The sequence below is a fragment of the Echeneis naucrates genome, chromosome 21, assembly GCF_900963305.1.
Source record: "Echeneis naucrates chromosome 21, fEcheNa1.1, whole genome shotgun sequence".
Classification (NCBI taxonomy): Eukaryota; Metazoa; Chordata; class Actinopteri; order Carangiformes; family Echeneidae; genus Echeneis; species Echeneis naucrates.
The window spans coordinates 16,999,393-17,121,472 of record NC_042531.1 but is presented as its reverse complement, the minus strand read 5'-3'; the positions used below and the strand labels follow the sequence as shown (position 1 = coordinate 17,121,472).

General features: G+C 39.4%; 7 protein-coding genes and 1 pseudogene across 7 annotated transcripts; 3 read left to right on the top strand and 5 right to left on the bottom strand.

Moving 5' to 3' along the window:
* Nucleotides 1–61,357: 61,357 nt before the first annotated feature.
* On the bottom strand, nucleotides 61,358–62,290 carry LOC115062228 (olfactory receptor 142-like). Its single transcript, XM_029530858.1, has one exon. It carries the CDS (start codon nucleotides 62,288–62,290, stop codon nucleotides 61,358–61,360), a length of 933 nt encoding a protein of 310 aa, XP_029386718.1.
* A 1,219-nt stretch (nucleotides 62,291–63,509) lies between these two features.
* On the bottom strand, nucleotides 63,510–65,108 carry LOC115062226 (olfactory receptor 1019-like; annotated as a pseudogene).
* Nucleotides 65,109–66,134: 1,026 nt separating this feature from the next.
* Nucleotides 66,135–67,088, bottom strand: LOC115062225 (olfactory receptor 142-like). The gene has a single exon (XM_029530857.1). It carries the CDS (start codon nucleotides 67,086–67,088, stop codon nucleotides 66,135–66,137), a length of 954 nt encoding a protein of 317 aa, XP_029386717.1.
* A 1,242-nt stretch (nucleotides 67,089–68,330) lies between these two features.
* On the bottom strand, nucleotides 68,331–69,263 carry LOC115062224 (olfactory receptor 4Q2-like). Its single transcript, XM_029530856.1, has one exon. The coding sequence runs from the start codon at nucleotides 69,261–69,263 to the stop codon at nucleotides 68,331–68,333; it is 933 nt and encodes a 310-aa protein (XP_029386716.1).
* Nucleotides 69,264–70,188: 925 nt separating this feature from the next.
* LOC115062223 (olfactory receptor 4Q2-like) lies at nucleotides 70,189–71,444 on the bottom strand. The gene is made up of 2 exons (XM_029530855.1): nucleotides 70,545–71,444; nucleotides 70,189–70,302 (listed from the first exon to the last, which is right to left on the bottom strand). Exons 1-2 carry the CDS (start codon nucleotides 71,442–71,444, stop codon nucleotides 70,189–70,191), a joined length of 1,014 nt encoding a protein of 337 aa, XP_029386715.1.
* Nucleotides 71,445–76,449: 5,005 nt separating this feature from the next.
* LOC115062381 (putative methyltransferase DDB_G0268948) lies at nucleotides 76,450–79,430 on the top strand. Its single transcript, XM_029531030.1, has 6 exons — nucleotides 76,450–76,566; nucleotides 76,692–76,852; nucleotides 77,534–77,747; nucleotides 78,728–78,828; nucleotides 79,021–79,158; nucleotides 79,340–79,430. Exons 1-6 carry the CDS (start codon nucleotides 76,456–76,458, stop codon nucleotides 79,428–79,430), a joined length of 816 nt encoding a protein of 271 aa, XP_029386890.1. The 5' UTR covers nucleotides 76,450–76,455.
* Nucleotides 79,431–81,196: 1,766 nt separating this feature from the next.
* Nucleotides 81,197–84,799, top strand: LOC115062347 (putative methyltransferase DDB_G0268948). Its single transcript, XM_029530999.1, has 6 exons — nucleotides 81,197–81,307; nucleotides 81,388–81,548; nucleotides 82,257–82,473; nucleotides 83,293–83,396; nucleotides 83,819–83,956; nucleotides 84,673–84,799. Exons 1-6 carry the CDS (start codon nucleotides 81,197–81,199, stop codon nucleotides 84,767–84,769), a joined length of 828 nt encoding a protein of 275 aa, XP_029386859.1. The 3' UTR covers nucleotides 84,770–84,799.
* Nucleotides 84,800–89,459: 4,660 nt separating this feature from the next.
* On the top strand, nucleotides 89,460–121,720 carry ube2f (ubiquitin-conjugating enzyme E2F (putative)). Its single transcript, XM_029492960.1, has 10 exons — nucleotides 89,460–89,703; nucleotides 92,691–92,867; nucleotides 95,269–95,298; nucleotides 97,501–97,566; nucleotides 103,425–103,492; nucleotides 105,897–105,967; nucleotides 106,110–106,167; nucleotides 111,629–111,661; nucleotides 112,632–112,694; nucleotides 121,256–121,720. The coding sequence occupies exons 2-10, from the start codon at nucleotides 92,753–92,755 to the stop codon at nucleotides 121,304–121,306; spliced, it is 555 nt and encodes a 184-aa protein (XP_029348820.1). The 5' UTR covers nucleotides 89,460–89,703; nucleotides 92,691–92,752; the 3' UTR covers nucleotides 121,307–121,720.
* The last annotated feature ends 360 nt before the right edge of the window (nucleotides 121,721–122,080 follow it).

The following is a 122,080-nucleotide window of genomic DNA, read 5'->3' as shown; positions in this document are numbered from 1 at the left end:
TGTGAGGAAGTCACGTTCCTCGAGCAACATTCACTTAACCTCATCTTGTGCAAAGTTTGGCAAGTGTGTAAGAGGGAGAGGGAAATATTGTGTGTGAGAGATTAGTAGAGACAGGAGGGGAGAGCCTTTGAGAGTTTTTAGAACTGAGGGTTAGTGTGTATGTGTATCCCAGTTGTGCTCATATTAGGGGTCTAAAAGCTGCAAAACTTTTAGCTCTCTGAAGACGAGGTGTTGGGCAGCAGGTGGAAGGAAAATCTTACATGAGCTTCAGTTACGTGGACAGAGATGGTTAGGAAAAGAGCAGTGCTGAAAACTGTCATGTGAGAGTCGAAAAAAGAGGCTGATTACGAAAGAGAAGGATTATGAAAGAAAGGCTGAGAGCCAGTCAGCGACGTGTGGTAAAGGAGTGCGTGACTATAAACCTCAACTCCCGGTCTTCAGCCAAAAATTAGGCCAATGGCTTCTAACCACTGATAAGCAATTACATGCGACCCCTCACACATACATACACAAAGACTTGGTTTAACTTGATGGATCACTTCATCCAATGTGTGCATGCTAATGTGCGTCTATAAAAAATATTCAAGTGCGATAGCAGCTGGATCACTGTGTATTTTTTTTCTCCATCATGAATGTCCAGCAATGTTTTTGTTCTGCTGACGGTTGTCCAGCAGAGGGCAGTAACGCTACAGGATAATTGACACTGCGCAGCATGAACAACAGGGAATGTTTTCATCCATTTGCATGTTCAAATCTCATTTTCAGCATAAACCTGCGGAACACAAATGATGATGATGAGACATTAACACAGAGGAGGATCAAATCTCGATGTAAATGAGGTGAGCTTTGCTACATTGACAGTTGTTGTCATTTATGCTGAAACGTCCTGCACCTAGGTGTCCACATGAAAAAGTGTAAAAAATAATTTAGCAGAACAGGAATGGCATAAGCCTGAGTGGAGGGTACTGATTCAGATCAAGTGCTCTCGCACACAGAGCGATGAAAACTGTGTTTTTAGAACTGCTGCCAGTGTGAAAAAAATGTCTCACTGTTCTGGCAGTTTTCACTTTGAATATTAGATGCCAAAAACCAGCCCACACGCTCAATGACATTAACTTGTTCAAAGACATTTTTAATAATTGTGAGCCCGTGCTATTTGACTGAAAAAGATGTTTTATAACAGGTTCTCTGAGATGATTTTAATCAAACCAGCTATCTACCGGGGGCTTTCAAAAGCACTGGACTGTGTATCCAGCATGGCTTCACATTTTACTTTTTTTTTTTTTTTTATTTGAAGGGAAAGGTTCTGGGATGACAAATTACTAATCTGTGAAGAACTCACAATGCGAAACATCTCAGAGCCTTTGTTGTGCATTTCGTACGCGTGCGTTGCAAGGAATACCATTGTCTCTTGTGGCTGTGTTACTTCACTTACGCTAAAATCATACATTTTAATCTTATGTATAAGCGCAGCGTTGAGTCCCTGATGGAGATGCTACCTGCTTGGCGGAGAACCTCATCAATCATAAGTGTGATGTGGGAAGTCAGTGGGGGACTGTCCTTGATACTGCACCAATGACATCTATTGGTTGGCTAGAGATGTGTGAAGAAAGGGGTGAAATCTGCAGGAGACATCGTGAACTTTCATGTTTGTTATGGCCTCCTGATGCTGCTCCACTGTGGCAGGTGAAGAGGCAGCTGGCAGCTCCACATGCATCAGAGGGACCACCTGGCTCCAACAACCCTCACTAGCAGTAAGAGTCAGCAGTGACAAAAACTGAACTACATGGGAAATTGCCAAACTGGAAAAAAAAAAAAAAAAAAAAAAAAAAAAAAAAAAAAAAATCCTCAGGATGAATAAGCAAAAGAAAACTTTTTCTACCAAACTGTTAACCGAGCCTTTTTGAAGTATATAAGTCACATATCTACACAGACATGGCGTAAATACAAAATGAATATTCCTGTTGTAATAAAAAACACACAAGCGCAACCATCGAGAATTCCCCACACATAAACTAGCTATTTTAATCTTGTGACTTTGCCCAGCTATCAAAAGTCAAATCATCCACTTTTCAGAAAACTTACAGCTTATTGTATGATATTTACTTTCTGCTGCTCTAAACAGGAGCCAGCTTCTGTTCTAAATAGGTGGGCCTTTAAATAGGAATGACTTAATTCTTCCTATGGGAGGAGTTGGTTTGGTTCTCCGGTCTACAGTAGCATCAGTTCCCACTGCTGGGTGTAGTCCTAACCAACCCTCCAGCCCTGTGCCTGTGACAGATCCACTCCCCTGTTTGTGGCTTTAGGATTTTGGCCATTGCTTGACCAAAGGTGGTGTGTGTGTACACACAGTACATGTTTGTGTGTATGAGAAGAACAATGGCTCAGTGTTAGCTCCTCTGGAAAGATGTATAACTAAAGGAGGGAAGTCAACAAGCTGTGAGAAAGGAGGGGTGGGAGAAGTAGACTTGAAGCCACTGCAAAATAAAAAAAAAAGAGCCACAAGTCTCGAGCACCATAACAAAAGGAATTACATCACCTCTGACTCCCAAATCCTCAAGTTCCCTTTGAGATTTGACGACCTGAAGCACTCCACTGAACACCAATCAAGTTGAGCTTTTCTGATTATGTTCTGCTGTTTTCATGTCCTTCCTCTTTGTCAATTCTAGCTCAGTTGAACCGCTGTAAGCAATATTTTGGCAACAATCTCAGAAAAATCCAAAAAAAAAAAAAAAAAAAAAAGAAAAAGAAACAATAATAATAAAAGAAATTGTATGTTGTCAAGGTAACACTGAGAAAAATTCCAAGTTTGGTGCTCAGGTTCCAGTTGCAGGTTAAGCTGCATGGCACCAGATGTAATTTTGGAACATTCAGATCAATTCACTGGGAAAAAAAAAAGAAGGCATTTATGTCTTTTGCTTGTCACAATGCTGAGCCACATTCAAGTGAAAAAGATCATTTATACTGTCAATTTAGGTGTAAGCATGACATCGTAACACACTTTATGTTATTACATGACTCTGTGATGCAGAACAATTCATAGGGACCATAAAATATTGGCTCTTTAAAGAGCTTGGGGACATTGGCTGACAGTATTCACACATACTGTGCACATATAAGGGAGCTGTTCCTCAATCATCTGACATGCTGGCATCACTGTGCATTTTTGCTCATTTTTAATACCCCCCCCCCCCCCCCCCTTTTATTATGTTGTTATATGTTATGACACAGAGATCAGCGTTTTCTTCAATGACAAATGAGCCTCTTTTCTCAACCAATTTATCTTTCTGCTCTGCTGCTGATGGCACAAACTTCCATTTCCTGTGTTAGAGAGGTGGTGAAGAAAACTTGAGGTCAGAGAGAAATAAAACTAGTAACACGGGAAGAGGACAAAAAAAAGGGGGGGGGGTGGTATTTAATCATCAAAACAAGGATCTAATGAAGCAGAGTGAGACTGAAAAAGACTGGAAAGATCATTAAAAGACAAAAATGACAAAACTGGAAATTAACAGAATGATCAAATCAATTTGAATATCAGTCATCAGACAGAGAAGTATTGGGAAGCCTGTGAGGGAACTGTTGGTGTGAATGAATGAAATACACCACACACACTACAACAGAGTTAGTACAAGGTTTTTACTGCACTGCAATGCGGTGTGACATTGAGGATAATGACTGCACTTGTGTGTGCGCAACTCCCATCCTGCACGCGCACACACACACACACACGTGCATACATACATATATGACTGCAGACAGACACATTTGAATACACAGAAACCCATTTAAAAACAGAGATCTCACTATAATACTGTGGAAAAAAAAACCCTTCATTATGCTGACTTTATGTGTTTACACTGAGCCAAACAGAGCTGGCACAATGTCGCCCCAGTTTACAATTTTACACAGCGTCTCAGGGTCAGAGGCATAATGTGTAACATGTAACATAATGTGTCTGCATCTGTTTCAGCGACGGGTGTCAGCAATGATGTCATAACTGCCTCTGCTTCCGGCTTAAGGGAGGAACAACAAATTTCGAACAATGTCGAAAGCTGTTTGAGGTCATTTATTTCTGGACTACATAGAGGAGCCATCGGACTACGTGTATCTTCAACCAGGACTTGACATGACTCTTGGTTAGCAACAACAATATTTCATCAACACAAAATACAATAAGTCCTTTGTCAGATCTCCTTTCTAAAGGCAAAATAGGGCGATTCACATTGATGCATTTTAAGTCCCAAAACCACTTGTTCACAAAAAAAATGGAGGAGACAGGGTTTAAAATTAGTGCTCATCAGTTTTCATGTTCTTTATAATTAAGTAATATAAATAAAATATTTTCTTTCCTCTAAGTCAGTCCCCACCACAGTAAAGGGTAAGGGTGAGTAAAGGGTCATAATTATTTGGCTCTTTAGTTGTTAAATGCTACACTTTGCTGATCAGCAGGTTTAGTCTGTCTGTAGGTTGGTTCTGGCTGAGTGCATGCACATTTTACCTTAAAACAACAAGCTCTATCAAAATCTCTGGATCTGACAAAAACTGCAGTCAAGTAGATCTGTATGACAATGTGACCACTAATAAGTATGCCACAGGAAAGAATAGAACCAGATGCCATTTGATCAGATGAGTCTTGGGTTGCCTCCTTTATAACATTTTACTTTAGCAAATGTTCAGTTTATCTATGTCCAATGGAAACAGCTGATGCTGACCAATCCAATAAAAGGATTTCTTGTATTGACTTGCTGTTACAAAGGGTTTTGTCTGAACAACCTGTAGTAAAGCCATACAAATCCCCGAAGTGCTTGAGAAGGGGCTACCAAGTTGGCCCAGGTTTGTGACATACAGGGCCCTGATTTTCAGCTTTTCTTTCTTATGAAACAATCAACATGTGTGAAATGATACCTGTCCAGTGCTTTACTTGGGGGGGGGGGGGGGGGGACTCTGCAGCTTTCACCTTTCAACATGGAACCACACTGTCATAAAACTTCGCTGGCCCATGAAAGTTTGAGGTCAAGCTGAAAATAAGCCATAAAAGCTCTTCTCCCTCAGCCTCACCTGCTCTAGCGGGAATACACACTCTTTGCAAAGGGTCCCTGTGCAGGTGTACAGTGTGTGCGTGCGTGCGTGCATGGATCTGTGCGTATCAAAGAAAGTGCAAGTGTGTGTTCATCTCCTGTATCTGGGTCAACCATCTGGGGAGCCGCCAAGGCCTTGGTAAAGTGGGCAGCTGGCCATCACAGCTGGCTTGCAATTACAAACATAGAGAAACACACACACACACACACACACACACAGAAGAAAGGGTAGAACCACCAGGTAACATCTGCATTGCCACCACCCAGAGCAAGCATCCAGCTCTGAGCTCTCATTACAACGGCAGCCAAGAATTGAAAGAAAGGACTTTGTCTTTCATGCTTGTCTGGATAAGGACAAAATCATAATTACAGTGGATTGGCAAATGCGTGTTTAGGTATGTTTGCGTCCACAGACATGTTCCTCTGACTCCAGCTTCTTTTTCTTTGGATAGGAAGGTGGAGTTCAAGCTAATTAACCACTTCCAAGATGGAGGCTAAATCTGGCCTGCACAGCCTCTCCAACCTCCTTTTCCTCCAGACTTTCTGTTGTACAATGCTGGTTCAGGCTTTCCCACACACGTCCATTCAGTGGTTACAGATAGAATTACAACAGAGGTCCTGGAGAAGTAGAAGCAAATGTTGTACTCCGATTTTAGTGTGTTTGTGTGCGGGTTTCTGATATTGTAGGTGCATGAGATGAGACGACACAATATCAGGGTATCCAGCAAAGTAGGATAAAGCTTGCGCCTGGTAAGATGAGAACCATTTGTGGGAAGCCTTATCTATATGATCTGATCCTGCAAGAATGTGCTTTTCATGTAAACTACGCACACTTGAAACACTTGAAAATGTGCTCAATTCAATATCCAGAGATGAAGTCATAATATTTTATTTTTGGTTGACTCTCAGTTACATCATATCCTCAATGCTCATATGTCAGCATTATTATTATTTTTTTTTGTTTCCTGCCAGAAGCTCAAAATCAACTTTCATCCTGTTTTTAATCCTCATTTTTCAGTTTTAAGAATTTTCAATTATTCTATTTTATTATTTTAAATGAATGATGGATTTTTGTGATGATGTTGTGATCTTAAATCTCTTAGCTCAGTTCTTAGGCAGTCCAAGCTATTGCAAATAATTTGGAGCTCAAATCCAGTAGAAATACACCTTTAAAAAAAAAATAAAAAAAAAATGAGGTACTGTTTCTAACCACCTGGTGGACCATCCTGTAAAAGCACTGTGAGAACAATGCTCCCCACTCCACATCCCCTTCCTCTCATTCATATTAAAAAAGATTCAACAGGTTCCTGCCCTATACTTTTGGAAACAAATGAAGCAAGACCTGTGGCGATATGGCAAAGTAACCACAGTCTGAGTTGACTCCCTCCACCAGACTATTAATATATGTCACAAAGGAAGACCTGTTTAACTTCAAACTGCTCCAGTCCGTCTTTTCAATGCTGCTTACTTGGTCATCAAATGTAAATATGAAACCGAACAAGAAACATGAACAAAACCAAAAAAATTCAAAGAAGTGCAGCTGCAGAAGTGAAGTTTATCCTTTTTGCATGAGAGCCAATTAGCAATCACACTTCTGAAAAAATTATCTAGGGAAAGCTAGTAGTGTAAATAAAACAATGTGACAGCTTCCTGATGTGTTGTTGTTGATGTCAGTGCGCCAAGCCAGAGACCACAGTGCAGGAAGTGAGGCATGGGCAGATGTGCCTGTGGCGCCCAGGCCTTAATCCCTCTGCCTGCCATCCCTTCCACCCAACCCAACCCAATTCTTTGCTTTAGTTAGTTTTCCCCCCCTTCTTTCTCAGCCTCTTCTTCCCTCTGCCTGACACTCACCAATACAAACATGGTTGTTTCTTTTTAGTGCTGTGATTGTAAAGTCTTCAATGATTGAATGTTTTGCTCCGAGCGGCCAACAGCAGAAGACTACAGTTGCACCGAACACTTCTCAGGTGTGAGTCTGTGTCCTTCACTGATAAATGCATGTTTGGGAAGACTATCTATAAGGAAGATAAAGTATACAGCCCGGTTAAAAACACACATGAGCTGTAGGCAGTTAGTCAGTATCAGTAAGATAGTGGAACATCTTTCTGGGGTTGCCATCTGGCTACGGCTGCCTCAGGCCCACTCTAATATGGACCAGTGAACAAAGCTGGTCTGATTTGCTCACTGGCTGCTTTTTATCTGTCTACTTGTCAGTGGAAATTTCTCTCTGCAGTCTGTGTGATGGCCTGTTGCCTTGGCAATTCCGAGAAAGGTGATGTTGACAACTGCAATTTCCAAAAACACACACACACACACACACAAACAAAAAGGTTCAGGGTTTCCTTTCAGAGGTAAAAGTGCCTACAAAGAGAAGATCCCTGGCAAAATTCACAAAGTGATAATAAATCACTGTCACAACTCTCAAGGGAAAAAAGTTGAAACATAACTAACATGTAACAGCACTTCAAAATGTCATACATAGTCTCTTAATATGAGAATACTATTGTTAAGAAATGAAATCATAGCCAACAAAATAAAAGGTCTCTTTTTCTCTTCACTGTTTATTTGGTCGTTGCACTTTGAGATAGATTTAAAGCCATGATACTCTAGCACTGCAGTTCACATCACCTTTCACCAGGTAAAGGCGATGGTTACATAGATTTCAGGCAGGACTGCATCCCTTAATAGGCATGTTTAAAGTACTAAGTATTTTGTCCAAATATTCCTCCTTCTTACTGAATTTTATCACTGTTGATTTGTCCTGTCAAATTCCTGCAATGCCAATGCTGATGTTTCACTTATTTTATTTATATTTTACTGAACATGTTGTATACAGTATCTGACATTGATAACTGGAACAAGGAAAGCTTTTTATTAATTATTACAAGGTATCAGGATCTGGCTTTACGTAGAGCTGCACAGTGGGCTGAAGGACTAGTGATTCAATGCGGTGCAACCTGCTGACTCAGGAAAGTTTCAATGTCATTTGCCCATTTGGCCATTGAAGGTAAAACAAAGACAGAAATAGACAGAATGAGGGGGCAGAGAAACAGCAGAGACAATGAGGTAGGCAGAGAGCTTATGAACGAGTGGAAATAGCACTAGGAGCAGTGTGAATGTGAAACTGAGTGCTTTTAGGATGTAGAGTGACAGAAAGGTGAACCAACTAAAAAACAATTCACTGCCATCTCCACCTTTTGAATCCTTTGCTTGTTTGTTGAAAATGAAAGTGTTAAAGTTGAAAGCAGAGGCTCATTACCACCGAGCACTTAAAACCCAGATCTGCAGCATCTGCTGCTATCGGGTTCAACAACCAAACAAAGTGGCCATTGCTACAAAACATACCAAAAAAAGTGCTGCTGTAACACAATGCTGTTGGAGGGGGTTTCAATCCCAGCGACCCCTCAGACTCCCAGACAGGTCTGGGAAGGGGCCTTAAAGATTATTCTTGTAAAGATAAAGACTTTTTTTGCAAATAAATAAAGTTATGTTTTTCACCAAAATGTATTATGGGTATTCTTCAGACCTGACTGTGTTGAATTTTGTTTTCATTTGTAGAGATAGTTTTTTTTTTTCCCAAGATTTTATGTGTTGTTATCAAAGTTCTCATATTTCCTGGCATGGTGCCACTGCCAACTGTTAATCAGCTGAACTGCATGAAACCAGACACTAGAGGAGGCTATTATGTTACCCCATTATGAAAACAAACAATACTTATGCCCACCTGAAATAACACTACTCCGCACTAGTGATAAAAAAAAAAAAAAAACCCTACCAAAAGAGTGCTTGGATTGTGAAGCTTGTGTTTGATACAACCAAACTATAATGATGAGGGAAGAAGCTGAATCCAGACTGGCTCAAAGAAAACAGGAAATTTGATGTGCCTCAGTTATAGCCCATTTGGGCCAGTGTATTTAGCTGCTGACTATCAAACTAAAATCATTTTCAAAACAGTACATGTTTTCTTACTTTCTGTAACTACTTTGCTAGACCAATACAGATTATAATCAGAAAATTAATCACTGTCAACAATTGAGCAGAAACAGACAGATGGTGAATGAGTGCTTGAATCTTCTCCCTCAAAGTCAGTGTTTCATGAAAAAGGTAATAACTTCTTGATGTGAGTGGGTAAGCCTTTACTGAGGCGTGGCAAACAGCAGATACCCTGACAGTGGTGAACTGCTGTTTAAGACCAATACCACAGTGAGAATAAAGCTTCAGAAAAGGTATGCTGTGGTAAAACATTTTGGTGCCTCTTTTTATACTAACTTCAGAGAATATTAAAAAATCCTTTCTGTGTAGGAGGTTTCAGTGAATGATGTGGGTATGTGTGTTTAGGAGTGTGCCAGTTCAGGGGATTAAAAATCTTTGTATCTGCAAATACAAAGAAAAGAACCTGACTGAAAAGAAAAAAAAAGAAAATAAATCCTGTTGCAGTTATCTGTTTCCCCGCTTTGATAAGGTATGAGAATGAAACTGCCGTAATGATTCTAATTTCACTTTTGTGTTTCTTGAAGTTACTTCAGTGGAGGTAGCTGCAAATGGCCAATGATGTTTTGAAATCTCTAAATTGCGCCATAAAAGATGCATTACAGTTGCAATGGAGAAGCTCATCCTTCTTTAGCAACCTCTCTGGAAATTCGCTCCATTTACACCAAAATCCTGTTTTTCAGGCATGGACGCTTCACTACAGAGAGGAAACAACGAATTAGAACTTCAGAGAAAAAAAAGCAAACCTCCTTAAGCTGCTGGCCTCACCTCTGCTCGGTCTTGTGCTCTTTTTCTTTGTCATCTCTTTGGTGTAACGTGATCTGGCGCTGCTGCTCATTTGTTACAGTTCTTCAATTTAGTGTTTGCTTCTCTACAGTAAAATGATCCTGTATATTTGATAAATATTTTGGCTCATCATGTTCAGTTTTCATACGGTTTTTACTGTTCACATGCCAACCTGATTCAGAAATAATTATTTCAACCACATTTCATTGCAAGTCAGAGTCAGTGGTTTGATAGAACAATCAATTAGAGTAACTTCCTCCATCATTTCCATTTAAGCACATCATCACCTCACTTATGACAGTCTAATTAATTCAAACAAGCCCTCTCTTGGCTTTTGGTGTTCATGTGCAGTTGTGTGTGTGTGTGGGGTTTTGGGGGTATTCGTGACACAGAGCTGCAGCAGATGTGTGAGGTAATTTGGTGCCCCGTGAGATGCTCTCTGATGTGTTACCTAGCATTATGGGTAGATTTGCTCTCATTGAACTTGAGTGGTCTTCAATGACACAACATTCTGTTCTTCCCTGCTACACACAAACACACTTTTTTTTTTTTTTTTTTTTTTAAGCTCACCTTGACCTTCTGCCACACATATTTGGGTGGTGGTCACACTCACCTTTACTTAGGGGAAAAACAAAGCTTTGTTCCAGAGGCAGGTGCCATGAAGTAATCACCCAAAGGCTTTATTTTGAAAAAAAAAAATAAATAAATAAATAAATAAAAAAAATACTTACACAACCTGCACGCTTGTGGACCAATGTTCATTTAATGGTTGTGCACTCAGCCTTTTAGTTACACTCTAAATCCCAAATTCTGAATGCAAACTGACGTGGAAGTTGCACTGAATGTACATACTGTACACTGTGTTTCAGTGCTGGCACTTGTGTGGTAAAATGCTCAGGGCCATGTTTATATAACTAGTTTCCGAACATGATGGGTCACACACTTGCAGCAATGATGACACAAGGGAAAGTGTAAGAGAATGTGAGAGAGTGTGGGGAGGGGGCTGAACTTGAAATACGTAAATGCTGACGAGCTGAACAAGATTCGCTTTCTAACATACGTGTACCCATGTAGAGTGGGCATGATACACTGTTGGTATCACCACAAACAAATGGTGCTTGTGATTAAAATGGAGTTTGAGAGACGGAAGAGTTTAGTGGAGTTTAAATAAAATGACATGAAGGGACAAACTACCATCCAAAAAAGGTGGGAAGGGGCAGAAACAAGCAGAGGCAGCAGCATTTTTGACATGAGCAGACAATGAGGTCATGGGCTGCCAACGCTTTTTTCTGTTGTTGTGGTTCTTGTTGCCGCTCACCCAGGACCTGAGGCAGCACCCTACCATGGCATAGACTTAGCCTTATTCATAATGGCTTACTCAAGGATATTCAGTAGTGCTCACTATGTTCGTCCTAACGTTTTTTTGCCCCCCCCCCCCACCCCCAACTTCTCGCTATCTGCCTTTCCATCACCTAGGCAGACTCTAAGGTAATGATGCTTACTCCAAACAACATGCAATGCAGAGACAAAAACACACCTGCTCAGTGTTTGGGGAGATGCAAAATGGGGGTGGGAGAGAAGGTGAAGTCATCCACCGTGTTTGAAGACAGCAGAGAAGTGATTCCCTCTGAGACAATTGGCCACTTTCGACACAAACCTTCGCCGATAGAGACACACAAGATCAGCTGGATCCTTATGTATGCATTACAACCACATTCATGTCAACGGCCAGCCAAGAGTGCATAATACAATGTGACTGCTTAAAATATGCCAGCAAATGTCTGTCATTTTCCGCATGCAACATTCAAGACGAAGCCATTTGTCATACTATCGCATACATTTTTCATATATTTACCAAACAGCTGCAAATAGGCTGGTATTCAGCTATATCACGACATGTAGTGAGTGCAGTACATACGTTTTGAAATGCCTCCCTCCCCACCAAAAAAAATAAACAAGAAAAAACTATGGGTGCAAAGTAGCACACACGGTCCAGTGGGCATCTCTTATAGGTAAAAAAACAAAATCACCCAATGAGATTTTTTTTGATCTGGAAGTTATACCTTTTTGGAATGACAATCTCCAGCATCATAATCAGGAGTTGATCAAGGCATGTCAATGGAGCTGTACCAGCTACATAAAGAGTCTGAATCATTTTGTTTATCCTGATCCATTAACTTCTGGGTTAAATAGCTGTCAAATTGCCTGCATAGTGTTCTGTTACAAACCCCTGAGCATGTTCCTAATGCACAGCACTCCTGCTGGAGAGTGACATGACCAAATAAACTACAGGAGGTAGTTTCAATCAATGCTAAACACAGCCAGCAAAGTGAGCTGGTCTGCTTTGAGTTAAGAAATAGTTGCGCTGCAGTATTTAACCCTGTTTTGTAGATTCAGAAAATTTACAGAGAAAGCCTGGGTTACTTGACATGCCGTTGTGTGAGGTACCGCAATAGATCTGGATCTCCCTCAATTTAGAAAAGCCGCAGGGAGTACTGGCAGTGAAGCGGAGTGCTACTGCTGTGCTGCTGTGATTGAGGCTGTGGTGCAAAAATATGTTTTATTTTCAGTCCTACTTTGTCATCATACAGCGCTTTCTTGAGGAAGTCCAGTTTCTACACAATTAATAAAAAATATAATCAAAATCTTGTTATTTAATATGGCCAAGTGCAATATCCAGAGGATCTTTTGTGCATTTAATACAGATCTATATAATTACTATATATACTCTCACCTAACTGCACACTGACGATCAGCTAGGGTGAGACGGGGCAAAGTGTAATCACTCTTGTGAACACTGTGGTTCAGCATTTCAGGCAATTATGGTTCCAAAGAGTTGTGTGATAGGTGTGAAAATATTCAAAGTAAAGCACTCATTTAACTGATGTGCAAAAGCACATTCTTTTCTGCTGACCCTGTCACACGCTGCTTATCTGATTCTTCAAACTGAGAACCCACCGATATGAATCCTCATCAGATAACTGCCTCACACCATCCCACATCAAATAACCTAAACCAGCACTTTAAATTCTGCCGTTTTGTTCATATCAGGTAAGTATTGCTTTCCCAATCCCATCAAAGCCTTCATGCAACTGCACAAATCTGAAAACTATATTAGTGGTATTTTTCTCCACAGCTTGGAGGAAAAAAATGGCAGTGGTTAAAAAAAAAAAAAAAAAAAAAAAATCTGCGGCAAATATGTTTTTCTGAGTATGCTGATTCTGCTTTTCAGCTGTGATTAATGCAGCAAACACATGGTTTAAAGCCTTACTAAATGTCAAACATTCCTGACCATAAACCTTGTTAATCATGAAAACAAACTGAATTTGTAAAGATACATAAAGATAAATAAAGAGATTTATAAAATATATACACACACACACGTTATGTGTTTACAGCATTTATATCATATTGCTGGAAAAAATAGAAGCACTGAACAAGCAGAAGAACCCACAACAACCCACCTCCTGCCAATATACACAAAGCTGATAATGAGTGACTCATCAGTGCTAATTTACTGTGCTAATTTTATCACCAAACTTCACAGGTTTGAAGAAACCTCACTATGGCAGAACGGATGAACAGCATGAAAGCTTAACACCAACATGGTCACATTGTCAAAGAACTGCCATGACGCTTGTGCACTAGTTCCACACCCTTATATGTAATGTGTGCATCTTTTGTTATCAGAGCATAACTGATACATGGGATGTATTACTTCCACTTACTGTACTTAAAATGCCAAAGTGAATTCAACACTGACAAGTTTGAGTGCTGAGGTTTTTATTTCGGCTGAACTCAGCAACTCTTTCTGCCATCCTTATTAATCCTGAAATAATGAACTTTGGAATTAAAAGACTTGACAACCGCTGGTAACCGCTGTGTCCAGCAGTATGGCACTCACTGCCTTGCCAGCCGACCAGCTGGGGCATTTGGAGAGAGAGGGAGAGTGAGGGAGAGGGAGAGAGATAGAGATAGAGAGATAGAGAGAGAGAGAGAGAGAGAGAGAGAGAGAGAGAGAGTGTGTGTGTGTATGTGCGCATGCAGCTGTATGTCAATGCTGCATAGCTATTCCACTTATTTCTGTTCTTATATAATGGAGATCATTCTAGAAAAATGCCATGCCATGATGCAGTGATGTTCAAAAGGCCCAACGCGGCAGGGAGAATACAACATCACTACACACCCACAAATATTATTCACTCAGCAGAGCCAATTAAATACACACACAAGCGTACACTTGTAGCAGTCCAAGCAAACATAAAAAAATCGTAAAAAAAATGACTGCAGACGGATGTCTTTTAAAAGCTTTGCTTACTCGTCATTATCCAAGGCTTCGCTTACACTGGTTCAGAGACTGATTGATTGTTCTAGTTTATGTGGACTGGAGACTTTAGATCATGTTCATCACATCGGCCAGTTGTGTACTGCACAACTAGAGGAGAAACCCAAAGTCCTTTGCAAAAATAATAATAGTTTCAACAGAGACCATTTCCTAAATTAATAATAACCTAATAATAAATCTTAAAGCCACCCACAGACCTGCATTAAAATAGGCATTCCAGCTCAAAGATTAATAAAATCAAATATCAACCACTGCAGATTCATTGCGTTGAAAATCTATTTATTTGCAATATCACTGGTGAAGTGGTTTGTGTTGGAGTGTGAGATAGAGAGGCAGCAAAAGAATGTCAGCAGGGGACAGTGAATCACATGTTTGATGCACTGTGTGCTTTAACATCACCTATGGAGAGCAATCTGCCACAGTGTTAGGCCGCGGTTGTCCAAGCCAGTCTAAAACCAGCTGCACAAATCTGGAAAAGGGTGTTACTATTATCTTGTGATGGTTCTTTATGGGAGTTTTTCAGCAAAAATTCATCTTCAAGTCATTGTATGTGGCTAAAGGACAAGCTCCTGGCATTACTCTTCACAAGCACAAACCTAACACATGCTGAAAATAAATCAACAAAGTCTCTTTGCCTCTGTGAGCACAGATATTTGCTGGAGCTGATTCCACTGAACAGATAAATGAAAAACAGAGCGTATTCAAACTCCTTTGCGTTTTGCACCTTACTGTGCTGGAGATTTCTTTGTAAATTGATCCATGAGGCATTTTTGCCAATTAGTCCAAATTCAATAACTCATTTTGACCCCAACCCCCCTCCAAAAAAAAAAAAAAAAGAAGAATAAAATGACTGAGTAGCCAGGTTATAGGGGTCTTGGATAGCAAGGCCACTCTAACAGAGTTTTAGAAGTCTTCTGATGGGAGAACATGGTAGAGTGACTGCAGCAGAGAGGTCACTGACAAAGAGTCAAATTACAGATGGCATTTCAAGGACTCAGAGCATGAGGCAAAATTACTGTCATATCTATTTAAACAAACATAAAACTTGTCAGAAGAACTCTAAACACTATGTTTGGGGGACCCAAGGCACTTGTTATCCTCTTACCAACTTCTTCAACATCTGAACAACAACATCCATCCAGTGTGCACAAGCAGTCAGAGGGAAAGACACATCCAGACCAATACAGAGAAGGCCTTGAGAAAAAAAAATATATGCATATGACCTTTCAGTGTGACAGTGACCTGAAACACACATCCAAGGACATTATCTGACTGTCTGCAGAACAAGACCAGTCCACAGAAAGCTAAATCACAAATGACTGGGTAGTGAGATACCTGAAGATGGCAAATTAGGTGCTTCAGTTCCAATGGAAGTGAACTGGAGACAATCTGCCATGAGCAATGGGACAACCTGTCTAAATCCAGGTGTGAAAAACTCGAAAAGACTTACCTAGGGCTCAACACAGTCATGAATATGTCTGCAAATGTGAGACTATTTTCACTTCGTCACTGTGGATTATATCTGGGTAAAATGGCAGTTGTATCCACCTAGACTTAAATCTGCCAGTTAGCTTTTTCCTCTGAATGAGTGAGAGTGTAAAAAGAATAGAGGAAGGTGGAATCATACTTTATCTGGTTTAATGTTATGTACACCCCTAATACAAGTCTCAAGTTTAATTAACAGAATAATTTGAATTATATTATAACAAATCAGGCCTGTTGAAGATTGTTTTGTCATAGAATGAGAAATGGGTGCATCTTTCCACAGCTCTTGTGAAGCTGTGATTAATACGTTGACATAAGTTTGGCTGTACCACCACAGCCCTGCCAATGAGATGACTGGAGCACCTGTGTAATCTATTTTAGCCCTCCAGTCCATTTACCTGCTTCCTCATTCCTCCTGGCAACACCCAGTTCCCTAACTGAAAAGCTTGGCTGTGTGGAGTTGGTGGTAGGGGGTGCTTAGCTTATTGAAAACCTGGAGTGCAAACAAACAGCTCATGCATGCACAATGTCTGATATACACTCCATCTCTATTAATATTTGAAATCCTGCAGCTCGATCTCTTATCACCGCCTCTCTCTCCTCCCTCTGCTACTCTGAAAGCGGCTCCATACAATCCATCTTGTTTGTATTGACTGCTCCCACAGAGAGGCAGGGGGTACTCAGTGATTCATTGAAGCGTAAAGTTAAAACCTCTGTCATCATCCATGGTTGCAAAATGCTTTCTGAAGCCCAATTTAGACAGGATTTATGTTCCAGGGGTTGGTAGGCAGTAAAATACGACCTCTTCCACAGTGTAATGATGACAACGGTGAAAGGTTAACATGCAAAGAGGCATTCTGGGAGAAGGGGAAAACAGTGCCATTCTCAGGCACAAGAATGCACCTCCAAGGTGGTCACCTGATAGAATGCAGCCGATGTCAAACATCTGCATCAAACAGAGGCATGCAATGATGGCAAGACTTAGTCCCTTCTCACAAGCAAGAGCATTTTGTCAAACTGAACCGACAAACTTCAGTCCAGCTGACGACCAAATGCAGACGTTTTGGTGAAAACGGTGAAATACAAACGTAGTAGTGTACTATATGAGGAAAATCTGTCCTTACTCAGCGACACATAGAACTGCATGTGCCAAACCCTGTATGGAGTTACCTGTCAATCATGTCATTGTACAATTTAAAAAAAGAAAGAAGAAAAATTGGGTTTGCATTATTTACCATCAAATCCCTCCTGTGTCATTGAATACACACACATCTGTCTAAAAATAGAGCTACATAACTTAAATGAGGGGGATTTTTAGAATCACCATTTGTAAATATGCAGATGACTAGCATTTATTCGGTTCTCACAATTGCTACCATCCTGCCCAACAGGTCCTGTGAGATATAATCAAGGTTACTTTAAAATATATCAACAGTCATGGCAGAAGATAAAACCAATGAACTTATTAACTTGTGCATTTCAACAAATGGCACTATTTTGCAACTACACAGACTGCAGACTTCTCAGGCAGCTTTCTGATGATTGGATTCGGATTTCAGCCAATCTTCACAGCCAATGTCAAAACATTTCATTTGTTCTATCTCTGGGTGACTCTGAAGGACTGTGTACTGTTGTCTTTGTTATTTGTAATTCTATTATGTTCATACTTATTTAAATGTGTGCTTTAATACTATATTTTCTCAGTCTAACTTACCCACAGGGGATGAATGTGTTTAAAATAATTCATCGTCTAGGGAGCTATAAATCTGATATAAAATATTGTGGTATCCCTGTGCACAGCACATGGGGATTTGCCTGAATTGTTCGCAACATCAACAATGAGATTGCTGGACTGCTTTGGCTAAACTGTCTGTGCGAGTTACGCTCCTCTGTGTATCATTTGAGTACAGTAATGAAAAAATAAATTGCGATGCCTTGAAGTTGGGTTTTCCAGCACTTTTAGCTTTGGTGTTTACACCACTCTTATCCCTCTGATGTTCATGGCTGTTTGAAAACACACGCACACAGAGACCCTCTGAAGCTTTTAGTGATAATAAGATGAGTCTTATTATTTTATTTTTTAGGCCTCAACTAGATTCACTATAAAAACCAATTTGATTTGTTAAGTTCAACATGTGCACACACACACACCTCAACACAAGCACAACCATTCTTTCTTCATCATAAACTCTCTCCATCTCTCCCTATATCCAGAGAGCTAATTATAGCTTGCCCATTAATCAGCGACAGCTGTAATTATACTAATTCAAGTGTGTAATCTGATCAAGGTGAGTATGATCAAATCACAGTCTTTCTCTCCTGCAAGGCTTTAAGGGGGTTTCAGTAATGGTGGCGACAGCATGGATGTAAAGAAAATTGGTTTAGATGAAAACAATCTGATTTGACTATGGTAGCTGATTAATATGTTAAAATAAAGCTATGTATTATTTACAACTCATTGTAGCTGCTAAATAGGTTTTATTAATTCAATAACAAGTATATTTTTAGAATTTTAATCAAACCAGGAGGAGCGTTTAGCTACCAATGTTTGGTGCATTGTGTAAATCTGAGTTGCATATTTATTTGAGTTTTAAGCCTTTAAAACATAAAGACATGATAGACATGAGTTTCCCTCATCTGCATATTTGGTGAAGAACAGAAAAAAAAAAAATGGACACATTTGTAGACAACAATGAATCATATGCAAACAGATAATGTTCAATACAAAAAAGAAAACTGAGAAGTTAAAGAAGTTTCTGTTCAAACTAAAAAAGTACGAGTGACATGCAGGGCTGCAGTTATCCATTATCTTTGTACTCAACTATTCTATCGAGTATTTATTGATTGAGTGATGTAAATTCTTTTGGCTTATAAATAGCAGTAGTAAAGAAGAGAAATAGGACTAAAAGTATAATTAACATGTTAACGTTAAATTACTTTGTGCCCTTGCACTCTGTGGACTTGAGTGCTTTCTGTTTGTGCTGCCTCACAGAGACAGACTGCTTTGATTTGCAAGTTTGATTTTACAGCAGACGAACTGAACAATGTCTTTTTGACACTTGAAACCCAGACCTTTGACATTTTTGTCTTTTCTTGGCATTGCTCGATCTTATCAATGATTGTGGCACTGAATTCGAAATTGTGTCAGTAACTGTACACGTGAAAGTGAAACACAAGCAGAGTGTGTTGTATAATGCGAGCCAAATTAAAAGACTTTGATTCAAGAGAAATTGCCTCGATCATTTTTTGTAATCGAATTATTCAAATTACTGGAGTAACCATTTCAGCTGGAGTAAATGGAATGCAAGTCTTTCGTGTCAGCTTGTCTTCATCTTCCTAATTTTTAGTGTTGGGTTAATATTACATTTCAGGACACGTCGCCTAGTTGGGCCAAAATCTAAATGCCACATCCATATTCCTTTGTGATTATGGACATGGCACTGTGGTTTATCCGTGCAGTCTACTATGTGGTCTGTTTTGGCTGTGGAAGCTGTTGACGTGCACCAATCATATTTGAATTTCAGTACTACTCTGTGTGCACACATGAGTGTGTGTTGTGTGTGTGACTGACTGAGAGGCTTGGTGTAATGAATGCTTAGCGGGACAGACCACACGGACATGCATGATGGCTTGCTATGACTATGTGGCGCTTCCATAAACATCACTGTCTACTTGTAATTATTGTGTGAACTGTGCGGCTGATCAGATGTTATCTGAAATAGAGCAGCACATCACAATGCTGTTAACTGGCATTTGGAGATAATCGAACCCTCGTATGTAAAATCTGCTGAGGGAACGACAGTCCTGAGACTCCTATGTAACATTTTCTTGAATAATTTTGTCTTACGTCCTGGTGAAAATGTAGACAGAGACAAGTATGTCACTAGGCTAATATGATAAAAACACATTGCACATGCTGATATGGATATGGCAAATGCTACACAACAACATTAAAGTTTTTCAACAATAACAATATGTTAAGGAAAATTAAGGTCAGTGTCTCCATTCTATAGTTTGTCCACAGAGCTCGCACAAATTCATTTATGGACTGTGTAATGTTGCATGAATTTAATTTCAGACGGGGGTTGAAAAAAGCAGCTTCTAATCTCATGCCAGTGACGCTGTTTGTCGGCTGAAATAACAGCTGTTGCTGACAGATTTCATTGGCTGCAGCTAGGAAACACCATGTCTGGTTGAGCAGGTTTAAAACAAGAAAAGTGAAGAAATTTGAGATTTCTTTGCTACACAGATGACATCACCCTTAAAGACTGAAGCTAGTTAACCCTGGCAAAAGCACAGAAGTGTTGGATTATTCTTGATTACAAGAAAGGCATTGACGACAAAAACTAGTGTTGGGAACACAATGCTGCTTTTTTCAGTGTTGGGAGCACAACACTAGTTTTCGGTAAATAGTGTCACTGAAAACTCTGGCAAGTCCAATGGAGAGGTCATCCTGACCTCACATGGAGTGGAGGAATAATACCAACTGTTAGTGATAGATCTGATAATGATATCGATCTCATCACTACCAGGTTAGCGTTGCTGATGTAGTAACAATAAGCTCACATGCCATGAACAGGCTATTGCTTTTGCACGCAGTTCTCTGTGGTTTTGGAAAGATGATTTAAAAAAAAAAAAAAAAAGAAGACGCCACCCTCTAAACGTTTTACATAACCATTGTGTTTCTAACTAGAGCCCCACGCGCATCACTTCAGCATGTGGAGAAAACCAAATCTGAACGAGTTAACAGTTGTTCAGCTATAACTGTTTGACATGGAGTTACCAAACTCAATTAACATTCCTAGACAGTCGAACTTAAAAAAAGAAAATCTTTGTCATATTCTGCGTTTTTATATGTTTATAGGACTCCTTTAGTGGCACTGGGGTGGGTTTGATAAATCCAGCACCCATCAGGCTCTATTTGAGTCTCTGCTTCACACATAATCCAAATGCAGCAAGTGTATGATCATACCCACACCGACTCTGTACACAGCCTGTCAGCACTGAAGAATAACACATGGGATCATCACTTCTTCTAAAAAGTACACAGAACTGATTTTACAGCACAGATACATAAACACCACCCTCCCATTGTAGTAATATGAAGTTTAATCACTGTTCCAGATGCAGCAAGTCCCATCTGCAGTTTGCACAGTGCAAAGCAGATGTCACTGAGACAGTAAGCAGACTGACTCTGCTGGGTCGAGTCTGCACTCTCTGTGATAGCAGTCACTATAGCTGCTTCCCCTCAATGACTACATTGTTTTTGCATCTGGTCACTGCTCCCACTTTCAGGTTCCAAAACAAATGTGGGCTTTGATACCAGATCTGTCTGTCTCCTGACCGGTCACAGGCCCAGATGGGGAAAAACAGTGTAGGTGTACAATAATAAGCTTTTGTGTGACAGCTAGCAGGCATTTAAAAATAATAACTGTGAGAAAGAAAGTGAGAAATGGATCAACAGAGTGTGGGTGCAGAGTGTAAAAGAGCGCAGGTACATTCCAGTTGGATTCTTCACATATAAATACATGCTAATGAGTGCAATACAGTGTTGTAAGCCACACCAACTGCTGGATCATATAAAACATATGCTCTTAGAGAATCTAAAGAAAGAAAAGCCAAAATGCAGCAGCACAATTCAATAACACAACACGCAGTTTATTCAGATATATTCTAGCATGCTGATGTAGATTTTCACATTAGACCAACTCATTGCTCTCAGAAAATAATCATGATCAGCAGCTTTCCCAAAGCAATTTTAAAGGCAAATGATTTATGAGGATTAAATATGAGAAGAAGGGCAAATTAAGGAATCTCTTTTAAGGCAATAAAATTACTGTAATCCATCTTTGTTTTACCTGCAACTTCTTCCTTTGGTACAGCTGGATTTTTTATGTTAACATTGACTTCATCTACTGCTGCGACCACCTCAGAAGCTGCTTTAGGTTCGCCCATCAGCTCAACTGTAAAAAAAACAAAACAAAACATATTCTGCTCTCTTCCAACCTAGTCAGCAGTGCTTAGAGACCTGGGGGAAAACCTCCAGAGTTGATCGATTTTATGTGCTGTAGTGAGACAGCGGAGACCACGCTTGCTCTCTGCTTGTAATTTGGGAACCTACGGAACACAGGGCCATCTGTTACATCAACACCAGATGGGTCAAAGCCCCCCTTGGACTGGATGGGGTAGCGTAGTGAGGCAGGTGAGGCAGAGGAAGAAACATGAGGCAGGCACACAGAGTCGGGTGAAAAGGACAGGTGCACACCGGTGCTCTGAAATCAGCAGTTTGAGAACTTTAAACTCTTGAGGTGGTTCTCTTATCAGCACAGTCTGCAGTTGGGCTGCAACAGTGTGACCCACAGATCATCGTTATTTGAAAACTGGCTATGGGAAACTGTAAAGAGCTTGTAATGGCTAGCTTCAGCATTCTTTTAATTTAGCAATTATGCCAAGATGTAAAGAAAAGGGTCAGGATGTAGCGCACAGCTAATTAATTAGCTCCACGGTTGTCTGATTTGGTCTGATAGGGGCCCCAAGTGTCATACCGGGGAAATACCCTGGTGTGCAAGATAAATTGCAGGTAATCATTTGCTGGCAAATTGTTGAAAAATTAAGAAGCAGAAGATGGAGTCATGTGTTACTGAAAATATTGTTCCTTTAATAATTTGAGGAGGCTGCTGACCCGAGGGTTTGTCAAGACACTGCATACACTGTATATGAGCAATAGTGGTGCAGTACTTTAACATGCCTAAGCCTGAAATTTGTGTGTGTGTTTGCGTGCGTTTGCACCAATAAATGTGTGTTTAAAAATAAACTGATTCTTATTTATTCAACCATAGGTCACATTACACATACACACTATATATATATATATATATATATATGTATATATATATACACACACATTATCCATGACAAATGAAATATGGCTGGCACATCCTCTGGTGGCAGGAAGATTAAATTGCTGAAGGCAGCCACATTTGCAGCACCAACAAGTAAAAGTGATTAAATAAGGTATGTTACTATCACTCAGGAAAGACCTGACATTGGATCATGTAATAACTCATCACCATTAATTTATGTACAGCTACGCCACCAAGACAAAATGGATTTCCAAACACGTGGAAGAGTCAAAATACTTGTATAAAAACGCCAGAGAAAATGTTTTTCTTTTTGGTCCTGAAACTGATATGAACAGAAAAAAAAAAAAATCAGCAGAACTTCATCTAATTTTTACACCTTCTGGTGTTGTCTTTCAATGTCAATGAGCAATTAATACGCATCCAAACACTATACGCGTCAGCAAGTCGCTGAACTGCACATAAAAAATGCCACAAACCTGTCAAATGGCCGTTTCATTCTACAGTACTACTACCCTGCAGCAGCACATCACACTCTGGCTGGACGAGCGTAAACTGTCTAGTCTACACTGCAGTAAATATTCATTCCAATAATGGAGGTGAGGCAGAGCAGGGATGGGGGGGCCACAATGTCACAAGTTGTTGTTTTCCTGCCGCGCAGGCCACAAAAATGTTGCATTAAACAACAGCAAATGTCAGCACACATAAAATACACAACATAGCCTAAAAACACTGCATTACATGCAATGCATTTTGGACAACATTAGTAAACAAATACAAACTCACATTGCCAAGTGCAAAATATGTGCTGTGTGTGTTTGGGGCTGATACATAAGCTAGTACTGGCCATGCTGTCTGCAGGTTAAGGATGAGACAGGTAGAGCTGACAACAATGTTTTATGCCTTTCTGGGGCTTTTTCTCCATTTTTACCCCAGTAGAAATAAAAGTCCTCATGAAGACAGCATGGTGCCATCACCTGAAAGCCACTGGGCACAGTCCCCACCTGCAGAGATCAGAACCTTCCCAAGGTGGCCCACCTCCTCCTGACAGATCTTGCCCATAGCACCCAGCAGGAAAAAGGAGACTATTTAACAGGAATCCAAGTAGGGCAGTAAATGTCTCTTCCTGTCAATACCAACACCTGTGTCTGAGCTTTCCCTCGCTCAGTGAGAAAAACTAGTGCACGCTTTTTTTTAAACGTTTAACGCTACATGAAAGAAAAAAAAAAAAAAAAAACAAAACTGAAAAATCATCTTAAAGGGATTTATATTTTCAATTTTTTTTTTTGTTTTGTTTTTAATTTAAACCTAAACACGGTTGAAGCAAATGCAAAGACTAGATTGACGGTCTAGGTCCAAAAACACGTTCCATAATTCCAATTGATTGTGTCTTTTGTATACCCTGCCCCACATCTTTCAAAATGGACAATCAAAAGTTGTCAGTAAAATCTATAAAAGCTAAAGTCGATGCTGAGATTACCCAGATTGCTTGATTTTCTCAGGAGCCTCAGACTGTTTCATAGATTTAGTCTTCGAGAGCGGTCTAGAGCACTCTATAGCATATAAACACCACAATGAACATGCAACCTCATGTCTGAACTATCTGTAATCTTACCCCTCTTTTGATCATCAGTCACTGGAGTAACTCGAGGGGTGAAAGAGTCATGTAGTCGGTAGACTCAGACTTAGGTACAATTTTCAATTTGTCACAGATATCAATGGCTTCCTGTCGACGTAACAGTAAATTCTGTTGTTCAAAGCGGGAAAAGTAGGAATGGTTGGTCCTGCTGCTGAATGTTTTAGCAATAATGTCTTTCTGTGTTTGGGATTTTCATTCTCTCCTGCTTGCTTCCCATCCCTTGTTCAATCCTCTTCCCAAAGATAGGTGTCATTGTGTATGAATGCCAGCTGAATGTCTTAAATTTCAAATTTCTGAACCCACCGTTCCACTGAGTAATGAAAGGGGTTTATGTGCCAATCCTCTGCAGTCCACAAATGCCACGCACAGCTTCTGCAGGAAGAGAGTAAATCATGAATAAAGTACATCTTAGATGAGTCTCTGTGCATTATTCTGCACTAGTTCAATATGGTCATGTTTTTATCTTATAGCTAAATAAGTATAAACATTTGACATGCTTGGATTTCTTTCAAAAATGTCATAAAATATTCTTTTCAAATACTTTGAACCCAGACAGCACAGAAACTTGGTGTTCCACAGTCACTTCAGATGTCACCACAGCAGAAGAAGAGGTCCCAGTCCACTACCCTCCTGACCCTGCCCCGGGAAACTCGACTGAAAACAGCACTGACCACAACAATAGCACATCACAGCAGCTCTAAAAAGAATGCCAGCAAGAGCCAAGGCACCAACAGAAGTGTTGGAACAGGAAACAGATGCTGTCCCATCGTCCAATCACATTAGAGACTGTGATCCCATCGTTACAGGCACAAGGATGGAGGGATATCTTGAAACCGGAATATAGAGGCGACACTGGCAAGGTTTGACCGTCTGAACTAAACCTGAGTGGCAGGCTTCTAAATAAATTAAGATCAAGTAACTTGTCTCACGTTGCCTAAGTCACATGCCTTTCAACTGCACCAAACAGATAAAGGAGAAAAAGACACAAGTTGAGGCAAGTGGCACCAGTAGCCAATTCATAAGAGTAGCTGAAGATCATGTCCCTGTATTATCATATATATTCTGAAACCCTTAAAGTGTAACTCATCATAGTCCTACTCAAGCAAATAAGACTAAAACAATAATGAGTAATGGCTCAATAAAGAGGTTTGGGGTGAGTGTTGCAGACCAAATGGCATTCATCTTGACCATATGGTCAATTTTGGAAAAAGACACCACAACCACAACCTGCAACGTCCTGTGTATGTCTGTTGTGTGTGTCTGTTTATGCGTTTGTTTCCATCATCTGTATTCAAGACAACCACCAAGGTGCTCGACAACTCTGAGCTGACACAAAGATCCTTTGCACAGGAGTCACCTTCCTCAAAGTTGTCTTCAATTTACACACTCTTACTAGAAACATGAGAACTGAAGGATTTGCCGATTAAATCCTGGCCATGCGCATGCAGGTCAATCAATGTTTAACACTTTCGTATAAAAGATGAATTCAAATACCACACCAGCAAAAGCCCAAAATTAAACACCAAGGTTTTATTATTTACACTAATAATTGACCCACAAATTTCAACAATTTCTACATGATTGACCTTCATTGAACCCAAAATACCAATTAAAGGAGGAACACCCTTAAGTTTACAAACCCCACAGCGTGTACTGCTTTGATTGACCTTCATTATTTTAAATTATGGCTCTGTAGCCAAATCCAGGAATTTTAATAACAAGAACTCAGCAATAAAAGTGAAGGCTCTGTGTCCTGAATGTGCACAAGCTCTTGCCGCTTTTTTGGATAACATCGTGTAAGATTCGTTACATAAGCCAGCTGGGAGTTGCTATGACTCACATTGTGTTTTCTCGCTCTCCTTTTTTGTGACCAAGTAAATGCAACAGAAGAGGAGGAGGGCAGGCTACACTAGCACTGAAGCTGCCTCGTCTCTAAGGGCACAAGTGTACGCTACTGCTAATTTAGCAGAAATTAATACATCAATTGGAGTTGAAGAACATTCAACCGCCACCATCATCTGCACAGGGCATTGTGCCTTGCTCCTCTGCTAACTATCAAGAGCAGAGGAGGAAACAAAATGTGGGGGTTAATGGTGACAACGGAGGGCAAAGGTCTCCTATGCTTCAACTGTGAGGATGTTTAGCGAAACCAACTGCTGTAACGAGGTGAAACCTCATTACAACACTGCAGCAAGAGGAACCGCTCTGCTGAAAGGTACAGGGATCATTTGAGCCAATCAGCAATAGCATACTCTGCATTACATGGCTCACGCTGACAAGTCTATTACACTGAAGCTAAGACTGTTAAAAAATTCACAGCATCTGCAAATCTCAGCGAAAGCAGCTCCTGATTAAGGGGTTTTTGTTTTTTGTTTGTTTGGTTTTTTTTTTGCTTTGCTTCATTCTTTCTGTTGTTACTAACAAATACAGCAGATCTACATGAAAAGACAAGCATGATGGTAGATGTCAACTGGGATAAGTCAAAGATTGCTCAATTTAATTAATCAAATCAAATTAATGTTAAAATATATATAAAAAAAAAACTTCTTGAGTTTCTAAGTGAGCTTTTGCACATTATGTAGCTTCTTAAAGAAAGTTATGAAATGGGGTCATCCCAAGGTCAAGGATTGTATCTAAAAATTGGGATGTTGGCAATTACTGTAGAGCTCCAACACTGGTTGTGAAAAGAAGTCGAGTCCTGTTTGACTTGAAGGTGAAAATGGCTCTACTTCTCACTTGATTTATTACCTCTGTGGAAATTGTCAGTTTATAGTCTTGATTGCTAATTTCAAGATGGTGACAGCCAAATTACAAACCGGTGTGATGAAAAAGTAGTCTACAAATGACATCACAGTGGAGGTGCTAATACATTTACTGCTTATTAGCCTTGTTTTTCTACTGACAAAGCTTACTACATAATGTTGATGTGTGATGTTTTCCATTTATGAAGCTCTGTTTTTTTATATAATTTTGGACGTTTTCTTTTATCTGGTTGGACATTTTTCTTGTAAAGCACTGTGTAACTTTGCTTGGAAAAGTTCTATTTGAATAAATTCATCATTTGTTATTACGAAACAGTCCTCAAGTGCTGACTGCTGGCAGTCTGCTGTAAACTGAATCAAACTTTCAACACAAATGCAAAGTGAGGGGGAGTTCACCTGTGACATCAGGCTGAAACAGTCCTCAGTGATCCATGGCTCTTCCTGTCACCAAGTGAAGGAGGGGTTATTTTTGCAGCTAAGAAAACAGGACTGCAATAATAGTGACGACTTAGCCTGATAAGTCATGTTAAGCCGCTCTTGTCCACTTTCTCAGATAATGTAAAAATCCCTGTCTCTATGAGATAAAACCTCATGAAAACGTATTATTCAACACGCTGACAGAAACATTGGCAGAGCTGACTGATAAAAATGCAGTCACTGTTTCACCCCTCTCCTCCGGCTGTCTTTGTGACGGAGCAATTCAGTGAAGGAACAATCTCTGTCACCCCTGAAGTATTCTCTTTATCTCATTCTTATGTATCTAGCAAAACTCACTTCTTAAAGTCAGTCTTTATTCCACCCTTTTATAAAGTTGCAGAGAGTATGCTATTTCATCAAAATAAAATGACAATTTCATGAAGCCTTAATTCATTTCTGATCTTCCCTTTATGACATACAGCTGCACTTGGAGCACACCAGCTGTCAAAAACACCCCCAGATTCAAAAAGAAAAAATACTGGAACTCGAGATGAACAGGTAGAGCTACTGGATGTGGAACAATGAGCACAAGGGTTGCTGACACTGATTATCCACATAAATGATTGTTGTATTATGTTTTCCCAGGCTTCAAAATCTCTCTGATACCAGCTGCTGAACTTGACCTCTTCTTCAATAACCTACATGAAGACTGTTAAGTATCTAAAAGAAACTAACTTTAAATTCCCTTTTCATACTATCACAGGTGGAAATGACAGGCCAGATGATAGCGTGACGATGACTGATGAATGCGACGAACTGCAGCGTACGTCCACATCATTATGCAGATGGCCCGACAGCTGATGGCTTTTGGAGCCCTGTGGCTGCCAAAAAAACCTTCCCTTCTAAAAACTGAAGTCAGGGATTAGGATGGAAGTCACATAGTGGGGGTTGGGGGTTGTGATGGGAGGAGGGAATGACTCACTCCGGCTCACTCCAGACGCTACTGCAAAGGTATTGCTGAGGAATTAACATCTAGTCAGCAAGATGAAGCTGCTAAGTGAGGGATGGGCAGACCTTCCCAGGTTATCAAAGTTTCTTTTTGTTGTTGTAAAGTTGTTGTTGTTTTTTTTTTGAGAAATGTTGCAAGATGCAACCCTGCAAACCATTTGAATGGGAGGTGATCAAAGGTGCCCCTTTAATGTCAAAATGTGACAAGTACAATGCTGATGCAACCGGGGTTTTCCAAAATTGATGTGTCAAGTGAGAATTATGATGAAATAGTTGAAAAGAAGAATCCTGGAGCTGACAGAAAGCTGCAGATTAAAATATGTGATGCATGATTTTTAAAAACACATTATCTGCGTCCTATTTCTTTTTCCTTTCTGAGGATCTGCCCACATCCTTTCTTTTCGCCAACCCATCTCTTTTTTTTTTCTTGCTCCAAAAAAAAGACTTTTTCCTCCTTTGACACCTCTGTTGACAGTTCTGTGCATCTTGCCAATGCACAAGCAAACAGAAGAAACATTTCAGCCCAACACCCACAAGGAGCTACAGTGGGTCCAGTCATAGCTGTGATACTTAACTAAATGTTGAAGGAAGACAAACAATATTTAGGACCAATAGACAGAAGTATGTCTGAAAAAAAAAAATTGGTTACATATTACCATTGCATACAATCATAACAGACCAAACATAAAGGTCAACCCTGTAGCACTACAGAAGTAATTTAACAGTTAGATAAAGAGGTAAATCAGGGTTACCATAATTAGACATAAATTATTCTGATTTAATTACTTTCTGTGCTGTGGATTTGGTCACATGCTCTTTCTTCTCTTCGTGAGAAATACCAATTACAACCATTCTGAGTGGGCTGTTTAAGTAGGCCACAAAACAAATGCAAAGGATGCACACCTTATTGCATTTAATATACCACCAAAAAGAACAGCTTCAACATTCATTCATAACAGAAAGTGTTTATCTGATTTGACAAAGCAGTAATTATCTGACCACCAGTCATAAAACACTCTTCCACTTCACCATCTTTGGTATATCAGCTATTGCTATGCTAGACTATGTTACTGTCAATGCAAAAATAATTGTGCAGCTCCTCTTCAAGGCACAGCTGCTCATTTGTATTTGAGAAGAACACTTAACATTACTAAAAAAGGCTAAATGTTGGTCACTGGAGGTAAACAGATTTCATATATAACGCCCTCATAATGATGAACTATGTCTGAGAGCCACTTGGCACAGCTCAGTCTGACACAGGCTACACATTGTGTAGACACACAAACGCCATCAGGCTGATTAACCCTCCGGCTTTAGTACACAGTATAGATTATGAGTCACAACTACTCATTAGAAGGGGACTAAACAGAGCGGCTGCATTAAAAGAGGTCACCCTCGTTTAACTGACTCCATCACATCCATCGTGACCCCATGGTGTCACCATGGGCAAAACTGCATGTGTATCCGTGTGTGTGCATTTGTATATGTGACTTTCATGGCTAATGTTATCGACAAGAACTATGTATTTTGCTTTGAGCCAGGGTTAAAAACTTTTCTAAAAATATCTGGATTCTTAGACACACAATGTAGCTTTGTAGACTTTGTTCACTGCAAAGGTTGAACAGCTTGACTTTGTATCAGCCGCAACAGTGATTTTGCTGTTGGTGGTGAGGAGTGAACACACAATCTTCATTGTAGTCTTCTTTCTGATCTCTCTGATTGTGTAATACTCCAAAGCTAATTTGGAGTTAAAATGTTTTTATGTGAAGGATGTAATTGCTGGTGTTTTGGGGAAATAAACAAAATCAAGACTGTCCATCTTTTATCAATTTAGTCAAATACACCCTCTTATTTCAGTGTTTGAGCATTATAATACTTAACATTTATGGCTAAACACAAAGTAGAGCTGAGGTCATCATTTTTTCCGGTATTTTGTCTTTAGCCAAAATAGTGAACAACTTAATCTTTTGACTTGGTGGCACTAATTCAAGAGTTTAAAGGTTTCATTACAAACAATCCAACAGTGGTTGAGACATTTCACTCAAAACCAAATGGCATCTAGGATATGATAAAAATGGTCAAGTTCACATCTTTGACTTGCTGGAGCCAGTAGACAAAATCCATGCACTGACAAGAAACTAAATTGCCTCCTTTCAGACTAGCAGTCAAATCTGCCCGTCTCTGTTGGCAAAGCAAAATTGTCATGTCTCATACCCAGGTTGACGCTCTTGGAAATGTCAGCGTCTTTGTTTGAGATGCTTTGATCTGTGATTATGTTTTTTCTGAAATGTATTTGGTGATAGCAGCTCAGTCACATCTCGTAGCTCAGTGTGGCCATGCTGGCTCTGGTCTAACAGCACAGTGGTGGACAAGTGACAGGCCTGTTCACATACAGTAGTTTGTCCTCTGAAAGATGTTGCCACATGAACAAGTGGTAAAAATTAGCATGAACGCCAGAGTGTTGTATTTATGTCACTGCTGATCGGAGCTGGAGATGATAAATGTCCATGACTTCTGCAGACTAGTAGCAGTATTAGTCACATTGCTGACAAAAGCCTGATGTCTGCGGCTTTAGCAGGTTTTTGCAGTCTGTGTAAAAGGGGGTCAAGATTACCATCCCTAGGGGACTGCTGCTCGTATCACAGGGGGGCGGAAAAAAAAAAAAAAAAAACACGGTGAAAAATTCTGCATGTCTGTTAAAAACTTGCCTATTGTAAATAAAATCCCTGATCACAGTATACACTTAGTAAATTAAACAGATGGATTCAGTTAACCAACATCCTTTGTGGCCCAGGGGGTTTAGCACTCGCTCTTCCTGCACTGGTACCATGTGTAAACAGACAAATGAGGTCCTGATCTGAACTGAAGGTCAAAACAGACCCATGAGGTTCAAACCTGGGTTTAATGTATTATTGCGTCTGGGTAAACGGCAACATCATAATGAACAAAACAAAGACAAAACAAAGCAAGGTACCAGGCAAGAGTTTGAATTGTTCCATCCGGAGCCAAGATTTTGACTGAAAATCTTACAGTTTAGTGTACTAACACACTAAACACGGAGAGGTAAATTCCCTTTACAGTGGCTTTAATTTGGGCACATTTCACTCGGCATCATCACTTTTTCCAGATGACACAACCCTTGAGAGGGAACACTACTGCTGTCACTATGACAACCTATCACACTGTTGTAGTGGTGTGTGAACTGGGTACTTCAAGATAGGTATTGGCTGAGTTTAGTTTGAGCTGGACAGGGGAGCTAACCTAAGAGAGAGAGTCAGAAAAAATGATATCCAGAGAGTGGAGATGGGACAGAGCAGGAGGAGAGAGACATTGTAAGCTGAGGGTGTAGAGTCCTCTGCAGCTGTCTGTGACAAATGCTTGCGTCATACACCTAAGCTGAAAATTTTCTCTTTTCTCTCATTTTTAGAGTGCCTTTATTTTTACAATTTTATGGTTGAAAATATGCTTGAGAACCTGTATAAGAATGTGGGCTCAAGTGAGACACATCTGTGCACATCTGCCACTGTCAACATTGTTTTATCCTTGTTGCATCCTTTCTTTTTTCTCATCTTCACTCACTTACCTGGGGCAGGATTTGCCTTCAATGCACTAAACTGCTAATGCATAACAGTTACTTTTATTGTGAGTGACTGTTTAAACGCTTAACTTTGGGTGGCTTCCAAATGCCAGAAGCATCAGCTTGAATTGAATTGTTTGCTAAAGTTATAGGTCAGCAAATATGTCAGACTAGAGGGCAGAGGTTGAAGCTCCATGGTTTTCCAAAAAGGACCATCTGAGTCTCAGTCCAAAGTCTTAAAACAAACAACAAATAACTTTTTGTATCTTTACTTTCTATAATGCACGTTATCCCACAGAGCGTATGTGGAAACAGATATGAACATTTTTGGGGGAAAGAATCTAATCTAATGTAAACCACATTCTTTGAAATTCCACAAACACATACCAAGCTTATCATCATCAATCTTGTACCAAACTGTATCATCTTAACCAACAATAGTGATGCATGTTCTTTGACAAGACAGTTGGTGTAGATTAGTGGCTCCAAAATGGGGGGCGGACCCTCCTGGAAACAATAACCAAACAAGGGCACGCTGATGCTTGCAAGACTATCAAGATCAAGGTTTGGAAGCTTTATCCAGACATAGCAACGTGTACAGGGCGGGGAGGAAAAACAAAGTTCATCTCACTATACTATTACAACTGAAGAGTTTGTGTCTTTATTGTCTAAAAACTTTGGAAATATTGATCAAGTAGTTTCTTAACATCCATAATTGTGTATTAGTGATTGATACATTTGGTTGGTTTTCTCCAGATGTGCAGCACCGGTGTGGCAACAGCTCACTGTGGCTAGTGGTTTTTGTTCCTGATCACAATGTAACTGCAGGCTATACTAAAGAATAGGTTTTGAGATTTGAGTTGGGATAATTCTCCACTGTAAATGTAAATATATCAATTATAGTTGGTTTAAGGGCAATTTGATAAAAACTTTATTGAGATAAAGAGGTTCACATTGTAACTGTGAAAGGACTGTGACTGATTATTCTGATTATGTATTTGTTCAGATGTTCAAGGCCTTAAGAGTGAAAATCAGTCATCTACATGAGAGCTTTGTAATGGTGTTAAACATGGTGCCAACTGAACATATGGAAAGCAGTAAGAAAGGAGGAGTGGGGAGCTGTGTTGCGGCCCGACTGTAGTGACGCATGTCTGGGAGACTAAATATTTTCAGTCTCCCTAACAGTCTCTTTTAACAACTCAACCCCACCCTTGCCTTTCTTGCCAACCACAGTGACCACCAATTAGCAACACAGACTTTCTTTAGTAGGGTCCCTGTCAACAACAGACCCTCTGTCATTACCTAGAGCTTTAAAGTGATTTCAAGTCAAAATAATGGCTCACAAAATGGAAAAAGCTGAGTCTTGAGCAGATATGAAGGTACAAAGGTGAACAGAAAACAAATATGGGAGGGACCAATTGAAGCACCTAAAAATCAGTGGATCTTATCAGGTTGATGTGGACCTCATAAGAGATTTAGGCCTGGAGAGATTTTGCGTGCGTGTGTGTGTGTGTGTGTGTGTGTGTGTGTCTACACTCAGACCCTGCAGAGATAATTCCCTTAAAACAAGTGTAATGCAGCAGGTTTTCCTGAGCCGTCAGCTTTTTTCTTTCCTCTTTTCTTTCTTCCTTTCGCATTCATTTGATGTGCTTCCTGCTAATCTTCCCTGGGCTGTCGACCTCACAGAGACAGAGGACACACTCAGCCATTCAGGCACAGCTACTCATTCACATGGCAGAAAAAGCTTTCCTTGTTCAATGTGCTTAAGTGTTTGCCTCTGTCTGTGTGTGTGTGTGTGTGTGTGTGTGTGTGCGCATATTATGTGTACAATTTACTGCATGATATCAGAGTCACCAGCTGCAGAAGGAAGATTTTCTACATCCAATTCATTGTTAGACTGAATTACCATTCTGTAACTGAGTACACTACTCAGCTATATTTTTGCTGCCCCTGAATAGGAACTCGGGGATTCAGCAGAGTGTTGATGAGTCAGTAGCTTAAAGGGGTATGTCACCCATTTTCCATGTGAGAAATGTGTTTCCTCAAGCCCCTCGAGGAACTGTCCGGCCTGGCCGGCTGGAGTCCCGACTTCGTGGATACTCTGTTTGCAGTGGAGTTCTTGATCAGTTGAAAATATGAAAGTTTCATTTAAGAAAAAAAAAAAAAAAAAAAAAAAGGGAAAACCACTGCGGCTCACACACTTCTACCACTACTATTTAAAGCAAGTATTTCCCTGTTCTACTGCATCTGCAGGCGTCTCCTGCCTCCGCCATGGTAGCGTTTATTTTTAGATTGTTTACCCCAAATTTTGCATCCTTTGGTGTCTGAACTGGGAAATCTGTGAAACGGAGCCCTCTTTGCCTGAGCCCTGAGCATTTAATCATTCCCTTGCTGCTGCGTTTTTGTTTGTTGTCACTGTTGTGATTGATATACCATATGTGCTCTTGTTTCATCCCCTACCAAAAAGTGAAGCGGTTGTCTGTGAAACTAAATTAGCTATTGCAAAACAGTCAACAGGAATTATTCCAGTCATCTGGATGGAGACCAAATCATCTCTGTTGTTTTCCCTCGGTCTGCTCAAGATGCTCTAGTGAACCAGCAACACGGGCTTCCTGTGACCAGACACAGTTGAAATATTCGGGCTTTGGAAATGATACAAACTACTTGCTTACAATTTGAATACGCTTGGAAGTTTAGTGAAAGTCTGAGTAGCATTAGATGCAAAAACAAAGCAGTTGTGTAACCAGAGATTCAAGTCTCAAGACCAAAAGGCAAATCCAGATCAAGAAGGTCAATCAGAAATACCGTGTTGCCCAAGAACAAAAACACTTCAGATTAACCAATGCTGAAAAGCAGCAAAAGCTAAGAGAGAAATAAATCTTTTAATAAGTGGTTGTGTGATGGAAAACTGCGTAACTGTTTGAAGAGTGCTGCTGAGAAAGAGCATGCACATGGTTGGAGAATGTCTCAAACCCTTCTCCTATTATGGCCACAGGCTTTTATAACCCCAACATGCAATGATAAATGCATTGTTCCTCCAAGTGCTTTCAAAATTCAGTCAGCCGTGTGTGAATTATCTCTTGTGACACACGGACAAACAGTGGAGAACACCCTTGGGCCAATTGGTGTAATTGGGAAAATGCCAGGATGTAGTGGTAAGAGGAAAAAAACATCATTGCTGAAATGTTTAATTAAAACATGATCAATAAGATAATGTGTTCAAAAATAACAGAAAATAAAGACAATATCATTGTTTTCCAAACACTAACCCTAACCCCCCCCCCAAAAAAAAAAGTATGACACACTGTTGTCATAAAAAAGAAACAAAGAACACGTTGATGTGACATCAACGCATCATACCCTATAAATGAGACATCAAGTGACCAAGCCCCTGGAGGAAAAACACAGAACAGTGCCAAGCACTGTTTGTCATTTATGTCCAGCAACCATAATCACGGCATGTTCCCCAGCTGTCAGGCTCTCTATAGGGACGGCCATTCAGTGGTAGTTACAATCCAACAGTGTGTAGTGCCTTGAGTGTAAACACATACATAATAATTAAATCAATTAATATCAGTTAGCGAGTTGCATTGTACAGCCTTGGCCAGGAGCTAATCATGTACACAACTTAATTTGTACCTCAAAGCAGCATCTCTCCACTTAGCTCCATTCACAGAACACATATAGCATGCCTATGAATGGTATCAATAAACTGAAGCTCAGCGGATTAGACTGCGGCAATTCATGAGAAGACTCTATAGGCTACGTCTGGATGAATGAGCATCTCAGGGGACAATTCATATGACACTACACTTGACTGTCTATTGTTTCTTGCTGAGCCATTACAAGTGGTGAACCCAGTTAACAAGGTAGTGCGAGGCAGAATTACAAAGTGGACTCCTGGATGGATGCCTGTACAACAAATGCAAGTAATGCAAGCAATTCAATGAAATCTTATCAAAAGATAAAGGCTAGTTTGCTGAATTTTACTGTTTGTAATAGCTGAGCATTAGCACACTCTATTTCCCTGATTTCCAACTACAAAAGAAACAAAAAAAATCCTAATGTTACAAACTCTATTGTGAGTTGTTCTTTTGCAGTGGAAAGAATAAAAACCTACATAAATGAACCCAAAGCCTGATTTATAATTACTGCTTGACTGCTGCTGTAAAGGAATTTGCAGTTCTAATTTAACATCTGGGAGATGATCTGTTGAACACAGCATTATTTTGTACTTTTTTTTATTTTTCTTTTTTTTTTTGAGCAGCAACGGTGGTGGGGGTATATATTTAGTTTCTCCAACTAATATTTTGAGTTCAGGGACAGAAGGACCAACTTCCACTTGGACACACATTTAAAGCAGTCCTATATTAAGTCTTAATTAGCAGCACTGAATGTAAATGAACTGAGCTGTGGCTGTGCTTATTTCCATATTCAGCCCTAGTATTGTAAATAACACTCTGAACTGCAAATGTGCTGGTATAAAAATACTGCAGTCGTGATGTATCAGCCTGCCTCGTGTCTCCATGCTTTCCTGACAAGCCTTTGGCCCACTCAAATGCATCATCATGGTCAGTGGTTGAAGCTGCATTGATATACAGCTCGTGTAAGCAAACTATTTAGTTAAATGCCATAGGTGACCCATTGCATCAATTTTTTTTTATAAAAATGATTAAATGAAAAGCGTATTAAAAAAAAGAAGCGCACTCCATCGCATCACACAATCATGGGACACATATTTTTAGATTTAGAGAGTAAAGCACCCAAACTGTGGCAACTGTAGTTCCTAAGCCTATACTAACAACTAAATTATTTAAAGTTGGAAAAGACATTTTTACCAAAGGTCAGAAAGTCCAAGTTAAAATATTCCGTGCAGCTTGTCAGGAAGGGCAAAGTGTGACGTGGACTAGGAGTAAAATGTGTTGACTTATATAAGACCTTGGCTTTCATTCTCCATCCCGTCTTCTGCTCATTTAACCAATGAACCTTGTGTGGCTTTAAGGTATGTATTTCACTTCTATTGAATACCTCCTGATACAGTCACAGTTTCTGGTGATATATTATTATCATCGTCATTCAATTTCATTTAACATTCGTGACATTTGCTAAGAATCCAGTAGTAACAATGTCAGATTTCAGTGAAACTGCAGTTTCTGTAAATGCTGCCCCAAGGACACAAAAACCATGCCCATTTCGTGCCTAGATGGTTGGTCACACCTCTCTGTAGCGGCATGAAAGTGCTCACTGATGACAGAGGGCATTTAACTGTCATCAAGCAATCAATCAAAAGCTTTTGTCTCTGAGTTTGTGATGGCTGCGCTAAAAGGGTCGTGTTTGACTGCAAAGGTGAGGGTGACGATAGCATTGTACAAAAAAAATGCAGAAATACACACATGGATGCACTCAGACATTCAGAGGCCAAGTTCATTGCCTGGTTAACCACAATCCAATTCATCTTTGCCACAAAGGGATCAAACAATGGCCTCATACATCATGAAAGCTGTTGTCATTGTCTGTGCCCCTCTTTGGTGCCCACAGACTACAAATGAGTGGAGGGAAAATTAATATTATAAGAGTCATTGAGCTGTGGACACGAGCCTGGCCTAAGCCACTGAGATAAATATTTTATCCTCTGCGGACTTTCAACCAACACAGCAGAGCTTTAGTTCAGCGAGACATGTGTTAGGAGAGCGGAACATGCCAAAAGCCTGAAATGCAAAACTAAAATTCTATATATTGACTTACAACATCTTGAAAATGTTATGGCTGGATAGATTTATAATTACTATAAATAATTATCATGGAAATTATGTGATGTGGGTCAATCATGACACATTATATCAATAGATAAAGGCTTTTTTAAGTTGTCGCACTCCAGCATAAAAATTAGTCTTCACAGAGTTAACAGAAAAAAATCGCCACTGTTATTCACCCGTCGCAGGGTCATTCAGAAGCAGAGACACTAATGTGACCTTTTCCCTTGAAACTTACTCCAGCTTGTCCTGGGGGATTTCTGTGACCTGTGCGTTGTCATCTCTAAATGCACTATATTTTTGCTCAGGTTGGCCGGCCATATGCTTAAACATGCCTACAGACAGCACAGTCCCAATGACCTGAGCACAGACAAAGACACTGACAGCACTTGTAAAACCTTGGAAAGATTCATCACAGGATGCCCTCTTGCAATTCTGACTATGGCTATTGTTGGTGCGCAAAGTGAAAATGAAAAGGGTACAAGTCAGCTGCGCTTTGTTTGACCTGAGGCTGTGTGGGTCGACAAAGCATTTCAACCAAATGATGTCGCTGCTGAATTTTTCCAACCATGTAGGCTTCCAATTCACCATAACTGCCCGATAAAAAACACTCTACAAGGGTATAAACCAATCGGTAAACTGGACGTTTCATCAAGCTTTTCTCTGTTTTCTTGAAGGTTTTTCATGTAATACAAACTCACTGAAACTGAAAAATGAGGCTCAAAGCAGAATTAACCTGTCTTACTATTTAGTACTGTTGCTGTAACTGTTTGGGAGCTGTTCGTAACACACCTCCATGTTGTGCTGTTCTTTATAACCTATCTGTTTGAATCAATCACCATTTGATGTCCTTTCAGCTTTTTTCTAACATCCAAACCAAGCAGATGAACATACTCATGTAACAGCATAGAAAAGAGATGTGACAGCCTGCAACTGAATCAGAAATGTTTGCTCAGATGAAATGCACACAAGACATAACCTAACTCCACGCCCGAGAAAAATATAGATGACAACAGATCTTTTGGTCTGAAAAAAATTTTGCCTTAATGTTGGCACTAAATTCTCATCATCGAATAAAATTAATTACAAATCTGTGGGTGCTGTACTAAACAGGAAGGTCTGTCTTTCAGAGGAGGATGAAGTCACGATGTTGAACCACTGAAGCAGTGACACATAGAGGAGATGGGAAGTACAAGATGATTAAGGCCTGCCGGAGGCGTAGGTTAAGTTAGAACGCTATGCCCTTGTCATCTATATTAGGAGCCATCCCCCATGTACAAAGGTCTCAGATGTTTCAGATGCTTCTACTAAGATGTTTCAAGGTGGACAAAGAGGAATAGGATCAGATGGACAGAAAATTAATTTCAGCTTTAGCTAAAATTTTTGATGGAATGACTTGATTGACTGATACAAGTGTATGAATTACAGCATGCCATTATGAAAGAAATAGCAAAGCCCCCAAGGGCGATGATTGCACTTCAAAATAATTTTACGGTAAAATGAGTCAACACCACATTTGATAAATGCCAAGGAATGCTTTAGTCAGGTTTTAATCTAGTCACAAAACTGGAACCCCATTAAAAAAAGAGCAGTTTGAAGATTAAGATTTTGTAAAAATTTGAGTTTAAAACATTGGCTATTGCAAAGCATACTGTAGCCAGTATGAGAATAAAGGCAGTATGACGAAACAGACAGGAAAGTTCCCATATTGCTAAATGTGAAACCAGTCTCGCCTGAACTTGCATTTGATGACCTAAGCAGATTTTATTTACTTTCTGGCTTTTCTTTTTTCATGTTTAATGGCAAACCTTTTTTTCTGTTTATATGTTTTAAATATTAATCTAAACTTTATGTATGAATCTGACAATCCTCATCAGCAGCTAGCTGCTTATAGCTGCTATTAACAAGTGTTTTCTTCAGAAACCAACCTGCAGTCTGCAGTGTAGTCGCTCTTAATTTACAACAACAACAACAACAAACAACACACTCAGCAAGCTCTGTGACATTATCAGAACTATTTTCCCCACTAACCGTGTTTCTTGAGTAATGTTACTCACTGGCTGTAGCTGGACAAAAAAGCTCCAGAGAGCACACAACATTCCAACATGTTAGATCACACATCTTTAAAGCCACAAGCTTGGCTTCTAGCAGCAGACATCACATGAAAAACAATAAATAACAATATTAAATTAGCAACAAATATTGAGGATTTTTTCCAAGAGCTTTATTGCAAACAATTGTAAAAATTGTATGTGACAAATGCAGTTCATCTGTTCCCTCTCACACCTGAACACTCAGCTAATCCAAAATAAAAGCATGGCGTTAGATGAAACGTCGATTTGTAAAATGTTACACAGTGCATTGAGAATGAGGGCATGACAGCAGTAGGCCAATACTGCAAAATGACTGTCCTCCAGTATCTTTGGAAAACTGTAAACTTTGTGAAACTTCCAGCATCATTTATTTATTTATTTAGGTTTTTTTTTGTTTTGTTTTTTTTTTTGGGGTCTAACTTGTCCTTGTATTCCAGGCGGTGTTTTATTTGACGTATTTCTTAGGTACACACACTGCATTGTATATACTGAAGATGCAGGTGCTAGAAAATGATGGTTTGAAGAAAGGTGTCTTAATGTAATCTTACATCTGGATGAGGGGGGAGGCTTGGGTTTCTGAACAAAATGGGAATGAATTGAAGTTCTCTAGTTTTCCTTTGAACGCTGAAGGGCTTGATGTCAAATCCATAACTTAACTAAACTAAACAAATTTTCCCTCAAAGACTTTGATATTGCCAATTTAGTCTAACAAACATCTGGTATGAGGAATTAAGCCTAGTTCCAAACTGTGAAAAATGTTAACTGATGCCAGCAACTGTGACCGTGACTCTGAGATCAAATCAAGGTGGTAATGAAATTTGTGGTTGAATAGGGTAGCTTCCATGACAGAAAACAGCAATTGTGGTGACACATCAAATCAATTAAGTGAAAACAAATGATTATCCAATCCACTTTCTTTATTGACTGTTTATCTCAATATTTAATAAGCAATCATTAGACTGAATAACAATGTTTTTTTTTTTGTTCAATCTTTAAAACAGCATTCATTATTCATTATAATTTTCATTTAGTACAGTTAACGGTCACAACTTAGACTTACTGCTCTCCCTACCATAATATCTGGCAAAAAAGAAGGCACTTACACTATATATGCACGGGGAATGAGCTGAATATCAGCTTCAGATGAGTTCCAAAATTCAGAAGGGATTACCTGACATCAGCCCAGTCAACTCACAACATTCAAAAATGCAAGCAAGCAAGTGCTGGCACAGAACAAGACTGTATTCTCTGCTTCCTCTGCTGCTCAGGTTTCTAATTCTGACAGCTCACAAAGAGCAACATGAAACCAGTGGGACCATCAGGAATGCAAGCCCATCAAAATGAATTTAAATGTGCATCTTTTTTTTCACATGACCTACCTTTTGATTGTTGCATAAATTTATATGCGTTCCCTGTTATATTGGATCACACGTAGTTTAAATGTATTTTAATAGGAATCTTCTGCAAATGCCACTGATGGATACACTCAGGGCAATCTCCTCTCAGGATAAGAGTACAATCCATCAGTGGCATTTGATTTATATCATTGTTTTTCAGCAACTACAGACAAAATGAGTAACACTATAATAATTATATATAATAATAATAGAGAAACTGGATGGACTGAAGAATGAATAGAAGGCTGGATGTGCCCAATGCTCCCACTCTTCATGGCAGATATTTCCAAACAGTGAGCGATTGGAAACATCTTGAGTGCTCTTTTGCCTTATGCAGGCTCTATGTATAAAAGCCAGCCCTGATCTACTTGGAGTCAGAGCCACAATTTACAGTTTTTAAAGGCCTGAAAGATGCTGCTGCAGCGACAACACTTGATACTCAAAGTCCCCTGAGAATCTCATTCCTGTTTTTCAAAAGGCAAGTGGCCTTCAATAAGTGAAAGACTTGTACAGCTAAATTAAAATCAGTGGGTTTCTGTGGTTTTAGTCAAATACCCATCAAAGCATATTTGGTAGAATATTATTTTGGCAGAGTTACTGAACATAAAGAACATTCGAGATTACATAAACCTTGCTCATCCTGTCAAGCATAAATACACATATGCCTGATAGTAAGGTTAAATTTACATCCCTAGTCTCAACAAGGAAGTAAAGTAACAACATACAAGATTATTTATCGTCATTCCAATAATCAACATCTTTGTGTCTCATCCAAGAATGAAACACAAAAACTGCTTTGGTTGATGTGTACAATATGTTCAAACATGGTTCAGGGGATTCAAAGGGAAAATTTTATTGGGGGCATGTAACCTCCAGATTAGCTTACCCAGAGAGGAAATTTGTTGGATGACCCACTAATAAAACATCATGTCACAGTGTCACCTTGACTTAATGCCTCCTGTGATATGGGCTCTATAAGGGCCTAGCTTTTAATTGGTCTGTGCTTTGGTTGAGGCATACATACTCTGTTCCATTTAAGAAACAGTCACTGAACCCAGCCTTGAAAGCTTGTTTTGCATCATAAGAAATCTGTGGATCCTTCATCTTGGTCTATAATGAATTAGAATTAAAAAAAAAAAAAATAGAAAACAGAAACAGGAGAAAAAAGAGTAGGTTTTCAAAGGAAAGTTAAGCAAACGATTGACGAAAACCACAAAAGTGAGGCTGTCTTTCTGCACACCATTACTCCTGTACAAGTGAAATGTGGATAAAAAAGTCTTTTAATAACTTTGGGAAGAGATATTGGTCTGCTGCAATCACCTGATGGACAGTTTTTATGTATTAAAGATAAAATTTGTTGCATGTACATAATGGCTCTGTTTTCCCAAGCATCACGGGCAGCTCATCCAGACGGCTTCAACCCGAAAATATTTCAGAATGGAGCAATCCATTTATTACACTGTGCCAAGATAAATGGTTGGAATCAAAATCCTACAGCAAAGGGGTAAGTGGTAGCAATGTAACGATGTACTCAACTCATTCAATATATGATACTTTTTTTTTTTACAGAATGAACTTGAAACTATCTTGTGCATCTTCAATTTCAAAATCACTTGCAGCTGCCGCCAATGTCTCTTGTGCCACATTCACCAATAGCTGACAGTGACGTAAAATAAGTGAACTCAAAATTTTATTATATAATATATATACAAATACAATTTACCATTTAAAAAGGACATTGCCCAAGGCACATGACGTAGTTTCCTGTCACTCTTCAGCTTCCCTTTCTCATAGTGTCAGAAAAGGCCAAAAATGGAAAGGGTATTTCACTTCATTTTTCGTCTCCGCTGATTTCATCACACATTTGCATTGATTTTTAATTGTCTCATGATGCATCGTTACACCCATCATAAGAAAGAATAAGAAATCATTTGTGGCCTTGATCTTATGGATGGTAGTTTGTTTTTTGTTCAGGGCTGTAAGCCTCAACAAATGTAACTACCCTGTATTATGACCGATTCATTTTACTACATGGATGCTGCTATTAATGAGGTTGCCTTTGGTAGTCTTGTCTGCATCTCTCTAGCCTCCTCCAGAGTGCAATATCTCTGACCTAAGCAGCTATTTGTTGTCACAAACACACACACTCATTTAATAAATAGCACTCAAGACTAGAGACTGACTGGAGACCTAATAACCAAGGTCTAACAGGTGTAAAGGTGATGAACTGGGCATTTCATCTGTGTCCCCTCACAGAACAACACAATGCTTCAAGAGCAGATGCAGGCCTTTGTCTGCTGTCCCTCCTAACACAGTTAGAAACGACTGAAGAGCTTTACTGACACTTGCTAATTGCACCTATTTAGAAAAAGTCTTCTTGATGCAAAGACTAATTTAGGGGCATTTTGTGATGTGTAAAACTCTACTGATATTATAACTTGGCTAAATTTGAATTTACCAAACACTGGGGAAAGTGGTTCCTATCAGTAATTAATAAACAGCCTAAAACTGGACATTAAATACTGCATGCTCAGAGCAATCCGAAATGGGACAAATTTACAAATTTCGCAGTTCTCTTACACTGGGTTCGTGTGTCAGGCAGTTACAGTTTCAAATGTGCGAGCACAGTCCGCCAGAAAGAACACTTCTCACTTAGAGCCAGCATCCATCCATCAGGTTTTTGTAACCCATCCCTGTGGCACTCTGGTTTTACCCTGCACCTCGTACTCTATGTGGAACATTACATAATGCATATGGATTTAGCTCAGCACTCAGTGGCATTAGACATATGCATCAGCAGACCTGACAGTGTGAGAGGGAAGAATCCAGACTCACAAGGTCACGCTAGAGGACAAGGAGACAGATCGGAGAGCATAACAAAAAGAGCGGCACAAGGGCAAAAGGAATAGAGACTGACTGCATAGGGCGGGAGTACTAGCTTGAGAGGCAGAATGAATCAACAAAACAGTGCTGTCAGCATCCCTGGGGCCAGCAGGGAGCGTTAAGTAAGTTGACATGGGCCACTGAGTCGCCCCCTTTTTGCTTTCCTTCTCTCCTCCCTTCCATTTCTCCTTTTGTCTTTCTCTCTCATCCATATGGCGGATTCCACCTCTTCCCCTCCCCCTGCCCTGCTGCAAACTCTATTGAAATGGCCTCTCTCCCACACACAAACCCTCGCTTGCTTGCACAAGCATCCCACATCCCCTGAGCCATGTCTTATTTACGGTTCGATTACAGCCGACCACCCTCCAGGACGAACGTCCTCCTCTGCCTACTTTCTGCCTTGTGCCCAGATGTTGTCCACATAATTAGGGGAAAACCTGTTTTGTCCAGTGGGGTCATAACAAGATCTGTGGCCAATGCAGCAAGGAGAGCTGCTGCTGCATCATCATCACCACCATCGTCATCATCAACAGCACAACACTGGTGTCAGTGGAGGAGAGGAGAACGATGAGGCCTGGCATGTATGACCAAAGGCAAGCATGGCTATTAATTTAAGTCATATAGGAGGATTTTTAGAAGTAGCTGGAGAAAAAGGTGCAATGCATCCAGAACAAATCTCACTGTATATACAGGAAACAAACCCCTTTGTAATACAGAAGTTAAGAGCAGAGGGCTCTGCAGTAAGTGCACACACGCCTTCACAGAAGGTAATAAAGTGTGTGCCAATGATTGAACAAAACCCATGGGAGGCACAACACAGCACTATCCCTGGTACAGGGGTGAGTAATGGGACTGCTACATCCTCCTTCCAAAAACCACAAGGTCTGCCTGCCTGCTAACGCATTCCAGTCTGCAACAGACTCCCTCTGCAAAAGCTCCTCTCTGTTTGATACAAAAAGCTCCTTCATATAGACTGCTGAATGGAGCAGCTGGCCTTAATGTGACATGCTTTTGATGAATATTATCAGAGCTATTTACAGCAATGGCTGTAACATTATGTTAGGTATTATGGGTGCTGTGCAGTGCCAAAAGAAAAAAAATCCCCTCTGGCCTTTGGGATTTTCTTGCAATTTCACATTTAGCAAACTATTCAATATTATAATTTATTGATTCATCTGATTATAAATTCATGGGAAAATAGCCCAAAGCTCAAAATGGCATTTGAATGTATGCAGTTTAAATATGAAATATTTTAAGCCACTATAAATGAAGGCATTAAATTGTCACATCTGAAAATCTTTGCACTGAAATAAATAAAGAGATTTTTGGTTGAAATATGAATGCATGAATTTATCAACAATCAAAATAATTTCAGATTAATATTGTCTTGAAGGGGTAATCAAGTTTTTCACTTATTGTTTCAATTGTAATTCATACTTCAAACAGAAGTCCAGAAAACAACATGGCATTTTTTTCCCCATGGACTCTGTGGTTTAAAGGTTAACTATAAAGGAAACTTCATGGGTGAAAAATTGGTTAAAATTCATAATTGAAATGAGCTAAAGAGACGGCGTCACATAGCTGTGGACAGGAAATGTAGAGTTGCCGGCCATGAATTCCAAACAAAGAGCTTTGTGTACTCCAGGGGAAATTGCAACAAAATGCTACTCACAGTGCAACACAAAAAACAAAAATCGCCCAAAAAGGAAGTGGCACACATTACTTTACTTATAATCCCTTCTCTCCGTAGTGTCGATGTGCGGTTTATTCAAAAGCTCTAATTCTTTTACACCAGCCATCTGTGGAATTTTCTCTATAAAACTGTTATAATATCTGACCCCTGTTCACTTCACTGATGGTTATTTCTTCTTATAGTGTATTCATCATAAATCTCTTCAGAAAAGTGGATCAGCAAACTGTCAAACTGTATTTAAAATCAAAGTGTACAGTGAAACGGCCATCTGGCCTGCTACTCCAAAAAATTATTAGTGAAGGTCCTGTTCCCAGACTTTGAAATGCCCCTCGCTGTTCCACTGCCATTTAAAGGCAGCAAAACAACTCTTTTGCGTGTGTGTGCATACATATGTGTGTGTGTGTGTGTGTGTGTGTGTGTGTGTGTGTGTGTGTGTGTGTGTGTGTGTGTGTGTGTGTGTGTGTGTGTGCGCGCGTCTGGTCATTGTTTAGAGCCTGTCTGCCTGACTGAACTCCCACAGCACTGTCTCTTTAGGTCATCTGGTTGGGTTACGACATGGCTCAAATTGTTTCACCTAATTGAAAGACAATCACCCTGGTAAAAGTATTCTGTCTGTGGCGGGCAATACACACTATTATTTAGGCTCTGCAATAGAAATGGAGCCTTGCTATATTATAGTCTGATGACTTCACAAAGACTAAACCCTAACCCTTTACAAGATAAGTACATTGTTGCCTAACACATCTTACAGTATAAGTGATGAAATCATATATTTGGCAAGCACAAATAAATAAAGGTGGGTCGCCAACAGCAGTGGCTCACAGAACAGTGTCAGACCATTCTCACTTTGCTGAAAATAGCCTAGTCTATTGCTGCACTAATGGAATTACTGCACTGGAAATGGACACAATACTGAATTTATCAAGACAAGTTAACAGGTTAACATGGAACGAGGCCATTGAGGTTAACAGAATATAATTTTTTGCTTTGTGATTTTGCACAGACTTGTCTTCCTTTCTTCTTTTTCAAAAGAGCTTCCTGTACCTACATCAAAGCTGAAATTGTGAAGTGCTCAAGTATTCATTGGATTCTGACTGGAGATTTCAGGCCTTTATTTTTTTTCCTTGCCAATAGTGTACCATTACACAAAAAGGAGACCACCAACTCTATGTGTCTGCCCTGTGGGATAAGAGTTTCATTGAATATTCACTAATTCTCTCCAGGAAAGTCACTTAAGAAAAACAAACGCTATGTGCAAACATACACAAAGGCTTAATCGCATACCACATGGTTTTGATGGAAATATAAGCTGCTTAAATTAATGTTAATGAAAAGTTCAATACCATGCAGTGAACTCTGGAAAATTATAAAATTGGGGAGAGTTGCTAAAAGCTCACGCCTGCCTCTGGTGCAGCAGAACATCCTAATCTTTCATCACTGCTTGGTCTTAGTGAGACTGTATGTTGCCGGGAGAGAAAAACTCTCAACCCAGGGAATAACAAGGAGCATGTGTGTGTCTGAGCGTGAGTGTGTGTGGGTATGTCCATAGAGAGATTTCTCGTAGGCATACAAAAACTGACAGAAGGAACAAGCCAAGGTGACACTAGGAGAGCCTCCTGACAGAGAAATGAAAACACTGATGAGTCATGTGATTCTCAAATAACACCTAACACAATGAGTGTAGCTGAAGAAGCCCCAACCCAGTAAATGAATCGATCAATGTGAAAGCATCTCAATCGACTGCATGTGATGAACTGTAATGTGACCTTACTACAGACACATTTGTTAGATGAGCAGGCTGAGAGCCAGAGTGAAACTGACAACATAACAGGGGCTCACCCGAAACTGCTTCAATGTAGGACCACCCTGGGAGTCTTCCACTCTAATTAGATCCTCATTGTGAGTCTTTTTTTATCACATGAATGTGAATTCATAAACATTCATAAAGATCAAACATGATCTGAATATCTGCCATTGTGAGAAAAACCTAGAGTGGCTCAAGACATTGAGGCTCCTCCTAAAATGTCAAATCCTAATCTACAGTGGAAATCTAAATGGGATTCAGTGTACCAAAATGGCTTTTAATACATGAGAGAGGCATTTCTAACAGTGAAGTATACTGTATGTTTCTGGCTATGGTACTGGGAGTGCTGCTTTTGCAACATTTACACCACACAGAACCAATGACAGCGTGCCAGAGCAGTGGCAGCACAGCAGACCTGGGCCAAAACTGTCATAACCTGAAAAAACAAAGCCACCTCTCCCACAGAGGCATGCACAGTCTGCAGCCTGTACTATGCAGATAAGAAGACACTTGCAATAAACCAAGGAATCATCAGTATCAGTACTTATTGTGGTGGTCTGTTACATCACCACCTTGCTATGGATATGATGAGAAAAATGTTATGAAGCTGTGTGCACAAACATTTCTAAATATACATTTTAAAAACAAACCTAATTCATTCAAATGCATCATGTCTGACGTTAATAGATTAGAATAATGATGGTGCATAACAAAATTCAAACAACTTGCAACTTTCAGACATGCAGTGACAGAAAACAGAAAACATTCCACTATGATGTACATGGACTTTCCAATACTCACAAAAAAACAAAACAAGAATATTGTCATTATGGGTGGCAAAAGCAGGCAGTTTGCTGGGAAAACAACTGAAAAACCGGTTTTAATTATTCTCAGTGCAAATAAAGACACATTATTTTAGCATCATAACCGGTCGAACACGATTTCTTTTGTGAGGCATGCTGTCATTTTTTGTGCGTTTCCATGAGATAGATCCTAATATTGCTTCCCCTTGACTATCAAGTGTGTGATCATATGTGTGAAGCCTAGATGAAAACTCCAAGCCCTCTCAGGGGACCAAACCGATCCAATTATAAAGAGTACTGTATATAGAAACTCTAACTGCGCACATGTTTTGACGACTGTGTCTGCTAACACATGAAGCTGCACCTCTCCCACATCACTACAGCACTGACACAAATTGCCCAGGGGTAGAACAAATCCTGACCTGTTTTATAGAAACAAAGGGATCAAATTAAAATGTTCCTACTGAGTGAACAGAGTACACAAATATGCCCCCATGGGCTTGCAGCACCTGCTATGCTCTGCCCAAAGCAAACCCCCCCCCTCCAACACCACCCTGCACCATCCCTCCATAATTCCTGGGAACCACGTCTATTCCTAGTGTAGCATCTCTATTAGTTCAAAGAACACCTGGATTGAGGAAGAATTTCCCTTATCCCTACAGTGTGGATGTTGAAACCAACATTGACATTACAAGCTCTGCCCTACTGTTTATTGAATTTACACTACAGACAACATATTCTGTAAAGTGAAAAAATACTGTTTAGTCAATTGAGCTTCCTTTTTGAAACGTCCAGTTTATAATTTGGACATTGCCATCTTGTGTTTTTTTTTTTTTTTTAAACCAGAAGAAACAATGTTTGGTGAAGATGGAGCTGAGGAGGTATGCGAGTGGAGCTGACCTGCTCTGTGCTCTTTGCAACAGGTCACTGTTTCCAGTGCAGTCTGTCAACCATGCTGTAGTCACACCCTATTCTCCTCTAAATGGGCTCATTGAGTAATAAATGAACATCATGCAGGACTACAGAAAACTTCAAACTAAAGACTGGGACCATAAAGACATTAGGAAAGTATATACTGAGGTAATGAAATACATGAGCAAACTGACAACAATTTTTTATGGTAAATCTGCTGGTGTTGGAGGTGTGGCTTTGTCAAACTTAACTTGAATGTGTTCATCCGACACCTTATCACATTGATGCGTTTCAAACTAACCATTCTACTTTTCATGTAAACCCAGACATTTATTATTTGACCTTGTGATGACACAAGTGTTCATCATACTATTTTTGACAAATATAACATGGAGTTACTTTTTTGATGGTGTTAAAAGGGGTCTTGAGGGCATTATCTAGTAGCCACGACAGAAATACAAACTACAATGACACCATTGGCTCATCAATATTCACAATTTGCCATTTATCTCACGCAGTTTTGCTGATTTTTGAAATTCCACACCCAAAACAGCATAAGGAGGCTTGCAGCTGGAAGAGGATGTGCTTTCACAAAGGGCATTTAGCCAAAGGTATTGTGGTTAATTGAGGAAGTCTATCTTAGACTGCAGAGGCTTGACCTCTTCACCCTGAGTCAGCCCGACACAGACAAAATCAGTCTGCTGGCTAAATCTGAGCATCATTAACCCTTTGAAAGGGAAGTGTTGAGGTAGGCTCCTAAGGTCAACACACTAAAAGGCCCTACTCTATTTTTCTTAATCTTGCTCCTCCTTTTCATTCTATATATAGCCATATCACCAAGGGCCCTGTGCAGAGCTCCATAGAATATGGAGGACAAGAAGGAAACAGAGACAGTTGATGAATATGAAAAAAGACAAGCAAGTGGAGGGGACAGAAACTTGGTTCATTCATTAATTCTGATACAGACTCTCCTCAGATAGTCTCAGAAAGTTTAAAGTAGTAAAGTATTTGTTGTTTAAGAGCAGAGGATTTATGGTCTGACTGTACCTTCTGTAAAAGCACAAGGCCAAGCCTATAAAACAAGAAAAGAGTGTTTTCAGTTCCACTCCATGCAGCCTGCATTATTGATGGTCTTAGCCTAATCCACTGTGAATACATGTAGAGCCACATCATGACACAATCCATGTTTTCCGGGGTGATACGCACACAGCAAAGTGCCATGACGTGAACCTTTGAGCAGATATTTGCCCTTGTGCATATGCTCACAAAGCCTATACTGACAGACAACTGTAGTCATACCCTCCGGCAATGCGTTTTTTCCTCCTGTATGCTTGAGACCAACACAAAGCTCATATGATGGTCATGACAGTTATACTTCTGTCTCAAGTACAGGTCTACTTAAAAGAAAACAGTGGTGGCATTCTCCCTTTAAAGAAATTACGTAAATGCAATGCAAAGTAACTGTAAGTAATTGTTATTCTGTGACTCAGGTGAAAAATAAGATGTACATGAATATTTTTGTTATTTAATGCAGTTATTTGTTAGCTCCAAGTTAAGGCAAGGTTTCTGTCTATAACACATTATTTGTCAATTCCATTTATAAACTTGAGATGGCTTTACTTATTTCAAAGTTGCTAATTTCACATTAAGCTCATCTTGGAAAATTTTAGGCTTAACCATGCACAAAATTAAGGTATGAGGATGTGGAGGTGAAAACAGATATTAACCTGGGAAAACAGAGCAACAATAATCAGAGATCTCTGTAGGACTATCTGTGTTTTCACGCCTTTTCTCTGTCCCTAATGAGTTCAACCAATAACCACAAAATTTGTTTTCGGTCTTGGCAGTTATGCTGTGCAAGGCTAACAATTATCAACTGTTCCCATGACTACTATGCTTTCCTGCCTGACAAAGCACCAATGAAATAGCTCACAATGCTGTAGCCCCCCCAGCTACTCTGGTGGAGCAGCTATGTGGTCAAAAAGTTATACTGTAGTTGGAGTAGCAAGTCTGCAGTTAAGAATGAGTTCAAACATTTAAATATAAATAGCAATGTGAGAGCAGGAACATTTAGAAATATTCTGGCCCATTGACATTTTCTGTTGCATCAGATTTCATCTAGTCATCAAATGTGATTTCAAATCACCTGAAAGCAGTGAGTTCTTTCAGTGCGGCTTGACTACAGCGTTCAGTGTGAGGGTTAACAGCTACATTTGTCAGCACACAAATGGTTCACACCCAGCAGGAATGCTATTCTCAAATCCTCCACTGCACTAGCATTTTAATGTATTAAGCATGACAGCATTTAGTGTACCATTTCTGCTCAGTGCATCTAAGGCCATTTTACAGAAATTCTCTTTTACATAAACGGTCCAGGATTGACACCAGAGTAGCCTACCTGAAACCCTGCAGAAACTAGTAGGCCACTCCTTGAAGCTTTTCTGTTAGTGTGTGGTCCAGTCAACTATATTCAAGTCTATTCCTGGCAGTTGCATGGAGGCCTTGTCCTGTACCAGAAAGGGCAAGAAAATGTGTGTGTACGGCATGTGTGACATTGACTAATGTTACATTCATGCTCTGACACTAACCTTGTCTGGCATATGCATTAGCCCTTTCTTCTGTTTTCACTTAAAACACCTCCCCAGTGAAAGTAAAACGCAACTGCAAATTTCTGTAAACTGTCTTTACCCTCTGTCCATCTGTACTTCCAGGCAACAGTCCTCATATTCACATGAGGCTATCTTTATACCCTCACAGCAAGCAGAGATCCCATGATCTGCACTTGTTTGTGTCACAATCTTACATACGGCATGAATAATGGTCGCAACCTTCAGCTTCCTGCTTGCCACAATTTGGTGACAGGGGTGATGGGGTGGCATTGATGTGTCCACCCCCTACCCCGAGGAAAGCACAGAGTGTCTCAGTCACGCAAGCTGCAGTCATACTGCTGTATTTGCACTAACCTCTTACCCTGCAACAGCATCACACCGTTCTCCAAAAGAACATCCAGTACTGCTGCACTGAGATTCGCCTATCACTTAGGGAAACAATGCAATTCTGCCTCTATTTAGGATCCTCAGTGTGTGTAAGGGTCTAAATAAATAAATAATTCCCGGGCAGCACGGTGGCATAGCCGTTAGCGCTGTTTCCCCACAAAAGGAAAGTTTCTGGTTCGGTTCCCAGCACTGACGGCGGGGGGGCAGTCTTAGTCTTAGTCCCCCCAAGCAAATATAAACATACTGTAAGCAGCATCCACAATCAACTGCTCCTGCAACCCTCCCACAAGAGCGCACAGTGGCTGTGCGCATATGAGAGAGCCAGTGTGTTCTTCTGCCTTTGTGGGTTTCCTTCAGGTATTCTGGGTTCCTCCCACCATTAAGAGACATCATCTTTGGGTTAAATGGTCACTCTAAATTGTCCGTACCCCTGTGATGGACTGGCTACCTGTCCAGGGCAGCTCCAGCAAACACACACAAACACACACACACAGACAGAGAGAGACAGCCACTGTATCCTCTACCTACTGGCAATTTGATGTAACCTGTGAAAAGTTTAGCAATCCTCATGTGATGGGAGTGTATGAGACTGAAAGGTGGAATAGCTAAATGCAACTGAACATTAAAGTGTTTCTTGATCTTTGTTTGAGGTTTTTCTCCTGAAAGGTAAAGCGCACTTAACATAGAATGCCTTGAAGGTTAAGAGAAACTTGGCGTTGCTTTCATTCTGTACAGACAGAAAATTAATATTACCACAGAATGCAAAAAAAAAACAAAACATTTCAATAGCATACTCCTGTTTCTTTCCTCTAAATATTTTTTTTTACTTGAAATTGGGGTCGATTAAAGATAAAGCTGCTAATTTTGGTGCAATATTTTCAAAGACATTTTTGTATGGCTTCTGGCGATGCAAAGCTGAAAAATGCCCAAAATTTATCAACATGATCAACAGCAAATGTAGTTTATATAAAAGCAACAAAGTATTCTTTCAGTATCTACACCAAGACTGTCTTACCACATTTGGAGCTACAGAGTTAAAATGTCAATGTCCAGCGCTTGATAAGACTGAAGCTAAAGCTGAGGATTCCACAGAATACAGGGAGCACCATGCCTCGGAGAAACTTTGCTAAAACCATCATTATATGTGTGCAATACACCATAAATAAATTTATACCCTTTACCATCCAATGGTTCAGCTGAACAGATTCATAAAGGCAAACACAACTGCCCATAATGCAAAAAACCACAAGTCTGCCAACATGACTGTTATGCTACATAGACAGATGTTTACTATCACCCAATTCATGCCCTCCTTTCACTCTGAACAGCAGCTCATAGTTAATGGCAGTAGCCGTGAGCAAATGTCCTCTATTACAGTTTGTTTTACACAGACTGATTAATTGATCGAAACTGGTCACTCATGCAAAATTAAGTTGAAAATTTATTCCAATTCTAATTTTTAGTGGGCGGCGAGCAGTAGCATTGTAGGATGACTTTTGACCATCCGAGTGACGTGCAGCAGTAAGGTCATCTGTGGCCTCAGTGTTCTGTGCTGAAGATAAAAAATTGACATGACTGCTTGGTACACAAATTGTTTTCATATTGTGCTTGCTGAGGCAAGTGGGACGAATTGCTCAACAAAGGCACTCATTCACCCACACATCCAGATTCATCGCCGTCACTTCACAATTCACAAAGAAGGGACAAGAAATAAATCAAACTGTGATCAAAGAACAATGATGGTTACTATCCACAAAAGTGTGGCTGGTATTGTTTTCACTATGTGCGTGTGTGTGAGTGGGAGTTTGTGTGTGGTCCTGAAGACATTGGAGTTGAAACTACCACAGAAGAGATTTGGGTACTTTGGTAAGTGTTTATCTGCCTGTGGAAAGATTTTGTCAACATGATAGTGTCACAAACACAAAAGATACAGTCATGAAACTACACGTACGTAGTTTGGTTTGACAGAATTACTGAGTACTCGTGTTGGAACATCATCATGATGACAGGTATCATGGCTGGTGTGATCTAATCACAAATTCTGGACTCCATTTACCTTCTGTCCTACTTCACTGCAGAATTATCAAGGTGGATATCAACTGTATGCACAGTATCTGTACACACTGTAATTCATTTATTATTTCAAACATACGACTCCATTAATAATAGCGAGGTTTACAAAAGTAGCTATTATTACAGAAGATGTAAAAAAATTCCCTTAGATGTAATTGATGGGGATCAAACAACCCATCAGTCATCCTTAGATTTTGCACTTCATGTGTCCACACAGCTGGTAATCAGGAGTCAATGAATGAGAATGGACCCCAGTGCACATGGTATTAGTATTTCCTTTTGTTTATTAAATTAATTTCTATTAGGTCACTATTTCTTTTTGCCCAATCTTTATTTTTCATTTTTGCCAAGTTTAACTTCATAGCTGGGAATTATATTTTTAAAATGCAAGTGTCAGTGTGTTAGGAGGATAAGCAACAGAGTGCAAACTGTATACATGGCACTCAAACATTTGTTTGCATATTTTATTTGAAGCTGTCATAAATTGGATATAATGTGTTCTAATGTTCTAATCAGCAGCACAAGGAAATGTTGGAACTGGGACTAAGCTTATTACAAGAAAAATCAGTTACCTATCAGATTTATACTAAGAAATGACACATTACAAGTTGGAACATTGTCTTTTGCACAGTTGACTACTCACTGCTTTATTATTGTTGCAGGAAGTGAAAATGCAACACTCAGTTATTTAAACAAATATATCTCTAAAGCATATTAAACAATTACTCTCATGTCTATGAAAATACATCAGGACTTTATTATCATCATGATACTCTTAATGGGATGCTCTTTTCCATCCTGGCAACCTAAATGATCAAATTCAGTAACAGGAGGTACTGCTTATGCTTTCTTTCTTTCTTTGTTGTTTGGGTTGATGATCTTTTATTTCAGGTCTAATTGTCCTCGTGTCAGCTCTGGCTGTGCCTGGATCTCATCAAAGATCAGAGATTCACTTTTGGGGGTCTTTGAATGAACTGTTATGAAAGTTAAATTCGTTTCTTTAATAAGTTGTATTTTCACCATACATTCCATTTCAAAAATATTGGTATAATGTCAAAATGTGCTCAAAAACAGATGCGAGTCTGTTTCACCACGTGATCTTCTGCAGGACCAGTGCAGATTTTCTTTCTTTTTTTAGGCTCTACACTGCCAATACATTATGACCAACCCTTACCTTTTTCACATGTATGTAGTGCAGCTAATATCCTTTGCATTTAATACCGACTCTCATTTAAAAGTCAAACCAATTTTTTTTTTTTTTTTAAATCGGGCACCTCCAGAGAGATGAGACAGGAAGGTGGGCAGACCGCCAGGTGTCACACGGTTCTGAATGGTTGATGCAACAGAATGAAATAGCAGCTGATGTTTACTTGTATCGATAACGAAGTGACAGAGAGGAAAACAGGATGCCTGCAGTCTTTCAGGAAAAAGGATGAAGAGCGCTTTACTGAAAATGGCATGGAAGTGGCCCCTGATAAGGAAGGGCTGGGGACTGTTCCTGTTTTGTTCATTCAGATAGTTCACAAGTGCTTTTAGACACAAACTATGTGAAAGAATGTTCCTGCTGGTAAAGAGAACATTATTAACTGCAGAACCACGAGTCCCCTGCAGAAAGACAGCTTGTTTTCATCCACATTCCTGTTTATGGTATTGTTGATGACACATGTTACAATCACTCTGAAGCTATGGGAAGCCAAATTAATGAAACTTGGTTGTACCAGTCTTTTGATGAGACTACACTGACATCTGTTTTTGCAGCATTAACACTGCCCTGCTAATGAAAGCGAACATATTCAGGAAGACATCCACAGTGAAGGGAGCCAGAGTGATTCTGTTTCATCCACCCTATGCCCTCGAACATTTCCCCTGCAAACAGGCTAGCAGGTGCTCTTATCCCCAGGGGACAATTTGCCCAAATCTGGTGCTTGGCAGGTGCTCATTTGGTCTGCAAACCCCACAATTCCTGACAGTGCAATAACCATCAAAGACAGCACTAGTTTAGAGACAGTAAAAAGAAAAAGCAAAGTCAAACCAACTGTCAAACAAGGTCTACTCTTAGTTTTAGAGGTCACATTTGGGTCATGAATCATATTTTTTCCATGTAGGGATTCATGTAAGAAATTTAGGAAAGACTTGCATCAGGACAACGGGGTCATAGGGTGTTTATCCAGCAGCTAATCACAATAATGAATGACGCTGAGCCTGTGTGGTTTTCCTTCAAATCTGTTCTCTCATCAGCAAAATCATGAGGAAATTTATTGTCTTTTTTTAGTCCTTTATCCCCATGATTTTGCAATGTTGTATGCGTCAGGGCTCAAACAACAATGTCCTCAGGGTAGAGAGCGTACAGATCTAAAAAAGAAGCAGTTATGTCCACATGGATCTGTGTGAAGGTTTTGGCGATATTTTTGCCTCCAGTTATTGGATAATAAAGCCATTAAAGGAGAGCAGTTTTCTCCTTTCCCTGACAGGCAGCACAAACCTATTAGCATCAGTATTAGGAGTCACACCCTTTCTGCTACTTCTTCTTCTGTGCTGCTGCTGCTGCTGCTGCTGCATGGGTCCTTTGACCCAGAGCCAGTGCAGCATCTCAGCTGCTAGCAGCTTTCCTGAGCAGATTCAATGCAGCAACACTAAGTGAATTTCCCTCACAAACAATTGTTTACTCTTGAACAGATATGTTGGGTCTCTTTAAGAACTCTGTAAAGAGTTTCAATTAGACATGTTCATATGTAAGGTGCCTTTATGTAACACTTATGATTTGGTGCTATATAAATAAATTTGATTTGAGTTGATTTGATTTCAAAACACGCACACACAAAATTATGTGTCATTTTGGAATGGAAACCCCACCTCTGGTCTAAGATATTTTCCCTGCCTTAAACTTGTCACCATTGGAACAGTGCTGCCGCATTTCTGTGGTATGTACAGTAAGGTCCAGAGCAGCCGGCCCCTTATATTTGCTTAGGTCGCCCCTGCTTGCATATTGTTCTGCAAAATAACTCAAGTATGCCACATTGTTTCACGGAAAATGTCTTTGGTTCTCATTTGAGCTAAGTCTCACAGCCCACCACACACTTTTAATAGGAAACACCACCCGATTCAAGGTTGAATGCTGATATCGTCTCACTCAAAAAGGTGTTTCAGCTGTTAAATGCTCCCTTGTTGAAACTAATGTGGTGGACAAATTAGCAGAAACACCTGCCTGTATAATTCAACATGATTCAAACATACAGTCTGTGATATCAGCATGACTGTGTCTGACAACCCAAATGGAACATATTAGCCCTCAAAAAGGTCAGAAGTAAAATCTGCATGATTTAGCCAAAGTACAAGTCTCTCACTGATGAGTGTGATCAGACTCTCTATAACATGAGAGGACCTCTATGAGACTTGCCATTCTTCAAGTTGCAGCGATCCCCACCTCCAAAAAACAATATTTACCACTGCACCCAGTAGCCCATTTCTGAAAACACGCAATAACGGAAAAGGTTCAGACGGAATAGTGACTTTCCAGTACAAAGATCAGAATAAACACTGGGATTCTTCTAACATGTTTAAGCTTTGTCTAAAAGGCATCTGTCCTTCAAGGCAAACACTTTCAGCTATGTTGTAGCTGGCAGAGTGTACTCATTCATTCATCTTCTACTTCTTATCTGTTTCTGGGTCGCAGCGGGTGCTGGAGCCACACACGCTGTGACCTACGGACAATTTAGAGTCTCCAGTTAACCCAAACATGGTATCTTTGGATGGTAAGAGGAAACCGGAGTACCCGGGAGGAAATCTACGCAGGCACGGAAAGAAAATGCAATCTCCACACAGAAAGGCCCCAGGCTGGGAACCGAACCCGCAACCTTCTTATTGTGGGGCAACAGCACTAACGAGTTGCCTGAAATGTGTTCACAAACTTTGATTAATTGGCAAAGTTAGTGAACACATTTCTCTCCATAGTTTATTTATTGTGGCTCTTTTATTAATATTATTATTATTATTGCTAATCATTTTCTCTTTTTAGGGAGCACAGTAAAAGGTTTGGTGGTATCAAAGTTCACTACAAATCCAAACCCTATTAGTATTGGTTCACAGGACATGTAATGCTTCACACGTAATCAACTTTTTGTCTTTACTTTTATTGCCAATGTCAAGTTACACTATCATAATGTGGCACCTTAGGTATAAATAATATTTCCGCCTGTTATGTGCTTGTTATCACATTTCAATTGAAAGTTTTAATATGCGAGCAGTTTTAACTGTAAGCACAAAATTTAGGCCATTTAAGAAAAATCTGAACATGTGTCTCAGTTCTGAAAAAACAAACAAAAAAGCAACGGGTTAATATCCGATAATGAAATCTCAAATTTTATCATCAGCCTCCTTCAAGAAGTGGCAAAATGAGCAACTGAGTAGAGCCTTCTTAAGGAGCATGGGTATTTTGATGACAGATAATACGATGATAGCAAAATATTATACTTGGTTATAAAAGCCTCCAAAAGACATGTGGCAGTGGCACATAGAAGGCAGCTCAAACATGAATTATTAATCTTTTCTGTTCAATAACCTGAACCACTTCTTTGCTACAGAAAGTTTGGTAATGGTTTAAACAGGTGGTGTTTGATAATTATAAGCCCATACATCCTCTAAACGCAGGATCAAAACATTATCCAGCTGACTGCAGCCCAGTAAAATCCCCTGATGGCCTTGGAGATGAGCTGTGTGTTGATAAGGAACAGAGTCATGTCGTGGCTGCTGCACCGTGAGAAATCACACAATTTGCCTTAACCACATTTGTGGTCGTGAAAATGACAACAACATATTCCCTGCTTTGATTTCCGTCTTGCCTTCCCTTGAAGTGAAGAAACGCGGGATCCAGATGAAGTGTGGGTGATTTTAGTATTGTTGTTATTATTATTATTATTCTGGCTTGGGTCTGCTCAATGGACGGTGGATCTACACTCTCATGTTCCCAGATCAGAGTAACGTCTGAAGGCTGTAGGACGAACCTGCATGACACTTGGTGCTGCTGCGGCAGCTAGCATAGCGTTATATTACAGTATGTGTGAATTGTACATGATGCGGAGTCTCTCGGCAGGCTGCACTGACAGGGGAGGGGGGCTGAGGTGAGATGACAGCCATAAATCCCACAGTCTCGCTGCATAGACACCGCAATTTCACAGCGCCTGGAAGTAAATATTTAGTTTGAGCAGCGACGCTGTGAAAGATGTTTTTTTTTTTTTTTTTTTTTTTTTTTTTTTGGAGCGGCGGGTCCTCATGTCTGCTCTGTTCTGGAGGATTAGCAACCTGCTATTACATAAACACAACCGGAACCCAAAAATCATAACAGCAGCTCCATTTATTTCATCCTCCGCAGTCCCAAAAATATCACGCAAAAAAAAAAAAAAAAAAAAACAAGCTACTCACCGTCCGTGCGGTAACGCGGTGTCCGGGCTTCCGGGCGCGTCGGAATCTCCTCCGCCGCTTCACTTGGAAACACAGCCGTCGGTTCTCCTGCGCGTCGCCGCCGCCGCCGCCGGTGGAGGAAAAACGAAGCAGGAGCTCGGAGCGGTAGCACGGTCGCATGTACTGCAGTGTTCACACAGCAGTCTGAACGTCGGCCGCCTTCTTCTTCACCGCGGCCCGGTCCCGGTCGGCGGACGAAACGGTGCGTTACCGCCGCCGTGCGTCGCGGAGTCGGTACAGCACGGTCACCTCAGGACTGAGCTGCCCGCCGCCGGGCTCTCTCCGGCTGGTGTCGTCCTCCGCCAGCGCCCCGCACCTCCCGGAAGGGTTTTCAAAATAAAACCTCAAAAGGCACGCGGCCGAGACATTAAAGCTAAAACAGGGAATCAAACACAGTTGTTTCAGACAGATAGCTGGCATTTATACATTAAAAAAGGACACAGCATCAGGATGAAATGGATAAGTAAGGTGCCAAATGAAATATGACCTGCATTATGAATTTACACGCCCCCTAATGCAGTTAGAATATTTCACATACATTTATTACTTTATGATTTATGATTTATTTACTTTACTAATTTATGACTTTGTTTTTCCAGGATAACTGTTGCAGCTGCCTGTGTCATATTCTCCATTACAGTGGAGTTTAAATGTTGTTAAATGTCTTTATGCTGGTGGGTGTGTTTGGAAATAGTTTTTTCTCCATTTTTAAAGTTTTTGTTTTTTGGTGGGGGGCTTCTCACAGTTTACAAGAAAGACATCAGTTTGTTCTAGCAAGAACGATCTGTACACTGCATGTAGCAGAATGGCCATGTCAAGGCTTTTTTTCCCACACATTCAAAATTTCAATTCGCAAACAACAGTTGACATAAAACGTAGTTGTGTTATTTTACAATATGAAGTCAGGTGCCTTTATTTTGAAAGAGTAACGTCAACGATTTGGACGGTTTTGCAAGCAACTGGTAGGAAAGAGCAAATGCTTACTCAGTATTTTTATTTGTTTATTTATCATTTATTTTTCTTCTATTTTGAGAAGAAGAGGGTGACTTGAGTTAAATTAAAAAGGGTGCTCTATTGTCTATTGAAAGAAATGAGAGGAAAGGACAGCCTTTGAAACTCAGGTTTTGCCTTTAATATGTTCACTACCTCAGAAATTGAGCCAGTTGGCTCTAATTCTATTTGTGAAGATGGCAGTCTACAATTACTAAGGTCCCACGGGGAGGATGGCAATCAACAACAGTTTTAAACATGGGGTGAATTACAGGGTATAGCATATATAGGTTGTTCTTATTGGTTCTCTACTTTTCTTAAATTACAGGGTGGCTATTAAAAACAGTGATAACAGATTATAGGCTGAATGATGGTGATTGTTAAAAATATATTTTAATTGTAATTACCATATCTTATTGAAGAGAAATGGGATACAATGTAATTTAGCCTTCAATGTGTGGCCACTGGTAGTTGGTGTATCTATACATATATATCATCATCTACCAGTGAATAATTGTACTTCACAGCTGTTTCCTTACTGTGGAATAAAAAAAAGTCATTTCATTTTAAAAGAAACACAAGCTAGAATCCTGGTCCGAATTTTAGTCAATTTGAAACCATAAATAAGAGGATTCATAATTGGTGGTATGATAAGAAATTCAATTGCAACAAAATTTTGAAGGCTTTGGGATAAATATTTTGAGCCAAATCTCATGCTCATAACATCAAAAAGAATAGCCACTAGAAAAATGAATAAAGAGAGTAAGTGTGGCACGCAGGTTTGCATGAATTTTGACCTATTTTCTATGGAATGTACACACATTTTAATCAGGGAAATGTAAGACCAAACTATAAAAAGTCCATGAAATACATAAATTATTATAGTCATGTATGCAACTATGTTGTTAACAATAGTTTCTGCTGGGTAACAAGCAAGTTTAACAATAATCCAATTTACACAAAACAGTCTGGCAATGCATGAGCTGCATAATTTTAATCTAGACGTCAGAAAAATATTTAAGGCCATAATACAGAAAGGTGTCAACCAAGAGAAGCACACAAATTTGATGAGACTTTGCTTGGACATGACAGCGTGATATTCCAGTGGTCGGCATATGGCGACATATCTGTCATATGCCATTACTGCAAGAATAAACAGATCACTGCATGCAAAAGAGTACATTACTAAAGCCTGAAGAAGACAACCAGAATAAGAGATAACGTGAACAGGAGAGAGAAGATCCCAGAGAAATTTGGGGTAGAAACCTACTGTCCCGTAAAGTCCATTCATGCAGAGCGTGCACAACAGAATATACATTGGTTCATGGAGGCTTTTATCCAAGATGATGGTCACAATAAGACAAATATTTACCAGCCAAATTACACAATAGCACAGCAAAGTGAGAGAGAAGAGAGTAAACTGGTGGTTCTTCGCTTCGTTTAAACCTGAGAGAAAAAACATTGTTATCAAAGAAGCATTACACATCATGGTTTAAAAGTGTGTGGTACCTCAGTCACAAACAGCGTCTGGTCTCTCATCCCACTGTCATTAATATCCTGTCTGACTGAAGCGAAACATGAGCTGGGATTCCAAATCAGCCAATTAACGCCCAGAGAGAGGGCACCTGTTTTTTCAACATGCTACACTTAACTTGTAGTAACTGAAGCCTGAGTATCACATAAAATAAACAACATACAACATCGATCAACATTTTTCAACCAGATTTAACGTTCATCCTTTGAAATAAAACAATTTGTTAAGCACACAACATGAAGACTATGAATACCATACCATATATAATATGCTCTATGTAAAAATCCATGAGTTTATTTTAAAGATCAGCTCTTTGTGTGGTTAAAAGAGCACATGACCAAATACGGCTATTATGTCTTTCAGCATTTAACAAAATTTTGCTTTGACCAATTCAAATGCAGTAGAAAGCATTAGCCAGCAGATGTCCCTGTGCTGACTGGTTAACCCTTTTAGGCTACAGACCAGGCAGTCTCACCTGAAATGACAAAAGGGTAGAGGAGAAGGCAGATCAGCCAATTATGTAGCATACCCCCTGAAAAACAATAGAAACAGAACTCAGTTATGGCACAGTGAGGGCCAGACCATCCTGAGGAATGCTGATTGTTGTGTCATTACAAAAATCTTCCAAATAAACAATCCACTCACATCATCATCATCCTCATCAGGTTTTTCACATTCATTGATTTATTTTATCCTTTCTGCTTTGTTATCGCTCAATGTGCAGTTGCTATGTAGCAAAACAGTCACACATTGTGCCCTAACGCAAAACCTAAAATGACACACCAGTCCATCTTATGAAGGGATAAGCAGAATAAAGGCTTTGTTCTGTGGACTCGTCTGAGAGGCGCTTGCAAATGTTCAACAGTATGAGTCATTTTACGGTTGACTATAGATTGCCCGTAGGCCTGAGTGTGAGTGTGAATGGTTGTTGGTCTCTGTGATGGACTGGTGACATATTTAGGGTGTGAGCTGGGATTGGCTGCGGCACTCCCCTCGGAAACGAATAAGCGGTAGAAGATGAATGAAGGAATGAGCATTTGGAGATGCTATCTAACAGAGCTTGCTGTGGACAGGTTCATAGGGACTGTCCCTTTTAGAGGACGTTGTCCGATCAAAACTGACGGCAATGAATATCCATTAATAATTGATAAATAATCTAATATGCCTTAATCTATTATCTCCTATTATTTCGCCTATAAGTTCTGGTAATTTTGGCTCTGTATATTAATAAACTCATGACAGGGGGAAGAAGCAGAAATTAATTTACCATTAGTTTATTGAGATCTTGAGATATATCAGGTGACCCAAATCTCATGTACAATATATCTAAAAGGATGCTTATAGCAAAAGCTACAAGTGAGATTAAATTTGGAAGACAAGATTGCATAAACTTTCCTCAACTTTCTTTGGATGACATGGCTGTTTTTAACAGATACATGTAAGACAGAAAAATTAACACAAAAATCCCAAAATAAAACACAACATTAATATACGCGACCACATTATATGCTTTGGATGGTGAGCAAGCAAGAGTAGATACCATCCAGTTAACACAGTGGATCCTGTGCATGTGTGAGCCACATAGCCTTGATCCCAGCAAGGTTGCAGTGTTCATTAACAAACATTAAAGAGACAAGAACCCGGAGAAAAGCATCAAGATGTGGTTTCTCTGTCTTCTCATAGCTGAATGGTACACTGGAGGTTGACATATTGCCAGCTACCTGTCGTATGCCCTCAGGGCTACGATTTAAAAATCACTGCAAACAGATGACTGTATTTCAAAGCCCGGTAGCATAAATCCAACATAGGAAATAACATGAGACATCATGAGATCCAGAGGGAATTTAGGATGAAACCCAACAGTTCCATACAACACACTGACGCCCAGGTTGCACAAGAAGCTATACATCAGCTCATGGAGGTTGTTGTCCATTACAATGACGACGATTAGAGTAATGTTTCCCAACAGAATAACCCAATCCCACAGCGAGGTCAGCAAGAAGAAGACAATTCTTCACTCCAATAAAAAATGTTAGCTTGAGAGAGTAAAGAGTGTGACAGCTGACGTTTTCTATCATTTGTTCATTTTTCTGATTTCAAAGCATAAGCTCTGCCTGTTTCACCACACAAATCTGCGTCACCAGCTGCTGGGGTACCAGAACTGCTCTTTGTATTGACGGCACTTGCAGTTAGTCCTGGCCAACCACCGCAATGTTACAGTCAGTACTGATAAATCTTTGATTAGAGAGATCAGGAACTGCAATGCAAGCACCAGAGGCAGGAAATAGGTACCACTTTATGTTATGTAATATCTCTTCATTTAAATTCTATTTCATTTATAAATCATTTGCAGAAGTTGGTGTCGACAACTGATGATGAACAGCAGGGGAAGAAAGTCTCGGCCACTGTTTTGGGTGGTGGGCGTAGGAGATTGCCATCAAATTCTTCAAATGGAAAGGAGCAGTTTCACTGTGATGGCCACAATAAGAGTATAAAACAGCCAGGAGAGCTGGCATCTTAGGACTGACCTTTGAGATAAAGAGACGTGAAGAAGCTCCTACAAAGTAATAGCAGTCCTTTTAGTCTCTGGATGAAGTACTGCCTCTCAGCCTACAGTTGTAAAAAAGAGTAATATTTGGAAATTGTGCCCATAACAATGAGCCACCGGGGAAAGGAAGCGGGCGATCTGTCAGCTAGAAAGCCGCAATCAGTTTTTTCCAAGGCAGCCAAGAAAGAACAACCCTTTATCCACACCACTCAGAGCCCAGCTCATAACCACCACTGGCGTGCCTGGAAAACCCACCACCCCTTTCCCACACACAGCTGAAGCTGTCTTATTACAGAGGCCAGAAGGGCCCAGACAGACTGCGGTGAACTTTCAGAGACGTTGGTAGACCAGACAAAATGCTGTATTTATTGTCCGTTTATTACACAGATTCTTACACAGTTGAAAACGAAAGGCTTGATTTTGTACAGAGGAAAGTGTTTCACTTGTCTGAGGGAGCTTAAATCAATGTCTTAAGACTTATAATGCATCAGCTATAAGTTAGCTGTGTGGATGAGTCAAAAACCACCATATCGGTATGAAGTGGATCATTTGCAATGACTTTATTCATGTTAGTTATTATTATTCCTTACACTGTTATTTACACCTACTCAACAATCTTCACTACTAATTTCAATTATGACACGCATACAGGATCTACACATGTAAATGTTATTGGAGTAAAAGTATGCCAGATAACAGTGTGGTTTAAAATACACTATATAATCATATCCAACAACAGTTGAATCACTTAAGCAAAAATATATAAAATAATGAGGAAATTGAGATCATCCCTAACATTTTTTAAATGTTATTTAATCACTGCATTTTCTTTTTCTTTTTCCAATAAAAAGAAAAAATATATGTCTTGAACTTATTGCAGATCTTTTTTTTGTCTGCACAGATTTATCATGTGTTATCCCAAAAGGTTGTTTTTTTTTTTGTTTCATCAATCAGTAATGGGTGAAAAATATCCAACCGCTGGGATGCCTGTGTACACAGACACACACACAGCTGACAATCCAAAATGCAAAGATTGATTGCTGTTTTACAAGAATCACAACAATGTCCATGACTATGAGCTTAAAGTCAATAATGTCAGCATACAATATTGTGTCCTGTGCAAAGTTCAGACTTCGAAGCTCCAGTGATAAGATGGGAAATAGCATTAAAAATTCGAGGGGAAAAAAATCTGATTTAAATGTTCAATGGTTAGTAATAACTAGTATGTTATTGTACTTTACTGTTGTTTCCTTACTGTGGAATAAAAAAAAGTAATTTCATTCTAAAAGAAACACGAGCTAGAATCCTGGTCCGAATTTTTGGCAATTTGAAACCATAAATAAGAGGATTCATAATTGGTGGTATGATAAGAAATTCAATTGCAACAAAATTTTGAAGGCTTTGAGATAAATATTTTGAGCCAAATCTCATGCTCATAACATCAAAAAGAATAGCCACTAGAAAAATGAATAAAGAGAGTAAGTGTGGCACGCAGGTTTGCATGAATTTTGACCTATTTTCTATGGAATGTATACACATTTTAATCAGGGAAATGTAAGACCAAACTATAAAAAGTCCATGAAATACATAAATGATTATAGTCATGTATGCAACAATGTTGTTAACAGTAGTTTCTGTTGGGTAACAAGCAAGTTTAACAATAATCCAGTTTACACAAAACAGTCTGGCAATGCATGAGCTGCATAATTTTAATCTAGACGTCAGAAAAATATTTAAGGCTATAATACAGAAAGGTGTCAACCAAGAGAAGCACACAAATTTGATGAGACTTTGCTTGGACATGACAGAGTGATATTCTAGTGGTCGGCATATGGCGACATATCTGTCATATGCCATTACTGCAAGAATAAACAGATCACTGCATGCAAAAGAGTACATTACTAAAGCCTGAAGAAGACAACCAGAATAAGAGATAACGTGAACAGGAGAGAGAAGATCCCAGAGAAATTTGGGGTAGAAACCTGCTGTCCCGTAAAGTCCATTCATGCAGAGCGTGCACAACAGAATATACATTGGTTCATGGAGGCTTTTATCCAAGATGATGGTCACAATAAGACAAATATTTACCAGCCAAATTACACAATAGCACAGCAAAGTGAGAGAGAAGAGAGTAAACTGGTGGTTCTTCGCTTCGTTTAAACCTGAGAGAAAAAACATTGTTATCAAAGAAGCATTACACATCATGGTTTAAAAGTGTGTGGTACCTCAGTCACAAACAGCGTCTGGTCTCTCATCCCACTGTCATTAATATCCTGTCTGACTGAAGCGAAACATGAGCTGGGATTCCAAATCAGCCAATTAACGCCCAGAGAGAGGGCACCTGTTTTTTCAACATGCTACACTTAACTTGTAGTAACTGAAGCCTGAGTATCACATAAAATAAACAACATACAACATTAACAACAACTTCAAAATTGTTAAATCTATTTTGACCCACATTTCCACATTTAGACACATTGTGCATTTTACTTTTCTTTTGTTTATGTCGCTGTTCAAGAGTTCACTTCTTGTGTCACTGTGCATGATTCCACCTTTCCTTTTAGTATAAACTAAATTCAACAACTTGTTGCATTTTTTATTTTTCATTTTTTTGGATAAGCTGTCTGAGGAACTTAAATCAATGTCTTAAGATTTATCAGCTATAAGTTAGCTGTGTGGATGAGTCAAAAACCACCATATCGGTATGAAGTGGATCATTTGCAATGACTTTATTCATGTTAGTTATTATTATTCCTTACACTGTTATTTACACCTACTCAACAATCTTCACTACTAATTTCAATTATGACACGCATACAGGATCTACACATGTAAATGTTATTGGAGTAAAAGTATGCCAGATAACAGTGTGGTTTAAAAATACACTATATAATCATATCCAACAACAGTTGAACAACTTAAGCAAAAGTATATCAAATAATGAGGAAATTGAGATCATCCCTAACATTTTTTAAATGTTATTTAATCACTGCATTTTTGTTTTCTTTTTACAATAAAAAGAAAAAATATATGTCTTTAACTTATTGCAGATCTTTTTCTTGTCTGCACAGATTTATCATGTGTTATCCCAAAAGTTTTTTTTTTTTTTTTTGTTTCATCAATCAGTAATGGGTGAAAAATATCCAACCGCTGGGATGCCTGTGTACACAAACACACACACAGCTGACAATCAAAAATGCAAAGATTGATTGCTGTTTTACAAGAATCACAACAATGTCCATGACTATGAGCTTAAAGTCAATAATGTCAGCATACAATATTGTGTCCTGTGCAAAGTTCAGACTTCGAAGCTCCAGTGATAAAATGGGAAATAGCATTAAAAATTCGAGGGGAAAAAAAGAAATCAGATTTAAATGTTGAATGGTTAGTAATAACTAGTATGTTATTGTACTTTACTGTTGTTTCCTTACTGTGGAATAAAAAAGGTCATTTAATTCTAAAAGAGACACGAGCTAGAATCCTGGTCCGAATTTTTGGCAATTTGAAACCATAAATAAGAGGATTCATAATTGGCGGTATGATAAGAAATTCAATTGCAACAAAATTTTGAAGGCTTTGAGATAAATATTTTGAGCCAAATCTCATGCTCATAACATCAAAAAGAATAGCCACTAGAAAAATGAATAAAGAGAGTAAGTGTGGCACGCAGGTTTGCATGAATTTTGACCTATTTTCTATGGAATGTATACACATTTTAATCAGGGAAATGTAAGACCAAACTATAAAAACTCCATGAAATACATAAATGATTATCGTCATGTATGCAACTATGTTGTTAACAGTAGTTTCTGCTGGGTAACAAGCAAGTTTAACAATAATCCAGTTTACACAAAACAGTCTGGCAATGCATGAGCTGCATAATTTTAATCTAGACGTCAGAAAAATATTTAAGGCTATAATACAGAAAGGTGTCAACCAAGAGAAGCACACAAATTTGATGAGACTTTGCTTGGACATGACAGCGTGATATTCCAGTGGTCGGCATATGGCGACATATCTGTCATATGCCATTACTGCAAGAATAAACAGATCACTGCATGCAAAAGAGTACATTACTAAAGCCTGAAGAAGACAACCAGAATAAGAGATAACGTGAACAGGAGAGAGAAGATCCCAGAGAAATTTGGGGTAGAAACCTACTGTCCCGTAAAGTCCATTCATGCAGAGCGTGCACAACAGAATATACATTGGTTCATGGAGGCTTTTATCCAAGATGATGGTCACAATAAGACAAATATTTACCAGCCAAATTACACAATAGCACAGCAAAGTGAGAGAGAAGAGAGTAAACTGGTGGTTCTTCGCTTCGTTTAAACCTGAGAGAAAAAACATTGTTATCAAAGAAGCATTACACATCATGGTTTAAAAGTGTGTGGTACCTCAGTCACAAACAGCGTCTGGTCTCTCATCCCACTGTCATTAATATCCTGTCTGACTGAAGCGAAACATGAGCTGGGATTCCAAATCAGCCAATTAACGCCCAGAGAGAGGGCACCTGTTTTTTCAACATGCTACACTTAACTTGTAGTAACTGAAGCCTGAGTATCACATAAAATAAACAACATACAACATTAACAACAACTTCAAAATTGTTAAATCTATTTTGACCCACATTTCCACATTTAGACACATTGTGCATTTTACTTTTCTTTTGTTTATGTCGCTGTTCAAGAGTTCACTTCTTGTGTCACTGTGCATGATTCCACCTTTCCTTTTAGTATAAACTAAATTCAACAACTTGTTGCATTTTTTATTTTTTATTTTTTTGGATAAGCTGTCTGAGGAACTTAAATCAATGTCTTAAGACTTATAATGCATCAGCTATAAGTTAGCTGTGTGGATGAGTCAAAAACCACCATATCGGTATGAAGTGGATCATTTGCAATGACTTTATTCATGTTAGTTATTATTATTCCTTACACTGTTATTTACACCTACTCAACAATCTTCACTACTAATTTCAATTATGACACGCATACAGGATCTACACATGTAAATGTTATTGGAGTAAAAGTATGCCAGATAACAGTGTGGTTTAAAAATACACTATATAATCATATCCAACAACAGTTGAATCACTTAAGCAAAAGTATATCAAATAATGAGGAAATTGAGATCATCCCTAACATTTTTTAAATGTTATTTAATCACTGCATTTTCTTTTTCTTTTTACAATAAAAACAAAACATATATGTCTTTAACTTATTGCAGATCTTTTTCTTGTCTGCACAGATTTATCATGTGTTATCCCAAAAGTTGTTTTTTTTTTTTTTTGTTTCATCAATCAGTAATGGGTGAAAAATATCCAACCGCTGGGATGCCTGTGTACACAAACACACACACAGCTGACAATCCAAAATGCAAAGATTGATTGCTGTTTTACAAGAATCACAACAATGTCCATGACTATGAGCTTAAAGTCAATAATGTCAGCATACAATATTGTGTCCTGTGCAAAGTTCAGACTTCGAAGCTCCAGTGATAAGATGGGAAATAGCATTAAAATTGGAGGGGAAAAAAAGAAATCAGATTTAAATGTTCAATGGTTAGTAATAACTAGTATGTTATTGTACTTTACTGTTGTTTCCTTACTGTGGAATATAAACGTCATTTAATTCTAAAAGAAACATGAGCTAGAATCCTGGTCCGAATTTTTGGCAATTTGAAACCATAAATAAGAGGATTCATTATTGGTGGTATGATAAGAAATTCAATTGCAACAAAATTTTGAAGGTTTTGAGATAAATATTTTAAGCCAAATCTCATGCTCATAATATCAAAAAGAATAGCCACTAGAAAAATGAATAAAGAGAGTAAGTGTGGCACGCAGGTTTGCATGAATTTTGACCTATTTTCTATGGAATGTATACACATTTTAATCAGGGAAATGTAAGACCAAACTATAAAAAGTCCATGAAATACATAAATGATTATAGTCATGGATGCAACTATGTTGTTAACAATAGTTTCTGCTGGGTAACAAGCAAGTTGAACAATAATCCAGTTTACACAAAACAGTCTGGCAATGCATGGGCTGCATAATTTTAATCTAGACGTCAGAAAAATATTTAAGGCTATAATACAGAAAGGTGTCAACCAAGAGAAGCACACAAATTTGATGAGACTTTGCTTGGACATGACAGCGTGATATTCCAGTGGTCGGCATATGGCGACATATCTGTCATATGCCATTACTGCAAGAATAGACAGATCACTGCATGCAAAAGAGTACATTACTAAAGCCTGAAGAAGACAACCAGAATAAGAGATAACGTGAACAGGAGAGAGAAGATCCCAGAGAAATTTGGGGTAGAAACCTACTGTCCCGTAAAGTCCATTCATGCAGAGCGTGCACAACAGAATATACATTGGTTCATGGAGGCTTTTATCCAAGATGATGGTCACAATAAGACAAATATTTACCAGCCAAATTACACAATAGCACAGCAAAGTGAGAGAGAAGAGAGTAAACTGGTGGTTCTTCGCTTCGTTTAAACCTGAGAGAAAAAACATTGTTATCAAAGAAGCATTACACATCATGGTTTAAAAGTGTGTGGTACCTCAGTCACAAACAGCGTCTGGTCTCTCATCCCACTGTCATTAATATCCTGTCTGACTGAAGCGAAACATGAGCTGGGATTCCAAATCAGCCAATTAACGCCCAGAGAGAGGGCACCTGTTTTTTCAACATGCTACACTTAACTTGTAGTAACTGAAGCCTGAGTATATAAGTATCTAAAATAATAAGGAAATTGAGATCATCCCTAACATTTTTTAAATGTTATTTAATCACTGCATTTTCTTTTTCTTTTTACAATAAAAAGAAAAAATATATGTCTTTAACTTATTGCAGATCTTTTTTTTGTTTGCACAGATTTATCATGTGTTAGCCCAAAAGTTGCTTTTTCATCAATCAGTAATGGGTGAAAAATATCCAACCATCTTTTATTTCATGACAACATAAAGTGGGACAAACAAAGTGGGAAGTTTCCTGAAACTGATTACTGAGGATAGATACCTTAATATGAGCCTGTGCAAAGCCGTGGACACGAACATGCTTGTAAGGTTGTTGTACAGTAGAAGAAGAAGCTGTCGTACAGAGAGCTCACTCACACTCACACTCAGACCTACAGACAATTTAGAGTCACCAGTTAACCCAAACATGATGTGTTTCCCGGCTCCAGGCCGGGAACCAAGCTTTCCATTCACCCCAGAGACAGTACAAGAGATGGTTTGACAAGCAAGGAAAAATCCACAATCAGATCCTGCCGTTAGTTTCCTGCCTTTGATATGGCCCTGAGCCAAATGACAGACAGGGATTTCCAAACCAATAAATGATGCAAGAAAGTTATGAGTAAGAAATATGCAATTTGAATTATTCCTGATAAAATGATATAAATGAAGTTAGATTACAAAGGATAGCGTCTCAGTTATATTACCCATTTAAACACAGAAAGGTTTAAGTCTCACCGCTCCTTCCTCATGCTGTCTGTGTGCGGTGATTGGCAAAAAAGTTCAGTTTGCACACTATCATGCAGTTTTGAGCTTCTTTTGGCACTAATTGAAAGCATGGATACGATATCAATGCATTATTCATCGTGATTAAGTCAATGGGATCAATTTTGTGTTTTTCTAAGACCGGATACTTATGAACATGTCTGGAGGATTTTTAGCACTGGCAGCTTATACACTCTCAAAGCACTTAATTAAGATTGGGATATGGTAGGGCCTTCGTTTGTGCTCAAAACAGCCTCAAGTCTTATAGTATGGATTTCAAGATGTTGGATACTTTCCTTTAAAAGTCCATGTTGACATGATGAAGCATCATATTGCTTCTGCAGACTTGTCAGTGAAGATTGTTCATGCTGGAAGTACATATTAGACCATGGTGATTTGTGGATACAAGTTATGCACATGATGAGCAGCAATGATCAGATCAAAGTGCACCGAGAAAACATTCCCCACCACCATTCATCACCATTACCAATATACTTCAGCCTTCGGATGGATTTCCATTAAATCACTGATGGGCAGGAGATGCCAACATCTCATTCACATCACATTCAACATCAACAGTAGACATTTTAATTTTTGTTTTGTATTTATGACACATTACTGTACTTGTTGAAGTGTTGATATTCCCTTCAGCATCTGCTTAGCGTTAGTACTGAGCATTTGTTTTGTGGTAGTAGAAGTAGTTGAAGTGGTAGTTTGTTGAGGAATCCAGCCATAGTCAATGTGTTGCCTGAAGTATATTCATGTCAACATGCTGCCAGTTTAGAGAAGCAGCAGGAAGAACGGGGATGAAAGCTGAGAGTTCTGCTGCTGTGCGCAAAGACAATTAGAGCCACCGTATTTCAGACACGATTCCATGAGAGGCAGTCCAATAATTCCTTAAATGTTCGCTTCCTGCAGCGCTGTAACTTCATTTGGAGACAAAGTGAACCTCAGCATTTTCCAATATACTCAGTGGGTGCACTTATGCAGTTAAAAATCATGTAGTGCCAAAGAAAAGGTGTCATTTTGAAACGAAGATATGCTGACAGAGAGCTGTGCCCCTCGCTGCTTCACCTAACTATCACAGGAGATACTCTGACTATGCATGTTTGCCTCGAATAACCACATGAATGAAATCGCAATATAATAATGAACACTTAGGGCAGCACAATTCTGTTTGACTCCCCCTGTGCTAGTGTGGGGTTCCTCCAGGTCCAAGACATGCATGTTTAGGTTGATTGGTGACTCTAAATTGCCTGTAGGTCCTAGTTTGAGTGGTTGTTGGTCTCTGTCCGTCTCTGTATGTTGGCCTTGTGAGCGTATAAGAAGGTTGACATAAGCATTTAAACTAATGAAAATGCTGCGCAAAGCAACTCAATGTCTCCATGTTCAGGACACAACCAGTGTCATTGTCCCTTGACTTTTTTGACAAAGTCACAAATAAAATATAGTGTCCATAGTGTTTCATCATGATGGAAGGACATGCACTGTATTGAAAATGTGCTGCTCTCTGATGTACGTTTTGGATAAAAATGTCCTGTGGCATGGCGTAATAACATACAGTAAAGAAGTTGTTGGGAAGGCAGGCCTAACTTGTCACAATATGAATTGACTGTTGGCTTGGTCTGTTCCTGGACTTTCCAAACATAAAAAAGCTGGTGGCAAAACTTTTTCATAGAGACCAAACAGCTTGAGGTTCTTGAGGTCAGAAATCCAACGCCATGAATTTACAAGGGAGTGCAGATATACAGGTAACACTGTATACATGAAGAAGGACTCACTTAAACAATATGATATTTTTAGTCTCAAGTGTTAGATGTGAATTATTATCAGCGATACCATTTTTAAATAAATTTCAAATCTTTACTTAACCCTGGACTTGGTATATCAGCCCAATAGTAACAGCTATAGGGCAGCACGGCGGCGTAGTGGTTAGCGTTGTCGCGTAGGTTTCCTCCCACCGTCCAAAGACATGCATGTCAAGGTTAACCGCTTATTCTAAATTGACCGTAGGTGTGAATGCGAGCGGGAGTGGTCGTTTGTCTGATTGTATTTGCGTGTTGGCGACCTGTCCAGGGTGTACCCCGCCCCACGCCCGATGTGAGCTGGGATTGGCTCCATCAGCCCCGCGACCCGGAAAACGGAAGAAGCATTTGAAGATGAGTGAGTGAGTGAGTGAGTAACATCTATAGACTCTTGTGTACTAATCTGAGTTACTCAGGGGGATCAAAAGAAAACCAAACGGTTATGAGGCCATGTGATGCAATCCTTTGCTCGGTCTGCAGTACACTTATGAAAACAACCATCCATACACACATACACTTGAGTGATGCAAGGTCAATATAATGACTTTTATTAGTCCCTCAGCCCTGGACACTAATGTCCACACCTGCTCCTGACATCCCATGTGTATATTTTGGACCTGATGAATTATTGCCCCTTCACATTAGCCAGAAATAAGTGTTTGTGAAGGTATGTGTCTGTTTTATCTGTTTTACAGCTGCATGGCACGGTTGTTCTAGACAAACTTCCCCTCGGAGACATTGGAGTTATTCTTACTTTTCCTTAAAAATAAATGTATAAAATGTAGTTATATTGGATTAATACGCATTAGACTCCACTCCACCTGTGTAATGTTTGATGATGTCACATCCATAATGAGACCCCATGGGGTTCGCCTTTGTTTTCCAAATGCTATAAACATAACCAACAGTTAAGTTGGAAATGGTCAACAGGTCATTATCGCTGCCGTCTCTCGAGAGCAATTAAACACACTTTGCTACCCTGGAGGTCCATCCTGGGTAACCAAACATAGCACAGCAAATGTGTTTTTCTGTTTAGCAAGCTGTCAAAATAAGGAACAATAAACATTAATAAATCATACAAGAAAATCCAATCGCAATGATTTGGTGTTTGCAGTTGTAATGTTATATTCCCGCTGCAGTTTTAAGGAGGGATTTGGCAGTTAAGGGCCCATGTAGGCAGGAAGTGTCGTATCAGGTCAAGGTTAAGATTAAACAAGTCCTCTTTGTTTCGGGGACAGTATTGTTGTATCCCTGCCAACATGGAAGTCCAATGCCATAATAAAACAATTCTAACACCTCTGTTAAGTTACCCTCTGCAGGATGAATCAAAATCTGACCTGTTGATGGAGCTATATCATGAAACATAAGTATGACGAAATTATGTAGAATACTAAAAACATTTCTTCCATATATTGTCATGGGTTTGGTTGCACTGTCGGGGTTTGAGTTTCTCTGTCATGTTTAGAGTTCATTCTGATTTGAGTCTCACAGTTCTGTCACGTTTCAAGTTCTGTCTAGTGTGTTCGGTTTGTGTTGTCACTTCCTGTTTTATATTGAAGTCGTGGTTCTACCGTGCTGACCGTTGCTTTACTTCCTGATTGCCTTCCCTGCCCTAATGTGGTTCACCTGTGTCTTGTCTAGTCACTGTATTTAAGTCCTGCTTTGTGGTTAGTCCTGGTCAGACCCTTGTCCCTTGATCACACGTTGGCTCTTTGTCTGTCTCTCTGCTTGTGGTCTTTGCTTGCCTACCTGTTGTCCCCCACATCTCAGTTCTTTTGTAGTTTTTTTTTTTTTTTTTTGCAATTTAATTCTCACCCTTCACACCTACCTGGTTCTTGTGGCTCCTGCATTTGGGTCCTCATTTCTGCACCCCCACACCCAACTGTGACATATATCATGGAAACTTTTCACGTTGAAATACAATTTTTTTTTTTCTGGTGGAACTAAAATTTTTCTGACAATCATCTGCCTGTTAGCTATTAAAGAGACTGAATTACCCGGCAGGAATTGGAGTGGGGAGTTAATTATTGGCAAGAGAGCAGAGTGTGAGAGTGTCCGGGCAGAAATCAGCAAAGGAAGTCGCATAGAGATAAGCAAGAAGCAAGATAAGAGAATGAGTTTTTAGAAGATACAATAGGCTTAAAGCAGGAGAACAAACCAAGCAACTGAGAGTGAAGAAAGCAGAGGCTGGACAAAGTGATCAACAGGTCAGAAAGAGAAGACTGAAAACAGCGACAAAAAACACCACCATGACATACCGGCTATTTGAGGGGAAAGAACATGCTTCCATATATCAAAAGTATCGCTTTCCAGCTCCAGATGAGGTCAAGAATATTATTCTGCAATATCTAGATGAAAAGGTAAAGTGTGCACTATACACTGTTATCGTTGTGCATATTGTGTATTCACTAATGCATTTGCAGTAAAAATAAACAAAAGAGCGTATGAGAGAAAAAAATGAGTGCATATTTGTTGACATCCTCAGAAGGGACAGCCACATGAGCTGGCTGTGGATCTGGGATGTGGAACAGGTCAGAATTCTCGGCTTCTGGCTCCACACTTCGAAGAAGTGGTGGGCATTGACATCAGTGAGTGTCAGCTGGAGGAGGCCAAAGCTGTGCAGGGATACCCAAACGTCAAATACAGGTAGGAGGAGGAAACTTTGTGTTCTTTCCAAAAGTTAGACAGGAGGATCTAACCCATTCTATTGTTTGCTGAATGTGAAGCTGGAGGCGCGGGCCTGTTAGTTTATTTAAGAGTTTAAAATGAATACCAACAGCACAACTCCAAAGTCATCCTCCCCTCCTAAGATCGGGTTAGGGTTAGGGCACAATCTACTTTGCACTGCTTATGCTGAGCTAAACTAAGCTGGAGTCTACTGGCATTACTTATATAGTCAGCGGGAGATGTGTGTAATCACTATGTTTTCAAATAACTCTCTGGCAAGAAAGCGAATACGTTTTACTCTCATAATGTCAGTCCCCAAATGATTTCCCAAATAACCGTATGCATGACCGTATACGATGCCCAATACATCGATGACACCGCACTTTTCTCGTTACCTATTCTTCATTGTTGTAGCACTCTTTCAACTGTTTTCACATCAGTTAAAAGGGTTTGGTGGATGTTTGAATAAAGAGAGATAAGCAGTACCAACCAGTTTCTCATGACCTTTAACCTTTCAAGAGGACACTTGGGTGGAGAGTGGGGCAGAATGTTGATATAGCTACTGGTGCTGGTCTGATGAGTGAAATATGTTTTGGGGTTGTGCTCTCTCTCTGCCCGCTGTTTGGCTGTACAGGGGTTATCTGTCCGTTGCTCTCACAGGAAGGGGACAGCGGAGGAGCTTCCTTTTGCAGATGGCTCTGTTGATCTTTTGGCAGCGGCGTCAGCAGCACACTGGTTTGATCAGTCGAGATTTCTGGCTGAGGCAAGTCGGGTGCTGAAACCCCGGGGCTGTATAGCTCTAGTGGGCTACGCTACTTATACCAGCTTTTACTACCAGAACTGTGGAGAACAACTCCGCCACATCTATGAGGAGGTGGGTGTAACAACTGACTTTGCATGGATATAACAATCCTCTTCAGGGTTTTAAGGATTAGTTTGAGATTTTTGTGAAATTGCACACATTTACTTTCTTTCTGAATATGAATTATAACATGGTTACATATTTAAAGGCTGGTAGAAGGAAGAATCAGGTATTCTGGCTCTGTCAGGTGTTCAAAAACAACAATTACCACCTATGAACATGTCTTGTTTACCATAAGCATCAACATATAATAAGTAGAACAAATTCATGTGTTTAAAATTAGGAGCTAATGCTAACACACGTTCATGAGGCTCATTTCAGCCTAGTGTCAGGCTGATTAATAAACATATGTATTGCAGACCCTTAACCTTAAGGTTTGCATATATACTGTACCAAAACCAAACTTCCTTTTAAATCGAGCAATTAAACTTGAACAAAATATCAACCAAAGGAGAATGGAATGGAGATCTAGGCCGAATAGAACAAAAGATAAGAAAATCACTGGGCCAGCCATCACAGCCAGCTATCATCCTCTAACCTATCAAAAAGGGGAAAAGAAAAAAAAAAATCTAATCCTAACAAAGCAAAGGAAACTGAAACTTGGGCTATCTGTGATGTCCACCACCCCCCTCTCTCTCTGTCATTTTATATCGCTTATCCGGGAATCAAAACCACAAGCTTCTTGCTGTGAGGCAACAGCACTAATCACTATGCCGCTAACCCAAACTAAAATAACAAAATAAACACTAGCACTGAAAAACATACGGGGAAAATGAAAACAAGGGGAAACAAGAGGAACTTACTCCTTGCAGATGTGAGCTGGGCAGCGGCCCGAGAGAAAGTGAGGCCATCACTGAATCTTACTCAAAAAAACCCCGACTCCTTCTGTCATGACAATTGTCAATATGCACGAACATTTCCTTCGGGATGACCATAAAGTTGAAAGTGAAGTTAAAATGTATGCCTAACTCTTCTATTATGTTCACTTCCAGGTTAAGCAGCTGCTGAGGCCGCACAGCAGCAGAGCAGTAGACCTGTGTGACAGTAAGCTGAGCGAGCTGTACTCTGCCATACCTTTTCCAGATAAAGAGAGGTAAACAGCACACAGCTAAACACGCCTATGTCCTGACTAAAGCAGTACCACTGCCTGTAGTCCATACAAGATAGTTACACTATCCCCTTTGCTAACGTTATTCTTTGAAATACTGATTCTCTTATTGTCACTGTTTTATTTTCACCATTTTTACGTCTAACTGAACATCAGCACTTTGTGTCGACACAACAGGATCGAGAGTATTCGAGTGAAGTCTTTGATCAAAGTCAGGCACCTGGTGGGATTCATTGAGTCCTGGTCCATGTTCCAGGCCTATAGGAAGACAGACCATCAGGCTGCTCATGACCTGCTGCTCAACACTCAAAGGAGGTAGCCTACCTCCACAGAAAAAACACACCACCATATTCAGACATATTGAACACATAATCGTGTGGGTCTGCCTTCATTGATGCTTTTATGGAAGATTAACTGTTCAAGCGTCTTTTTGTCTTTTTTGAGTTGGCTTTAATGCATGGTGAATGAATAAATCGGTGTCTGCACTGCTCCACAGGTGTCTGGAGGAGATGGGGGTCACATGTCCTGACACCGAGATAGAGTGGGAGCTGGAGTATTACTGTGTATTGGCATCAAAACCACAATGATCCTAACTATCAATACAGCATATGTTTTTAGAGGGACCAACACTTTTGAGTATGGTAATAAATGGGAAGTTGGCGTTCATGTCATGAAGCTGAAAACATTAAAATTTATATAATTATGCACCTGGTAAATGTAGATATACGTATTTGTTAGAAGTAAGATGAACCTGTGTGTGTAGTTATCTTTAAAAAAATCATCTACTCTAATAACTTCATATCCTGCCTATATTTGATATTACTGGGTGGGTTTCACTTTGCATTAAAACAATTTCTCAAAATATTTCTCAGCCCACAGATGATCCCTTTCTGGCTTAAATGCACACAGAGAGTTTATGTAACTCTGAAACATCATTTCTTCTGAAATTTAACATGCCTTTCACTGTTGTTGCACAGAAGGGGAGCTTAAATGCTTTGGGATAAATGAGATGTTTAGTTTAGTTTTTTTTTTTTTTTTTGAGCCAAGCTCTCAGAAACATGGCGTGGTTGGTGGCCTATTTATTTGTTATAGGTGCTGTCTTTACTCTGTCTTATGTCTCAGCATGCTGAGGGCAGCTTGGTGCTTTTGACACTTCGCACTGCTTGTGCAGCGGGAATAAAGCTAAAGTACTCAGTTCTTACTACATGTAGAAATTGGGGAAAAAAAAGAAAAGTATTAATTAATTTCAATAACTAAAACTCAGCCATTCAAAGAAATGCAATACTTCATTGGCAGGTTTTAAAAGACTATAATAAACGTAGCAAATGCTCTTTATTGCTAAATGAACCCAACATTATTTAAAATACAAAATAATTTAGCAAAAAAATTGATCTGAAGAGTCAATATGATACTCCAAAAATATGAAAGTCACCAACAGATCAGTTTTGTTTAGATTTTACCTTTAGCTGTTTGCCTGATATAATAGAAAGAAGCATTTAATGTTTGACTCTTACATAGTCAAATGTTACTATGTAAAAGTTTAAGTAGGTTAACCTACAGGCAGGAAGACTTGCCCATGTAATGTATTAATAGTGATCATACTCAAAACCAGTTTATTTTCTATTTGATTTTCAACACAATGAGCTTTGAAACTGAAATGAAGCCGATTGAAACTGACTACTCCAGTAAAAAATGTGTGATATTTTGGGATTGGAGCATATTTCATTTATCCAGAGGAGTATGCTCTGCTGAGCAACACATCTTGAGATGTCGATCACAAACAACCTCCAGTTAATGAGTACCATGAAATCACGGAGTATGAGAAACTATCTGAGGGATTCCAACACAGGAAATGTTAAATGCCTCACATGCCTTGTTGCTTCCCCCCCACCACCATGCTCACCAGGGGGGTTTCATTGGTTCTGACAGACACACATGCTATCAAGTGACCCCGTACTTTTGGGCCTTTTTTTGTTACACCTGGATTTCTATATATTGTAATAATTATTAAATAAATTAAATTTAGCTTTTTTTGCACTGCTACACATGAAGGAGAGTTGTACATCAAAAAGATATAAAATAGATTTTTTTTTGTGCTGTCCCTTTAAACACCCTCATTGTCAAACACACCACATACCAGGGGAAGCAATGAGCCCTCCCAGTTCCCAGGAACACCTCTATTTGCCTCTTGTGTGTGTTATTGTGTATGTGTCTGACTGCTGGAAGAAAGGAGTATACAGGTCCCTCAGTGTGGGTGCTTGCTCCTTTTATCTTGTTACCCACATGAGGATAGAGTTCAGTAATCTCTTTATGAAACTTATGATAGCTCTGTTCACTGAGGCATCAGCTGGAAATGGCTTTCCGCCTGTTTGAAGGCAAGGAGCATGCTGCTTCCTACTGGAGGTACAGGATCTCTCCATCTCATCATCTCATACAACAAGTGCTAGACTTCATGGAAAAAAAAGTAAGTTGGTGGCCTCTGTGTTATTAACAAATGCTGAAATTCTTTCTTTCATTGTTAGTAACAATATGATTTGTTGTCAGAAAGTCCATTCCTTCGAGCTGGCAGTGGACGTGGGTTGTGGCTCAGGACAGGGCACCTTGCTACTGGCCAAGCACTTTGCTTCAGTGGTGGGCACAGATGTAAGTCCTGCCCAGCTGGAAGTGGCTTTGGAGCATGCCAAAAAGCCAAACATCACTTATAAGTAAGCATGGATTTCGGTTTGCAACAGCAAATACTCGAAAAGCAAATAGACTGCAGTCAGGCTCCTTGTTCACTTAAGACTACAGTGAGTGAGAAATAAAAAACAGATAAACAAACAAAAAAAACAAACAAACAAAAAAAAGCCCAACAAAAAACATTATAACTGGGAATCTGCTAAGCTCCTTTGTTGAGTTTTGGCCAAAGTGAGGACAATGTCCCTCTTTTGTCGGGTGAGGCCCTGCTGTGAGGCCCACACTACAGAATGAGTGCACTGTGAACAGGATAAGCTGATCCTCATTTGTTGTTTGGCTATAAAACATCAAGAAAATATATAAAAAATGTTACACCACTGACACTATGGTTACCTCACCCGGTGTAAAAACATCTCATTTATTTCTAAGAATCCATGTTCCTGTCAACCAACCATACTATTAATTATAAAAGTTTTGTTGTTGCCTCCCTCATTAAATTTCAGCATTTATCAGTTTATCATGAGTGCAGAGCACAGTTGGAATAGAAGCAACAAGCAACAAAGTTCACATCAGTCAGGATTTTCACAGTTGATGACCCAGAGGATATGGAAAATACAAGTGCAATGAGTTCAACTGTCCTCCGTCACCACCATACACAATGTATCCTTCTGGTCCAAATTCCTCTTCACCGAGTAAATTCAGACGTCTGATTTGGTCAATGATCTGTTGCTTTCCAGACAGTGTGTGGCTGAGGAGCTGCCGTTTGCTGACAGCTCAGTGGACCTGGTGACAGCCATGTCTGCATTCCACTGGTTTGACAGGCAACGCTTTCTCCAAGAGGCCCACAGGGTCCTGAGGCCCCGTGGCTGCTTAGCTCTGCTCAACTACACCATGAACATGGAGCTCAGCTACCCCGACTGCTGCTCACACACCCTGAACCAAGTCTGCAAAGAGGTACTTACCGAGGTCATTGTCAGCCACTGAAATTACCGGCAGGGATCAATCTTGCTGACACATGTACTAACTAGAGAAACATTGTCTGACATGGACAAGGCAGATATGGTCCTCCACCTGGGGATAAACACCATTTACAACTGTTTGTCACATACTGTTCATATGATTACATGTTCTATAAAAACAGAGAACTGCACTGCCCATCTGCCAGAGGCCTGCAAATACAAGCTTTTATTCAGATTTAAGATAAGCCTGTAAATTTCTTACTATTTTAAAATCTCCTGTATGACCAACATATAGCGTTCGTGATAATCTAGGCATGAAACAAAATATATATCTTTTTCACACTGAGAAAATAGATAATATAAACTAATCACAGTCTCATGATTAACGGTACAACTAGTCTCCCTTTAAAATCAGACAAATATTGGAAGTCCTTCTGGCTTTTGGTGGTGTGTACAAAAGAATCAGCATCACGCACACGGTACCATACATTTAAAGGGAGACTCCATCATCATCATCATCATCATCCTCCATATCCTGTACCTAAAGTGCATTTTTTGGGTGAAAGGAGTCATGACTTTGACTCAAAATGAGCAACACAATCATCTCTTCACACTTGGGAATACACTTATACCAGCATGTGGAGATGCAGTATGCTGTAAAAAATATCTACCAACTTGGAGCTAGGTTCTTTAAAAGATCATTGAATAAAAGCCAATCTATTACTGACTAAAACGCGTTCATGCTACCAATGATGCCGTTATGGAGCTGATGGAAGAAATTAATCTAGTGGCTGTCTCTCTCGTGTGTGGTCAGTTTTATGCAGCATTACAGCCATATCGCAGTCCTCATCTTGGTCCCAGCTCTATTGAGTTATACAGGGGGACATATGAATCCCTCCCGTATCCTGAAAAGGAGTGGTGAGTGTTATATTTTGTTAATTCTGCTTTTGTGCATGGATGAAACACAAATACATGTTATTTTCTTCTGTAAAGTTATTTGATGAATGTTTAGGTCTCCAGATGTAAGGCAAAGGCAAAGTAAAGTTAATTATCATTTGGAAAACAGAGCTAAATTGGGTTTTTCCTAGCTCAATGCGTAGTATCAAATTATGCATAAATATACCAACACTATTTTACCTTGAGAACACAAAGATTTTAGCTACTTTTGGAAAAAACTTGGATTTCAATTTTGTTTGTGCTGACATATATCAAAGCCACAAATCTCTGAGCACTGTGTATTTGAGCTAATATTTAAAGATGTATGTCTTCTTCCCTTTTGTCCTATTAAAAGAAAAGTGCCATTCATTGGGATTTATTTTTGTAAGTATTCACTTTTGAAGGCAAGAGTGTGTGTGGGTAAGAAGATCCATGCCTCTGTCCAGCTACATGGGAATGGTGGAGTCTTTCTCCAGTTATCAGGCTCTGCTGAGAGATGACCCACAGAGGGCCGCCAATCTGTCCCAGGACATCGGCCAAAGGTAAGTCCCTCATGTTCAGAGCACAGTATAAATATATATTAACATCCATGTGAGTCACAGCAGGCATGTGAAAAACTAGACCTCAAGTGGTTCTCCAGTACCTGACCTTTTGGCCTGAAAGAAGATAAATCAAATCAAAATTTATCTATATAGTGCCAAATCATAACAAAGTTAATGCGCTTTATATATGGAGCAGGTCTCGACCAAATTCTTTATACATTTATTTAAAGGGACCCAACAGATCCCCCCAGGAGCAAGTACTTGGTGACAGTGGCAAGATAGATGTCTTTCTGCACACTTTTTCCCCCAGTTCTTATTATAGATTGGTTGGTTGTTTAATTATTTATTTATTGTATGTTTGTTGTTGTTCAGTGGCAGTTTTCTTTGCTGTTGTCTCTGTAGCGTCTAATAAATGAAGTATTTAAACTTCTGCAAAATGTTATAGATAATAAATATGTAATTGATTTCATTGATTATACATGCAACTTTATTTTTCTGTAAATAGTTAAGGGAGGGGTGCCCTTTTACTCTGCTCCCCAACATGTCTGTGCATGGCCTTGCGCAATGCCAAAGTAAAACTAAAGAAGCTTGTTGATTGCATTTGAGCAAGTGCAATGGACTGATGAAAGAAATGAATTAATGTTAATATGAAACAAAATCCAACATGGTGGGGCGTGTAACAGCGACAGCATGTTGTCCACCGCTCCTCTCTCCAGGCTGATGTCCACTATGAAGGTCAGCTCTGCAGATACAGAGGTGGAGGTGGCTGTGAAGTATTTCTACCTACTGGCCTGCAAACCAGAGGACGCCTGACTCCTGCCAACATTCACAGAAACCTGCACTGTGGGTTCTGCCGTCGTATGCCATTTATGTACAAACAACAGCTGGACGTTTAGGTGTTGGAGAATTCCACAGGAACACAGGCTGCAGCGATGTTCATTTCCTCTTTAATATCTTCCTGTAGTGGTCGTCCTTTTATTCACGGTTACCCCGTATATTTGGATTATATTATTCATGTAGATGGGAAGTGTTTGCGTGAAGATTTTAGGTGAATACTGTATGACACTTTACGATTTAAAATGATATCTTATGTCTAATTAGTCTTTTTCAAATATCTTAGCCGTTTGACCTCATGTAATATATAAGGAGTGTTTGATTTACAAAATACCACTAGAGGGAAGCATTTGATCAAAAGTCAAATCTTAATGTGACCAGCCTCGCAGATGGAATTTCACGCAGTCAGTCACTATTATATTTACCACATAAAAAAAGACATTATGCAATATGTATTTGGGATGATGTCATGCTATGTATTGTGTCACTATACAAGATTCCCACTTTTTTAATTTATCCTGCAAAGTGACTGCGATGGAGCAAAGGGGGGTTTTTTTTGGTGTCAGAACTTAGACAGCTCTTTCTTCTTCCTGCTCCAAAGCCAGAGAGAGAATGTGACTGATCGTAATCCTTAGACATAGGCATAGTTTCTTTCTGGGTCTGAAGCTAGGTCTTCACTGGCTTCACTGGTCAATCTTGGATTTTCTTCAGATTCCTCTGATGTTTGTCATGTAAAGAAAGCTGACAGGGACTCTGAGGAACATTTACACCAGATATAATTGTAATTACTTGTATCCACCTCTCTCACATTTATGTCTCCTTGTAACAGCACAGCTTTCAATATTATGCTCTTTTACAAAGAGTTTGGAAATGCCAGTGAATAAAAAATATTCATATGTCAAACCCATAAGTTCAGAAAACTCATCATCATCAGAAACACACATTCAGAGGGAGGATGGAGAAGGGAGAAACTGTCAGCCTGGCTGTAGTGCTGAGAGACCACAACTTTTAACTCCACTGTGTGTTTAGTGGAAGACACGGCGTTGAAGATACACTGCCACTCTTTGTAACATTCAGAGACAACGATGACGATGGTGCGAAGAGGGAAGGTGCACCTCATGATTCATGGTTCATTTCAATTAGGACAGACTGACTAGAGGAAGACAGTGCGGTGATGATAAGGAACAGAGGGTGTTGAGGACATGATTGGAGATATTCAAACGCTGACAGTTGAGTTAATGAAGGGGTGGAAGTGAGTCATGTTGAAATCACAGCTGAATGACAGCAGAGGGAGAGACAACTTGGAAATTTGTGGGATTACATGTGATTGGCCACAGTGTCAGGTTGCGATATGATGAAGACGAGAAGAAGACAGTGGAGCTCATAGACAGCACGACAGTATAATAGTATAATAGGTGGTATGCATAAGGAGCTCAATTTTCTGGCAAAGGTTTCACTAAACTTCCTTTCAACTAAATCTGACATTAATACCTTAGTGTTTGACCTCTCACTTTTGGCATCAGTAATCATTTCATGTGATTTGAATCCAATATTTCACCCATAGATTTATGTTTATAGCGGTCTCATATTTCTCTGCAAGATGTCAGAGAGAGGTCTGCTCTTCATTGCCTGTTTCATATAGGTTTTCTCATGGTTGGACAATGGGTCATTATAATCTTGTATATTTGTGTTTGATTTTTTTTTTTTTTTTTATTGTTTTTTTTTTTTTCCAAAGATCATCAGCAGAGATATTATTACACCTGTAGTCAATATTTGTATATACTGGTCAGTGTAACACTATACAGTTATAATGGTTTAGTGGTGAAACAGGCAAAATTAATCATTTGTTTTGAACCCTGTTACAATGAAAAGACAAACCACACTGTAGGTATTTAGACAGATTGTTATCTTTTTGTTCCTCATACGTTGCCCAAAGATAGAAGTTATCAAACAGACTCAGGTAGAGTTGTCTGCCAGTATGAAGGCTAAAGAGATGACCGTGAAGCATAATGAAGCTAGAAAAAAAGATGTCAAAGGTGCCTGATATGCCAAACCCAGCAGTTTTCTACACTCTATAAAAGATTAATTATCATGGAGTTATAGAGACAAAGGAGCACAAGTCCTGTGGAAAAGGAAGTCAGGAATGCCAGTCCGTGGACCTGGCACAGTGATCTTTATTGGTGATTTCAGAGGAAGGATGACACAGGCTGACTGTCAGATTCTGCCAAATGGACTTCTACCAAATGAACACAAAGTAGTCCCTGTCCCTCAAATAAGTTGGGTTGATTACATGTTGTGGTCAATGGTGTTGAATGTGATCAAAAATGATTCAACGTCTATGCAGCAGAGTTTTCAGAACCTGTGGGAAATGGCTGAATAGTAAATAAGTTTTGATGCAATGCGACAAAAGACAAAAGACAAAAGACAGACCTATAGGTACAATAAGGTAACAGGAGAAACACTTCAGATACACAAATACCTCCTCTTCACCCTGTGGGCCCACCACCTGTAGATGTCTGTCTTACACTCCTACCTTCAACTCCCACCTCCAGCGAAGCTATTCTGGCATCCCTGTGGAAGTTGGGGACATTGAACCTGACCAAAGCTTCTATTGCTATAGCTGCCGCAGGGAGCTGTGCCCTCAAGGTTTAAGGTACCTCAAGGGGCGGTAACCCTTGGACACTGTGGTGCACACCGGTGGTCAGGTAAGCTGTCCGACTGAAGAAGGAGGCCTTCCGGGGTATGTTAGCCAGGAGACTCCTGAGGCAGTTGCAATTTACTGACAGGCCCGAACGGCTGCAATCTGGGAGGGACTCGGAGTAGAGCCGCTGCTCCTTCGTGTGGAAAGGAGCCAGTTCAAGAGGTTCGGGCATCTGATAAGGATGCCACTGGGACGCCTCCCAAGGAAGGTGTTCTTGTCATGTCCAGCTGGGAGGAGGCCACGGGGCAGGCCGAGGACCAGGTGGGGAGATTATATCTCCACACTGGCCTGGGAGCGCCTTCGGATCCCCCAGTCTGAGCTGGCCAATGTAGCCGAGGAAAGGGAAGTTTGGGGTTGTATGATGGAGCTGCTGCCTCCACGACCCAGCCCCACATAAGCAGATGAATGAATGAATGAATGAAATTTCCTCCAAGATCATATACTTGAATGGATCAGTGTGGGTTGCTCTACTCGATGCAAAAAGAAAGAAAGAAACTCATCGCATGACTCAGTGGATAAAAGCTTGGGGGTTGCTGACACAGAAAGCTTTCTAAGCCTGTCAACAGCAGGAAACAATGCCTTTGCATTATTATTGCTTTTGGCATGATCTTTGTGAGAAGACAGTACCTTCTTTTCTCAGCTCTAAATTGAAAATACAAAGCATGTCTCTACAGATGGCCATTTGTTTAAAAACTTTAGCATAGTATTTCTTAATTGAGGTTGGGAAGTTTTGTCTTTGAGGTGCAGGGCTACATCCAGGTATTGCCACTGCACCACAACAAAGAACAGCCCATTAATAATTAGCCTCCCCGCCTTCTTTGAGTGGCATCCTTCTGCCTTGCAAGGATGTCTGTGTATCCAGACCAGTCACGTCATAAAAAATAATGTTTCTGCTATTGACAGACAATAAAATGAAAGCACATTACACACAGTATTATTTGCAAACATGAATAACCCTCACATGCACCCTTACTTCTACTTTAATTGTAGTTAAAGCATTTATATAACTGGCTTCTTCCATTTTATCACAGCTTGACAACATAAAAACTCCACTGAAAGAATATAGATGTATCCTTTATCCTCGCTTGACATCCACTGAATAGCAAAAGCAGAGCGAGAAGCACACGTGGCGGTGCAGAACCCTGAAGGCCGACAGCTGTCTAAACAGATAAAGATTAAAAGAATATATAGTCACTGGCTCCATGATTAATAGTCTGCTCTTTTTAAAAATCTTCATCTAAGCAGGCAGGTCAATCAAAACCATGTTATTGTTTACAGTGACATCCCCCATGGCCCAAAGTCTGTACCAGCTGAATCACAACTAAGTCCAAGTGAGCTGTAGGGTTCCAGGTTTCTTTTGGGTGAACTGCCTTTTGCAAGTGTACATGAGTGAAAGTGTGTGTATACATTTTTTCCTAAGAATTATATGAAAGCCATTTTAAAATGTTGATCTTGGTGTATTTAATTCATTATACACGAAACTGAAACTGAAACTGACTGTGAAACAATCAATCTATTTTGTCTTTTCCACATAATCACATAAGCTGAATGAAAGAATGAATGAATGAATAAAAACTTGCATTGTTGGTCATATGACCTTACACCTTGTTCTTACTATCAGACACTATAGGACACAGACAAGAGCATAAATACTGCTTTTATTCCACAAATATTGAGTTTTCTCTGGTTTATCTTGAGTTGTAAAAATGCCCTTCATTTATTTGGCAACTTTTTGTAAAGTCCATGCTATAGTAAATACACTAGACTCTATGGGAAGTCTGAGCTAGTGTGCTTCAGATATCATTGGGGGTCTTAGATCAGTGATACATGAAAATAAACAACATGACTTGTTATATTAATGTTTACCAGAAAGTGCCTGTTGAAAATTTGCACACGTTACCAGCATTTGCATGACTGACGTTGCGCTTCGGACCTGGAGACACCGGAGCCGACTGGAGCGGAACCGTTTACCCGCTGCCGTGTCTACACGGACGACAAGAACCAACGGCATTCGCTGCACTTCCGTTGCCCATGACGCCGGAGTGAAGTTGTGACAGCTGATTCTCCAGCCGGTTTAAATCCCTTCAGCCGCTCCATAAACCCTCCGCTTTTTCGGATTCACGGATTCCGCCCGGAGCTGCTGACGGCGTCTCGAACGGAGGAGGACAGCTCGATTATGTTGTAGCACGGAGCGCTAGCTCTGAGACAGCAGGTGAGAAACACCGCTCAGATAGCACTCGAGCTAATGCTGGCCAGCACTGCGAATTTGTGCGCGACCACAGATGTGATCTGTGGAGATCTAAAAGGTCACATTCGTCATTACCCTGACCCGCAGGTGCAGAGGATAAAGCGCCGAGCTGCACGGAGCTGGGACGTTGAGCCGAGCTAGCAGTGATTAGCCGCGTTAGCGGTTTGTTATTACGGTCAGTGACGAAGCTCTTAGTCAGAAAAGTGTGCAAACGAGCGTAAACCCCATAACTCGCCTCCATTCCCGCAAGAGATGCTTTCCGTGTGGGCTTTGCACTCGGTTTTGTTTATTTTCTGTTTTTAGACGTAAGTTCGTGGGCCATCTGCTGAACTCACTCCGGCCATTGAGTTAGATGAAGTGCACTGAGGTCGTGTGAGGTGTTATTCGACAACATGAGTGTGTAACCCAGATTGCCAGGACAGTTATGTTTGCTCTGTATGCAGTTTGGCCAACAGTCAGGTACTGTCAGTGACTGACAGCTGAGGCAGGTGGGCGTTTAGCCGGGCTAATGTGACACATTTCACTGTTACCTGATACTGTAGCTTCAGTGTCCGCTCCTCCCCACCGACCTCTGGATACAACCGGTGCTTCTATCTGTCTCTCAGTGTAATGCAAATGTAGTTTACCTTCAGCGCATTTGCTATAGATGTAACCCTTTGTGAAGCTTTACATTTTAGATCTTAAGAATAAAGTTTGTTTTTGAATTTCATGTCAGATTTGCCAGGTTGCTAGAAAACACTTTAGGCTCTCGGTGGACCAACTGATTAACTGTGCATTGGTTGATGCGTTTTTGTTAAGTAACAATCCGTGGTGTCATACATTTCCCCAGTTTTACGAATTCATATTGAACAAATGGAACATTACAACTTTATTGTGACTTAATAAAAGCAAACATTCCAGAAGCAGTTAGGAATTCCACTGAAAGGTTATTCAGTTGGAGACTTGTTCATCATGCTGTCCAGTTCGCTGCTGCCCCAGCATTAAAAGGAGAATCGGTAGGAGCATGACATTTAAGCACTCTCTTGTTTTCCCACTACCTTGCCATTATAGTGGACAACAGAATGGGCTATTGTGCAATGTAAAAAGTTCCTCAATTTACCAGTAAATAATCTCATTTACAAGACTATAGCTCAACACTTACAATGTTACACAACTTTTAACCTGAGACATCTTACCTAAACAAGGAGTCACTTGGAATAACTATTAAGCACATTATTATTGCTCTGTGATTAAATTGTGCCATAGTAGTCAGGTTATTTCCTAATGCAAATGTACTGTGGTAAGGAGTAGACCTAAACCTAATAATTTCTCTCTCCCTTCAACTAAACAGTTAAGGTTTCTGTCCCTTTCATTTCTTTACTGAGCATAAGAATGTGTGTCTGCTGAGAAGCTTATTAGATGTACTCATATGAGTGTGATTGTTGACTGTAGATCTGCCTTTCATAAGCATGATCAAGCTTTTGGTCTTGAATATAATTTACCTGGAATGTCCAATATGTGGGCAGTGTCTCAGTAAGTACTGTTGCCTCACAGCTAGAGGGATGATTCCTTGATTGTGGGTTTGATTCCTGGGACTGGGGCTGGTCTGTATGGAGTGTTCTCCGAGTAATCCAGTATTCTTCCACGTGCATGTCTAGGCTGACTGGTGACTCCAAATTGCTTGCTTGCTCCAGCACCAGCAACCACTGTGATCCCTACATGTAAGCAGTAGAAAATCAGAGAGAGACTCTTATGTGTTGTTTTTTTTTTTTCCCCACACCATTCAGGTTGCAGCACTGTTGTAGCTTTGTACTACTATAGCAATAATGTGCAGCGAGGTCCGCAGGCCCCTCCCTAGAGTCAGAGCCCTCAGGCGGACAATCTCTGCACAGAATTCCCTTGGTCACATTCCCCTTCCTAAGCCTGGTTAAAGGAGGAGGGCTGGACTTGGAGTTCTTATTTCCAGCCCTCATAACTCAGTCAAAAAACAAACAAACCAAAAAAAATGTTGTAATGTGGGTCTAGACAAAGTATTAAAATCATGAAGTTATTTTGAAAAGAGAGATATTTCTAATCAGGGGTTAGTTCAAATTTGCTTTCTGTAATTGCTACAATCAACAGTTTGATTGAAACACGACATGAGAAAAACAAGCGACATCAACAAAAGAAAATTCATTTGTAGGTCTAAAAATATTTAGGATGTATTTTACTCACTTTTCTTCTTACCCATGACTTTCCCTTAGAATGTTCACTACATCTACATGCAAATAGTTTTTTATGCTACTTGACATTGTGCGGATGATTTGGTGACCTTTTGTCCTTATAGTGCCGGCCTTCAAGTGTTTGTTCCCAATGCGGTTTAGATTTTGACATTAAATATAATACAAGAAGAGTAACATTATGATTGTTAGGAGTAAGAAACTATCATTTCCTGATTTGTCAGTCTGCACAATCAAATATGGTGATTCGTAAATTAACTGTGTACTCTGCATCTGTGTAGAACACAATTTCTTCGGGCATATTGTACCTCCATATATACTGGCCACTTGTGACGGCAACAGCAAGCAGGAGAGCAGCCGAAAGCAGGCTCTAAAACCACTAGTGATACAACCTCAACCATTTACAATTTTGGAAAATATAAACAGAATTGTAATGTCAAATCAAAATACTTGTAGAATAACAATATTTGAAAATTCCACTATATATTGAATCAGTACTGAGGTATTGTCATAAAATCTTATTGGGACAAAAGCATATCCCAGCCCTACTAAAAAAAATATGTCAACTGATTTTCACTGAGCTTTCAAATATCAGTTAATCTGCAGGTATGAAACATTAGATTATTGTGCATGTAATAACTTTAATCATTAGTAATTAATAAATGTTTAAGATCTCTTTGTTTGTAATACATGTGCATTTTTCCCCATCTGTTTTCCTTTGCAGTAAAACTTTATTGTCTATATGATCACCAGGCTTTTGAGCAGCAGTGCAGTGCAGCGTTGGGCAGATCAAGGTAGATCACAGCGACAAAGCCATGCTCACACTGGCCAGTAAATTGAAGAGGGACGACGGAGGAAAGACGGGCCGTACCTCTGGAGCCTCCGACTCCACCCACAGGGTCTCCATCAGGGACCGCCTCCTTACCAAAGGTACAGGGGTCATTATCCACTTTATCCATTTCTTCAGTTGACCTTGTAATATCAGAACCAACTAGGAATGTTCAGCAAGGTTACAGCTAGTTTCTGCTTCTAAGCATAAAGACATTAATGAGACCAGTCCGGCTCCAGATTTTGGATACTTTTATTGGCAACCCACCCTGAATTTACTTGTTGGTTTATGAACTGTAGTTTTGAAGCATTACATTTGTAAATTGGTTTAGGTTACTGTGTGTGGCTACAGTCTGTCAATCACAATGTAGCCATGCCCTAATGTATTTCTTGATTCATGATCGATTCATCTATTATTTAGACCACAATAAAAAAGTCAACGTCATATTGTGTTGAGCAACTCTTGAAAGCAAAGACTGAGAACATAAACTCATTCAGGAAATGTTTACTGAGATAATAACTCAAGTAAAAAGTAGGGTTGTCTTTACATAGACTTCAATACAGTCTTCTTTTTACAACCATTGGAGTTGCCGTCTGATGTTCATTAGATAGAATGCAGGCTTAAGGCTCTTTAGCATTGACTTTACCTTCCAGCCCCAGAGTGTACGTTCATTGATATACTATGTTTATATCTATTGTCGTAACATTTAGATGTAAAATTGAATACATTTAATAAAATGTGGCAGTAGCTGTCAAGGAATTGCAGTTCATAATATTAAAGAGTCAGAGTTAATTCATCCTCACTTTGCCTATTGCCTTACTGGTGTTACCATCTTAATTGAATTCTCCTTCTGAGACCAGATAAAGTGATGTAGTTCAGTTAAGACCGCAGAAAAGAGCAGCTAAATGTCTTGGGACAGACAGTGTAGGCCAGGATGGCATAGTTGTCACATTTGAACAGGGACACGTGAGAATTAAGGGAAATGTATATAAATTGTGTATGAGTTCTTGTCCTTGATGGATGTTAAGGATTTTCCTCCTATTTCCATGCTACCCTCCTTTTCCCTCTACTGTCCGTTTTTGTCTATGCCCCTGTTTTTGCCCCTGGCTCCCTGGGGTTTTATTTATAGCTTCCTCCTATTGCCTTGAGATAAAGCTTCCACGCACCTGACTCCTGTCACCTCCTTTAAATTTCAAAGTGTTGCCCTTCTCACATTTTTCTTATCCCTTTTATATTTGCTTCTGTCTGCCCATTACTTTGTTGTTTTCTTTTTTCCACATTCTTTCCCTGCATTTTACTTCTACAGTAAGAAATTAATATCATAAGTAGAATTAAGACATCAGATTTACATTATTTTGTTATTACCTAAATTGAATTAATGCAGCTGTATGATTCTGTCCTCATAGAACAGCTGATCCTCTAACTCTGATGTGAGTTTTTAGGCTCTGCTTGGTCTGATTGGTTTGTTGCCTATACTGTAAGGGTGATAATTACAAGATAAGTGAGCTGGCACTGAAACAGCACATTAAATTGCTCAAAATGAATATGAATGGCTTTATTTTTGTTCTCACACACAGATATTAGAGTTCAGCACAGTCTATCTTGCCAAACCAAAAAGAATCTGGTTCCCTGATGGGATCTTAGTGGTGCTCATCCTTCCTGCGCTTGCCAAGGGAGCATGACTGTTTTATTATCTCTCAACCATTAGCAACCATTAGCTTTTAGAGAACTGTGATAGCCATGCGAAATAACAATCTGAAAAAGTAATGTTTAATTAATAAACCATGCACCACTAAGATCCTCAGGGTACTCTGGTTTCCTCCCATCATCCAACGACATCATGTTTGGGTTAACTGGTGACTATAAATTGTCTGCAGGTCTGTGTGTGAGTGAGTGGTTGTTGGTCTCTGTCTGTCTCTGTGTGTTGGCTCACTTGCTAAATGCAAATGAACTTTAGGTAGAATTTCTCAAAATGAGTGAACGGAGGGAAAAACCTGAGATTTTGAAGCAGCTGGCCATGGAGAAGAGTTCTTGCTTGGATTAAATGCCCGTTATTGAGTTAATTAAGCAAAAAGATACGGCCTATTCACTCATTGGGAGCTCTTAATTAGTGGACACTGCTCTCCATGTGGAAGGTTAAGGGGGGAAAACCCCCCATGAGAATAATTAAAGTACCTAACATCTCAAGGAATACATTTGTATCAATGACATAATCCTTAGCATGCAACAACAAAGCAACAACATAGATTGAAAGTGCAGACACACTGGATAAATTAGCTGGTGCCATTGTATTTCTCTCTCTCTCTCTCTTTTCTTTTTTTTTTTACTGTTGATAACAAAGAGAAAACAGAACAGACCACCTGAAACTTTGCCATAGGGCAACACCAGCCAAACAACCCTGGTGTCTGGCTGGTGTTTTTTAAAACACCACCTGGACTTTTACACTTGATTATGCCCTCATGTCTGGTCCTCTTACATATCGTTGTTATTTTCTCTCAACAGAAGTTGCAGAACTTGAAGCCAACCTCCCCAGTAAGTACATTGAGCACGTCAATACACTTCAGTGATGGACTTAAATTAGTCATTCTTTAGACTAGTAGCGTTAAGTACACTTTTCTATCCATCCGATACTTAGATTAGCATTTGTTCACCCTCAGATGTTTCTTAATTAACGCATAAAAAAGATTGACAGCTAAGTAAATGCTTAAAGGCAGTATATATATTGTCCTGGAGTAGGTCAATTCTCGCAATGCAACTGTGGCCAGATAATTGTTTTGCGGTAAATGTTATTCATGTATCAATTGTTGATTAACTATTTCACTTGGATTCTTGTCGGGGTTTGTACCAAATAAACATGTTAATTTACATCTGCAGATGTTGATTTGTAGGTAAGGCATGTCTGTAGCACCAAAATGCTTCATTTCATTAAACTGAATGCACAATTGCTAGAATAAACTAAACAACAATTAAAATAAAAACATGAAGATACAAAGAATTCCCTAAACACGGCCTTAAAGTGGTAAAGGGGTTAGGGAAGGGAATCAATATTTTTGGCATTTGAAAATAACTAATTTGGTGTTATCTGCATTCAGAGCAAGTTTAACATTTAGAGGTCATTAAATGCAACCTGCATTTTCTCAGCAGATCATTGTTCAGTTTCTACTGTACAATAAATTATAATAAATAAATATAAATAAATAAATAATAAATATTGCCAATAAAACTGTTCAACAGTCATCAGAGGTACACTCTATTTACACCAACAACAGTGATGACATGCGGCCTCTAAAGACTCATTTTAATTTCCTTGAGGCTTCAATACTGTGACAACTTTTGACTTGCTGTTTGATATGATTAATTTTAGTGATAGTTATATACTTTTTTTTTACCAAAAAGGCAATCTTCAGTGTGTGTACAACCTTGTCATGAATGCGAAGATATATCCACTCAATGTTTTAGAACTAATAATAAATAATCTCAAGTCAGGCTGTGGAAAATGTAGATATCCGTCATTATATGAGCACAATGTGAGACATCTGATTCCTACTGGTAAAACAAAGTTGAGAAAATCACAAGAACATGTTGGCTTTTTGCAGACTGAATTGAATGGTTGATGTTCAGCAATAACAGATAATATTTGTATTTAAGCATCTACATTTATTCCATCAGCTCCAAAAAGAGCAAAAACGCCCCAAAAATAAATTCTTAGAGTTAATTTAAAGCACAAGACACTATAATGACATGTATAATGATGTTTCAAAGGCAAGAATAGAAGAACAGAGAGGAAAATGAGAGGCCAAACTGAAGGGAAATTATACTCTCAAAGTTTGGGTTGAAGGCAGGCAACCGTACAGGGATGTAACTTTGAAGCTCAAGTGAGCTCAAGACAAGGTTCTGCACTGAGGAGGTGACACATCAGAGATGGTGGGCCAGCTTATGAAAGGCATTTTTTTTCACACACACCCCCATAAAATACAGGAAGAATAAGTACACACAAATGTACACAATAAACTCAAGGACAAACAGCAAAAGAGCAAAAGCAGGGTCGTTCAGGATATATCCCCCCAAACGGGGCCACACACTATCATTCCACGTTAATAAGCTGTTATGCAATGTTATTTGAACCAGCTGATAAATGCTAAAGATGTTTCCGTTGGTCTGACTGGATCTGAACACGTTCTCATTAATGAGCCACTTCCCATTTCTTCTCATTTTTGTGGTCACAGTTGGCATAAATGATATTAGTTTATAAAAAGAAAAAGTAAAATACCAATTAACCTTTACATCTGATGAGATGATCATCAGTTATTTGTAGAAAGCTGTATTTTACATGTAGCCCACAGTAGATTCTTCTCATTCTGAGTTTCTGTACTGTTGACTTAGCATTTACCATACATCCATAATATCCTACAAAATGTGTCTTCAATTTTTGATATCTTCGTTAAGGTACATAATAAAAAATCCTTTAAACATGTGAAAATGTTTTTCCCAGTCGTATCTTGAGTGCAGTAAATGTCCTCAGACACCAGGGGGGAATGTGGGGCCGCATGAAATCCCACAGGACCACTGTACACATGACATAAAGTTAACTCTGAAATCTGCGTAGACTCTAATCATGATGCCCCTAAGAAATGAAAAATACAGTATTCATTGAGACATGAGAGGGCAAGACGATATTTGGCTTTAACCATTTGACTGATAATTCATAGCCCCATTTACTTTGTTGTGATGCAGGTACATGCAAAGCCAGTTTCCCAGATGAGGACAAGCTGCATTATTTTCAGCTGGCAGTGTCTCCAGGTAAGAGAAAAATAAGAAACATCCATGTCTTTTATTTAGTTCTTGCTTCAGTATCAATTTTGATGATGACTTTGTCACACCAGAGGCATATATGATGCCATTTTGTTTACTTTGCAAATATTCTTCACTCTTGTTACAGCAGCAGCTGTAATGTTGGTTTAGAGTTAAACTCATCTAAAGATAATCAAATTCACTACTTATAATATAGGATTATAAAAAACCCTTGTAGATGCCTTAGGTGCGGTGAACAAAGAGCTATGGAAGACTAAATTGCTATGACGAGACATTGAGGATCCTATTCTTAAAGTCAGTGTGCATTAGAAACTAGCAATGACTCAAAGGAAGAACTTTTAATCTAATCCACCGCTGTCTCACTCTACCACCTTACATTCAAATACCATGTTTGGCGTGTATATCTGTGTGAACATTGTGGAAAGTGCTAGCAAAGTGATTCTAATTCTATGTTTCCCCTGAAAGTGTCCCTCCAGTCTCATCTGTATTTCAACATTTCTGCTGCACTGTCATTATTCCCTCAGTCCACCATGCTTGCTCAGCAGTGTTCCCACCTAAGTGCGCTGCCTGTCGACTGTTGTGCAAACCCAATACACCGGTGTTGAATTACCCGAGTCTCTGGAGGCTCCCTTTCCTCTCACTCCCTGCTCTTTATCTGTCTGAACACACACTGTCTCTTAGCCCACAAGCTTGGTGTCACCTTCTCATTTCTGTCATTTGTATCATGTGGCACTCTGTCTTCATCGCTTCTCTGAAGGTGCAAAAGGACATCTCCAGAAAGACTGAGATAAAGTTGAAACACAGCTTTTTCTCTTTAGTGTGTGTGTGTTTGAGTAAAGAAAGAGCTTGGTAATTTGATGTGGATGAAAAACAGAGAGAATCTGTCAATTATTAAATCATCTTTGGTAAAGAATATTTTTTTAAGAGAGAAGCAATTTTGTAAATCTTGTGTATTTTCTAAATTATAATCATAATGATTTTATCTGAATTATCTCCCCGCTGCTCGAATTCATCATAGTTACAAAGGACTATGTTGACAAAGTCTGCAGAGAAAGGAAAAGATAAGCAATTAGAGAAGAGAATAGATTTGGCGTCACGTTCTTTAAGAGGAGATTGAATACTCAACGGAAGACTCGCTCAATTATTCAAAAGCTTTGTTGCTCCCCACCCCCCTTTTTCACTCTTTTCTCTTTTACGCTTTCATTTTTTTGGTCCCTTGTTTTCTCTTTTTATTCCTTCATCTTCCCGTTTAATTACTCACTACAAGCTCCATTTAACATTGAGCAATGGACAACTCTTCATCACATCATTGTCATTGCTTGTGGTCAGTGGTTCAACCATATTACTATAGTTTCAACCCTTATACTGTGCATAATCAGAATGCAGCAGCACATCCAGAACGCTAGTGGACATTTCAGTAAACTTGTGCACCATGTGTGTGATGTCTGATGGTGCATGCACCGGGATTCTATGAGGATATTTCATCAACAAAATCCTTTTAGTGGGCTCATTTCCTCTGTCCTGCTTTTCTCTCAGATAGTACTGAGAATTATCTAAAAAGCACAAATAAAATGCAAAAGTGCACTTACTTTCTTCAAAGTTTTTTCATTTTTCTGTTCTCATATTGTGCTGTCAAAGCATCTTTTGAAAATTGCTGCATATTACATAGGTGCTATCTACACAGATGCATCGATTTACACCACAGGGAAAGCAATTGTACTCTGACAGAAAATAAAAAATGCAATGGGAATGGGAATGTCTAATATCTCTTACACCTTGACTTAGCCCATAGCTTGGAGCTTATGGAAGTTCTTCTCTTTTTCTTTATTCCTTTTGTCATTTTCTGTTTTTGTTATATTTTAAGTGACCCTTTGGATTGGTCATCCATGTGCCCTGGATATAGGTATTGGTATGGTATTTATATGTTTTGTTCACAAATAAACCTCCAAAACAAAACATTTTTTCGCATAGTATTTAAACAACAGAATGAAACAAACACATTCTACAAAAAAAATTAAGTTTTTGTGAAAAACAAATTGTCAGTCCACTTCAGTGCCAAAACTGTACTGATGTCCTGAATTTGTCTTCAAGGGGCTCATTTAGTTCTATGCTCACAGAAGATTTTGTACACACAGATGTTAAAGTTTAACAGAACAAAAACATTATATGAAAAAGCAAACAAACATGCTCTCAAAGACAAAAATATTAACTCACTAACTCTATCATTTTGTTTTGTTTTTTGGGACGTGTGTTGAAGGCATCACAGCACCAAGACTGTCTGAAATCATGTTACTTACACTCAACCACCTGCCAGATTTAATCAAAATATAAACTGATTATTTCATATTTCCTAATTTGTAGTTGTGTTGATGGTTCACTTCTTTATCTATTGACCAACAAAAATACCCCTTAAATAAACTGTCGTTCAGGTTTGAATTTGTTGAAATTTTTTAATTTACGTAATTTTTCCCATGTACCAGCTCCTCACTGTGAACTCCCTGTGGCCCCACAACCTTGTGTCTATTAGGAAATGGGACAGCAGCAACACTCTGGGGTGAACACATTTTCATATGCCATTGTTTGTATCAATAGAGATAGAGTAATGAAAGAAAAATCAATCTCCTAACACTCTTTGTTTTAGATGTGTAGTTTCTCCGCTTGATTAACATGGATAATTAACCTATTGTGCAAATTGTGGCAGTATGAACACAACTCTCTCTTAGGGTGCCAGCAAGTGGTGGCAGCCATAGTGTAGGAAGCCTTTTTTTTATACATAACTATCCTTTGTAGACAAAAGAATATCTACACTTTTTACAGTTATTTATATCTTCTCTCAGTAGAGTGACTCTCAAGAGAGTAGAGTGACCTTAGATTGTCTTTAGAGTGCAACTGATGTGCAGCTTTTTTTTTTTTTTCTTGTTTAAACACGACTGCAACATGATGTTGGCATAAACTGAAGGGTAGAGTTTGTATTTTCTGGTTAGTTGCTATTACCATGGTCACAGCTTACCAATCTACTCTTATTGCACATGCAGGCACCACAGTAAATACTGGTATTTTTTAGTCCTGCTGCATCAGACACTTCAATGGTTTGTTCTGCTGTCACTTTGTGTATTTTAGCAGCTCTTCATTAATACAAGGGTACGTAGGATAGGAATATAGATACATTTTTGCAATTAATTCAAACTTTGTGTCTCTGTCTTTGTTTCATTTGAACATTATGATTCTCTAACAATTAGCTCTAAAATGTATTTACTCATTTATCATTATTATTTACCTTCTAGTTTATGTTTATGTATGTGTGTTTTCAAGCCCAGTGTCTGGTGATTATTCCATGGCAGTGAAGATAGTCATGAATTATTTATGACCTCTGACTACAGCTGTTAGTGAGTAGATCGCTCTGTCTTTCCACTTTTCTCCCTTCTTCTCTTTTGTTTTTTCCCTGTACTTCCCCTCTTGTTCTTTCTGTAGTCAGCTATTCTTTAGTTTTGATGATGATGCTTTGATGAAGTTTTTTAGATTGCTCTAATACAAACATCTTATGTTTGAGCAAAGAGAGAGAGGGAGATCTTTTTGCCTTTTGCTGGAAACAGAAGATATGCTGTGTGTGCATCAGGGTTGCATTGATGGCTCTGATGTGGAAAAAACATGCGTCCAGTACAGGCTGCGTGTCTGCTGCACTACTGCTACTGCCAAATCTATTTTTGCATGACATCTGAATGTTTAGTTAATTTATAAATTAACCTCAGATTTATTTTTGTTTGCAAATGTGACCCTCTCAAAATGCAGCTGCAGAAATTGGTAAAGCATATATATATATATTTTTTTTTTCCTAATAATTTTTTCATGTCTGCCTCATGTATCAGTTTCACACTGGACAGAGAGAGATTAAGTGTCAGTTTAGTGCTTTATTGCTAGTATAATATCAAAATTACTACAAGGTGCAGGTCAAGACACCACACCTCTAGATCACATAATATAGTTGTGATTAACTTTAACCTGTTATTATGGGTGGCGAGATGAACATCCCTATGCTTCACAGCTGCTACACACGTGCAACAAATCAAGTTTTTCCCTGATCTTGGTATGTGTACTTTAAAACCTTCCCCTCCAAAAGGCCAATTTTAAGATTGGTTGATGCTGTATTAAACAGCAATGAGATAATTTGTTGTAATTTGCAGTGATCTATAAATTGACTTTTTTCAATACTATTATAGTCTTAAGCACTCAACCCACTTTACAATGGAAATGGCATTCAGACACAGTTTAGTTTGCACTGCCCCCCCTTTTTACCGTTCACAAATACTCCATCACAGACAAATTGGGGTTCAGTTTCTTGTCAAGAAGACTTTGATGTGTGGACCAGAAAAGTTGGGGATCAAAGCATGCCAACATTTGGATCAGTGCTTGGAGCTACAGTTTACGGTTTTATATGAATGAGGTGGTTGGAAATGTAGTGTAGATGGATGTGTGGGGCTGTGGGGGCATGAGCTCTTCTTTCAGTATGTGGCCCACATGCCCTGTGACTGCTACTGAATACCTGCTGCTTGTCAGCTTACCACATTTCTCAAACATACACACTGACACTGTAAGGTCATTATATGGCCAATTACCAAGTGCCTTCCCTTCCTCACCAGGCCCCATCTGTAGTTCAGTAAGAGGTTCAGTCCACCTCTGTGAAAAGATGTATGTCCTTTTCTAACTCGGTGGACCCATAAGGTCATAGCAGAAATGTAAATGTCATCAAAACAATAAAATAAAGTGAGGTGGATAGTGTGCGGTTTTGCAGATGCACAAATAAGCCCAAAATGTCACTGCATTCAACTATGAATATTTCATAGAAATTGAGCTTATGTGTTGCCTTTGTTTCTGTCTACTCCCTATGAATGTGTATGTGTTTGTATAGATGTATAGGTGTGTGCATGATATAATCTGGCATTATGGTATGGGGGGTTAAAGGCAGTGTTATGTTTGACTTACAGAATGTGGTTGGGTTGAAAAGGTCACTCATTCTGCATTTTTTCCCCCTATAAAGAGATTCACTTTGCTCTGTTGACCCTTTTGTTTACTCTTTAGTTACAGATTGATTGATCAGGGCTGAACTTGCCGATGAAGCCTGCCCTTTGTTATATTAAGTTCGGATACAACTGCCCCCATGACTGCAAATCAATATAATTATTTCAAACTATTACCTGGATTACGGAAAAAAAACAAAACACTTTTGGCCTAATTTGTCTGACTCATTTATTCAGCCAGCCACTTTTCCTCCTCATTTATGTGACTTTATTTACTTTTGATCAAACAAATTTGCTTGCCAAAATGCGACAGACATTAGTTAGAAAGGATAGAGATGTGCGACTGAATGCAAGATTGTTCTTGAACACATGCATGTGGAGAAAGTATGAACCAAATGAATATGTAGGGTAAAGAGTCAGTTCTACATTTGGTTTTGATACATTTTCAACTTACTACTCCGCCCTAACCACCGTGATTTCAGTGGGCCTACTGTGTAAGGGCTCCTTTGCTCCTTTCACAACAAGGGCTGGTGATTAACTGAAATGAGCATACAGATTTCTTTCATTTACTCAGAGGTAAGTCTGAAGATTTGAGATAGCAGATATAGATATTTGAAGCTGCTGCCATTGCCATTTATTTTCTAAACTACAATATTTGTGGATCTGTTGGAATACTGAATTATTTGTGGTTTCATTGTTGCATTTGGTGTTTATTTTTAAGATGATGATTGAATGTCTTTCTTGACAGAAAGTTTTTAACCAATGCCATGAAACGTATTCATGTTATTGTAAACCATTTTCTTCAATGCTTCTTCCTCTCTTTTCCTCTAGATGAGGGATACTACCAAAGTGGAAGGTTTCAATTTGAAATAGATGTTCCCGAAGCCTATAACATGGTGGTAAGTCATGTCTAATGTGTTTTGAAAATGAGTTTTCAAATTAAAGTAGCCCCAGTTCTCAAAGTGCCTTTAATAACATGTTGCTTCCACCCTGAAGCTCTATCAGTAATTTACAAAACTTTCAAAACCCTTTAATTATTTTCATATTTTGATTCTTTATCAAACAAAAGTATTCTTTATCAATCTACACGCTATCTAAAAAGGTAAAAATGTATAGTAAGTCTTCATACCCTTTGCTGTGACACTTACATTTTTGCTCAGGTTTATCCTGTTTCACTTGTTCATCTGTGAGACAGGGAGTGGTAAAAATTAAAGAAAGTTACATACTGTTTATATTAGGTTTCTCAGCTGAAAAAACACGTGAGAGATATACCAAGCAATGAGCATGGGTCATTGCAATATTAAACTTTGACCAAGAAGATGTTTTTGCCTGGCATTGGTGCCATGAAGGCCAGATCAGTGCAGTATTTAAGTAATTTTTTTGTCTTTTGAAAATTTCTCCTTTCCAACACAGTGTCTCTTGAGCTTAGCCAGAGAGACCACTGGGATCTTGTCATCTTTCCTACCAGTTTGGCCACATCTCAGTCAGCAGGACTGAACAAATACTTTACCAACACCGACTTACATTTTGCAACTAAGACTTAAATGCTTTTACTTTATGAAGATTTTTCATACCAGCCTTTTACTTATAATGTAACAAACAAAATGGATGAAATCCCTCTGTATGGGTTCTCTATTTTCATTATGCAGAAGGCTGAAGGCTTGGACCTTTTATTATGAATTAATTTGAGCTAATAATACCTTAAGTGTGACCCCAGCCGATCTAATGTAGCGTTTGGCATCAGTAAGCATTATGTTCTCGACTCAGTCATGCACGATTGCCCATCAAATGGTGTCCATCATCTCATTACTTTCAGTTTGCACTACAAACGAGATGAGTAGTTGTGATCAGCCACAGTTTCTATTGCATCAAGTTGTCAAATAACTGACAGTTTAATGGGATGCCTTATGTTTATTGTTAATAATTGTTAATATAATTGTCAATATAGCGATGATGAATAAAATTATGTTTTTGGCATCTTCAGCTCTTGCAGCAGCCCCCTAACGCTCTCCAGGCAGATGCTCATGTATCCTAGTTTGTCATGGCTGATTATCCTCCATAATGGGATGATCTTGTGTGTCCTCACCTCTCATAGATCACTCCCTTGATCTATTTGCCTCTTATGGAAAGGAAGCTTATGGAAAGAATAATACGGGACCAAAATGGTATATAGGGCATTACAGTAAAGATACAGTGGTGTATGGAGGAAATCTATCCAACTTCCTTCTCCTGCTTTTATGGATTGATATTACTTACTTGCTTTCTTCTTACTTTTTCTCCATCTCCGCTGCACCGTCAACCTCTAAGGTTATTATAATTTTTCAGCAGCCCATGCTGCAAGGAAAAACACCTCACAGCTCTGTTCTCTTCTCTTTCAAACCACTTCCTTTGCTATATTCTCAGATTCACTAAAGCACACAGATGTACATTTGTTTTTATTTTAAATCTTGGTGTGTATGAGTATGTAAGACCAACATTAACAGATGTTTGTGTGAAGTGTGAACACATCAAGTCTAATATCGCATCATAGACAGTTGACAGTTTTCAGCAATTTTCAATGAGGCAGTTAATCAAGAATCCCTTATTTTTAAAGATGTGATGAACATGTAAAATAAGAAGAGCAATTCATCTTAAATGTGTAGGTGTTATGAAACATGAAAGCTGTCAGCCCCTCAGCCTCCTCAAATGTGTACATTGTAGACATGTTAGAAGCCCCAAAACACAACGGGACATGAGAAATAAACACATATGAGGGGGAGGCACATTGACCAACATTGAGAGTGAATAAAGAAAAAAATAAAATACATATTTCACTGCTCACAGTGAAGAACATTGTTGAAATGTCTTTCTCTGTTAAATGCATTTTTTTACCACGTCAGATGCTTTTTAATGACCTTTTTGCATTTCATCTGCTATTTGTCTATCTATCTGTGAGTAAAGTGTTGCATGATAGAAATAATTGGTTTTAATTAAATACTTTTGTCATTGTGGGCTACTAAGTGTAGAAGTGCCAAAAGTCAGTATCTGAAGGGACTGAATGTCATTACAAAACACGTAATTGCTCACCTACTGATGACAGCTTGATGTGCTCTGATTTCATGCTGTTTGCTGGTGCGGAGCTGAGGCTGAAATCTCAGCTTGTAAAGCAAGTTACTTTTCAACAGCGGCAGAAGCATTTGATCATGGGCCTTTACACCTGGTGTGAATACATAGTATTTTTAATAGATAAAGAAAATAAATAATTGCATTTCCTTTTCGCCACTTTTTTTTTTTTTTTTTTGGCTTCTCTCTGTAACTCTCCAGCCTCCTAAAGTGAGATGTCTCACCAGAATATGGCATCCCAACATCACAGAGAATGGAGAGATCTGTTTGAGGTAATGTTGCTTCCCACGACTTCACCTCACCTTTGCAGCTTTGTCACAAGCTTTATCTCTTTATCACAAGTAAGGGTATTGGAAATGAAAATATTTTTGTATAAGAGTTTTTTTTTTTTTTCTTTTCTTATCTTTTCTGCAGCTTATTGCGTGAACACTCGATTGATGGCACAGGCTGGGCCCCCACCAGAACATTAAAGGTAATATTGCTTTTATCCAAAAGTATGTACCTTGTTAATATGTTAATATGCACTCTTTTCAATATATTTTCAATATATTGAGTAGTGTCTAAATTTATCATATAGTAGTTGTTAAATGGAGTCTGTGAATAAGCCACTGTCTCTGATGGCTTTCTGTCTCTGTTATCTTTTAATTCAAACAGACAGGGCAGCGCAGCAGTATCATGGTTAGCGCTGTTGCCCCACAATAAGAAGCTTGCCGGCCCTGGGGCCTTTCTGTGAGGAGTTTGTATGTTCTCTTCATGTGTGGGTTTTCTCCCACTGTCCAAAGACATCATGTCCCAGTTAACTGGTGACTAAATTGTCCATAGGTCTGGGTGAGGGTGTGAGTGGTTGTTTGTTTGTCTCTGCCTGTCTCTGCGTGTTGCCCCTTTGATGGACTGGCAACCTGTCCAGGGTGTACTCCGCCTTTGCCCAGTGTGAGCTGGAAATAGATAAGCGGTTGAAGATGAATGAATGAATGTGAGTCCAAACATTGTCAACATTATGACTGACTGAAGTTATGCTTAACAATGGTGGGAAATTGTTTGTGGTTGAATGCCGGAGCTTGGCCAAAGTTATGGCTTGAACATCCACTGTTCTAGTGGTGGTTTTGGTGCTTGTCCACAGGGACTCTGGGCTAGAGCACCATTCCTCACAATCTCTGTCTTGCAGAGATTGAGTTTCTTGACCAGGCTGCCCTTAAAGTTCTTTTGAGTATCTGTCTTATCCTTAAGTGGTTCCTTCTTATGTCGAAGGTTTAATAGGTTTGTGTTAATCCAGGCTCTTCCTCTCCTCTCTCCTTATTTCCTCTGTTTTCTGCACACATTGGCATTCATTTACCTGACACCAGTCAAAGCAATTCTTTGCTCTTGTGGTACGTAATAGAGAACATATTTCACTTGATAGAAAATTGTCAAGCTAGATGAATTTATTGTGATGTCATCATGACAAGGTAATTTTCTCCACATCACCAAATGAGAAAATTAAAGTGTAGAACTAACAAATTGTCATTCAGGCACCAACGTGTGGACAGATCTAATATGTTTTCAACTAGCAAGTTACAATGAATAGGTTCTGTGTTTGTTTATCAAAAACAACTGGTTGTTCAATTTTAATTATAATTTAATTGTACAGTAAATGAAAATTCAGAGTATAGTTTGTGGAGCAAAGAGTGTAACCTGTTTATGTGGCAAGAGCTGCAAAAACCTGAGAGGTCTGAGGATCCACCAGACAAAGATGGGCTGCACAAGGAGGAAGTTGAGCAATGCACAGAGGCAGTGCCTAGCGCTGTTCCTGGTGAGATGGAGGAGAAGCAGGACCTGGAAACACCCCATAGTGTCCAGAACCTCCAAGCTCGGCATGCTGCAACTAGCATACCACCAAAACACTGCCAGGTCTTGTGACCTGCGGCACACAAGAGGACTGATTTTTGCCAACAAAGCTCTGGTCATGGTAGGTCTTGAAATTCGAAAATGTTAGGGCTGAATTCCTTCGTTACAATGAAAATGCTACAATTATTAATATTACTTAGAGCAGTGCTTCTCAAAGTGGTGTTTGGGGACATGCTGGGGTTGTTGATGCAGTTTTGGGATGCCACCAGGAAAAAGGGGAATAATTAATTTTTGCCTTCAATAACTAACCCAATGACTATTCAAAAAAACATCTGAAGGCGAAACTCTTATCAGAAGGGGGATCCTGGCGCAACACACTTTCTGCATTAAAAATGCCGACCTAAAAGCTAGGAAGGAGAGATGAATGGCTCTTATTTATGGTTCAGTGGAAAAACAGTCACTGTACCAGGAGTTTGGCTTAGAAGAAGGTGTAGTTAACCTCCAAATTATTCTTGTTAGTTTTTCAGGCAGAACTTGCAATTAACCAAAACTCATGTATCAAATGATATAATTAAGAATGGAAAACTGATCTTCAAGATAGAAATGCAACAGCAATGCATCTTACCACACCGCATTTTAAGAACATCATAGGTATACGGATAGCGGCAAGTGAACTTGCTATTCAAACAATTTGGGTGATGAATTGGATATAAAAGACCACATCAGTTTGAAACTACATAAAAGTGCTTTGTGCGACTGTGCAAACTGGTGCAAGATGAAGCCTAAGTCCCATACTGTGCCATCATATTTAAACAGTGATAGAATATCTTCCCTTCTTCTGGCTTCTATGCACCTTATGGGTTTAAGATATCAAATCTGTAAACAAGCTTCTGTTCAAATCTGTTACCAATCTGCGTTCATAATCAGGTTTTGTGGTTAGATTTGGAGTGGGGAGAGAGGTGGTGCGTATAAAGAAAGATGGCCATGCAACCTTGTTTTTCATTCACCTTCTGCACATTTCTCTTTTTCTCTGTGTGCTGGGCCCTGCAAATTGCAAGGTCTGTTGGAGGCATTGCATGCCTTTATTTCCTGCTGCTGAGAACCAAACAGTCTCAAGATATAAACATTTTGTTTTCATCATTGTCCTTCTGTTTGTGTTCTTTTACCATTTGAGGCTCTTCATTACATCGGCCTTCTCAATTTTATGGAGATAAATTAAGAAATGAAATTGATTTCCATATGCAATTCAATGAGAGGAAACTTAAAATATGAAATTTATTATAATAAATTAGACTTCTTTGAACATTGCATTTCTCAGGAACCACACAACAATACAATCAATACTTCTTTTACAATGTACTCAAGTCTCTGTGCATTCTTGTTGTTTTGAATGAATTTTCTCCCTGACCTTGATAATGACGGAAAGAGCTTTGCATACATTGTGAGTGCTTATCTTTGAGTGTGTTTACGTTCATGATAATAATAACCAGTGAGTGCATATTGAGGCTTAAGAAACACTCGCTCTGGCAATTGTGTGATGCTTCACTGCACACGTACATGAATCAGAGCCTCTGTGTTCTGTTCAGTTTCAGCATTTGACAGCCAGCTGCAGAATTAGGCCAAAGTCTGGAGCTTTGGTTCTTGTCAAATGTGTAATTCCCTTTAAACTTAACCCACAGTCATAAATCCATTCAAATAAGCAGTCAGTGTTTCTCAGTCAAATTTGTTTTCAAGACATTTACCATTTGAATTGCTCTGCATTCATCTTTAGTGGCAGTCGCAAAAGCAAACATTTATGGGCTCATTTTAACTTCTCTGCTACTGCTAGTCTGCTGAAACACAGTTCTGGTATAGAGTCTGCAGTCACTGGTTAGTTACCCGTCTAGCTTCTTACTGACAAAGTTATCTTTTTCCATAGGCTATGTAGTTCATATTTCAGAATTAAACCAATAGCGATTTCCTAGTTGCCCACAGACAGGTTTGAATGTTTTCCAGACCATCCACCTGTCTACCCGGTTTATGTCTTGACAGACAGTGGATGTTTTCCTCTTGGCTGTCTGAGTCAAAATGAAATGCAGTCTGTCATTGTTTACTGAAAAGTAGGTGTGGTGGTGGTCATAAGCATGAGAGTTGTTGGCAATGGGCTTGTGTGTGTCAGCGGATGTCACAACAAGTGCTCAACAATATGTGAGAAAATGCAAGTGCAAAAGCTGTGAGTCAGAGGATTGTGTTTGGTTTGAGTGGGTGATGCTGTCCCTCTTCACTGGTCACCTGTCTTCTGCATTTCAGCCCACCCACACACACACGCATGCACATACTTTTGTCGTTATGGCTCACAGGGTAATTTCAGCCCCATGTACAGTTACAAAAATAATCCTGTTGGCTTCACCACTATTTAATAGTCTTGGCTCAGTGTGATGGAGTGAACAGCATGTATTGTAAACTTCAAATTGATCCTCCATATGCTCGTTTTTCTTTAGCGCTCTATCATCTTTTGATAGAGAAATAATTCATGCACTGGATTATAGATTCAAATCTTAGCCTGATAAAATAAATTACTACATGTTCAGTGTCTTCAAAGAGTATTCAGATTGACACTTTATTGTCTTGTAGATTGGATTATGAATAAATTCATAGCCAATAAACAGAACTCGCGGTGAAAATACGTTTTTAGATTTTTGAAAATCAAAACCTCAGAGATTTGTCATGAGTATCATGTTTGCCTAAATTACTCTTGGAATCCAACTGTGGCAAACACATCGGAATGGACATAATATCTGTGTATATAAAGTCCAACAACAGAACGACACTTATGTCAGGGCAGAAACCAAGCTATGTCCAAGGAATTCCCATTAGATCTCACAGGTAAAATTGTGGTGATTTATGGACTCAGTCAGCTGTAACCAGCTATTTCTACAGCTGTGACTACTCCCAGGAGTGCACTGGTATGTATAATGGTGCAAAAATATAATTTTATCTTCACGTAGATAAATTTAACGGGCTGCTGTAGACTGGTATGTTGGAGGTGCGCAACTCTCAAGGGTTTGTCTATCCAGCCAAACTGAACAAATGGTCAATAACAGCTTTGATTATACAGCTGTGCAAAAACCCAGCAGTCCCTCTAAGGTGACTAAGCCCTCTGAGGTGATGGGAGAACTCACATGAAGGACCACCATTTCTGCAGCATTACATTAGCCAGGGAATTATGGTACAGTGACTTCATAGAAAGTCATCTGACAGCCCACCTGGAGTTTGAATGTCTGCATTTGAAGGACTGGATGGACAATGAGGCAAAAGAGCATCTGCTCTGATGACACATAAACTGCTCATCAGTTGGACAATATCATCCCTACAGTGAAGCATCATGCTGTGGGGATGCCCCCCAGCAGCAGGGACAGGGAGACTGGTCAGAATCAGAGGGTAGATAGATGATTTACAGAAAGGTCCTAAGGGAAAACCTACTTCAGAGCAAATGTGACATGACATAATGATGTCGTTAAACCTTTCTACAAAACATCAGCCTGAATCACACATGATTGAATGGGAACCCAGCATTGACATGAATTTGTGTCCCAGCTGACAGCTCAGTGGAGTAAAGCTTGCCTTTTTACTTGGCCCTTGGTGGCGTTCTTCTTTACTCTGCTATATCTTGTCATCATGACACTGCTGCTCACAATCAACATTTCCCAGACTATTTCAAAAGTAGTAAGCAGGGGATAAAGAAAATCCTAAGCTTCTGAGTAAAGGGTTAGTGTTAGGCTTTCTGTTGTTTCTGTGTGCTGGGCCCTGCAAATTGCAAATACTGCCAGACCTACAATAGAGTCATCTTGTGGATGCTGTGGTGGAGTCTCATGGCTCTGAGGGTTTGCAAACTTAAATAAATGTAAAGGAAACTGATGTAAACTGATCATAATAGTGTTGTAAGGTGAACCTGGGACAGCAAAAGCTCCAGACTGGTGGTTTTATTTGCTCACTCAGTTTATCACACTAAGTTTTTCTGTGAGTTGTACTGTGCTTCCCTGTCTATAGTGAATATTTTAACTTGCATTTGATTCTGATTCAGTCTGACGATTTGATCATTGAATTCTTTTTTTATTTATTTCTTCCAGGACGTGGTCTGGGGATTGAACTCCTTGTTCACTGTAAGTACATCCTTTTCTACCTATTTAACATGATGTGCATGTGCAAAAAAATTACCTTAGTAAATAACTTACAAGATTTAAGGTAAGAACCTGCGAATATTGGTTGATAAATAGATGAGTCAATTGACAGAAAATGAAAGTTATTGTAATTTATGGTAATTACATTTTTAAAGCTTAATTTCCATATGTTTTGGCCATGGAGTGTTGCGACAAAAGAAAATGGTTTTTGTTTTGTTTTGTTTTTTTTTTACTTTACAGGAGCCATTTCTCAAAATCTTACAGGAAAGATTATGTAAAATCATTAACAGACAGAAAATCTGTTATTCCATAAAGATTAGTTCCAACACAGATCTGATTAAGATGATCTTATATCTCTCTTTATAGGCATAACAGCACCATCATTTTTTTTCTTAGGGGAAATAATCTTTTATCATTATAAGGAACTACTGAGATTTTAGGGAAATAAAAACAAGAATATTTCATTACAGGTAACAGGTACTCTGGGTTTAAGATTTTTATTTATTTATTTATTTTTAAATGAATATTAAAATTAAAAGAGGCTCAGAATGGGCTGATTCTGTTGCTATGCAAGCAGAACTTTTTTTTCATAATCATAAAGTATAAGATACATATTTCAAATCAGCTATAAAAATGCTTTTTAAAATGCAATGATGATAATCTGCATTGATAACGCCCTAAACCTTACCTCTTAATCGGGAAACAACCTCATAGGCCATCCTCCTTTTATCTCAAAAAACACTCTTGCCTCAGTTGTTGTGCATAGTGTCTCCAAGGCAACAGTGCAATTATGTGTTTCAGAATCCAGGGCCACATTGCAGTCAGTAAATACTGCTGATGTGGGCAATAAAATCACAAAACAATGGGTATTCTGGCCATTATCTTTTGTTGAATGTCCTTCTTTTAACTGTTTTCACTGGTTTCTTGTCTCCTCTCTTCTGCTCTGGTGCAGGACCTGTTGAACTTTGATGATCCACTGAACATTGACGCTGCAGAACATCATCTGAGGGACAAGGTCAGACTTCCCAGTTCCCACTTGTGCAGGGTCACTCTAACTATATTTTGGATCCTTTTTTCTAGACTTAAGTCATTGCCGTGAAGATGATTCACTTGTGAAGCCTCCCCACAGTGTCTCACATGTGCTGATAGGTTCCATAATCATATTCATAGCACGGCTCTTGTAGATTGCCTTCATTGAAAATTTATTTAGACAAGACACGCAGCTGCTGCTGGAGCTACTTTTTCTGCTACAGCTATTACTTTTGCTGTGTGTATGAATTGCTTTTTCAAGGGGAATCATGTGATGAGTTGAGAACTTTGATCAAGTACATCAGACTGAAGACAAAGTGAAAATTGCTGCATCTTTTTGCACTGATTAGGGTTGCGTTCCAATTTCGTTCCAGCAGAAGGAATTTTTTTCCACCCTTACTCAGCATCTCTGCAGTGGACTAGAGTCTACCCTATTAGTAGGGGTGTCAGAATTTCAATTGTAAATCCAGTACCCATCTAAAAGACATTACAAATTCATTATCAAAGATGGAATCAAAAAAGTAGGCACACCACTTAAGTCATATTAAAGCAGTGACTGTTTTATATTGTATTGTTTTTTATATATAAAGTTTTTTTTTAAATTTGACAATGAGCAGACCATCTTGTGGAATAAGAAAATTAAATGAGTTATCATGGCATAAAACCAATGATATTAGACTAGACTAGTGTAAAAATGGTGTAGCTATCTGTGCTAAAAGCACCCCCCCCAAAAAAAGAGATTGAGAATCTATCCAATCATGACCTTAAAAAAATGAAAAGTGAAATCTAACCCAGGGTTTGAAAAACCTACCTGTTATTGCCCAGAATGTGATCTCACAACTACTCTCGTCTAACTGTCAGTGTGTTTGGTTAGTTACAATGTGGTTCTAACCTCTGTCTCTATGACTTTAAGCATGGTTCTTCTGGGGCCAACTGGTCATACAGAATCTTCCTGTCCATCTTTTGTGGTATACATTTAGCTGTTGAGGGGGTGGTTGAATGGAAATCTTCACTCATTTGATGGTTGAGAAAAGCTGAGCACATTTAAAGTATGTTATTTGAATCATTTCCATGTTGCATTGGGAGATAACCAACAGTGCGCGATAATGCCTGCCATGTGACACCATTAGAAGGAAAGCAGTCTGTGTGTTTATGATAGGGAAAGAGAGCAGGCGTACAGTACAAGGAAGGATTTCTAGGTTTTGCAGAGGTTATGATTGTTTAAATGGATCATCTCTCACTGTTTCTCATACAGTAAATACAAATTCTAATTTTTACTTCAGGAAAATTGATTTGGTTTGGTTGAGTTTGGCCTAATTCCGAGAGGCCTAAACGCAAGTCCCTAAAGAAAACTATATTTTTGGTAAGCAATTGGAAATGAGTTAAATTTGTGCTGTAATACTAAGAAACTTAGACTCACACACTAGTAGGATCTTATTTCCATGTAGCAGAAATTTCCTACTGCATTGCTTCTTACATATTCCCATTCATATAGTTCTTTCAGTCACCATCAGCACATTGAACTCATGAAAGCATTTAGAAGTGTAATCCGCAGGCTCTCTGTTACTGCCGTTTCGTACTGCCATGCAATTAATGTTGTGTCGATTCCTTTCTCTGCTGCAATTTAAGAAGCTTATAAAATTCATAAAAGTCATTTAGACTGAGTGGAAGTTGCCTGTCAATATAGGTGAAGAAAGCAATGCAGAGGAATGTATTGTCATTACCATTCATTCACAACAGGATGAAAACCCTTGATTATCTCAAAAACAGACAGGTTTGGCTGCAGGGCCTGGAAACAGAAATAATTCATTTATTCATTCATCTTCAACCGCTTATCCGTTTCCGGGTCACAGGGCTTCTGGAGCCAATCCCAACTCACATTGGCTGAGCGCGGGGTACACTCTGGACAGGTCGCCAGTCCATCACAGGGCCAACACACAGAGACAGACAGAGACCAACAACCACTCACACTCAGACCTACAGACAATTTAGAGTCACCAGTTAACCCAAACATGATGTTGTTGGACGGTGGGAGGAATCCAGAGTACCCGGAGGAAGCTCACACAGACACGGGGAGAACATGCAAACTCTGCACAGAAAGGCCCCAGGCCGGAAACCGAACCCAAAACCCGCTTATTGTGGGGCAACAGTGCTAACCAATATGCCACCGTGCTGTCCTGGAAACAAAAATCAAACACTGTCAAAATGATGGAAAGCAGAAAGTGTGGAGAGAAATAAGGGAGTAGCTCCTGATCTAGAGCCACCACCTCATTTGTCAAACATGGTCCTGGTCTATTATGGCATTGGCTTGTTTGGTTGCTGTAGATACTGACATTCATTGATCATTCCACAAAATGAATGAAGAGGTGAACAAGAGCATTCTGTTTTCAGATTAAGTCAGATGAATCAAAATGTATTGGAATTTTATAATTATTAAGGATGTTAGATTGAAAGATTAATCCTGGGTATAAACCCATCAGTTTCCAATCACAATAAGGTTTTAGTTATCAAAAGTATGCTTTAATAAATGAAAGATGAATGTTTCATTTTTGCGATACTGCATATAAATATTTTTGCTTCTGCTTCACTGTGCTGCCATTGCTCTCTTGAGGCACAACAACTGAAAACACAGTCATCCAGCCATGACCCACTCCTACTGACCCAGCCTCCTGTAATCAACTTCGGCAGTGTGTGGGCGGAGCTCTGGGAGTTTGTGTGTCGGTACACATGCATGCTTATGTATGGAGATATGTGCATTTGTGTGTGTTGAGGGGTTTTGAAGTAGAACTCCTCTGGCTGCTCTCTGAATGCATTAACAGAAAAAGTAGCTGAAAGGAAACATCCTCATGGGCAATTAAGTATTTTTTTTTTGTGCATGTGCAGTTGGTGATGGTACCATTATACTACTGTTAGTTGATAGTGAGTTTTTGTGTGTGCGGATAACACTAAAATGGAATCCTCAGCTTCTTGAAAGAGAAAGCATGGGCTGTTAACTGCATGAATTTTGGACCCTAGAATATTTACTTTAACACTGAAATCTTACATTAATATAGGTGGCTAAGAAATATTGATTGCTATTCATTGGATATTGAATATTTCCGTTCAAATCTATCTTCGCTTATTCACAATGAGATGTTGATTCATAAAATCCTGAAGTCAGTCTTTAAACACTGAAGGCAATGCTAAGTCGAAGTAATTGGTGTGACATATCAGATTTAAAAGCCACAGTGAGGAGCTGGACCAAAACAAAGTCACATGTAAGATGTGTAAGAAGAAGCTGTGTACTTAATGTTTCACACTTTACTTGCAGAACTGTAGACACTAGCAATGCGTATAACTTACTTTAATTCTTGAAATGATTATGTATGTAGTGTTTTGATGTAACTGCTTTAGGGCCCATTCTTAATGGGACTACTATAAACTCTATAACACAAAGTAGGTGGGTAATTGGTAGTGCTTTATGGAGTCTGAGCAGTCTCGTAAATTATGAACTCTAGCAGGGTTTTTCACTAATGCACATGCTTTGTTTCGTAGTTCTATTTCAGACTTACTAATGCACACATTCTGTTTTGCAAATATACGCTTTGGTTCACAAACATAATTTGTAGCAAACTTGTAATTTAAATTTGGAAATGCATGCGCTCTGCTTCACAAATGTAATTTTGATGCACACTTGTAATATAAATTCACAGAGCATACAAATTGCTGAATGTGCATTTACCAAATCTGTACATTGAATTTTGAGACTGCCTTGATGTCGCAGGTCAACCAACGTCACCATTGGCTGATAAAGCTGTCAATCAAATGTATGCTTCTGATTGACCGATTCATCAGCCAATTAGGTTTGTTTGCTTTCAGCCAATCATATGGCTCCTTACATTTTTCCACACACACACATGTGCATTTGGGAAAAACCCAGTTCAGCTCATTCATATCAAACTAGCACTGCTGTTGAAACTGCAGTATCTCTAAGTGAATCAAAATGTAATCAAAATGGGACATTCTGGAGCAGAATTGAATTGAATAGATTCAGGAGAAATAGGAGCCAAACACTCTGTGACAGTTTTAAAGGAAGATACTTTTTCCTAGATGGATAGAGATATTAGATAGATACATAGAAAAATCTTTAACTGTTTTTTTTTTTTTATTATTATAATTTTTTGTTGTTCTTGTTTTTGCCACACATTCAAGCCTGAAGCCAGACTGTTTGAATATGAAGCACAAAGCACATTGTTTAATATGATGATGTTGAATTGATTTCCTGTGTGCGAGTAACAGAATGGGACCTTGGAGGATTTGTGGCCAGCTTTGGAAATCACATTTTCTGTGGTCTCCCTCTGCATACTAAATGATTACTGATCAATTTGATAGAGCTCTGAGAGAGCTGTCCTCTAAGGTGTCAAACAGCCGCTTACCTGCCAATAGGCAGTCATGTCAAATATGTACACACACACACACACACACACACTCACACTCATTATCTTGCTGCTGTGCGCCTTATTAGCTCTCTGCCCATGAATAGTGATCACTGTGGCTGTGTCAGAACTTGGCATTTGTGATCAAAGGGAGAAGACACAAGCCTGATTGCATCCTGCTTGGATTGCTTGCTTTTATAGACACACTGAATCCTTTCCATCTCTAGGTTTGAACAGATGATGCACACTGTGGATGCTGCTACAGTCGCATGTCAGTCGTAGCAGCATCCTTACAATGGCCTTCCAAGTACAATCCTCGACCCTGGTTATGAGGAAGAAAGTCATAATGATATAAAGCCAGCCTGTGCAAGTGTTTACAAAGGCGTGACTGTCCTTCAGTATTATAAATGCAACTTTGGCTGACTGCACGAATGTCACACCTGATAAATAGTTGAACGGTAATAAAATATGACAAACAAATTTATCATTTATTTCACATCTAGCGAGGTCAATATATACAAAGTTGTGTTATACTCAACACCCTCCAGCTGCTGCTGTGCTTTAAAGAGTATGTAGCAGTGTTGTGTAATAACCAGACAGACTCTTCTTGAACTGAATTAGTCAGGTTCAAGACTTCAGCAAGTATCTACACAGCTGAAGTGTGCTTGAAAAAGACAGTGAATTACTTTGGGTGTCCTAGTAATTACCTTGAACTTTCTTTCTATTTTTATTATCAGATACTGTTTTCATCTTTCATCATCTTTTTCATCTTGTTGCTCATATTGTTGTTGAGTGATAAACTTCAGTGCAGTGAGTTCTGTTACTATTAAACGTTTCTCCGGAGAGATTCTGGAACGTGCAATGATGATTGGCTAACGTAGAGTAAAATTTCATGGCAAGCCAATCAAGAAAATCCAAAAATAGTGTTTATAAACTGGAAGTGGAGACATTAAAATGTTTCCTGTCGAAAATGAATTGTTTTAGATTTCCATTTTATTCATTTAAAACATATAATGTATAGATTTTATCCTAAATAAACTACTTGCTGCTACTTTTTGAGACTTGTAACTAGTAACCTTTAAAGTAATGCATCCAACACTGGTGTGAGGAACCATTTAATTTCAAAGCACAAGTTTGCAGCAGTTGAATCTCATCATTAATATTGATGAAGTGTGAAATTTCAACACTCAGGGGAAACACTGATCGATGTAGGACTCCATTTTCATGTAATTGAAGTCAACCGATCCAAGTGCTCAGAGCCCTTAGTTCAGTCCAAAATACATAGAATCACATAAGGAATGATGTGATTCTATGTTTGTGGCATGTCTGCTCAAATAAATGAATGAATGCACATCATTCACCAACACAAGAAAATGCTAAATATGACATCTGGAGTAGATCTTAGTCTGTTAAACATAGTTACTAAGTAATAGATGGTTTAAACATTTTGTTTTTTGTGAGTAGTGGGTGTAATTAAAAGAAAACAGTGACATCTTCAGCCAATCACATTGGTTATTTTTACTTGTGAGCTGATTTGTCGGGACGTATCTTTTGAAATATAAAACTCTACAGACTATAGTTTGCCTTGACACCTCTGCGTTCTCTGCATCCTCTCCATTCTTTCCCTCCTCTTCATTTTCTCATTTGCAGTCTCTTTGCCTTGTACATCCTGGGACTTTGCTTAGTTTTCAGCTTCTAGCAGATTTTAAGTGGAGCTCTTGGTACCCACAGGATTTCATTTAAGTCCCGTTCCTCTGATGTTGGTATGCATTTTGGGTACCTGTCCAGATTGCTGGAGGAAAGTTAATTTGCTTTTGCAGGTGAAACACAGCCAGAGAAAAGTAAGCTGCAACACAGCAAAGTTTGCAATCAGCTGAACAGCAGGATTGTTCAAAGTAGTGTGACAGTTTTCATGAGCCATTTTCTTCTACTTTAAGTAAGGAAATGTGAGACAAATTGAGGAAAAAAGGTTCATTTGCCATTAAATGTTAGAGAAGATGAGATTGAAAGAGTGTGACATTTGTGCCACACATGACCATTTGTTTTATTTCACACATCTACAATTCAAACCTGCATTGGTGATCTTAATTTCAGTTAGCTTAAACTCTGTCAGTGTGTTAGTTCTGACATTCAAGTTTATGGTAGCTTCAGTCAATCAAGATGGGGTCTCATTTTTCATGTTTATTATTGCTTCCCCGATCTCATTGAATCCTACAAACCCTCTTCTCCTTTATTTTCCTCTTCCAGGTGTACATGTATGTACAGTATGTGGGCCTCTATAAGTTTAGTTTCAAAATTTGTGATTGTGGCTTTTACCCTTCAAATTTTACAAAAACTTAGCAAATGACATTTGGTTAGACAGGAGGTGGCAGCATCAGAGGATAGTTGCCAGATTTACAAGTGGTAGTCCATTTTAAAGAGCACAACCTGAGACACCAAGTTCCGTTTTATTGTGTAAGATCTTTGCATATTGTTCCGCCCTTTCTACGTTGGACTTTTTCCCCACATTGCCCCACTGTACTTAGACCAAAATAGCAGGTTCACCTTCCGATACAGTGCATGCATCCAACACACTCCACTCTGTACTTCCTCGTCCCATGCGAATAGGGCCTAGGGAGAGAGGGACAGATCCATCAGTGTCAATGGGGCTGATCCCTCTGTGGAAAGACACTCAAACTCCTGTCTCAACCACTGACGTTTTTGTCCCTGGCAGGTTTTCAGCATTGCTGTCTGTCATTCCTGTCTACACACTCTCACACACACACGCAATGTCTGTTTGTATTGCTGCTTCCTCTGACTCATGTATTTTCTCATGTTCTCCATTTGTTGCTCATACCCCAGTGGCCACACGGAAGGCCCAGCAACGGTGTGCGTGACTAACTGACCAATGAAGCTGTGCTTTGAATAAGTACACTGATGTCATTGTGTGACACTCTTGAAATACATATGTTGGAGAACAGGACCTACTGACATGTTGGCATTTAATGGCCTAGACCTCCACTGTGACAGATCTGTAATTAGGGTGGCAAGGGGACGCAGTGGGGGACTGAGGAGGATGGGTACAAAAGCATGGTAAGCATGCTAAGGCTCAGAGAAATAAATAAAAATAATAATCTTTATCTAAGAGATAAAGAAATAAATAATAAAAAAAGGCCTTGGTAAAGCCGAACAGCTCGAGTAGAGATAACTCTGTAGTGATTCACGCAAGTTCCATTTCTGTAAAAATCATAAGAACCTCTGTTGTTTTCTCATTAAATATCTGAATGTTCAAAATGTCTACTCGCTGTCAGAGCTCCAGGAGTAACATTATGAATGAGTTCCTAATACTGTAGGAAAACTGACTGTATCAAGTAATGTTCTCTTAACTACTATTTGTGCTATTAATGGCCCTATTTACAACACTTTGACTCAATACTTTGGCGAAGCAATGCACTTTCATTTATATTATATTACCGAATGAAATCTTTTCACAAAAGAGGAAAATTGGTGTACTCACATTAATAGCAACCTTAGCTAAAACAATATTTTGTTTGCACTGTAATGTATTCTATTTGATTTATCATTGTGTTGTTTGTAAGATTCAGATTCAGACATAAGTGAACTAAAATAGATTGACAAAGTGCTCCATAAACATCCCAGTTGTTTAAAGGGGCACAAGGGTGAAATGATGGACAGAACACAATCAGAGGAAGGAGGAGGAAAGAGTGAAGTCACACGCCAAGGTCAGGTCAGAGGGAGGTTAGAGGGCAAAGCGATAGTAGTTGTGGGTGGAAAAAAGCCAAGCACAGCCAGAGAGGGCATGATCAAGGAGAGAAAAAACATGAAGAAGAACATGAACAACCAGAGGGAGCATAAGGGAAGGGAAGGGAGGTGAAGTTGACCAGACATCGTAGCAACATCAACATGCAAAGTTGACTCAGGCTTAAACGTGATGTTACCCGATTGGGTGGAAAAGGAAATGCAAAGATCAAACTTCCAGCACCATTTGTTATGTGTTTAAGTGTCATTTATCGTTGTGTACATAATGTTCACGAAACAGTACTGAATGTTTACGATTTCTTACATACAAATGGTACTTCTGCTTTTTCCATCTCTGACACTCTCCCTTTACCTTTCCTTCTCTTCCATCCAGGAGGATTTTCGGAATAAAGTTCAAGATTACATCAAGCACTATGCCAGATGATAGAAGCACTTTCGTCAGCCTGCACCAATCAACCAAACTGCTCTACCTTGCCTCCGCTTATCATGGCTGACTCCCTGATGTGTGCGATTCAACAGCTGACTCTTTGGCTCTTACCACTCCTGTCCTCTTGACACCACAGCCCCGCCTATGCTCTTCTCTCTTCACCCAGTTGCAATAAACAACATTTGCAGGAACAAAAAAAAAAAGAAAAGTATGTTTAATGAAGGACTTGAATATAAGAGAAAAATGCGTTACAATTGTCCTCAACAGCTGAGTGTTACGACGACCACAATGTCGCCACCTCGCTGTGGTGTCCCTGAGCCAGTCAGAAACAAGCCATGGCAACTAATGGCAAGAGATTTGAGGGGATGACGCAACGGCAAAAAAAAAAAAAAAGAGAAAGAAAGAAAAAAATTTCACATTTAGCTGTTTTAAAATTTGATTAATCAAGAGAAATAATATCTGTTACTATCAGTTCTCTGTTTCAGTGCCTGCCATGTTTGTGTTGCTAAAGAGAAATGCATGAGTCCACACACACACACACACACACACACACACACACACACACACACACACACACACACACACACACACACACACACACACATACATACATACACACACACACAGTAGCATCCTGTAATAGAAGGTATGTACACAAGATTGTGCACACACTAGTTACCCACCACACACAAACACTCTCAAACTGGGCAGCCTTCAGCCTCCAGCCACACTTGACAGCATGTGAATGACCCCATTGTCCTGTTTTGTTAT

Coding starts and splice junctions, on each gene's coding strand:
- LOC115062228 (XM_029530858.1), bottom strand. CDS start 62,290: ATGATGTGTAATGCTTCTTTGATAACAATGTTTTTTCTCTCAGGTTTA.
- LOC115062225 (XM_029530857.1), bottom strand. CDS start 67,088: ATGATGTGTAATGCTTCTTTGATAACAATGTTTTTTCTCTCAGGTTTA.
- LOC115062224 (XM_029530856.1), bottom strand. CDS start 69,263: ATGATGTGTAATGCTTCTTTGATAACAATGTTTTTTCTCTCAGGTTTA.
- LOC115062223 (XM_029530855.1), bottom strand. CDS start 71,444: ATGATGTGTAATGCTTCTTTGATAACAATGTTTTTTCTCTCAGGTTTA. Junction 70,303..70,544: donor TGCCAAAAATTCGGACCAGG/ATTCTAGCTCAT, acceptor ATAGTCATGGAC/ATTGTTGTGATTCTTGTAAA.
- LOC115062381 (XM_029531030.1), top strand. CDS start 76,456: ATGACATACCGGCTATTTGAGGGGAAAGAACATGCTTCCATATATCAA. Junction 76,567..76,691: donor TGCAATATCTAGATGAAAAG/GTAAAGTGTGCA, acceptor TGACATCCTCAG/AAGGGACAGCCACATGAGCT. Junction 76,853..77,533: donor TACCCAAACGTCAAATACAG/GTAGGAGGAGGA, acceptor TTGCTCTCACAG/GAAGGGGACAGCGGAGGAGC.
- LOC115062347 (XM_029530999.1), top strand. CDS start 81,197: ATGGCTTTCCGCCTGTTTGAAGGCAAGGAGCATGCTGCTTCCTACTGG. Junction 81,308..81,387: donor TAGACTTCATGGAAAAAAAA/GTAAGTTGGTGG, acceptor ATTTGTTGTCAG/AAAGTCCATTCCTTCGAGCT. Junction 82,474..83,292: donor TGAACCAAGTCTGCAAAGAG/GTACTTACCGAG, acceptor GTGTGTGGTCAG/TTTTATGCAGCATTACAGCC.
- ube2f (XM_029492960.1), top strand. CDS start 92,753: ATGCTCACACTGGCCAGTAAATTGAAGAGGGACGACGGAGGAAAGACG. Junction 111,662..112,631: donor GATTGAACTCCTTGTTCACT/GTAAGTACATCC, acceptor GCTCTGGTGCAG/GACCTGTTGAACTTTGATGA. Junction 112,695..121,255: donor AACATCATCTGAGGGACAAG/GTCAGACTTCCC, acceptor TCTTCCATCCAG/GAGGATTTTCGGAATAAAGT.